Here is a 135,082-nt window from a genome sequence, read left to right on the forward strand (position 1 = left end):
TTGGTTCAGTAGATAGAGCATCGGCCTGCAGACTGAAGGGTCCCAGGTTCGATTGCAGTCAAGGGCACATGCCCAGGTTTCAGGCTTGATCCCCAGTAGGGGCATGCAGGAGGCAGCCGATCAATGATTCTCTCTCATTATTGATGTTTCTATCTCTCTCCCCATTTCCCTTCCTCTCAGAAATCAATAAAAAAATTTTTTTAAAACAGATTTTCTAAGATATCAGAATTTTGTTCTAAAAATAAGAATTGTTCCAGTAAATAAATTTTTTATTCAAGCCGGTTGTGTGTGTGTGTGTGTGTGTGTGTGTGTGTGTGTTTTATTGGTTGATTTGCATGAGAGAGAGGAGAAAGAGAAACATTGATTTGTTGTTCCACCTATCTATGCATTCATTGGTTGATTCTTGTATGTGCCCTGACCAGGGGATTGAATCCACAATCTTGGCTCATCAGAACGACCCTCTAATCAACTGAGCAACCTGGCCAGGGCTGTCATTTGTGTGTGTGTGTGTGTGTGTATATATATATATATATATATATATATATATATATATATATATATTTTTTTTTTTTATTAAAAGAATATCTTATTGCCCTGGCCAGTGTGACTCGGTTGGAGCATTGTTCAGTGCACCAAGAGGTCGCCGGTTAGATTACCGGTAAAGGGGCACAGGCCTAGGTTGTGGACTAAATCCTCAGTAGGAGGTGTGTAGGAGGCCGCCAATTGATGAGTCTCTTTCTTTCTCTATCTCCTTTCCTCTCTCTAAAATCAATAAAAACATATTAAAACAAAAAAGAATAGTTTATTGATTTTTAATTTTTTGTTAATCCTCACCCGAGGATATTTTCTGTAATGATTTTTTTTTAGAGAGAGTGGAAGGGAGGGGGAGAGAGAAAGAAACATCAATGTGAGAGAGACACATCGATTGGTTGCCTCCTGCATGGGCCCTGACCAGGGCCAGGGATCAAACCTACAAGCGAGGTATGTGTCCTTGATGGGAATCGAGCCCACGACTCTTCAGTCTGAGGGCCAATGCTCTAACCACTGAGCGATCGGGTAGGGCTAGTTTGTTGATTTTTTATTTTTAATATATATTTTTATTTATCTTTATTTATTTTTTAAATTATTTTTTAATCCTCACCCGAGGATATTTTTCCATTGATTTTTAGAGAGTAGAAGACAGAGGGAAAGACAAAGAAACATCAATGTGAGAGAAATGTTCATTGGTTGCCTCCTGCCCTCACTCTGACCAGCGCTCGGGGTGGCGGAGGGGGCGGGGGGGAAGCCCTTGACCGGGATCGAACCCGGGACCATTCGGTCTGCAGGCCGATGCTCTATCCACTGAGCCAAACCAGTTAGGTCAGTTTATTGATTTTTTTTAGAGAGAGGAAAAAGGATAGGGAGAGAGAAACATCCATGTGAGTGTGTAAACATCGATCAGCTGCTTCCTGCACGCCCGCTACAGGGACTGAGCCACAACCTGGCATGTGCCCTCACCAGGAATCCATCTGGAAAACACCCAACCAACCGAGGGACACCAGCTAGGGATGTCATTAGTATATTTAAGAAAGAAAATGACCCCAAGAGACCCACATGGCCCCCGAAAAACATGCTACATGGAAAGTCCTATAATCCCATCACTTGAAAGACAGCCTAGGAGAGTTGTTACAAGGATATTCTAAGTTGCATTGTAAACTACCCAAATATTCAATAGGAAACTATATGATGCATTTTGTAAATGATTAGGTAGATATATATGTATTGATATTGACATGGAAAAATGCTCATGTTATATTGGTAAGTAGAAAAAAAGGAAGTTTGTAGACAGTGTGAATGATATAATCCCATTTTTATTTTTAAATAAAATAATATGTTATATCTACAAAAAAGGAGTTGGGGTATGTATATTAAATTATTGGGTTTTTGGAAAGTTGAGATTTTTAGGGCATGGATCATCTACATCATATATTTATGGATTCTTTGATATTCAAATAGTACTTACATCTGTAACCAGATAAAGGTTTTTTTAAGAGAGGAAAGGGACATAATCTTTGGAGTAAAAAAGACTGCTTTTGAATCACAGATCTGCCAACTACCAGCTGCATGACCTTGGGCAAGTCACTTCACACCTTGGAGTCACAATTTCCTCATCCGTAAAATGGGGAGATTAATACATGCCTCATAAGAGTGTCTCATACCATCATCCTCTCTCAGTATGCTCTAACATAGGGGTCAGCAAACTACTCTTTAGGCTAAATTGGGCCCTGTTTTTATAAAATAAAGTTTCATGGGAACATAGCCAGTTATTTACATAATGTCTATGATTGCTTTTTATGACAACAGTAAGGTTGAGTAGTTACTAGAGAGAACATACAACCTCAAAGCATGAAGTATTTATTGTCTGGCCCTTTGCAGAAAACATTTGTTGACTAACCCCTGCTGTAGGAAGAATATATTGGCTTTCTTCCACCTCCTTTAACATGGCACATTCTTTGCAAGCACATCCCTAAGGACCTTTGTACATACTGATCCCTTTGCCTAAAATTACATTCTCACATCTCACATCTAATCCTCTTCTTTTGATCCTACTCACCCTCATCACCTCCTCGAGGAGATCTTTGCTGGTCCCACCCCACCCCTGAATTAGATTAACTTTCCTGGTATCCATTCTCATAGCATCCCTCATAGAACTTCTTGTGATGGCAATTACCCTAATTATCTGTGTCCTTATTTCTTAAATGTTTTATTCCCCCTGTAAACTGCAAACGCATAAAAAATATTCTTGTTAGCCTGGTCGGCGTGGCTGTGGTTGAGCATCGACCTATGAACCAGGAGGTCAAGGTTCGATTCCTGGTCAGGGCACGTGCCCAGGTTGCAGGCTTGATCCCCAGTGTGGAGTGTGCAGGAGGCAGCCAATCAATGATTCTCTCTCATCATTGATGTTTCTATCTCTCTCTCCCTCTCTCTTCCTCTCTGAAATCAATAAAAATATATTTTTAAAAAATATTCTTGTTCAATGCCGAATCTCCAGTGCCTAACAAAGTGCCTGGACTATAATGCATGGATACATGCATGCATGAATGCCATAATGTATAAAAGGTACTTATTGTCTTATATATATTGTATACTAATATATGTTATAACAAGTAGTTCACCTAGTAGATGTACAAAATGTTACGAGCACAAATTAAGAGTTAGACATCCTGAGATTGAATCCCAATTCTTCCATTTCATACATGAGGACCCTTAGACAAGTCCCTTAACCTCTTTTTGTTAGCTTCCCACCTGTAAAATGGGCATAGTACCTACCTCATGAGATTTGTAAAGAAGACTAAATAAAATTAGCATAGGGCCTGGCACACATAAAGCATTCAATAGATGCCATCTATAATTATACTAGTAGTTGTTAATTACTTTATAATTTTTATAATCCAAGTCTTAGATAGATGGCAGATATTATGACCCCCATAAGATTGACTCTAGTTTGCCCTGGAGTCAGGGCTACTGGGACAAGGTGAACCGAGGTCTCTCACTCAACTCTCAACACAGCCAAACATAAATCAAGCCAGAGCCATGGTTAAGCAATATTCTTTCTTTAATTCCCCTTTGCAAATGGAAGCCCCTGAGCTGGTTCCCACCCCCACCCCTAGGGATTCCATACCCTGGACCCCAGATACAATGCGCCTGCCTCAACTTGGTGGGAGGAAGAGAGGAACCTCCCAGGATGGTCCATTTAAAAAAAATCCTAGTCATTTAAGAAATGAGGCTGAGGACAAGAGAAGGGAGCTGGAAGACAAGGCCCAGGTAAGGCCAGACTGGAGATTTTGGGGTTGTGAGGACCCTTGAGAAGGGTTTGCAAGCACATCCCTAAGCTCAAGGCCAGCATGGCTGAGGGAAAGGAGACAGACAGATAATCTGACTCCTCAAGGTCCTGTCTGCCTAATGTGAACACTGACACGCACCACCACCACCACCACCACAGGCCTCTGGATGGAGAATTTTCCAGTTACTCTGGGGAAGGGTTTGGTAAGCATCCCCTCTGGCCCCTGATCTGGGGCATCCCGGGGGTCCTCCTAAGACCAAACCTGGGAGAAGGAAGGACTCTAGGAACATGCAAAGGCGGGGGGAGCAGAGACCCCCACCCCACCCTGCTGCTCTACAGGATGGTGGCTCCAGCTGCATCTGGACTCCGGGGGTCCTTCACACCGATGATGAAGTTGTTGGTTCTCCGGCTGCCATGGACCCAGGATAAGACATCTACCTTCTCCACGTGGTGACCCCTCGCTTCCAGGAACTCAATCTCTTCCTCTGTGAACTCACCTGAAAACCACCCCACAACATACACACATTCAGAGTTTTCAGAGCACTAGTTCAGGAGTCCTATGGTCAGACCTGAGTCCTGGTCCTGGATGCTCCACTGAGGAGGTGTATGACCTTGGTCAAATTGCTTGACCTCTCTGAGTCTCAGTCTCTTCATGCCTAAAATAGGGATTATCCAAGAACCTACTACAGTATATAAAGTTGTTGCAGGGATTAAAGGATATAATACACAGAAAGCATTGAGTTCAGAGCCTTGCATACAGTAAGTGATCCATAATATACAGTCATTCTTAATATTGGAAAAGGGGCTTGGGGGTCTTATCTCCACCTGCATAAGCCAAGCTGCCATCATTGCTTGCTAGGATTACTGCATAGCCCACTAACTGGTGTTTCTGCTTTCAGTCCTGCCTTCCTTATAGCCTATTCACACAGTAGTCAAAGAGTCCTTTTAAAACCATTAGACCATATCACTCCCCCACTCAAAACCCTCTATCAATGATGACAGAATCATTAATCAGCTGCCTCCTAGATGACCCTACTGGGGATTGAGCCGGCAACCCTGGCATGTGCCCTGGACAGGAATTGAGCCAGGACCTCCTAGTTCATAGGTCAACGCTCAACAACTGAGCCAGCTGGACCCCTCTGACAAGTTTGATGACTCTTAGAATAAAATCTAAAGTCCTTACCAAGGCCTCTAAGACCCACCATTACCTGGGTCCTCACTATCCCTCTAAACTCCTCTCTTCACTTCCTTCCACTCTCTTCCTTAACTCTGCTCTAACCTCCTTGCTGTCGATCAAAGAAGCCAAACATGCTCCTATCTCAGGGACTTTGCACTTGCTTTCTCTCTGCTTGGAATGTTTCTTCCTAGAGAGTCACAAAACTGCCTCCCTTACTTCATTCCAATCTTCAAGGACTTCTCTCATCACTATCTAAAATATCAGCCCATGTTATCTTTACCTTGCTTTGTTTTCTTTCAAAGTACTTAATGCTACCTGTATTTATTTATTTACTGTGTCTCCCTCCACTATATTATAAGCCTTTTAAAGGCAGGGGTGTTTTCTTGTTCATTATTGATCCCCAGAGCCTAGAACTGGGTGAGGACAGAGTAAATGTTAAGCCAAGTCTTTACTGGATAAATTAATAAGTCCTCACCCTCTTGCATAATTTCCGGTCTTCATCTCTTTTTTTTTTTTTTTTTCATCTCTTGCTGTTCCATTATTCAGGGTCCTTCTTATATTTCCCCAACTTAAATTCTTCTCCCTACAATCCACCTGCCCTATATGAAACGAATCAGGTCATATCCCTCCCCTACTCAATTGGATAAAGTCCATGTTCTTAACATGGACCTCCATGATAAGCCCTATAACTTCACCTCCCACTGCTCCTCAACAAAAATATTGTCTTATTTTCCCAAATGGGACAAAATAATTTTCTCTAACAGAAAGAGCAGCCCTGAGAGTCTTCTCTGGGCAACAATATCTAACTAAAACCTAAAAATATTTTATTTTTATAGCTACTTATTGTCTATTTGTGGCATATAAAGCCATTTTTCCATTTGGGATTATGATAAAAGATTTACTTTAAAAATACATTTAAGTTAAATGTGTTTATAGACACATTGTGTAAATAATGGTTTAGAAGATGTATAAATGTGGCAAAAGTCATGAAAGTGATGGATAAATTCTGAAATTTGGGGAACAATGTATCTAGTCCAACTGACCTCTTGGCTGCTCTCTGACCCATTCTTTCTGGCTTTTGCACAGGCAGTTCCCCTATTCACAATGTTCTTTTTTTAAAAATATATATATTCTATTGATTTTTTACAGAGAGGAAGGGAGAGGGATAGAGAGCCAGAAACATCAATGAGAGAGAAACATCGATCAGCTGCCTCCTGCACACTCCCCACTGGGTATGTGCCCGCAACCAAGGTACATGCCCTTGACCGGAACCGAACCCGGGACCCTTGAGTCCACAGGCAGACGCTCCATCCACTGAGCCAAACCGGTCAGGGCTATTCACAATGTTCTTTACCTCCACATGCCAAATTCCTGCTCATACTTAAGGCTCAACCAGTTATTATTGTAAAGCCTCCCAGAGTCCTCAGGTGGATGGATGAACTTTTCCTTCACCAAGCCTCAACTCTTCATGCCCATGTCTAGGACTGTAAGCCCCTCACAGGAGGGCTAGGATGAGCCCCCTCACACCCAAGTAACATAGAAAACAGCCTCGCATTTGATAGAAACCAGAAGATATTGGCTGAGCAGAATTCATTTTCAAGGAATCCATCAGTTGGGATCCAAAGTGTCACCAGTCAACTATAGGCTGTGACTGCTGAGGATGTAGGTGTGTGGCTTCTAACATGCTTCAATCCAGGAGGTACTAGAGCCATGCAGAAAAGAACCGAGTCTTTGGTATCAGCCAGGTATTCTCTCAGTTCTGCCACTTACTAGCTGATCGTTGACTAGTTTATAACCTCTGTGGGTATCAGTTTCTTTCTCCATAATATGGGGATAATGACACTGAACAGGCAAGGACCATGTCTCATTCAATATATACCCGCTTTAGACTTGTATAATACATTGCCTGCTGTAATAAAAACTCCCCAAAGGTTCACATACTTTTCCATTTACAAAATTAAGCACCTGTCCTTCTTAAAGGAAAGTCATCTCCTCACCATAACTTGTAAGGTCCATGACCTGGCCCCTGCTGCCTCTCTGATCTCATCTCATCCTCACTCACTCTTGTTTCCTTTCTACTCCTAAAACACACCAAGCCTATTCTTGCCCTGAATTCTTTGCATTTGTTCCCTTGGCATACAAAGTCCCAGTTCTTTGCACGGTGGGCTTTTTCTCATTCCTCAGATCACAGCTTAAATGTTTCCAAAGAGGGGCCTCCCTCAATCATCGAGTCAGCCCTATACATACATTATCCTAATTTAATGCTCTGTAGGGCATTTATTTTGCTTTCTCATTATTATTATTATTGTTAATTTATTTTCCTGTCTGCCTGTAAATGCAGTATCCCTGGCATCTAAGATAATGCCTGGCACACAGTCGATACTCAATACAAACTGCTGAACTAATGGTTTGCAGAATGAACAACTGCATCTTATTTTATAAACGAGAACACTGAGGCTCAGAGTGGAGACATAAATTTCCCAAGGCCACACAGCCAGGAAATGGCAGGATGGTTCTAATCCCCCAGATCTTGGACTGTTAGGAATTAGCTGGAAGAAACCAAACTTCCAATGGCAGGGAGTTGGTGCTGGTTGAGGCAGGGGCACCCTTGGGAGGAGCCTCTTTCTCTACCATGCCCTGTGCCTACTCCATGGGGACACTCACTGTCCACCTGTAGGAGGTTGGACTGCAGGTCCGGGTGTAGGCGGCCATGGGCCAGGCTGTCACTCAGGTTCCGGTTCAAGGTCAGGACATTCAGCAGAACCTGCAGACAGCCAAAGGGCAGAAGTCAGGGCTACCCCAGAGATGGGGGTTTAGGACTCTATGGTCCTTCCTCCTGGTCCAGACTCCTTAGTCTTTAGATTCCTTGCACCAGGAGTGTCATTTGAGCTTCTCAACAGTCCCAGAAGACAGGCAGACCTTTGATGACGGTCCCCATTTCACAGATGGGTAAATGAGGGCCAGAGAAGAAAAGTGATTCACTCCAGAGTTTAGAGAGAGCCAGGGAAGAGGCACTGCTAGCATCCCAGGGTTGACCTCCCTTGTCCCTGGCCAGGACAGAGTTAATGGCTGGGCATAGTCTAGGTCACAATGTGGGTACTTTTAGCTTATTGGTTTGGAGTGTGGGTAGGCTCTGGAACCAACTGCCTGCCCATTCTTACTAAACTGGACCTAATTTTTCAACCTCTCTGGGCCTCCGTTTTTTTTTTTTTTAAATATATGAAATAGAAATAAGGATTCCTTCCAAAGTTGGGAAGGTTAAAAGAGTTAACACACCTAACACCATGCCCAGTACTTACCGTATTTTCCGGCGTATAGGACGACCTTTTAACCCAGGAAAATCTTCTCAAAAGTCGGGGGTCTTATACACCGGAAAATATGGTATTTACAATTTAGAATTAAAGTGAGTTATTGCCAAATGATGGGTGGGTTACCGTATTTTCCGGTGTATAAGACCCCGACTTTTGAGAAGATTTTCCTGGGTTAAAAGGTCGTCTTATACGCCGGAAAATTCGGTAGTAATAACTCTGTATATATTAGCTATTTTTATCTCTATTTTACAGATGAGGAGACAGGTTCAGAGAGGTTAAGTGAATTCTCCAACATCACACAATTGGAAATTGGCAGCACTTGGCCTGGGACTCAGGGGCGTCTGATTCCAAAGCTCAGGTTAGTTAACTCGCCACCTGCCAAATTATGTGCCTGGCACATATATCAGGCGCTCAAGACATTTGTGGAATTGTTGTGAGGCATTTTGGAGTGTAGCAGACCCTTCCTTTCAAAAGCAAATCCTAAAGAGGGCTGCTTCTCTATTCAGATGCTGAGTAGAGCATGGTGGAACTTGAGACTGAGAGAATTCAGGCAGTCAGATGCCATATCACCTCTCAATTCCACTGGCCCTGCAGTTTCTCCTGCAACCTGGGAAAACAGGGAGCTTCAGGGCTACATTTTCACTAAGAAAGTCAGCACAGCCCATCTCCTTAGTGCCCAGGAGGGGCCTGCCACAAAGCAGTTCCAGCCCTTGTTTGCTGTGAGTAAAAGATGAAAATAAGCAAGAGACATGAAGGCATCTGCAGGCCACAGCTTGGCTCCTGGCCACAAAAGGCCTGCCATGGAGGAAACCTCACCTGGGTTAGGCCGCTGAGGCCCCGGGCAGCTCCATTGGCCCCCAGGGCGAGGTAGGTTCCACAGAGCCCCTCTGCCGGCCGGACCACAGTGGGCAGCAGGAAAGACAGTGGCCGCTTCCCTGGCTGTACCGAATTCTCCTGTTGTCAGAGGACCAAGGCCACAAGGGAGATGAGAGGTAGGGTGAGATAGGATAAGGACTACTCCACCACTCTTCCAACCTCTCTCCCTCCCCTACATCGCCCACAGGTCCAGTTTTCATTGGAGACGGGTCTCTCCCCAGGCCACAGTTTGCTGTATGTGAAATGGTCAGGGTCCTTGGATAACTGGGGTGGATAGTGAACCCACTAAGTTTTGAGGCAGGGGAGGGGCCAAGCCAAGAAAGATGACTAAGGGGATGAACAGAATAATCTCCACCCTGGTCATCTGTCTTCGTCCTGCCAGGGCCCCAGCTTGCAGGGTGTAAAAGTGCTGACCTCCAACTACACAATAATTCCTATTTCCTTTCTCCTTTGGCGCCCAGCAATAGGGCTGAACCCCATCAGCTCAGCATTACACAGCCATAGACAATTAGTACTAGAAAGTACCTAAAGCACACAATCAGAGGCCAATATCCTCATTATACAGGTGAGAAGAAACTGAGGCCCAGAGAGGGGACAAGACTTTCCCCAGGTCACACAATCAGACCTTGACAGAATGGGACAAGGTTTCTTGGGATTCACCAGGCTCCAAGCCCCAGACTTGGGCTGGGGTGAAGTAAACACCTTGTCTGGGCTCCTTTTCTTTATAATAGAAGTTCCTAGAGGAAATAGGGAGGGAGGAGCAGCCATACTGTAACACATCCTCCCTAGCCTTGGAGTCCCCAGGGTAGGAGGGAAGCAAGACCCTACCAGGCTGGGTGCAGAGTGGTTAGCAGTCCTGTTGGGCCAGGAGAAGTCCAGCATCTGGCTGTTGAGTAGGATCCCCGAGGGGGTGATGAGGCCACTGCCAAAGGGCCGGTTCAGGGAGCTGGGGGCCGAGATTGGGGCCAGGTGAACCCTGAACCCACTCTCACGCCTGCCCAGCCCCCACCTAGATGATCTCTTGTGCCAAGTGGAGTCTGAGCTTGCATACCTGACCATGGCCACAATGAAGTCGTCAGGGCCCATGATCAGCACCTGGGCAGCCGTGGGAGCCCCATCCAGCTCGTAAACAGGCAGGAGTGGGGCAGGGGCTGCCTGGGAGTCATTGATGTGGCCCCGGAGGTAGGCAGCCTCTACCTTGCTGAAAAGACATGGGGTAGGAGGTGAACACACAGCAAGTTCTCATTCCATTCCACCTACCACTCTTTGTGATGTCTGTTTGTGTGATTATTTGATCAATATCTGCCTCCCGCATTGGTCTGTCCCAGAGAACAGATTACGTATTCCTAGCATATAGGAAATATTCAGGAAATAGTTGTTGAACCGGATGAATTTATTTAGGTGTTATTCAGATTCTCTTCTAGAGCCAACTTTTAATTTATTCAGTGCCTAAATCAAGAATCTTTTAGTTACTTGACTTTGTTCATTTAATCGTTTCTATGTAAGTACCTATAGGGTATAGTGAATGCTCAGAAGATATTTGTTTTGACATGAACAAACTGAATTCACTTAACCTGATGTTTGTAGTCTCAAAATTAAGTTTCATTAAGAATTTAGTGTGTGTGTGTGTGTGGGGGGGGGCGCGTGGTTGTGGGGGGCGCGTGGTTGTGGGGGGAGGTTTGTATACAAGAATCTTTACTTGCTATTAGAATTTTTTTTGAAGACACAGAAAGACTTGTCACATAGTAAGCCCTTAATAAATATTTATTGGATGGCCTGGCCAGAGTGGCTCAGTGGTTGAATGTCGACCTATGAACCAGGAAGTCATGGTTCCATTTCTGGTCAGGACACATGCCCAGGTTTCAAGCTTGATCCCCAGTAGGGGGCATGCAGGAGGCAGCTGATCAATGATTCTCCCTCATCATTGATGTTTCTATCTCTCTCTCCCTCTCTTTCCTCTCTGAAATCAATAAAAATGTATTTTTAAAAAATTTTATTGATGAACGGATTTAATATAGGTACGTGCATGTGTTTTAGAACTAAATATGTATTGACCTTAAAAGCAAATTTATAAAATCATGAAAATACAAATTTACATTAACTATATTTTTGGTTTCTGATTTTCCCTCAGCCAGCCTTTAAGTCAGTTATAGTAGCAGTTAAATGGTAACCATGCTTACCCCTATTGCCAATTAATACTAATGATGATATTTGTTGAATATTTATTATGTGTCAGACAACATGCTCAATGCTTTGTATGTATAACCTTGCTTGGTCTTTACAATTAACCATGAGGTTGGCACCGTTATTGTCAGGCCCCCTTGTAGAAACAGATTTAGAGAGGGTAAGGCTGCATAGGCTGAGAATCTGGGATTTGAACTGAGTCCGTCTGACAAGAGCCCACAGTTTTATTATTATGTTATCCTGCTAATATAGATACATTTTAATAAAAATATCCACCACCTCCAATATTTTCTTGGAGACTCTTTTCATTGTTAATAGGCTTTCTTTGTCCACTCAAAAGGAGGACCAGATGGGCCCATCTATGTGCCCTGCTAGGGTCAAAAAAATTTGAGAGCCATATGAAGTAGAGCAACTCATTGTACAGATGGGAACACTGAGGTGCAAGGAGAAGCAATCAGTGCCACATTGTTAGGGTTGAGCTGGAATTGACTTGGGACCTCAGGCCTATTTTTCTATCAGCTGCTTTACACCTGATCCTTTCCCCACACCACCACCATCTGTCCAGTCCCCAGGGTCCTGCCACGGGACCCACCTTAGCATGTCATCCATGCTCTCAATGATGGTAGAATCATAGATGGGGTCTCCCAGTCTGCTGGCCAGGGCTAATGCAATCTTCAGGGTCTGAAAACAGAGCAGAGGTATGGCAGAGGCAGCCAGACTTCTCCCAGTACCCACACCCAGAATTCTTGTGTGTGAGAAAACTTGGAGGGGATTTAGTCCTGCCCATGGCAGTACCCCATCCCCCCACTTTCAGTGTCCCCCAACACAGGGTCGAATGGAGGGGTTGGCCTTACCTCTGCCACCCAGTGAAGAGCCTGTTCCCGGGAGACCAGGCTGGTGAGATTGAAGCCCTCGAGGATGTTGAGAGCACTGATGAGGGCAGGGCCTGTGTGCGGGGGTGGGGGACTGAGAACCAGGTGGCCTGAAAGGACAGGAAATGACCAGATGGCAGGGACAGTCAAGGCATCTCCATATCCCACCATCACATAGACTGAGACCACAGCACTGAACTCCCTCATCAGATAGGGAAAAAGTGGTGACAGGCAAAGGGACACATGCAAGTTCACATGGCGAGTCAAGGACAGGGCCAGGACTCCAACTCAGAACACTGGTCTTCAGTTTGCTCTTCCATATGATTTGCCCAGAGTTTCAATGAAGGCCATTGGCACAGCAGGGACAGATGTCCAGATGTTCAGATTCCTGGCCCACCATAGGGCAGGATACTATTCAGGGCCCCTGATGGTCCCACCCCTGAAACTTCTTGGGAGCAACTAACCTCCTCTTCCTATATAAGGCTCTAGTTATTAGATGTTTGGACACCAAAGGAATAATAATATCTGATATAACACAAACCATAACTAATTAACTCACTTAATCCTCACAATGGGTACTTTTATCATTCCCATTTTATAGGTGAGAAAACTGAGGCACAGAGAGGCCGCTGGTCCAAGGTTACAGGATACAAGTGGAACCTAGAGTACTCAAGGTTCTGGCATTGCCAAGAGAATACAGGCTTGAAGGAGAAATGGAAAATCAAATACATATTCAGTGCCCATTCTGATCAGGGCAACTTCCAACATCATCTCATCAAATCCTCATGGCTACCTTGAGAGGTAGGCACTATTATCTCCATTTTAAGGAGGGAACCCTGGCTCATAGTGGGAAGTGACTTGTTCAAGGTGAATGGCAGGTCTTCCTGGCTCCCTAGCTATGCTCTTTCTCTGTTCCATATGACATTGCCTCTAGTAGAGGAATTGGGCTGGAGATTGAGGCTTGGAAACTTGAACTCAGAGGCAGTCTCTTCTGGGGCTTGACGTAATCTGGGCCTCTAAGAGCCATGGTCGGCAAACTGCGGCTCGCGAGCCACATGCGGCTCTTGGGCCCCTTGAGTGTGGCTCTTCCACAAAATACCACGGCCTGGGCGAGTCTATTTTGAAGAAGTGGCGTTAGAAGAAGTTTAAGTTTAACAAATTTGGCTCTCAAAAGAAATTTCAATCGTTGTACTGTTGATATTTGGCTCTGTTAACTAATGAGTTTGCCGACCACTGTGCTAGAGGAAAGACAACTTATGAGCCTTCCTAGGGACCTAGGAGCCTACCACTTTGGGTTCAACAAACTTGGACATCATCGATGTCATAAACTTGAATCTATGGGTTTATCATTGGTTTTGAATTTGACAGGTTTAGTTCTTTTCCTTCCCTGGGCCCTCAGTTTCCTTTGGGCACAATTAGAGGGAGGTCTATGACTGTCTTGAAAAGTTTGTTATAACCAGAAGCTTAGATGGACTTTTGTCTTATGAGTTCTTATGATGTGTAGGGCATTGAGAGTGGGACCAGGAATGGGACAAGACAACAGAGAGCCCAAATCAAGAAAACATATGGCTAGAACCCCAACTTCTAGGCCTGACCCTTTGACCAGACCTCCCACCCCATATCCTAAATACTTGGGATAATTGACTCCAAGACTACTTCAGAAGGTAGGCTGACTCTGGCTTGCTTCATTAGCTAGCTGTCCAGGCAGCTCACTGCCTCAGTTTCTCTCCTGTTTAATGGGAAGGAGTCTCTAGGCCAAAAGCATACAGCCATGGACTGGGAGGATTCTCTTGAGTGGGGACCCTGGGAACTGGGAGAGAAGTCACCTCTGTACACGCCACACACAGGCTTCTCCACGAGGGCACTGTAGTTGCTGAAGTCCTCCTCAGTTATAACACCCCCTGCATGCTGAGCCTGGAAGGGAGAGAATGCCCCCACCACCACTTTGAGCCACACACCACACAGTGAGCATGTGGCTTTGGCCTGTGGTATATGTTTGTATCACAGACAGATCAGATGCTTATAACTTTTGTGCCTTCTGCAATTCTCATCATGACCTTTAGGGACCCCATCAGCTCTGGATACCCCAGGAAAAAGGAAGAGGAAAATGCACTAACATTGAGTGAGCACCTACTATGTACAAGACATTGTGTTGGGTACATTCTATGAATGACCTTCTTAGGTCAGTATTTAAGGCTCCTTGTGATCTGGCCCCTGCCTACATCTCCACCTCATGTCCTGCTATTCCCCAGTGAGCTCTGGGTGACCTGTAGTTCCTGAACTCATGACTCTATGTCTTTGTGTATACTGCCCTCTCTGCCTATGAGAAAGGAAGATTTTTCACTTACAGCAGCACTTGCTTGAGAGATATCAAACTGAATTCTGCATTTCACTACAAATAACTAAAGCCACTACAAAACCATGGATGGCCCTGGTAGGAATGACATAACCAATTACTGACCAGTGAACCAATCTTGTACAAACCAATGGGCTCATTTCATACTATCCAGCATGCTAATTTTCAACCCTAAATTAGCATAACACTAGGAATGTCCTCCATTTTTTTTTTTTTTAGTACTTGAAACCTCTGACTTCTAATCCACCCCCAGTGAACTATACATTGAATTGCTTGGCTGGTGTGTGTTCCTTTGTTTGACAACTTTGGTTTTTTTTAATTTGAAGTTCTGATGGTCTTTGTTAGTCTCCTTCATCCCCTTCTCCACCTCTAGGAGAGGATACACAACGCAGGTCTAGTTAATCAGAACATTTGTTTTCATGCCACAGTGATTGGCTTGGGAATAGTCATGAGACCTATTACAGGCCAATGAGACATAACCTTGAGGCGTTTGCTGGAATTACTGGAATGAGAAATGCTCTTTCCTTGGGATGGCATACTGGAAGGATGGCTGATGGGAGCAGGTGTGGAAAGGATCTGACAGAGAGTGAATTCAAGCAGAGGAAAGTGGAGTCATGAGACAGAGAGAGAGATAGACCAAGTCCTGACAATGGGGATGGAACCACTGGGTCCAGCCGACCTAAAGCCAGTACTCTGCTGGACTTTCCAGTTAAGTCCATCTGAGGTGGCTTCTATCACCACATCCATATCTCCAGTGCTCAGCACAGGACCTGGCACAGAGCAGGCACTTGGTGATGTAGAATAAGTGATGGACCTATTCAGTTCCCACAACTGTATGGCAGAGATAGATATAATCACCCTATTGCACAGATGAAAGAACCACTGAGTTGGTCTGTGTATCCTTATCTTGAACATAATTTTCCATCAGGAATTTTCAACTATTGACAATAGTTCTAAAACCAATTACTGCCTCAGACTAAGACTCTTTGGGGTTAGTTGGTAAGGCCTTATGTTAATCCCCTCAGTTCCAATGAAGGAGGCCCTTTGCTCAATCCCTAGAAAACCCAAGGGCAGGGTGAGGTTGTGGGCTCAGGGAAGCTGAGGCTGATCCCGGTTCTCCACCAAGCCTGCGAGGGGCAGGACAGGCCTCTGCACAGATTGGCACCAGCCCTGGGGAGCCCAAAGTTACCTCTCTCAATCAAGATGAAACATTCCCATCATCCCAGTAGGTTCTTCCTCCCTCATTCCAGTCAAGCCCTCCCACTCCAACAACCACTGATCTGATTCCTATCACCAGAGGTTAGTTTTGCCTATTCTAGAATTTCAAGTAAATATATGTAGAGAGAAATCCAGGGAAGGAAGGGGGGAAAGGATGTCCCTGCAGTAGGGTCCTTTGGGGCAGAGGGGCTCTCCACGTGCTCACCTCGGCCACCATCTCCAGCGTGAGGTTACCACCAGCATAGAAGGCAGCGGGGCCGTAGGTGCCAAGTACATCCAGTACCATGGCCAGGTCAGGCCGTTGCATCAGCGAGCCAGGTAGTGGTGGGCGGCCCGATGGCAGGAACGTCTCATGGAAGTGCTCAGATGCATCAGGCGGCAGCTGTTCTGCCAGGGCACGTGCTATGGGCAGGGACAAGAGGCTGGGCAGGGATTGCCAGGTCTGGACCCAATGGCTGAGATGCATAATAGGTGGGGTGAATAAGGGCTGAGTGTCTGGCCCTAAGCTCCAGCCCCCAAGGAGCCTGTTATGGGGGAGGTAGGGTATATATGGGCCTCTCTAGATCTTCTCATTTGAGTCTGCCTCCTGATAAGGGTGGGAGAGAGCTGAGGAGCAAACTGGAAGAGAGGTGCTTTCTGGTTTGGGCCCCAAATCTCAGAGGTCGTATCTCCCCCCTCCATCAACCGCATGCCTTTCCCCTGACCCCCAGGCCCCACTGACCTAGATCATGGGTTACGTTGAAGCCATCTTGGGCCACAGCTGCTGCGAAGGCCAGGACTTGGTACCATGGCAGCCTGGGAAGTGGGGGGGCAGAGAGAAGGGGGTGGAGGAGGTCCTGGGGGGATGAGGAGGGTTCCGGGGGGTGGGGGAGGGGGTTCCTGGGAAGGAGAGTCCTGGCAAGGGAATGGGATATTAGGAGGGGGAGTTTGGAAGGAAATAATCCAGGAAGATAGGAGGCCACCAAAGGAGCAGTGCAGGCAGGGGCCCCTGGTCCCCAGGGGGAGGGTCTTTACCTGCCATAGAGCTGGTGAGCTTCATGTAGCCCCTTCACCATTCCGGGAACCCCCACCAAGAGCCCAGGCTGGGCAAGGCGGGCAGGCGAGGGAGAGAGGAGACCAGGTCACTGGAAGGGGGGGGGCTGGGCTGAACTCTGCAGAGAGCCCCAAGCCAGGGATGGGGGGGCTGGCACAGGGGAGAGACATAGGCCAAGTACCCTAGAGGAGGGACAAGCTGTCCCAGCAGGCATCCTCCCTCCCATCTCCCTGACTTCCTATCAGCAAATGCAGAAAGGCCTCCTTTAGCTATCATAATTGAGGGACTTATAAATTAAGCAAATCCTTTTAAGAGCTAGGACATAACCAATTTAGATGGGAACCTGTCTTCATTGGCTTATACCTATTCCTGCTTTTTAAAATAGTGGGCAAGAGACCTTCATTTTACCTTTTCATTATCATACCACCATTACTATGAGCTGTGGTGTGTGTTTGGCTTTTACCTCTGCACTAAATATATATTTTTCCAAGTTATTCTATCTCTGCCTTTGCTCTCAATGGACAGTGAGTGGGTTTTCCTCTAGCAGTTCCTTTCTAATCTTCCAACATGTTGTGGGCTGGGGAAGTTACAGTCAACAGGCTCAGAGTGGGATGTGTGAGTGATAGTGCAGCAACTTTGAGGTCTCAGGCTGCTCAGTGGCCTTTTTTCTTCCTTCTATGTGCCAGATAGGCAAGGTTGCCACAGAAGTTAAGATGTTGCTGTATTGCCTGATATCCACCATCCAGAATTTTTTGTTCACTATTTTATTTGGGGAGTTTTGCCTGTCTCCCTCATAACCTAAGAGCATCCTGCTCAACTCATTTCCTCACCTCCATAGCAAATACTCAGCAAAGTAATGCTTGGGTTCGAAGAAGGGCAGTGAAGGGAGACCCTCCCCCCCCCCATACTTTCTTCTCGCCAGGGTCCCCACCTTGGTTTCCCAGGATCTCTGCAGGGCCTCTTCCCTGAGGGCCCCTGGTGCAGACTCCCGGAAATCAATTAGGTGGCTCTCATTGCGTCGGATGTCATGGACCAGCATCACACCCCCACTGGAAAAGACACAGAAGGGGGCGGGGGGTGATGAAAAGATGCTACCCCTCTGAACAGTTAACCTGCCACCCTTCAACTCCCAATGGTGATGGCTGTAGGCTTAGTTTGTCATCAGGAGACAAGTGTTTGAGCCCCCTCCCCAACAGGGATTCAGAGATTCAGCCGCCCCACAAGGCAGGGATCCAGAGTTCAAGGACCTCTTTCAGCTTGTCACTGGAGACTTTAATCCCTGATTTAAAAAAAACAGAGACTGGGAGAGCAGGATGTTCTCCCCCCCGCCCCAGACCATAGCTGGACCCCTGCCAGCTTCCTGCACCTGCCTCCTTGGTATGCCTCCACTCCCTCTCCCAGGACTGAATTATGTAAGAACAGACTGTGCAAAAACAAAAGGGGGATTTTTTTGGTAGGGTCTGGAAGACTGGTCTTACAGGAACCAAGACATGGACTTTGTCAGCTTGTCCCTTTTCTGTGACTTGTTTCCATTTGAGATGGTGGTAGCATCTGAGATGGTGGCCTGCAGCCCAGCAACTAAGGAGTGGCAGCACTGTGGCAAAGTAGGAGGCACAGAATGGGAAGCAGCTTCTACTCAGGTCCAGATCATTGCAGTCATAGGGAGCTGTGTTACCAGGTCTCTTCAGGTTCAAGAGATGTTGGAAATTCTCAACTTTTTAACAATAGGAAACACATTTAAAAAAAATTAAGTCTGCAAACCAAACCTGTCTGTGTGCTGGGTATGGCCCCTGGGTGGCCAATTTGTCACCTCTGTTTTAAGAATTCTTAGCGGGGGGTGTGTGTGTGTGTGTATTTTTGGAGCATAAAGAGTCCATAGCTTTCATCAGACTCACAGGGATTTGTGAGCCCAAAAGTTTAAGTATCGCTGCCTTAATTAATTACAGTATACCCCTACCTGTGCACCTCATGTTACAATTTACAACATCGTTTTCCAAATTTTTTTTTTTTTTTAAAGAAAAGGCTTTTGAAAACACCTCCTCTGACATTATGAAGGGATAAAATTGTGTGTGTAGAAAGAGCAAATGCAAGGAGTTGGGGCCCATCTGTTTCTCTGCTCAAACTTGGAGACCCCCACAGGAGGTCTACAGACCAGGACAGGGAATTAGACCTGGGCACCCCAACCTCCACAGTGGGGAGCTCCTTACCCGCCCAGGCCAGAACTGTGCGGAGCCACGATTCCCAAACACAGGGCTGCTGCCACAGCGGCATCCACAGAAGATCCCTGTTTACTGAGCACCTCGATGCCCAGCGATGTACAGCGAGCAGCATCGGTCACCACGGCACCCTGGTGGAAGATCTGGGGGAGGGAAGGGGCTAGTTGGGGACAGTAGGAGCCCCCTGCTTCCCTAGGGTACCTCCACTAACCCCAGAACCTCCACGGGGGGTGGGGGTGGTGGAGGTGGGAGCCCTGTCCTCTTGCCTCCTTGATTCACCCCTATTTACCTTCTTTTCCCTCATTACCTCCAGTGCCTCCTATCTGATCAGCCCCTTCCTTGCTCTGTCCCCCTCAAGACCCGAGCCACCCCCCTCCCTCCCCCTGGGACCTTCCTCCTCCCCCTTTTCAATTCCCGGCCCACTTCCACCACTCAGCCAGTCAATCCCCACCGTCTTCTCCAGCGACTTCTCACCTGAGGGTCCCCGAAATAGATCTGCATAATGAGCGCCACAGTGACACCCGTGGCAAAGGTGAGGCAGGCTGTGACTATGACCGTGAGCCCGTCCTGACGGCAGGAGCACTCCGCGGCCGCGGCGGAGAACGGGTCTTTGCGGGTCTCGCGTAAAGGCGACCCGTCCTGGCTTCCCATCTCTGATGACGACGACGGCAGCCGCTGCAGGCGCGCTGACTTCAGGAAGGAGTCCGGGTCTGCGGGGGGCGAGGAGTGGAGGTGGGAGTGAGGGGTCGGAGGGGGGGTGTCAGTCCGGAAGTCTCTTACCCCCGCCCTGCCGCCCTCCAGTCGGGGTTATATCCTGTTCCCCACCACCACCCCCGCACTCCCGTCAAACAAACCCCAATCTAGAGCACCAGCGTCTACCCACGCCCATGCACCCCAGGGCGGGTGAGGGTGGCAGTCTGGGCTGGGAAGAGACAGGGACCACCAACAGGGAAGCTGGGCAGCTGGATTACTGTCCCTAGGCCAAATTTCCTGAGCACCCAGGACCCAGGACTGAGAACACTTCCTGAAGAGGCGGGAGTTGGACCCTCCCTGGAAACCAGATACTCCCAGAGCTGGGCCCAGCCTTCTGTGCAAGGAGGCAGTTACCTAAACTGAGTGGATAGACCTTGGCTTCCAACCTTCCTTCCTTCCTTCCTTCCTTCCTTCCTTCCTTCCTTCCTTCCTTCCTTCCATTCATTCATTCATTCAACCAATATGGAGGATCTGCTATGTTTCTGGCCCTATGTTAGATGCTAGGGGAAAGGTACAAACAGTTCCTGCCCTCTGGGGTTCACAGATCAGTGGAGAAAGAAGGCAATAAAGAAGTAAACAGATGAGTACATAATTACAAGTTGTGGCAGGTGCTATAAATAAAAATGATGGAATAAGACAATAGTGGTTTGTGTTGGGGGCTGCTTAGCTGGGGAAATCAGCCACAGCCTCTCAGCAGCCTCTTAGCTTAGAAGTGACTTTTAAGCTAAGAACTAAAGGATGAGCAGGAGCCACCCATATGTAGAGCAAGTGGTGAGTACGTAGTGTTCCAGAAAGAAGGAACAGCAAAGGCCCTAAGGTAGGAATGAAATGGCACATAAGAAAAAAAATAACCACGCCCTGTGTGGTTCCAGTGTAGTGAGCAGTGGGGTAGAGGCTAGGGCAGGTCACTGGGCCTTGGCTTAGTGAAAAGCTTGAATTTTACCTAACAGCCATGGGAGGCCATTGAAGAGTTTTAAGCAAGAATGTGAAGCCATCAGTTTTATGCTTTAAAAAGACCCCTCTGGCCCTGGTCATTGTCGCTCAGTAGGTTGAGTCTGCTCCCATGCACCAAGAGATCACCCGTCTGATTCCCAGTCAAGGGCACATGCCCAGGTTTTCGGGCTCAATCCCCAGTAGGGGTGTGCAGGAGGCAGCCGATCCATGTCTCTCTCCCTCTCCCTTCCTCTCTAAAATCAATAAAAACACATTTAAAAACAAACAAACAAAAAACCATCCCTCTGGCTGCTATCTGGAGAATGGATCTGAGGATGTAGGAGTGGAGGCAGAAAGACTTGATTAAGGTGTCTATATAGATAATTCTTAGAAATTATTTATGGTCATTACTTTTGGGAAAAGATCCTAAAGGTGGGGTGGGAGAATATTTTGTTTGAAATTTTTACAATATATATATTTTAATTAATACATGTATCTTTAAATAAAAAGGAAAAATTACAGGAAGACAACAATGGAGAAGGGAACTTTTCCTTTTCCTCACTATTCCTTGTTTATTCATTTGTTTGTTTATTTATTTTTACCATGAACATGTAATTTGTTTTTAAATTTTTATTTAAAAAGGAAGATTGTCTTCCGGAAGCCTGTTTCAGTTGATGATGCTTGTGTCTAATGCTCAGTACTAGAATCTGTAAATAAAATTGGAATTCATTGAACAGATGTTAAACACCTACTCTGGGCACAGAACTCTCTTTGGCACCTAGAGGTTTCAAAAGAACTCAGGAAAGGATTTGGAACTTATATTTATTGAGACTGATTGCATTCCCAGGCACTTTACATACATTTCCTCATTGAAGTGTTCCCATAACTTTATAAGATAGACCCATTCTTTCCATTTTAAAGATGAGGAAACTGGGGCCGAGAAAGGTGATACTGCCTGCTTAAGGTTATAAATAAATAAATGGTGAAACCAAGAGTTTGTGTTGAGTGTTGACCTATGAACCAAGAGATTATGGTTCGATTCCCCGTCAGGGCACATGCCCAGGTTGCAGGCTTGATCCCCAGTGGGGGGCATGCAGGAGGCAGCCTGTCTATGATTCTCTCTCATCATTGATGTTTCCATCTCTCCCTCTCCCTTTCTCTCTGAAATCAATAAAAATAACATATATATATGAATATATATTATGTATATGAAGTGCATGGATTGGGATTGAGTGGGAGGCAGGAGACAGGAAGAAGAGCTAGAAGCCTATGGATAATACAGATAAGAAAGAATAATGGCTTAGTCTACAGTGGTGATGACAGGAATGGTGTGATGGAATTTGAAAGATACTTAGGAGGGGGACATAGAGCATTTGATCACCATTTGGAAGTAAGAGGAAGAGGGGGGATGATGGGTAGCTCCTGAGCTTCTACCTTGGAGACTGGATGAAAGGCAGTATTATTCATTGAGAATGACATTGGGAGAAGAGCAGGTATATGGGGAAGAGATGATGAGTTCAGCATAGAACATGCTGACGGTGAGGTACTTGCTGGACATCTATCTGGAAGCAAATGCCTGGAATAGAGAGGAACACCTGGGCCTGGAGCTCAGAAGAGAGAAGAGACAGTATTACTCCAAACTTGGAGTGGTTATCCCCTAGCTCTGTTTTTGTTTTTAAAATATATTTTTGTTGATTTCAGAGAGGAAGGGAGAGGGAGTTAGAAACATCAACGATGAGAGAGAATCATTGATCATCTGCCTCCTGCATGCCCCACAATGGAAATCAAGCCCACAACCCAGGTATGTGCCCTGACCAGGAATTGAACTGTGACCTCCTGGTTCATTTATCAACACTCAACCACTGAGCCATGTCGGCCAGGCACCTATCTCTGTTTTCCACAGGATTTGCTGTGGGGTGCCTAACACTTGATTCTAGGGTGTGGCAGGCTAGAGGCTAGCTGGGCACAGCCATGGTTCTGGATAAGAGGATGGGGCAATGCCACAAGGTAGCACTACCAGGTTGAGAACATAGGAGGCCACGTTAGCCAGCAGGCTGGTCCAGCTGGGCCAAAGGAGTCTTGGGGCTTTGAAGCAGTGCTTGGAGACATGGCATTGAAATGACCACACAGGTATGATGGCAAGTTCCTTGGAACCTTAGTGCACAACCTTGGCATAAGGTATAGGTTCCCAGCAAGGCAGGTGACTGGGGACTCGTCTGGATTTTTGTACAGATTAGGGCAGAGTCTTAAGACAGAGTCTTTGTACAGATTAGGGCAGAGTCTAACTCACCACGGTACTCCCTGAGTTGAGAACTCCCTCTGCTGCCATTCTTTCATCCTGACATCTTCCTTATTCATTTATCCATTCAACAATTTTTATTGAATGCTTAGCACTGTGTTGAATGGTGAACAAAACAGTCATGATCCCACCCTCCTAGGGTTTACAGACATTGAGTAATTACAGATCACACAAACAAATAACACAGGTTTTGATAAATGCATTTATATGGGGCCAGGAGAAAACAGGGGTTTCCAATCTCTCGGTTGGGAGAGATAGGCATTCCCAGTTGAGCTGGAAGGGGAAGCCACGGGTAAGTGTGCCCATTGTCACACAGTGAATCAGGGCAATGCTGGGACAGAACTGGTACTCCTGACCCTGAATAATGGACCTGGTTCAGACTGGTATCTACCAGGACACATCTTCCCACCCCTCTCCCTGATACCTCCTGATTCCAGGGCTACTCCCTCTGGAAAAAAAAATTAATTTGCAGCTTTGACTTTTGATGCCCATAAGGCTTCCTATTGTCACCTCACACCCCCTCCAGGTGGGGTATAGTCTAGTCAGGTTGGCAGGGGCTGGTGGTCAGGGCCAGATAACCAGAAAGTTGTGGAAGGGGGAAGAATTTGGGGCTGTCAGACTGGGAGTAACTATAGAAGGGCCAGGCTAGAGAGGGCTGAACCAGAGAAGCAAGGTCTGCCAGGCTGGTAAGGGATAGGACTCAAGTGCAGGCACTGGGAGGAAGAGAGAGTGAAGCAGAAGGATGCTCTAATGCCAGGAAGTGACGTTGAGGGAAAGAGGGATGGGGGATGGAGGATGAAGAATAGAGCTGGGCCACATGGATAGCAGAGAGAGCACTAGGGAAGAAATGCTCAGAGAGCTTTTGGCCCTCAGGTCTTCCCCAAGCTCTGTCTCCTCCCTCCCTACCCCCACCCCTGCAGTCTCTGCAGAGGGCTGAAAAGAACACAGTAAAATTCTGGAGCCTGCTTCTAGGGCACCTCACTAACATCCCGGCCTGATCCATGGCTCTGGTAGGGGTGAGGTAAACCACAGGGCAGCAAAGGCACTCTGGTCCCCAAGGACTTTGAGAGGTCATTCAGTTCATCCCCCTGTATCCCAATACCCAGCACATACAGACAGGCAGAATCACATTCTCTTTATCCCTCCCTGGACATGAAGAGAGTCTCAGCTTCCCACCCCCATGGTCACTCCTTCCCACAATCCCTGGCTGTGGGAAGTTCTTAAGACCCAGCCTCTATTCATCCTACTGCAATCTCTGACTTGGTTTCTTCTATCCTGTTCTCTGTGACTAGAGAAAAGCCTCTTCTGGGTGATCACAGCTGTGCCTCAGGATCTCCCCTCCAACATTCCTTTATCAGTTGGTTCTTCCCAAAAGGTAACCCCCATCCCTCCTACTGCAGTCTCTGGCATCACTCTCCCTTGTCGCATCCTAGGACTCCAAGGCAGAGATGCACTCCCAACCCCATCAGATAATTAACAGAAAAAAAAAGGAGAAGAGAAAGGTCCAGGAGGAAGGGAATAAATTCGGGTGATGGAGGCTGGAGGTGATGCTCGGTGCAGATGGAGGGCCAGGGGCATCCCAGGGGGGCAGGGACGGGTGGGGGGGCGGGGGGGCGAGCAGCGGGCCTCACCTGTATCGGGGTCTCCCAAGAAGGCGTCCTCGTCCTTGCGGCCCCTCAGAGGGGCCGCGGGGGCCGGCTCATCCTCTGGCAGCCGCGGGAAGCTGGTGATGCTCATGTAGTCCACAGGCGAGTAGGCGCCCAGGGCGCTCTCCTGACTGGCCTGGTTCTCCGCCGCCATCCTCACCCGCGCCCCCCAGCAGCGCAGCGCCTGCCGGAAGTGGTGCGGGGGGTGGGGGGTGGGGTGGGAGGGGCCTGCGCTCCCGGGCCGCCGGGAGGGGGCGCCTCACCCCCACCCTAGCGCTCGTCGGGGTCTGACTCGCTCCCGCCCGGCTCAGCGCTGCCAGCTGGCAGTAGGCGCGCAGGTGGAGAGGGGGTGATGTTTGCAGAGGCCGGAGGGCAATTCCGGGTCGCGAAGTGGGAGATCGTGGAGAAGAGCACGTCACCAGCGCGACCTTAGTGATTCAGGACACCTTATGCAGCCCGGGGGCCAAATCCCCTCTCCCAGTTAGAGCTAGAATCCTCCTTAGACCCCAGACTCTTCCACTGGCCGTAAACCTCTCCTCGACCCCGGTTCTTCCTCTGATCCCAGACCCCTTTCTTGGATTCCAAGATCCTTTTCCTCCGATCTCAGACTCCTCCTCCGACCCCAGATTCCTCTTCCGACCTTACCCCCTGCCCCTGCCCCCCTCCAGCACCTGCTTCATCCTCAGGCTGCGTCCCTCCTTTGGACGTCCCTTCTCGGACGTCAGATCCCTCACTGGACCCCCAACACTTCTCAGACTCCTCTTTCAAGCCCAACCCCTCTGGTACCCCTGCCCTAAACTCCGTGTGTATTAGGATCCCTAAGAGCAAACGCCCAGATTCCACTCTAGAGGGCACGATTCAGGACTCTGGGATGGGGGTCTCTGGAACCTGAATATATTTACCATCATGTTAAGAGTTTCTGATGTTCTGGAAAGAATGCTGTAAGGAAGGAACAATGGGCACGAAGGTATGGCAGGAGTGGGGTGGGGGGGGCGTGGGGAGTGGGTCTCTGTAGTCTAGGTGTTTGTGTGCTATTTCCTGTGCTACCACTTACAAACTGTGTGATCGTGGGTAAGACACTTAATCAGTTTCCTCATCTGAAAACTGGAGAGATTAATAGTATCCATCTCAGGGGGTTGTTGTGAGGATTAAGTAACAGGTAGAAAGCTTTTAGTGTAGGTCTTGGCCCTACTCAATAAATGCCATCATTATCATTATTTTCATGTCTTTAATCTTGTGGATTCTCGTCTCATCCCACTCTTAGGAATTCCAACTATACTATAGCTTGCACTACTTTCCCATCTCCAAGGATGAGGGGTTCACTCTTTATTAGGCTTCTTGTCCAAACTTTCTTCATGCAGTTCACAGGGAGGGAGAGGGAGGGGGCTGGTCAAGCCCCTGGGCATACACCCCCTCTTTCACTCCAGGACAGTTTGAAAATCTACTGGGGATGGGGGTAGGGGCGAGTGGGGAATCTATTATGGGCCCAGAACATGCATTGATACCTGTAGACAGAAGGGGGCAGTACTGTGTTGGGAACAGTTCTAGGACTTGGGAGAAGGTTTGGAGAGGGGAGAGGAACAGGGCTGCCCAAAGCTGTGACTGTCCATACCTGGAACTGTGTGCCCACTGCTTGTGCCTTTCTCCCCACAGAGAAGCTAGTATCTTCTCAGTGAAGTCCACAGGGGTTATTATGCTTCAGTAAAATATTATCCCCCCAGTAGGGCATGTCTTAACTAAATGAGGTCTGTGTCCCGTCATTGATGTCCATTCCCTCAGTGGCGTGTGAGTCCCCTCAGTGGGGTCAATATATTTTTAGTAAAATCTATATCTTTAGTATCTCCTAGAAGGAAATCCATGTCCCCCCCAGTAGGGTCTGTGACCTCCATAAGCCATTAAAGTCTTTTTTTTTATTTTTTTATTTTATTGATTTTTTTTTTATAGAGAGGAAAGGAGAGGGATAGAAAGCTAGAAACATCGATGCATCGACCAGCTGCCTCCTGCACACCCCCTACCGGGGATATGCCCGCAACCAAGGTACATGCCCTTGACCGGAATTGAACCTGGGACCTTTCAGCCCACAGGCCGACGCTCTATCCACTGAGCCAAAACGGTTTTGGCCATTAAAGTCTTATTAGCAGGGTCCATAGCCCTTCAATGAGATCTGAGACCCCTCAGCAAGATCTGAGACCCCTTCGTGGAGTTCATGTACCTTCAGTGAAATGTGTGCCTGTTGAGTGTAATGTCTCTTCGATAAAGTATCTGTCTTCTCTGTGGGGTCCATGCTCACCCCATGAGATCTGAGACCCTCCCCTCAGGACAGGGTGGGCTCTGGATCATAGGTTTGAACATGGACATATTATTTTCAGTTTAAGGTGTGCTGGGCTTGTGGTTAGCTGGGCAAAGAACAAGGGAACAGGTGGGAAAGGAGGATGGGCCTGATGTGGTCACAAACCCTGTGTAGGCTTCAGGAGATGGGGGTTGTCAGCTCTGGGCCTCAAAATCACTCTTAGAGTTAAATATTTAAGGTTCCTTCTTGCCTCGACAGACATTTTGTGAACGGATGGGTGGTGTGGGCTTTTCTTGGTGGTGAGTGCAGGTGGGAGATGGAGGGTCCTGCCTGGCTCCTCCTTTCTGGAGTGGAACAGATAGAGGGAAGCTAGAGGTAATTGAGCCCAGGTGTGGCAGGTGGGTGCGGTCTCCTGGTAAAGCAAAGAGACTGGGAAGGAAAGAAGGATATGAGTGATTTCTCCTATTTGCATAGCCTTTGGTACAGTATTTCACAAGCCTTGGCTTGTGAGGAGGTTACAAAGACTTGGAGTCAAGAAACTTAGGTTTGGCCCTAACTTGGTCGTTGTTTTGCTCTGTGACCTTGCACGCATTCCTTTTCCCAAATATACCATTTGTGCAATGAGGAGGTAGGTTTATGAGCAAAGACCTGAACACACCTCCTAATCTTCCATGAATCTTGTACTTTAGAGCTGGATGGGAATTTGTGGAGCCAGGGAGAGTGAAGATATATCCTCAGGGGTGCGAGAAAATCTGAGCTTGCGCAAACGTTCACAGAGAGGGGCCATGCCCTAAATGCCGTGGGAGGATATATATATATTTTTTCCCCCTGAGGACGGAGGGGAAGAGTTTACTCAGAGTGGAGGGCTAGTTCTTTGAGGGAAAGTGTGATCCCCGAAGACACCCAGAAAAAAACCCTACTCCACCTGGCTTTTCTTCAACTCTGTGGGCGACAGGCTTGTGCAATCAGACCACGGGGAGACTCCACCTTGGACATGACCCACGTCCTCTCTCGTTAGTCAAGCTTTTTCCCGTTCAAGCCCCGCCCTAACCCAACCTGTCATCTGTCAGTCCCAAACCCCACCCCATCCTGGTCACTTCATGGGCCCGCCTCCTCCCCTGTCACGCCGGCCCGGCTCTGTCAATACGGGATCCACCCCCGTCTCCTGCCACACCCGGCCCCGCCCCTTCTGCTTTTAGGCTACGGTCCCGCCCCTTCTGCGAAGCGGCCCCTCCCCTAGTACCTGAGCAGGGTTCACCATTTCCCGGTTCCTGCCTCGGCTGAGCCCGGTCCGGCTCCCAGAAGGCACGGCTCCGGCCCTCCGGGCAGCCCCGCCCGGCCGGCCGAAGCCCCGCCCACCCACAGGCCCCGCCCTCTTCCTCAGGCCCCGCCCCGGGCGGCCTGTTTTTCGCCCCCAAACTACCGCAAAGACGGTTACCGCGCTCGGAACCAGGCGCTATGGGGCTTCCTGAGGAGCGGGGCCGCGGCGGCAGCGGGAGCGGGGGCCGGGAGGAGGCTGGAGCGCGGAGCCGGCCGCGGAGTTGGTCTCCGCCGCCCGAGCTCAGCCGCTCCGCGCACGTCTCCTCGCTGCAGCGCTACCGCGAGCTGCACCGAGTCTCCGTGGAGGAGCCGCGAGGTGAGGCCGGGCCCGCACGCGCCCGGGGACGTCCGCGAGGAGAGGAACGGGCTCCCAGGGAAGTGAGGAACTGGGCGGGTTCCGTGCGGGGGGGGGGAAATGGGGTCCCGGGAGGAGATCGGGGTCCCCTAGGGGAGTTGGGGACCCCCTCCCCCCTTGGGAAGTTGAGGGGTCCGTGAGGAGATGCAGGTTCTGTGAGAGAGGAGTTGCGGAGGAGATGGACCAGGGGTTCGGGAGGAGACGGGCATTCTCTGGGAAGGAGGGTTCTGTTGTGTGAGGAGATGAGGGCTCCCTAGGAGGTGGGGGCTTTCCTGGCGACTTGGGGGTTTCCTGAGATGTGGGGGTTCAGTGAGGAGAGTGAACGTTTCGTGAGAAGAGGAAGACTCCTAAGGTGAAAAGTGGGGCTCCCAGGGGCGCGGGGGCACCTTGAGGGGAGGAGGCCCCGGGGAGAACACTCCTTGCCCGCCCGGTTCGCACCCGCTCAGCCACTGCCTCCTGACACCGCGAACAAGTGCGTTAGTCTCCGCTGCTGAGGGGCAGGAACTGGTCTGTTTCCCGTTCTGGGGTTCCCACAGTTAGTAATTAGGTCCCAGATCTATTTTTAATATTTCAGGAATATTTAAATCATCCAATATAAGACTGAACAAGTCACATTTCAGTCAAGTTTTTTTTTCTCTCTCTCTCTCTTATGAGGTGGGCTGGAAATAACTCAGAAATTCTGATAGACAGGGGCATGTCTTTAAGAATGTGTGAGCGAAGTTCCCTGCCCCTCCGTCTGAGTAAGGGATCCAAACTGTTGAAGGCAGCATGATGTTTGGCAGTGGCACAAGCCAGGAATCCAACCCAGAAAAATCTGGATTTAGATTCTGGCTGTACCACTCACTTACTGGATGGTCTTAGGCAGATTTTATATATATCTGAGGGGCCATGCCCTAAACGTCGTGGGAGGATTTTTTTTTTTTTCCTGAGGACGGAGGGGAAGAGTTTACTCAGAGTGGAGGGATAGTTCTTTGAGGGAAAGTGATCCCAGAAGACACCCAGAAAAACCCCGTGGGTCAAGTCCAAGGTGGAGTCTCCCTGTGGTCTGATTGCACAAGCCTGTCGTCCACAGAGTTGAAAAGCCAGGTGGAGTAGGGGTTTTTTCTGGGTGTCTTCTGGGATCACTTTCCCTCAAAGAACTATCCCTCCACTCTGAGTAAACTCTTCCCCTCCGTCCTCAGGAAGAGTTTATGTATATAGTAAAGGTGGATATGTATTGAGAAACAAGCACAGACTCCCACGTGGGGAGGGGGGAGAGTCCCACAGCACAGACTCCCACAGCACAGACTCCCATGTGGGGAGGGGGGAGAGTCCCACAGCACAGACTCCCACGTGGGGAGAGGGGAGAGTCCCACAGCACAGACTCCCACGTGGGGAGGGGGGAGAGTCCCCTTTAGGCAGATTTTTAAGCCTATCTGAGATTCCTTTTCTTTATCTCTAAGATAGGGATAATAATACTTGTTTCACAGTTTTGTATGATGACAAAAGTGGGTAATAAGTAAAGTGTGCATTATAGAGTGTCTGGTGCACATAGATATTCAATAAATGATGGTTGGTTTGATAATAAAAGCGACATGGATAAAGCCATTACTGAATAATGCAAGACAGGACTGAATCGAGTGTAGAGCCGTGGATTGCTGCAGGCAGTGTCCACGTTTGAGTCTTTAGACCTCTTTTCACTTCTCGTCCTCTCTATATTTTATCTTATTGTGATTGTATCTGTTTCCCAGGGGTGAGCTATAACTGCCACAATAATAACTCCTATTCTATACATTTAGCTCTGTACCCAGGATCTCACTTATGATCTGGCTCCAAATTTCATAGCTCTGTAGACCATTTTAGTCATACACCTTTGTTATACCATATTCAATATAACTGTGACTGGGATTTACCAATTTTCCCTCCCAAACCTGCACACCTACCTACTTTTCTAATCCCTGCCAGTGTCTTTATCACAAACTGTAAATCTCTCATCATCCACTCCCCTAATAAGGTCTATTTATATACCTTATTTATAGGGTTCTTTCTGCTTGCTAACCAGAAATCATGTTTGATTTGATGTAGAGACCGTTATCAACCACATTTCACAGAGAAGGAAACTGAAACTTAGAGAGGATAACTAACTTGGACAAGGTGACAAAGCTACTTAGTGGTAGAGCTGGGATTTGAACCACTGTAGTCTTTTTTATTGAATTTACTGGGGTGACATTGGTTAATAAAAGTATGTAGGTTTAAGGTGTGCAATTCTATAATACATCATCTGTATATTATATTTTGTGTTCACCATCTCAAGTCTCCTTCCCTCACCATTTATCCCTCCTTTACCCTCTTCTACCTCCCCCCATCCCCTTTCCCTCTGGTAATCACCATATTGTTGTCTGTTTATGAGTTTATTTGTGGTTTGCTTAATCACTTTACCTTTTCCACCTTGCCCCCCAACCCTCTCCCCTTTGACAGCTGTCAGTCTATTCTCTGTATCTACGAGTCTTTTTATTTTGTTTGTTGGTTGTTTTGTTCATTAGATTCCACATATAAGTGAAAGCATATGGTATTTGTCTTCCTCTGACTGGCTTATTTCACTTAGCATAATACTCTACAGGTCTATCCATGCTGTTGCAAAAAGTAGGATTCCCTTCTTTTTGGCCGAGTAGTATTACATTGTATAAATATACCACAGCTTTTTTATCCACTCATCTACTGATGGGTGCTTGGGTTGCTTTCAAATATTGGCTATTGTAAATAATGCTGCAGTGAACACATGGGTGCATATATTCTTTTTTAATTAGTGTTTCGGGTTTCTTCGGATAGATTCCCAGAAGTAGAATTGCTGGGCCATAAGGCAGTTCCACTTTTAATTTTTTTGAGGTAACTCCATACTGCTTTCCACATTGGCTGCACCAGTCTACATTCCTACTAACAGTGCATAAGGGTTCCCTTTTGTTCACATCCTTGCCAACAATTGTTGCTTGTTGATCCTGTATAATAAAAGGCTAATATGCAAATTGTCCCTACGGGTGGGAGTTTGACAGACTGGGAGTTAGTCATGCGCTGACCACCAGGGGACAGTGCGGAACATGTCGGGTGTTGGCGACGAGGCACTGCCGCCCTGATGGGCCCCCGGGACTGCAGTGGGATGGTAGAGCAGGTGAGTGGGTGGCACCAGGCGAAGGCAGGTGCGAAGGGTGGTGGAAGCAGGCAGCTGGGGAAGGGAGGCCCCGGCTAGCTAGGGACCCTACCTGTGCATGAATTTTGTGCACTGAGCCTCTAGTTTATTTATAATAGCCATTCTGACAGGTGTGAGGTGATATCTCATTGTGGGTTTTTAAAAATTGATTTTTGAGAGAAAGAGAAAGAGGGAGAGGGAGAGGGAGAGAGAGAGAGAGAGAGAGAGAGAAAGAGAGAGAGAGAGAGAGGGAGAGAAACATCAATGTGAGAGAGAAACATCAATCAGTTGCTGCCTTATGTGCCTCGACCCTGGATCAAACCCATAACCTGGGTATGTGCTCTGACTGGGAATCAAACCAGCCATCTTCTAGTGTATGGGATAGTGCTTCAACCAGCTGAGCCACACCAGCCAGGGTTTATTGTGGTTTTAATTTGCATTTCTCTGATGATTGATGACATTAAGTACTTTAAATTTTGGATATTAACCCCTTATCAGATGTATTATTGGTGAATATGTTCTTCCCTGCTGTGGGCTGTCTTTTCATTTTGTTGATTGTTCCCTTTACTGTGCAAAAATTTTTAGTCTGATGTAGTCCCATTTGTTTATTTTTCCTTTTGTTTCCCTTGCCCAACGAGATATATCAGAAAAGATATTGCTATGAGAAATATCCAAAATTTTACTGTCTATGCTTTCATCTAGGATTTTTATGGTTTCAAGTCTAACATTTAAGTCTTTCATCCATTTTGAGTTTATTCTTGTGTATGATGTAAGAAGGTGTTCTAGTTTCATTTTTTTGCACATATCTGTCCATTTTTCCAAACACCATTTATTGAACAGACTATCTTTACTCTATTGTATGTTCTTGCCTTCTTGTCAAATATTAGTTGGCCATAAAAGTGTGGGTTTATTTCTGGGCTTCTATTTCATTAATCTGTATATCTGTTTTTATGCCAGTACCAGGCTGTTTTGATTACTATAGCCTTGAAATTATGTTTGATATCAGATAGTGTGATTCCTCCAACTATGTTTTTCTTTCTCAAGATTGTTGTGGCTATTTGGGTCTTTTGTGGTTCCATATAAACATTTGGAATATTTTTTCTAGTTCTGTGAAATACACCATTGGTATCTTAATAGGAATTGTATCTATAGATTGCTTGGGTAGTATGGACATTTTAATTATGTTAATTCTTCTTATACATGAACATAGTATATGCTTTCACTTATTTGTATCTTCTTCAATTTCTTTCTTCAGTGTCATAATTTTCTATATACAGGTCTTTTACATCCTTATGACCATGATAGTCTTGCCTGAAGAACCCATATTCCTAAGAGCTATGCTATTCCTCTTCCCTGACTCCACAATCTGTCTTTCTCCAAATTCTGTCAAATATTATTTCAAAATGCCTCTGAGATTACCTTTATTTACATTTCCATAGACCCTTTTAGTTCAAGGAAGCAGCCTCCTAATTGGTTCTCTCTCTCCTAGTCTCACCCACCTTCAACTTTTTAATATATTTATCTAGACACTGTTAGATCAATATTCTGGAAACACTGCCTTCTTATGTCACTTCAAAAACTTTAATAGTTTCCTATTTTCTACAGTTTCAAATTAAAATTCTGCTTTTATTTCAAGGTCTCTGGATAACTAACCCCACTCTACCTTTCTATCCTTATCTCCCACTACTCCCTACTACACTTCTCATTCTAGACAAGTCATTCTCATTGATATACTGAATACCCAAAAGTCCCTTTCCTACCTCCTTGCTTTTTCCCATTTCCTTCTGCTCCTGTAGTCAAACCCCACCAATTCCACAAAACATTCCCTGATCATCTGAGTCTGTGCTCATCTTTTTCTCTTCTGAACTTCGTCAGTACTTAAAATGTGTACCAACAAAACATCCAAATTTCTGCATCCCCCACCCAAGAAGAAAACCAAAACAACTGAAAAACAAAACTAAGTGATTATAAAACTCAGTTTTCTTCACTTCTTGTTGATGGACACAAATGCATTTCATAAATAGTTTTACATTCTCTGTGTCTACTATTATCACTTAAAACATTTTTGAGTCTACATATGTGCTCAATGTATATGTAACAGATGAACTTTAGAGTCAGATCTGATTTTGTATTCTGGTTTCTAGCTTTGTGGTCCTTGGGAGACTTTCCTGTGTTTCCTGAGCTTAAGTTTTCTTATCTATAAAATTAGGATAATTAATGATTATTTCATAGGGCCATGTAAAGATTAAATGAGATTAGCCCAGCCCCTGGTACATGAATGGCATTCACTAAAAGGCCAGTTCTCATTCACTTTCTTCTTAATGGTCATTTAGTAGTCTATTGTATTACTACTAGTATTGCTAATTTTCACAAGTTTTTGTTTTTTTCATTGTTGGGTTGTTTCCAGTTTTACTAGTATAAATAATGGTCTATAAATATCTCTTTACTAATAACTTTTTTCCTTTGGGATTATTTTCTTGGAGTGTATTCCCCAAAGTTGAATTATCATATGAAAAGGTATATAGATTTTATGGCCATTGTCAGGCATTTCCCTGTCATCCACTAAGATTGTACTGATTTCTTACAATGCCATTATCATATAAGATTATCTGTTTCCTGAGGCCACTCAGACATTATATTTAATTTTTAAAAATCTTTGCTAGTTTTTATAGGTATACTAGAGGCCCGGTGCATGGATTCGTGCACCGGTGCGGTCCCTCAACCTGGCCTGCGCCTTCTCACAGTCTGGGACCCCTTGGGGGATATAGCATTGTTGAAGCAGCTGGCGGCTGGGGAGGAGCCCAAGCTAGGGCTCACCAGCCATGAGCCCAGCTTCTGGCTGAGCAGCACTCCTGCATTGAGTGTCTGCCCCCTGGTGGTCAGTGCGTGTCATAGCTACCGGTCGACTGGTTGCTTAGGGTTTTATATATATAGATAATGGCACTTAGAATGATTTAATTTGGATTTCTTTAATTGGTTGCAAATGGTACACCATGCAATCAATTACATAGTCTTGTACATTCAAAACCAACTATGTACATTGTATAAACTGAATCACATAACCTTAAGCAAGTCACTTTACATCTATGAATTTGATTTATTTTTTTCTGTTAATCCTCACCTGAGGATATTTCACCCCCCCCCCCCATTGATTTTTTAGAGAGAGTGGAAGGAAGGGAGGGAGGGGAAGGAAGAGAGAGAGATGTGAGAGAGACACATAGATTGGTTGCCTCACATGCACCCCTACTGACACAGGGGATCAAAACTGCAACCCGGGTATGTGCCCCAGATCTGGAATCGAACCCAAGACTCTGGTGCATGGCTAACACTCTAACCACTGAGCATACCAGCCAGAGCTGAATTTGGTTTCTTAACACGAAAATGAAGGGATGATACTCTCTAAAATTCCTTCCATTGTTATGGTTCTAGGTGTCTTTCTCTTTTCTAGCTCCTGATCCCATACTGAGAATATCATAAGTGCTCTACAATTATATATTTTACCTGTTGATTGCATTTTCTCCAGAGGTTCAGACAAATATTTTAAGATTGAAAATCTTATCATGTCCCTCTTCTGCTTAAAATCCTACAATGACTTTCCATTGCTCTTAGGATAAATACCAAGTTCTTTATCATGCCCAGAAAGATTGTATGATCTGCTCAGTTTATGCATCATTTCCTACTAGTCTTTCTCTGATTCTCAGTGCTTCAGCCTTAAGGAGTTTCTCTTAACATATACCATTGGTTCCTTTCCATCCCATAATACTCTCTTTCCTGGTGGGGGAGTAAAGAAAAACTTCTATTCATCTTTCAGATTTTAGCAAAAATATCTTCCTCAGGGAAGTTCAAGTCTTGGCTTAGTAACTATAACCTTGGGCAATTTTTAAAAATATATATGTATATATATTTTAATTAATTTCAGAGGGAGAGAGAGATAGAAACATCAATGATGAGAATCACTGATCAGCTGCCTCCTGCATGCCATACACTGGGGATTAAGCCCACAACCCAGGCATGTGCTCTTGTCTGGAATTGAATCCAGGACCTTTCAGTCTGTAGGCTGATGCTCTCTCCACTGAGCCAAACTGGCTAGGGCACCTTGGGAAATTTTTAAATCAATAAAAGGATAATGAAAATAAGGCCTATCTCCTAGGACTGTGGTAAGGACTAAATGGAATAATATAAAGAGCTTAGAGCAACATCTGGCACAGAACAGGTAACACTTGAGCAAGTAATAAAAGACTAAAGAGCAACCTGGCTGTTATGGTTCAGTGGTTGAGTGTCAACCTATGAATCAGGAGGTCCCAGTTTGATTCCCAGTTGGGACATGTGCCCAGGTTGTGGGCTCAATCCCCAGTGTGGGGCGTGCAGGAGACAGCCAATCAATGATTCTCACTCATCGATGTTTCTATCTCTCTCTCCCTCCCCCTTCCTCTCTGAAATCAATAAAAATATGTTTTTTTAAAAGCTGCTCACCAAATAATTGCTGAGCGTGAGTGAACAAATTAAGACAATGTCATGGGAGTCTCTGTGGGTAAAGGATTTCTTTCTTTCACTAATTAATTCATTAAAAAATTGCCTACCCTGTGCTAGGCATTGTGATAAGCTCTGCGTGGCTGCAATTGGAATAGCTGACAAAAAATGAAGTGCGAATGTTGAGGAGAGAAGAAAGAAATTTGAGTCAAGATTCAGCTCATGGGAATAGATGGAGGGTTAGGAGAGTGGTGGATGATAAGATTAGGCAGGTAGAGGAAGGAACCCAGGTGGTAGGTACTAGAGTACAAAGCACAGAAGTTATGACTTGGTCCTGTGCATAGACTGGTAAGACATCTGAGGATAAATACGTCTGAGAAGCTTAGTGATGTTGGGCTTCTCTTTCTGTTGCAGAGTTTTGGGGAGACATTGCCAAGGAATTTTACTGGAAGACCCCATGTCCTGGCCCATTCCTCAAGTACAACTTTGATGTGACTAAAGGAAAAATATTCATTGAGTGGATGAAAGGAGCAACTACCAACATCTGTTACAACGTACTGGATCGAATTGTCCACGAGAAAAAACTTGGTGACAAAATTGCTTTTTACTGGTAAAAACATCTATCTTATAATCTGTGGTAGATAAAAAGTCATCCTTCACAGTATATAGTGTTTCATAGTTCATGAAGTGCCTTAAAATCCATGAATTCATTACAACAACCTGGTACAGTAAGTAAACTATAGTTAATTTAATGTCTCAGGTGAGGAAAAATACCTCAAGAAAGTTATTAAAATCACATAAATAGCATGTTACAGAACTGATATTCAAAGCAAAGTGTTCTGACTTCTAGTCTGGTGTTCTTTCCTCTCCAACTTCTAGTTGGAGAGAAAAGAAGGAAGAGAGTAGTAAATGCAAAAGAACAGGACTAAGTAACTTTCTTTCTCATTTTTGCTTTGGGAGAGAAATTGGTATTGGATTTTCCACTACCACCAGCACTGTGCTCAAGTTCTTAAATATCTCATTTGATGCTCACAACAACCAAGAATGCACTATTTATTTTCCTCATTTCACATATGTGAAAACTGAAATTCTGAGACATTAATAAGTGACTTATCCAAAGTTATACAGCTAGCAAGAAGTGGGCTGAGATTCAAACCCAGGTAGTATAATTTCAGAGCTTACACGTTTGACCATGACACTACACTATCCCTCTAATTCCTTTCATTAGTCTCTCAACAGCTTTGCAAAATATATATTGTTAGCTCCATTTTACAGGTGAAGAAATGAAGCAGAAGGGTTACACAGTGAATAAGATCATAGAATAAGTGATAGAGCCAGGATTAAAAACCAAGTCTGTCTGACTCCTTGCTTGTAAAAATAGGCCATGTTGCCTCCCCAGCAGGAATTTTCTATAAGCCCCTCTTCTTGGCAACATAACTCTATAAGAAGTACTAATATACTGAACCCAAATATGACCTTAAAGTTCCAGTAATTGGGATGTTGCTTCTGCCATCATCTATGAGCACTCTGAGAACTGATCCTATTTTTAATTGAGCCAGTTGGAGCAGACTGAATGTATCATTAAATAATTAAATTTTTACTCGGTCAAAATTTTCCCAGTTTATGTGATATAGTGAGAAAAGCCCTAACCTGAGAGACAGGAAATTTAGATTCTCCTCATTCTAACTCTACCATTCACCTGCTGTGTAAGTACAGGGAACTCTCTGAGAGTCAGTTTCCTCTTTCATAAAAGAATAATAATCCCATCCTTATCTTTCTCCTTAGAGAGTTATGAGAACCAAATAAGACAAAGTGAAAACACTTATTCATTAGAAAACACTCTACAGATGTGAATGAGTGTATAATCACATTGCCATTGCTCAATTTGGAATCACTATGCCACTGAAACTCATGGTCTATATCTGTTTAAGTTTTCTTTAGCTCCTGCCAACACTTGAGCCCATCTCTTAGGTTCCTTAAGGATCAGAAAACCTTTAAAGATCTGCACAGGAGATGCTTGTATATGACTCCCACCCCACCCCCTGCCCCAGTTTTAAATAATTCAAGTGCATGGTGCTCCAGAATCCTGAGGTCCTTCTTTCTAGTTTCTCACCATCCATACCTAAACAGACTCCAGAGAGCCTCTCTTTCCCTATTTGTAAGATGAGGAGAGTAGACTAGATCAGTGTTTTCCAAAGAATGCTCCAGAAACCACTGATTACTAGAGATATAGTAAAGTCTCCAAGAAGCCCTACAGTAAGCACATCTGATTAACTTGGTTAACATGAGATTCCCACATTTATTTGAGTCCCAAACACTTAATGCAGCATGCTATTAACATCATAACAAGAAATATTGCCCAGCCGGTGTGGCTCAGTGACTGAGCATTGACCCATGAACAAGGAGGTCACGGTTCGATTCCCAGTCAGGGTACATGCCCAGGTTGCAGGCTCAATCCCCAGTAGGGAACATGCAGCAGGCGGCTGATCAATGATTCTCTTGCATCATTGATGTTTCTAACTCTCCCTGTCCCTTCCTCTCTCTGAAATAAATAAAACATATTTTAAAAAAGAAGAAATATTTCATGGAACACCAATTTAGGAAGTACTGGATTAGATAATATCTAAATTTACTTTCAATGCAAAATTCTGCAACTCCATAACAAGACATCCTCACTCCATTTTTACAATGGTCATTCAACCAACAGAATTGTTAAAGTCATTGGGTACTTAGCCCTATATAGGTGTTATGGATACAGGGGTAGAAGAATGGGACACAAGTTCCATATGGGCCATTATTATTCAACTGGAGGCCCGGTGCACGAAATTCGTGCACTGGGGGGGGGGGGGAGGCAGGGGAGGTTCCCCTCAGCCCAGCCTGCAGCCTCCTGCAGTCCAGGAGCCCTTGGGGGATGTCTGACTGCCACGGAGGTGGGAGAGGCTCCCACCACCACTGCTGTGCTCACCAGCTGTGAAGCTGGCTTCTGGCTGAGCGGTGCTCCTCCTGTGGGAGCACTCTAACCACCAGGGGCAGTTCCTGCATTGAGCTTCTGCCCCCTGGTGGTCAGTGCACATCATAGTAACCAGTCATTCCACCATTTGGTCAATTTGCATATTAGCCTTTTATTATGTAGGATTCTTTTATGTTTACAATAAAGCAAAAGCAAACTACAAATAAATCACATTTGTTATAAGAAAGTAAAGTACAAATATGCAAGATATGTGGTTACTTCCCTTTGTTACCTCCATATTTTTATACAATATGCTATATTGCCATATCTTCATCTATTTTTTTAGAAAGTATTTTCTTATTTTAAATCTTCAAAATTTACAGATTTTAAATCCCACCCCCTTCCTCTGAGATTCAACTGTCTGTTCCATTTTTCCATGACTCTGATTTTATCTTATTCATCAGTTTATTTTGTTCATTAGATTTCTTGTTCATATATTTTTATTATTTTTTTTTGGTTTTTTATTTTTTAAAATTTCTTTATTGATTAAGGTGTCACATATTTGTCCTCATCCCCCCCATTCCCATCCCCCACCCCTCCCCACGGATGCCCCCACTCCCCTATTGTCCTTAACCATTGGTTAGGCTCGTATGCATGCACACAAGTCCTTTGGTTGATCTCTCCCCGCTACCCCCACCCTCTCCTACCCTCCCTCTGAGGCCCAACAGTCCGATCGATGCCTCCTTGTTTCTGGGTCTGTTCTTGTTCATCAGTCTATGTTGTTCATCATTTCCCCTAGATGAGTGAGAGCATATGTTACTAGAAATATACTTATAAGAACCGAATGTGAGATGAGCAATAATAGTTATGCTGACAGGCAAATGAATCAGTCTGTAGTAAGTTTCTTTCTGGACCAACAGTTCTTTTGAGACCCAATTTCAATGTCCACCAGTTCCTTATGTGTACATGTCGGCACTGACTTTTCAGCTCTGGATGGTGGACAAATGGTGGTAATGCAGGTCCGACTCCCTCTGGTTTGGTCTCGCCCGGACGCAGGGGCGCGGCTTCACCCGGACTCAGGGGCGCGCGGCCTCACCCAGACTTGGGACCCAGCATCACCCGGGCCCCGGGGCACGTGGCCTCACCCAGACCCAGGTGTGCACGGCCTCACCCGGACCCGGGACCCAGCCTCACCCAGATCCAGGGGCACACGGCTTCACCCGGACCCGGGACCCAGCCTCACCCGGATTATTTTTATTTTTAGATTCAATTGTTGATAGATATGTATTTAATGCCATTTTATTGTTCATATATATTTTCTTCTTCTTTCTCCTCCACCCCTTCCTCCTCCTCCTCCTCCTTCTTCTTCCTCTTCTCCTTCTTCTTCCTCCTCCTCTTCTTAAAGAATACCCTTCAACATTTCCTGTTTTACTGGTTTGGTGGTGATGAACTCCTTTATCTTTTTCTTGTCAGTGAAGCTCTTTATCTGGCCTTCAATGCTAAATGATAGTTTTTTTTGTGTTTTAAAAAAAATATTTTTATTTACTTGAGAGGAAGGAAGAGGGAGAGTTAGATAGAAACATCAATGATGATAGAGAATCATCGATTGGCTGCCTCCTGCACGGCCCCTGCTGGTGATCGAGCCCACAACCTGTGCATGTGCCCTTGACTAGAATCGAACCCTGGACCTTCTGGTCTGCAGGCCGACACTCTATCCACTTAGTCAAACCAACCAGGGGCTAAATGATAGTTTTGATGGGTAGAGTAATCTTGGTTGTAGGTCCTTGCTATTCATCACTTTGAATATTTCTTGCCACTCCCTTCTGGCCTACAAAGTTTCTGTTGAGAAATCAGCTGACAGTCATATGGGCACTCCCTTGCAGGTAACTAACTGCTTTTCTCTTGCTGCTTTCAAGATTCTCTCTTTGTCTTTTGCCCTTGGCATTTTAAGTATGATGTGTCTTGGTGTGAGCCTCTTTGGATTCCTCTTGTTTGGGACTCTCTGTGATGCCTGGACTTGTAAGTCTATTTCTTTCACCAGGTAGGGGAGATTTTTTGTCATTATTTCTTCAAATAGGTTTTCTTTTCTTTTTAATTTTTTTTCCCAAATAGGTTTTCAATATCTTGCTCTCTCTCTTCTCTAGTACCCCCATAATGTGAATGTTGGTACCCTTGAAGTTGTTCCAGAAGCTCCTTACACTACCTTCATATTTTTGGATTCTTTTTTCTTTTTGCTCTTCTGATTGGGTGTTTTTTGCTTCCTCAGATTCCAAATTTGATTTGATTCTCTAGATCTTCTACTCTACTGTTGAATCCCTGTAAATTATTATTTATTTCAGTTAGTGTATGCTTAATTTCTGACTAGTCTTTTTTTTTGTCTTTGACATTCTCACTAAGATCCTTGAAAATCTCACTAAAGATCCTGGAAGCTCTCATGAAGATCCTTAAGCAATCTTATAACCATTGTTTTGAACTCTGTATCTAGTAGCTTACTTGCTTCCATTTCTTTCATTTGTAACATGTTTCTTTGTCTCCACATTTTGCTTTTGTTTATATATATTAGGTAGAGCTATTATGTTTCCTGGAATTGGTAGAGTAGCCTTGTGTAATATGTGTCCTGTAGGGCCCAGTGGCTCAGCCTTCCCAGTCACCTGAGCTGGGCACTCTAGGTGCACCCTTGTGTGGGCTATGTGCACAGTTTTGTTATAGTTGAGCCTTGATTGGTGTCACTTGGAGGAATTGGCCTCCAGGCCAATTGGCTGTGAGGACCAGCTGTGTCTACAATGGAAGAGCTGCTATGCAGGAGATACCCCTATGTAGCAGGGCTTGATTCAGTGGGGCTTTGGTGCTCATTGAGCCTGCCCCTTGAGTGTGTTGTTTGTGGACATGTAGAGTTGTAATCTGGTATGGTCTGAAAGCTGTCTACAAGGTCATTGGCTCTGGGCCCTCCTGGGAGGTGCAAAGTCAGCCACTGCCTGGTGCCACCCAGTAGGAGATCTCTGCAGATTGCTGCTATTTGTATTGGATTGGAAGTGCCTAGGCAAGGCCCAGTTGTGAGGCAAGATAGGCTGGTACTAGTGCTGGGTTGGAGGCCTTTTATTGATAGTTTTGAAGTGTGCTGACTCCAGTTGCTCCTTGTTTAAGAGGTTTTAGCAAAGTCTGAAGCATGAGCCAGGACAGGCCATTCATATGGAAAAGCAGCTGCACACAGTTGGATGGGGCTGCAAATTGGATGGGGCTGGGTCTCAGGGAATCACCAGAGTGGAGCCAACAGTGTGGGCCATGCTGATGGAAACTCAGATATGGCTGCCAGTCAGCTCTGCAATGGGGGAGGTTCAAACACAGGAACAATGACCCCCTGAAACCACCCCTATTTGGGAGAAAGCCGCCCCCAAGTTCCTGTCCTGATGCTAGACAGTCCAGTTCCTCCCTGTATGTCCCTGGATTTCTCCAAAGCTGCCGCCTGGTGCTGAAGCTCAGAGGAAACGGGACCATGAAGTTTGTGTGCTGGCTCTTTAAGAGGAACATCTGGAACTCCTGCAGCCTCCGCGTCACTCTTCCACAATCCCTGTTGGTTTTTATAGCCTGAAGTTACAGGGACTTCTCCTCCCAGCTCTGGAACTCTGGGCTGGGGGGCTGGTGTGGGGCTGGGACCCCTTGCTTCTCACAGGCGGCCTTGGAGTTATCCCTCCCGATTAAAGAAATGCCATACATGGGTGTTGGACAAGTCTGTTCCTCACCTTCACTCCTCCTACCAGTCTCAGTGCACTTTCTTCTTTATTTCTCTACTTGTAGGACTTCCATTCAGCCAATTTTCGGGTGGTTCTGAATGATGGTTGTTTTGTATTTTAGTTGTAATTTTGATGTGGTTGTGGGAGACAGTGAGTACCAGTGTTTACATATGCCTCCATCTTGGTTCCTAGAAAGTGTTGACTTCCTATTATGGTAATGAGAACTTATTTCTTATATACTCCTCTAACTCCTTTCATTTTCTAATATAATTATAGCTCTGTTTTTAAGTTAATTTAAAAATCAGTGTTTACAGAAGAGTAATATTATGATTGCATTTACTTTTATGTACAAATTTTTGTTTTTTTCTGAAGTTAAAAATTGCCTGCCATTTTTCTTGCACAACTTGCCTTTATCATATACTCAATATTTTTTAAATGCTCTATCATATCCTTTATATTCTAGGAAGCCTTCCTTTTCCTCCAAAGTTCTTTACCTTGGAGCCCACCTTCTACCTGCTCTAATTTTCATTAATGTTTTTTACAATGTCAGATTTTCAATGATTTGCTCCAGTTGATATACTTATATGGAGCCATAGTATGACTTTATTTTCAACCTATACTGTGTCATTTAGATAGCTGTAGTGCCATTAGCAAACCACATTTGTAGCTTGTTTCTTGTTTTGGGGCATGTCTCATACATACTAGTATACTGAAATAACCCTCAAAAGGAAATAGTGTTCTTAGGAAACTACTCTAATTAGCCAAAATAGAACCATATGAATGAAGAATTTTGCCTTTTACTTTTAGCTTGACACATTGTAAATGTTCATGGAATAATGGTATTTTTAGAACTTGAAGCAGTTTAGAGTTCATCTAGGCCAGTGATGGCGAACTTATGACACGGTGTCAGCACTGACACGCATAGCCATTTCTGATGACACGCGGCCACTGAGGCGGCCGCATGCCAAGGATAAAACATTTGCGAAATAATGTTTTTTCCTCAGAGTGACACACTACCCGAGTTATGCTCAGTTTTTTGGCGAAGTTTGACACACCAAGCTCAAAAGGTTGCCCATCACTGATCTAGGCCAACTCTTTTTTTTTTTTTTTAATTTCTTTATTGATTAAGGTGTCACATATTTGTCCTCATCCCCCATTCCCATCCCACACCCCTCCCCACGGATGCCCCAACCCCCTGTTGAACTCAACCGTTGAATAGGCTCATATGCATGCACACAAGTCCTTTGGTTGATCTCTGCCCCCTCCCCCCAACCTCCCCTATCCTCCCTCTGAGGCCTGATAGTCCGATCGATGCCTCCTTGTTTCTGGTTCTGTTCTTGTTCATCAGTCTATGTTGTTCATCATTTCCCCTAGATGAGCGAGATCATGTGTCACTAGAGATATACTTATAAGAACTGAATGTGAGACGAGCAATAATAGTTACGCTGACAGGCAAATGAATCAGTCTGTAGTGAGTTTCTTTCTGGACAGGCAAATGAATCAGTCTGTAGTGAGTTTCTTTCAGTTCTTTAGAGACCCAATTTCAATGTCCACCAGTTCCTTATGTGTACATGTCAGCACTGACCCCTCAGCTCTGGATGGTGGACAAATGGTGGTAACGGAGGTCCGACTCCCTCTGGTTTGGTCTCGGCCGGACCCAGGGGCACGGCTTCACCTGGACTCAGGGGCACGGCTTCACCTGGACCCCTCAGCTCTGGATGGTGGACAAATGGTGGTAACGGAGGTCCGACTCCCTCTGGTTTGGTCTCGGCCGGACCCAGGGGCACGGCTTCACCTGGACTCAGGGGCACGTGGCCTCACCCAGACCCAGGGGCGTGTGGCCTCTCCCAGACCCAGGGGCGCGTGGCCTCACCCGGACCTAGGTGCGCGAGACCTCACCCGGATCCAGGGACACATGGCCTCACCCGGACCCGGGGGCGCGTGGCCTCTCCCAGACCCAGGGGCGCGTGGCCTCACCCAGAGCTAGGTGCGCGCGGCCTCACCCGGACCCGGGACCCAGCCTCACCCGGATCCAGGGACACATGGCCTCACCTGGACCCAGGGGCGCGTGGCCTCTCCCAGACCCAGGGGCGCGTGGCCTCACCCGGACCTAGGTGCGCGAGGCCTCACCCGGACCTAGGTGCGCGAGACCTCACCCGGATCCAGGGACACATGGCCTCACCCGGACCCGGGGGCGCGTGGCCTCTCCCAGACCCAGGGGCACGTGGCCTCACCCGGACCCAGGGGCGCGTGGCCTCACCCGGACCTAGGTGCGCGAGACCTCACCCGGATCCAGGGACACATGGCCTCACCCGGACCCAGGGGCGCGTGGCCTCTCCCAGACCCAGGGGCGCGTGGCCTCACCTGGAGCTAGGTGCGCTCGGCCTTACCCGGACCCGGGACCCAGCCTCACCCGGATCCAGGGACATATGGCCTCACCTGGATCCAGGGGCGCGTGGCCTCTCCCAGACCCAGGGGCGCGTGGCCTCACCCGGACCTAGGTGCGCGAGGCCTCACCCGGATCCAGGGACACATGGCCTCACCCGGACCCAGGGGCGCGTGGCCTCTCCCAGACCCAGGGGCGCGTGGCCTCACCCAGACCCGGGACCCAGCCTCACCCGGATCCAGGGACACATGGCCTCTCCTGGACCCGGGGGCGCGTGGCCTCTCCCAGACCCAGGGGCGCGTGGCCTCACCCGGACCTAGGTGCGCGAGGCCTCACCCGGATCCAGGGACACATGGCCTCACCCGGACCCAGGGGCGCGTGGCCTCTCCCAGACCCAGGGGCGCGTGGCCTCACCCGGACCTAGGTGCGCGAGGCCTCACCCGGATCCAGGGACACATGGCCTCACCCGGACCCAGGGGCACGTGGCCTCACCCGGACCTAGGTGCGCGAGGCCTCACCCGGATCCAGGGACACATGGCCTCACCCGGACCCAGGGGCGCGTGGCCTCTCCCAGACCCAGGGGCGCGTGGCCTCACCCGGACCTAGGTGCGCGAGGCCTCACCCGGATCCAGGGACACATGGCCTCACCCGGACCCAGGGGCGCGTGGCCTCTAGGCCAACTCTCTTTATAGATGGGTAGACTAAGGTCAGAAAGGCTAAGTGATTTGTTTAAGGATTATATATTGCTTAGAGATAGAGCTGAGACTAATCAGATATTCTCTTAGTCAACTACTCTTCACCATATGATACTACTTCCTTATTCTAGTTGTTCAACACTTGGCTTTGACAATGAAAAGAGGAATTAGTCATGTTAGACATAAATTCAATTTAAATTAACTTTCTTAAAAATATCAGAGAAAATGTGTTATCAGGTTTAAATGGCTCAGACTCTGGTCTCATGGAATTCTGTTTGAGAAGAATAGGCCTATATAAAACAGCCTGAAGCAATTATGGGCCAAACTGCAAAAAGTCACTTATGAGTAGTTCACAGAAGGGAGAAAGCATGTAGGCAGGCAGTATAACAAAAGTTAGGAGGATGGATTTTGGTGTCAAACTAACTTAATTTGAATCTATTTCTGCCACTAACTGTATGATTGTGTACAAGTTACTTAACCTTTTCAAGTCTCAGTTTTCTCAACTTTAAATGTGGATAAAAATAGGTGTTTTTTTTTTTTTTTTTCATCTCATGGAGTTGTCAATTGATAGGATAAAAACAAACAAGTTCATGTGTCTGACTCCTGGTACATTGAAAACACTCAGTAAAATTAGCTACCATTATTATTATTAGAACAGTGAGAAGTCCTAATCTCTCTGGAGTAAAGGATTTATTCAGGGAATAATTTATTCATTCAATAAATACTTGAGAACTTACTCTGTACCAGGCACCATTCTGAGCAAACTAGTGAAGTTCCTGCCCTCATGAAAGTTATATTCCAGTTTGAGAAGACAAACAATAAACCAATAAATGGCAGGTAGTGATAAATGCTATAGAAAAACAGAGTAGCATAAGGGAAAAGAGAATGAGAATGAAGAATAGGGATTGATAAGGGAAGAACTCTGATAAAGGTGACCTTTGAGCAGGGATCTGAAGGAAATGAAGTGTGTTATGCAGATAGTTGGATTGGAAAGGGGAAATATTTCAGGAACACAGAAGAGCAAGTGTAAAGGTCCAGAGGTGGGAGTATGCTGCTGCCTGGTATTTTTGAGGAGTACCTGGGAAGTCCTTGTAGCTGAGGACGTGTGAGCTAGACAAAAAGAGAGTAGGGAATGAGGTCAGCAGGACACTAGATCAAGTAGAATCTTGAAAGTCAATATAGATTTTGGGGTTTTATTCACTCAAAATGGGGACTGCTGGACAAGCTTGAGTATAGATGAGGCAATAATTTGAATTACATTTAGAATCTGTCTTTTATGTTGAGAATAGACTGTGTTGAGACTAGAAGGGCAATAATAAATATTTTTTTGTGTGTGTTGAGAATAGGACAAGAGTAGAAGCAGGGAGACCAATTAGGGTGCTACTATAAAAAGCAAGGTGGCCATCATAGTAGTAGGTTGAAGGTTATTAGTAAAAATCTGTGTCTATTTTGGGTGAAGAACTCATGGAAGTTGCTTAGATTGGGAGTGGGGAGTGAGAGAGAGGAATGAATCAAGGTTGTTTTCAACAGTGGATGAGGTCCAGGAATGGGAGATCCTGACTATTTTTGGAGACCTCTGAAAAGATTTTATGCAGTTAATGATGTGGTCACAGTTGGGCTTAAGAAGATTAATCTGGTTACATGGGAAGTGGGAGTGTGAAGTCAGAGAGCTGGGAGTTTGTTATTCAGGGTAGATTTGCCTAAACTGGGATACTGCTGGTGGGAATGGAATGGAAAGATGAAATTTTAGAATAATTTAGAGGAAAGAAACAATATAAATAACTGGGTGTGTAGATAGTGGGAAGACAGGGGGAGAAAAGGAGAGAAAAGTCAAGGGTCCCTTTAGTCTATATAACACTTTACCTTTTTCAAAGGCACATATTTATCTGACCCAAGGGCTAAATTTGACCTCCAAACAAGATTTTGATTTCAGACTTTCACTTTCTTCTCCCTAATATGGCAGATAGAGGTGTTAGTGAGGATTTATGTGTATATGTGTGAGAAGGTGATCTGTGAAAAAAGTTATTGGAATTAGTCTTCCAAGGGGAGATAGTCAGTGAAGGATATCAGGGGTAGCTTAAGGAGTGGGGGCTGGCTAGTTAATGGGAAACCAGTGTACAGTAGGGAGTTGAGGGATTAATGAAAGGATTTATGGGGAGAGGGTGAAAAGAGGGGTTAATGGCTATTATTTTGATGATTTTAACAGCTGCTCAATATCTAGGTTTTTCCAGGAGAGGACTCTCATCCCCAAAGCCCAAGAAATTTAGTATAGTTCATTCTTTTCATTGTTTGCTTTCAGTTGCCTGTGGCTGTTATTATCTTTGCGCCATCTCACCCTTCATCCTCAACTGAAATGATTGCAGTTTCTCCACAGTTCTGAATATTATGCAAACCTTCCTTAGAAACTGGAGCTTCTGTGAAGCAGGTGACTTTACGAGTGACCTTATGATATAAGCTCTGCTCTCAGGATCTCTGTGTGCTCCTGACCTTGAATTCCAGAGTGTGATATTTAAAACTCTCCAGATTCCTGTGGGGTATGTGTGAGTGTGTGTATTTGAGAAGGTGAGGATGGTTAGGAAGGTGAGCCAAACCCATGTTCTGACAAGGAATAGATTGTCAAGGTAGCATAGAAATCCAGAGTCCTAGAGTATATTGTCCTAGCATTCATATACAAGGACTCTCTTAATTATCTAGGTCTATCCTGAAGTTCATTTCAATGATTGGGAATGGAGGAACATTTTTGTCCTCTATCTGTATCTTCAATGGTTTCACAACAGTTTATTTACTGATTAAAATATACTTGGTAAGGAAGTTGCCTGTGGCTGACTATTTGAATGGTCAAATCAGACCATTCTCTTTCCCTCTCTGAGCCTTCCTTTTGTGGGAGTGGTAGGAGATGAACTATAGATACACTGCAAAGTTCCTTCCAGCTCTCATATTTCAGACTTCTATGATTGTTTCTGAAGAGGAAGTGGCTTTAGAAATTCTGTTGCAACCAGTAGTAACTTTATGGTGACTCAGTAGGCAGGCCAGGCTTCTGTTGAAATAGTGAAAGAAAGGGAGGATTTTAGAAGGTTTGTGGTGAAGGAGCTAAGAAAGAGAGTCTCATCCCCTTTCCTGGGGCAATACTGTTGCTGGTAGCATAAGCATTTTAAGCTATTGGGAGATACTATGTGGGAAATAACTTACTGGGAACAGTCTTTCTCCACTTGAATCAGGTGGGCAGATTGTGGAGAAGGACTGGATGATTTCATGTTTAAGATGCATCTCTAATCTGCTTCTCTCACTTCTCCCTGAGCTTCATGGCCTTTGACACCTTAAAGAACCCCTCCCTAAAGTAATGAAAATGAGATAAGTAGGTTGTGCTATCCAAATAAATAATCACATTTTAGAAGTAGGTGAGATAGAAATAATAAATATATAGTAATAATAATATCTTACATATTTTATATATACACTAACATTTGTAATAATACATGTATAATAAATGAAGACTGACTTGAGACTTGATTCAGTGTCCTGAGCTCCATGTCAGCTACCTGAATTTGTGTCTAATCTGACTTTTTATATCAGTGTGTTCAGTAAATATTTAATGTTCAGTAAATATTTAATGAGGAGAATGACTTCAGATAATGCTCTTTTCTAAACCTTCTTTTTCCCACCTATAAACTCTGTGTGTGTGTGTGTGTGTGTGTGTGTGTGTGTGTGTGTGTGAACAGGATACTTTCTCAAGTTATTTATGGCACTGACTTTCAGAATTTCTGTCACAAATGTAGAGAACTGTAGTGGAGATGCTGGAGGAAGGGGAGGAACCCAGTACTGGACTCCTGCCCTTCTTTAAAAATATTTTTTTAATTGATTTCCGAGAGGAAGAGAGAGGGAGAGAGAGAGAAAAACATCAATGATGAGAGAGAATCATTGATCAGCTTCCTCCTGCATGCCCCCTACTGGGGATTAAGCCGAAACCCGGGTATGTGTCCTGACTAGGAATCAAACCATGACCTCCTGGTTCATAGGTCGACACTTAACCACTGAGTCACTCTGGCTGGTCTGGGCTCCTGACCTTTGAAGATAGCAGGTAGTCAGGTGGGACTATTGGTTCTTGCCTTAGGGCAGACTCACATTTACAACAGTAAATACAGAAGGCATGGAGCTGGGGATGGGCCTCCCCCATTTTCCTGGATTTGTTATGGGAGGGACTGGGCACTGGTAATGATCACCAGTGTCTGATACCTTGAACCACTGAGAATTTGAGACTCTCGGATGCTGTCTTTTGAGTCATTTAGTCCACTTCCTATACTGAGCAGGAATTGTAGTCCCAATTATCTCCATCCTCCAACAATCCCCACAAGTGATCATCCTGTTCTGGGCCACTATCAAGGCCACAGAGTTTGCTCACTACCTGTCCCATTAACTGTTAGGCAGTTCTGTTACAAGGTTCTTATAGATATACTAGGAGCCCAGCGTGCAATATTGCACGGTGCTGCCCACCCACCTGCAGCCCTGTCTTGACATCCGAACCTGTCCACGCAGAGCTGCAGCGCACCTGGCCCAGCCCCCAAACCCTCTGGCCTTCTCTGGCCGCTTCAAGCCTGGACCTCAGTCCCTCCAGTCGCCTCGGGCTGGTCCCGCCTTCTCTGGGTGCCTCCCCACTTCCGCCCCATCTCAGGAGCAACACAGCGGCTCCGCCCCATCATGGCACCAGAGGAGAGCATGGAAGTCTCCTGCCTGCTGTGCTGTGCTCCTTCCTCTGGCAGGTGGGCCGAGGGGCACTCAGAGTGCAAGTGGTGGGTGGTGAAGGACTGGCGAGGGGGGCGCTATGGGCTCTCACCCCTGCCCTCCAGGGCACAGGATGGTCCCGCCTCCTCCAGGTGCCTCCCTGCTTCCGCCCTGTCTCTGGAGCAAGGCCCAGATAATATGCTAATGACCTGGTTGTTACTCATTACAGAGTCCTACTCATTAGCATATTAGCTCTTTATTAGTATAGATTTCCTCTCCATAACTTTCTCCCCATTCTGTTCTCTTCTCTTGGTCTTAATTCTGTGTCCTGGTGCCACATAAATAATCCTATTCCCTCCAGCCCCATAGACATTCCTTCAGGTATTTGAGGGTAGTTATATCGTTTTGCCAGGCTGATGGTGTAGAACTATAGTAATTCAAATATAGAAGACGCCTTGAAGATCATCTAGTAATTTTCATTTTTAAGCATTATATTCCTTTTATTCAAATATAATATATATGATATATTGATATAATACAACAATATATAGTGATTAACAGGAACAGACTTTGGACTCTGCTTGGGATTCAATCCTTACACTTACTGGTTGGGCAAGTGGCCTTACCTCTTTTAATCTTAGTTTTTCCACCTGAAGATGAGGATTATAACAGTTCCTAAAACATATTGTTGTGAGGAATAATTGCAGTAATCTGTGTAAAGGACTTAGTGCTTGGCAGTGTGTTAGCTACTTTTATCACTATGCCAAGGCCCACACCTAAAACAGGTAAGAGCAGAGCTGATCCTGGTTGAAGCATGGGTGGGAGAACCAGAGCCCCATTCTATTGTTTTTTCACCTGTCCCTGGGTCCCTGGGAGGTATGTGTGTGGAACCTCTAGGGATTTGCAAAGCTCAGTTTGAAAACCCATGATCTAGTCCAGTGTTCTTGTTTTAACAACTCCTTCATCATCCATGTCAGTCTCCTCTAGACATACTCTAGTTGGCCAATATCTCTCATTAAGTATTCTAGCTGTGGCTTGACTTGGAATGGGAACTATTACCATTTTTGTGCTGACTTTACATATCTAAGATTACATTAATCCTGTTGACAGTCACACTCTACCACTCATTTTACAATCTCACATAATACCTAAGAATTTTCTATTTATTCTAATAATAAACTATGTCTCTGTGTTGTAGTTGTATATTTGTTTTTTGGAACCTGGTATGTTTCACACTAACACTTGATAGATGAGGAACTCGAGGTTTTGTTGTTTGTTTTTTAAAATATTTTTTAAAATTTTAAATTAGAGAGAGAGAGAGAGAGAGAGAGAGAGAGAACATTGATGTGAGAGAAACATCGATTGGTTGCCTCCCACACACACCTGACTGGACCAAGGATAAAACCGCCAACCTGGGTATGTGCTCTGACTGGGAATCAAACTTGCCCCCTTTTGGTGTATGGTCTCCCAACCAAGTACTAACCAGGCCCGACCCTGCTTAGCTTCCGAGATCAGACGAGATCGGGCGCGTTCAGGGTGGTATGGCCGTAGACCCTTTTGGTGTATGGGATGACGCTCCAACCAACTGAGCCACACCCGCCAGGGCAACTTGAGGAACTTGAAGTTTTGAGAGTCGATGTGACTTAGCTAGAATCACATAGCTGATGTAACTTGTTCTGGACAGAAAAACACCTACATGCTTTGTTGTAGATACTATGCTTCAACTCACAGCCTTAGCTTCTTTGACAATTTGTCATTTGTCTAGCTAGTAGTTTACTTAGAGGGTTTGGGCTGGCTTTAGAAATGTCAACTACATTTTATAATGATAATTTATAAGGCTAAAAATATTTAAGAGCCCTGGCCAGTTTTCTCAGTGTTTAGAGCATTGGCCTACAGACCAAGAGGCCCCAGTGGGGGCACATGTGGGAGGCAGCCAATCAATGTGTGTGTGTGTCTCTCTCCCCCCCCCTCCCTTCTGGAAATCAATGGAGAAAATATCCTCGGTTGAGAGTTAAAAAACCCCAAAAACATTTAAGAGAAAATCTCAACGAAATAGCATCATTTCCTTAGCTGAGATGTTCTCATTCATGTATTCATTAAACTTTTTTTTTTTTTTACTGACTATTATATATCGTCTGTATCCTACCTTGAGAATAGTGGGTGGGGGCACAGGGCAATAGCAAGGGAACCAGGAAGGAGGCACTGACAATAGTTCAGAAAATATATGATAATGAAGATAATGGTAGAGGTCATGAAAAGTAGTCAGCTTTTGGAATATTTTGAAGGCAGAACCAGTAGGATTTGCTAATGAACTTGATATGGAGTATAAGAGAATGGAGTCAAGAATATCTTAAAGGTGTTTTTGTTTGTGCAACTGGAAAAATGGAATTTCCATGAGTTGAATTGGAGAACCTGGGAGTAGAAACTTTGGGGAAGGATCAGGAATTTGTGTTTTATACATAGATATGTAAAATTGCAGCTATAACAAATGCTAGGGAGCCAATGAAGAATTTCAAATAAAGGTATGACATATCAGAGCTACATTTTGAAAATATCACTCTCTTGATCATATATATAGAGAGAGTGTAGCCTGAAGATCTGCATCTGCAAGCAGAGGTGCTAACCACTGCTTTGGGACCTTCAGCATCTGAATTATGCTTCTGAGCCTCAGTTTCCCAACATTTCAAATGGGGATACTTATCCTGCCAATCTCAAAAGATTGCTATAAGGATTAACTGAGATGAAAGATAAAAAGCACACTGAAAGAGTTACTACTGTGAGGTGGTGCTAACACTCATACATATCACATATGTCCAAGGACATTGTTAGGCAGACGGGTTCAAGACTGGCAGCCATATATGACTTTTATATTCTTTCCAAAATACCTTTTTTTCTTCTGATGAATACTTAGACTCCTTTTTTCAAACTTGGTTCAAAATCCATCATTTCTAGGGAGTATTTAATGATTGACCATACTTAAGTTATTTCTTTTTTCATTCCTTTGATGATTTCCTACTTCTGCATTTTCTTGTTCTTGATCACTGTCTCCTATGATTGGCTTTAGATGGTGGGTGGTTTAGATCTCTAATTAAAGACTTTAAGCTTATGGAAGTAATGACTAGCTTCTTATTTCTTTCCTTTTGTGATTTAGCAAGCAGTGGCATTGATTGTTGGGTGACCACTCTGGCAAAGATCATTCTTTTCTGTTCCACCATGGGGATTTTAGTAGTAAGAAGTTTTGAGGCGGAGGAGGGCCCTTTAGTCTAGAAGCCTCTCTGGCTTTTTTTAATCTACAGAATAAAATTTAAACTAAGTATTTGGACAATTTCTATGAGCCCTCCCTAGTCTAAATTATCAATCTTTAAAGTTTTGAAACATTTCTTAAATGTATAGAAAAGTTACAAGTACAGCTCTTTCTCAGTTACTGAAGCCTGTTCTTAGGTGCAGATGGGAACCTAAGTGACCTCCACAGAGAACCTTCAAATCTCACCCGGGCCAAGAGCTGAAGCTGATTGTCAAGTATGGACTGTGGAACAAACATGAAGTCTGGCAGATAACATTACTCTACCCAAGGTCATAAAGCTGCTCAGGAGCTGCTGATGCATGCCTCCATTTGAAGGCAACACACTGCTACAGTGACTCATTTGCATCCAGGTGCTGGAGGAGGGCAACATGAAGTGGATTACATGAAGTGGTCCTAAAGATCAAGGATGTTTTCTGGAAAGGTCTTCAAGCTTAGCTTGGCCAGGTTTATCCACCATGCCTGAGTGCCGATTCGCCTGTTCCATCAGTGTCTGCAAACAGGTAGTGAACATCCAGTCCTTCATTGTCTTCCCAGGCTCCCAGAAGCACATCTATGACATTCCTTACGAGAGGCCTCACGGAGAAGAAGAATGCCTAAAAGGGCCAAGGGAGGGCTGGAGCAGGCAATAAAGAGGAGGAGGATTAAACCCACCCCTTTCCTCCTGGACTGTCTAATTTTCAAGTGGTGGGAGAAGGAGGAGGCCAAAGGAAATCACTATAAATGGCTCCAGAGCAGGATGCGAAGCCTAAATTCCAGGAGGGTGAGAGAGTGCTATGCTTTCATGGGCCTCATTTTTGGTGAAGCAAAGGGTGAAAAGTTGCCATAAGGGACAAACAAGTGAAATACTTTATACATTATATGGGTTGGAATGAAAATTGGGAAGAATGGATTCCAGAAAGCAGAGTAACTCAAATACATGGATACTAACCTGCAGAAACAGCAAGAACCTAAAAAAACCAATCAGGTTCGGCTGACATGGCTCAGTGGTTGAGAGTCGACTTATGAACCAGGAGGTCATGGTTCGAGCCCCAGATAAGGGCACATGCCCGGGTTGCGGGCTTGATCCCCAGTAGGGGGCATGCAGGAGGCAGCCAATAGATGATTCTCTCTCATCACTGATGTTTCTATCTCTTCCCCTTCCTCTCTGAAATAAAATATATATATATATATATATATATATATTTTAAGAGCTTGAGTAGATCCTACTGTTGAAAACAAGGAAATATTTATGAACAGAATTGATGTCAAAGGAAAGATGGCTGAAGAACTAAAATCATGGCTTGTTGATGACTGGGACTTAATTAACTGGCAGAAACAGCTCTTTTATCTTTCTGCCTAGAAGAATGTGGATTCCAAGCTCTTTTATCTTTCTGCCAAGAAGAATGTGGATTCCATTCTGGAGGATTTTGCAAATTATAAGGAATCTCGAGAAACCAAGATGGCGGCATAGGTAAACACCTAAACTGCTGCCTCACACAACAATTTCAAAACTACAACTAAAAGACAAAATGGACATCATCCAGAACCACAAGAAGGCGGGCTGAGTGGAAATTCTACAACTAGAAGGAAAGAGAAAAGCACACTGAGACTCACAGGAGCTGCGGAAGGCAGAGGTACAGAGGCGTGCATGCGGAGAGGGCTGGCAACTGAGTACGCGGCTGGCTTTCTCAATTGGGAGGAAGACAAAAGCTCCCAACTGCTCTGAACTCCATTTCCGGGTGAGACTCTGGGGACCCAGACTAATTTGGGGAGAAACTGGACTGTCTGGCAGTGGGTGAAACTTGAGGACGGCTTTCTCTCAGAGATGCTTGCAGCGATTACCATGGGACACTGAGACACAGGGGCCTCTTAGGGCAGGGCTGACGGGAAGCCATTGCTGTTTCCTCTGCCCTGAGACTCCACCCCATCAAGCTGAGCACAGAGGCTTTTGAAAGTCTTGTCTTATAAGGGTGTCTCCAGCACAGAAGTTTTCCCATCGTAGACACAGCTGATCCTCACAGCCAGTTGGCCTGGAGGTCAATTCCTCCCAGGGATACCAACAACAATCAAGGCTTAACTACAACAAGACTGTGCACACAGCCCACAAAGGGGTGCACCAAGAGTGTCCACCTCAGGTAATTGGGGAGGCTGAGCCACTGGGCCCTATAGGACACCTAGCACACAAAGCCACTCTATCAACTCAAGGAAGCAGCCAAAATGCAGAGACAAAGAAACAGGTCACAAATGAAAGAAACGGAGAAAAGCAAACGCCTGGATATAGAGTTCAAAACCATGGTTATAAGGTTTTTCAAGAATTTTCTAGAAAAGGCTGATAAATTTAGTGAGACCCTCAAGGATATGAAAAAGAACCAACTAGAAATTGAGCATACACTGACTGAAATAAAAAATAATATACAGAGATCCAACAGCATACTAGAGGATCGCAAGGATCAAGTCAAAGATTTGAAATACAAAGAAGCAAAAAACACCCAACCAGAAAAGCAAAAAGCAAAAGGAATCCAAGAATATGAAGATAGTGTAAGGAGCCTCTGGGACAACTTCAAGCGTACCAACATCCAAATTATGGGGGTGCCAGAAAAAGAGAGAGAGCAAGATACTGAAAACCTATTTGAAGAAATAATGACAGAAAACTTCCCCCACCTGGTGAAAGAAATAGACTTACAAGAACAGGAAGCACAGAGAACCCCAAACAAAAGGAATCCAAAGAGGACCACACCAAGACACATCATAATTAAAATGCCAAGAGCAAAAGACAAAGAGAGAATATTAAAAGCAGCAAGAGAAAAACAGTTAGTTACCTACAAGGGAGCACCCATAGAATTGTCAGCTGATTTCTCAACAGGAACTATGCAGGCCAGAAGGGAGTGGCAAGAAATATTCAAAGTGATGAATAGCAAGAACCTACAACCAAAATTACTCTATCCAGCAAAGCTATCATTTAGAATTGAAGGTCAGATAAAGAGCTTCACAGATAAGAAAAAGCTAAAGGAATTCATCACTGCCAAACCATTATTATATGAAATGCTGAAGGGTATTCTTTAAGAAGAGGAAGAAGAAGAAGAAAAAGGTAAAGATAAAAATTATGAACAACAAATACATATCTATCAACAAGTGAACCTAAAAATCAAGTGAATAAAAAAATATGATGAACAGAATAAACTGGTGAATATAATAGGATCAGGGCATAGAAAGGGAGTGGACTGACAATTCTCGGGGGGGAAAGGGGTGTGGGGGTTGCGGGAAGAGACTGGACAAAAATCATACACCTATGGATGAGGACAATGAGGAGGGGTAAGGGCAGAGGGTGGGGTGGTAACTGGATGGAGGGGAGCTATGGGGGGAAAAAGAGGAACAGTTGTAATAATCTGAACAATAAAGATTTATTTTAAAAAAAGAAATCTCAAGGAAACAGATAATAAGGAGTATGCTGTTAATGAAGTTGTGACAGGGATAAAGGAATATTTCAATGTAATGTTGGGTACTCGGATACTCTACAAATTTGAGAGACTGCTGTATGCTGAATTCATTGCAGATCACCCTGAGGCACCCATGTCCCAGGTGTATGGAGCACTTTATCTACTGAGATTATTTGTACACATTGAAGTGATGCTGGCCTATACACCTCTGGATGAGAAAAGCCTTGCTTTATTTCTGAATTATCTTCATGATTTCCTAAAATACCTGGTAAAGAACTCTGCAACTTTGTTTAGTGCCAGGGACTATGAAGTGGCTCCTCCTGAGTACCACCGGAAAGCTGTGTGAGGCACTTAGTTACACTTACATTTGGATCTCTGCAACATATTTCTGTTCTTAGTCTTTCTCTTGTACAAATGATGTACTTTAAAAATGTTAGTGCATAACAGAATTGATGTTTGTTTGATTTTAAACAGAAAATAGAAGGGTTACAGCTCCTTTTTTTCTTTTCCTTTTTATTTTATTTTATTTCAAAGTTGCTACCAGTGTATTGATGGATAATGGAGAGACATAGTGTAGAGCGGGGGGCGGGGGGGACTTTTTGTGTGCCAATGGCCATTTGGATATTTATAACATCATTCGCTTAATATAATTTACTTAATATAAATTTATGTTGCTATAAAAAAAGCTCCTAGATTTATTGAATTTAAAGTCCCACCTGCAGTTTCCTTGGCAGGACCAGACCAAATGATTTCTTGGGCCTTATACAGCCCACAAGCTGGATGTTCCCCACCCCTGCTGTAGAGTGTTTTATTGCCTAGTTAATAAAGCTGCCTTTGAATGCTGGTGGTTCTATTCCTTTGACACTATGTACTTGTTTAATATGTATTAATGTTATATGACAAAATGCTCTGATTCCTAGTGCCAAAGGTTCAATTCAGTGCATATAACTGATCACACTCATCCATTTGTGCTTTTTCTTCTTTTTTATTGGTGCTTAAAGTAAAGAGCTTATCCTTGGCAAGTCATCCACATTGTTCCTTAGGCATTTTATCTTTGCTCAGATTGTTGAAGAGTGGTGGCTTGTTAATGGTTTTTGTATTTGTGTCTAATGCACATTTTAACATGATAGATGCAATGCATTGTGTAGCTAGACTTTTCTGGAAAAGCCAGTCTTTTAGGAATTGTTTTTCAGACCTTCAATAAATTTTTTCTTTAAATTTCAAAGAGAGAAAAAACAGAGCTTATAGTTTTACTAACTGGGAGAATCTTTCTTTTATTTAAATAAAAGAAATAAGATTCTGAAGCTATTCATCCTGGAACACATAACAGAGATTGTTGTTGAGGAAATTAAATATATATATATACACATACATATATGTATATATTTAATTTCCTCAACAACAATCTCTGTATATATATATATGTATATATATATTTGTATATATTTATAATATATATAAATATATATGTATATATATATTTGATTATATATTTATATATACATATATACATATACATATACATATGTGTGTGTATATATATATATATATATTTACTTGATTTCCGAGAGGAAGGGAGGAGAGAGAGAGAGAGAGAGAGAGAGAGAGAGAGAAATACCAGTGATGAGAGAGAATCATTAATCGGCTGCCTTCTGCATGCCCCACACTGGGGATTGGCCCCACAACCCAGACATGTGCCCTGACTGGGAATCCAACAGTGACCTCCTGGTTCATGGACTGACACTCAACCCCTGAGCCACGCCAGCCAGCTTGCAGGAAACTTTCTTTATAGTATATCAACACCTACACTTCTGAGTATGATTTTTGACTGAGGCTCGTTTTTTAAACCAGTGTTTGTTTATTTTTTACTATGATGTTTTCATACATGGAAATTTATCAGAATGAGCAGTAACATAGACCTCTTGTTGAACTTCAGTTTCAGCTTCTCTTGAGGATAACTGTCTTATATATTTTAAGTCAGAGAATCCAAATGTGACATCCCAAACTGACAGTAACCTAATTTTATTTGTATGGCTAGCCATGCTCCATAGACAATCCACTAGCTTCTAGCAGCAGTTTTTTGTTATTGTTAACGTTTTCTTCTTTTTTTGTGTTAAAATACAAATAACATAAAATTTGCCATCTTAACATTTTTAAGTATACAGTTCACTGGTATTAAATATATTCACATTGTTGTGCAGCAATCACCACTGTCCATGTCCAGAACTCTATTCATCTTGTAAATCTGAAATACCGTATTTTCCGGCGTATAAAATGACTGGGAGTATAGAAGATTTTACTGGGTTAAAAAGTCGTCTTATACGCCAGAAAATACGGTACTATACCTATTAAACAATAACTCCCCATTCTCTTCTTCTCCCAGCCCCAGGGACCTACCAATCTACTACTTGTCTCTATGATTTTAACTGCTCTAAGTACCTCACATAAGTGGAATCATCTACTATTTGTCTTTTTTGTGACTGGCTTATTTTGCTTAGCATGATGTCCTCGAGGTTCATCCATGTTGTAAATGTATCAGAATTTCCTTCCTTTTTAAGGCTAATATTCCATTGTATGTCTATACCATGTTTTCCTTATCCATTCATTGGTTTGTGGACACTTGGGTTGCTTCCATGCTTTAGCCATTGTGAATAATACTGCTGTGAATGTGGTGAATGTTTTAGCCATTGTGAATAATACTGCTGTGAAGTGTACAAATATCTCTTTGAGAGGCTGCTTTCAATTCTTTTGGGTATATACCCAGAAGTGGGATTACTGGAACATGTAGTAATTATATTTTTAATTTTTTGAGGAACCTCCATACTGTTTTCCACAGCAACTGTACCACTTTTATATCCTAACCAACAAGAGTTCCAATTTCTTCACATTTTCACCAACACTTATTGTTTTCTATGTTTTGTTTTTATAGTAATCATTCTATATAATAAAAGGCTAATATGCAAATTGACCAAACAGTGGAACAACCAGTCGCTATGACACACACTGACCACCAGGGGGCAGATGTTCAATGAAGGAGCTGCCTCCTGGTGGTCAGTTCGCTCCTGCAGGGGGAGTGCCACTCAGCCAGAAGCCCTGAGCTGGGCTCACGGCTGGCGAGCGCAGCAACGGTGGCGGGAGCCTCTCACCTCCACAGCAGCGCTAAGGATGTCTGACTGCTGGCGGGGAGCAGGCCTAACCTGGCAGTTGGACATCCTCCGAGGGCTCCCGACTGCAAGAGGGCACAGGCCGGGCTGAGGGACCCCTGCAGGTGCACGAATTTCGTGCACTGGGCCTCTAGTCCTAATATGTGTAAGGTGGTGTAACTCCATTTGAAATTCCCCAATGAGAAAAAAAAAGAAAAAGAAATTCCCCAATGAGTAGTAATGTTGAACATCTTTTCATCTGCTTATTGGCCATTCCTATATCTTTGGGGAAATGATTATTTAAGTCCTTTGCCCATTTGAATTGGATTAGTTGTTGGATCTTCTGCCTCATACACACCCCACACTGGGGATCACGCCCACAACCTGGGCATGTGTCCTGACCGGGAATCAAACCGTGACCTCCTGGTTCAACTACTGAGCAATACTGGCTGGGCTGAATTGGTTGCTTTGTTGTTGTTTTTGTTCAGTTTTAGGAATTCTTCATATATTCTGGATAGTAATCCCTATGAGATATATGATTTTCAAATATCTTCTCTCATTCTGAGGGTTGCCTTTTTACTTTGTAGATAGTGTCTTTTGATGTATAACATTTTAAGTTTTCACGAAGTCCAATTTTTTTTCTTTTATTGTTTCTGTCATTGGTGTCATATCCAATAAATCATTGCCAAGTGCAATATTGTGAAACTTTTGTTCTGTTAGGTAAGGGTCCAACTTACAGATAGCCATGTTCCAGTAGCAGGTTTAGAAAAAAATTACTTTTATAGATATGTGCTAGGCATATAGCAATATGCAAGGGAAATCTGGTGCTTGTCCTTATTGGAGCTCACAATCTGGTGGAGCAAGATTTTTGCCTATGAGCTGGAATTTTATTTAGGAAGGAAATGTTGAGGATATTGTATTTTTCCTTATTTCAGGGGAGTGGGGTCATGTCTATAGGAACAAATGGATGACTAAGTGTTCCTAGCACTGCCAAGGATTATAAAAGTAGATATTTGCATGCTTCCTTGCCTGAATTTTAAAAAATATATTTTTTAAATTAATTTCAGAGAGGAAGGGAGAGGGGGAGAGAGATGGGAATATCAATGATGATGGGTATGTGCCCTTGACTGGAATTGAACCTGGGGCCCTTCAGTTCACAGGCCAATGCTCTATCCACTGAGCCAATCAGGCTAGGGCTGAATTTTTGAATCTTGCAGGAAGTTCTCAAGATATTGACCATAGGCTAAAGCTCAAAGTGGATGGCAGTCTTCTCTGCTTCTCACAATGCTCCTGGAGATTCTTAGCACATAGCCTTCTCCATGTTTATTTAAATACACACCAAATTGGCACAGTGGAACAAACACTACCCTGGATATCAGAAACTTGGGGCTTAGTTACAGATTTGTCCATAACCATCCTGTGTGGCCTTGGCAAACCATTCTCTCTGGATTTCTTATATCTTTAAAATGGGGATAATAATACCTGCTCTTTAGGTAGCTGTGAGGATCATGTGAGGGAATATCCTCTAAAGCAGTTTTATACTGTTGTCATGTAAGGAATTAGCAGGATTTTTATTTGATCTACACAAACCAATGTGAGACAGGCATGTCGGGTTTCATTACTTTTATTTGGTCTATACCTCAGCTAAGTTTGTTCTTTTTTTTTTTTAAACCCCTATTAGTAAAACCTTTTTTCCTTGAAACTGACTTTTAGGGCCCATTCTCCTGTCTCTGAAAGGGAGAAATGAGAATCAGGGAGTCTAAGATACATTCAATATTATCTGGTCTAACACCAACTTTCCTCCTCCTCCTGACTCCCCCCTTTCATCTTATATTTTACAGAGAAGGCAATTGAGGCTCAAAGAGAGGGGAGCCATAACCAGTTTGGCTCAGTGGATAGAGTGATGGCCTATGGACCCAAGGGTCCTAGGTTCGATTCTGGTCAAGGGCACATGCCTGGGTTATGGGCTCGGTCCAATGTGTAGGAGGCAGCCAGTCAATGATTCCCTCTCATCATTGATGTTTCTATCTCTCTCTTCTTCTCCCTTCCTCTCTGAAATCAATAAAAAATATATTTTTAAAACAAGAGAGAGAGAAAATTTCATGCAAATTCACCTATTGAATTAGGGGTCAACAGTAAGTCTAGGTCTGGTGACTCCAAATAAATACCTGAAGATCTTGTTTTTTTAAAAAAAAGTATACATATAGTGTGTGTGTGTGTGTGTGTGTGTGTGTGTGTGTGTGTGTGTGTATTTATAGAGAGAGAGAGAGAGAGAGAGAGAGAGAGAGAGAGAGAGAGGGAGTTCAGAGAGGAAGGGAGAGGGGGAGAGAGAGAGAGAGAAATATCAATGATGAGAGAGAATCATTGATTGGCTGACTTCAGCACACCCCCTACTGGGGATCGAGCCCGCAACCCAGGCATGTGCCCCTGACCAGAATCCAACCCTGGACCCCTCAGTCCGCAGGCCAACACTCTATCCACTGAGCCAAACTGGCTAGGGCCTGAAGTTCTTAATAATCCAGATTCCTGGACCTTCCTCAGCCTATTGAATCAGAATTGCCAAATGATAAGACGTGGGTCTTATATTTTTTTAACCTTCTCAGATGCTTCTGATGTGGTAGACAGTGATGTGGTGACAATATTTGAAATATTATTTAGATCAATAACCTTAAACTTTAAAAATTGTACACTTAAAAGAATTCTGGCCCTAGCTGGTTTGGCTCAGTGGATAGAGCATCGGCCTGCAGACTCAAGGGTCCCAGGTTCGATTCTGGTCAAGGGCATGTACCTTGGTTGCGGGCACATACCCAGTGGGGAGTGTGCAGGAGGCAGCTGATCGATGTTTCTCTCTCATCGATGTTTCTAACTCTCTATCCCTCTCCCTTCCTCTCTGTAAAAAATCAATAAAATATATTTAAAAATAAAACAAACTGTTCAGCAGGTTATTCTTTTTTTTTTTTTTTCACCAGGTTATTCTAAGACTTGAACAGAACTCTCTTCTCTAAAATATATATATATTTTGTTTTTTAAAAAGAATTTTGAAAAATTATGTAACTCTTCACACATTTTAAACTTTATACTTAAACATCCTATATAGTAAAAGACTAATATGTAAATAGACTGAACAGCAGAACGACCAGTCACTATGATGCATACTGACCACCAGGGCGCAGACGCTCAATGCAGGAGCTGCCCCCTGGTGGTCAGTGTGCTCCCACAGGGGGAGCGCCACTCAACCAGAAGCTGGGCTCACAGCTGGCAAGTGTAGCGGTAGTGGTGGGAGTCTCTCTCACCTCCATGGCAGTGCTAAGGACACCTCGGGGGATGTCCACCTGCTGGAGCAGGCCTAAGCCAGCAGGTGGACATCCCCTGAGGGGTCCCGTGCTGAAGAATTTCCTCCCCCACAGTACATGAAGGTCGTGCACCAGGCCTCTAGTTTTATCATAATGTTAAATAATTGCTATGTGCAATGTGTTTTATATTGTATACATGTATATATTTTATATATCTTTTTTAAAACCTTGGGACTGCAAGTTTAGCTCATATAATTTATAGAAAATGCTCACCATATAACCTAATTTACATAGCAGTTCTCACTGTCAATATAATCAACCAAATCAGCTTTACTTCCTGTTAGAAAATAACTTCTTTCTCAGTTAAAATAAATATGTGACCCTGTGAATTCTATTTAACGTCTGAATTATAATTCTAATAAGACAAGTTGTCTTGTCATGAGTATGTCACCTGAATGAATTAAGATGTTACTTCTTTCAATACTGATTTCTTACAGAAGCTCTATGGTTTGCCTTCTTGGGGCTTTCTCTGTCCAGTTATACATTCTCAAATCATCCCTTTGTTTGGCACTTTGGAGGTTTTTTATTTATTTATCTATTTTGTAACCTCAGCATTGTACAGGAATAAGGTTTGGGGAAAAAAGAGAGAGACAGAGACAGAGATTTTTTAAAATATATATTTTATTGATTTTTTTTTATAGAGAGTAAGGGAGAGGGATAGAGAGTTAGAAACATTGATCAGCTGCCTCCTGCACACCCCCTACTGGGGATGTACCCACAACCAAGGTACTGCTCTTGACTGGAATTGAACCTGGGACCCTTCAGTCTGCAGGCCGACACTCTATCCACTGAGCCAAACCGGTTAGGGCTGAGATAATTTTTTTATAAACTGAGAGAAGGGTGTTTGTGAAAGAGAAAGTGGGAAAGGAGACCCAGCTCAGGCAGATCAATGTTAGGAAAGGTTACATATGGATATTGGGAATCTGGATCCTTATTCTCTTAAAACTTTTCCAGCTCATGTACCCACAGGAATAGAATATCCTAGCTAGAAAACAATGATTTAAACTATGCTACCTATCTAAATAACAAAGAACTATTGTAATGAATATTTTTAGTGTGTCTGCTAGACTTGAGAGACCTGATGTACATGTAAAATTAGGTTATATGATGAGCATTTTCTATAAATTATATGAGCTAAACTTGCAGTTCCAAGGTTTTGAAAAAGATATATAAAATATATACATGTATACAATATAAAACACATTGCACATAGCAATTATTTAACATTACGATAAAACTAGAGGCCTGGTGCACGACCTTCATGTACTGTGGGGGAGGAAATTCTTCAGCACGGGACCCCTCAGGGGATGTAAAATGGTATCCCTGGCTTTCTTCCCACTTTCTTTTTCTGCTCCAGGCATATTCTGTTTTAAGCAGCATTCCAAATGCTGTGATAATAAAGGATCTGAGAGGGTTGCCTTAATTCACTTGTTTTGGGTAAGGCTAGCATGGGGCATATGATGGTAGGAATAAATGTGTATGATTTCCCTCCTGGAATAGGTATGAATGCAGTGGGAAATGTATATGATTTCCCTTCTGTACTAGCCCAGGTCTGCCTTCTCAACAGAGAAGAGGTACAGAATCCAACTGGCACCAAAACCACCTTGGCCAAGGGTAACAGGCACAAAGTCCCTGGATCAAGGCCTGAAAATAGCTGGCAGAAGGACAGGGTGCAGTAATAGCCCACATTGCAAAGCAGGAGTCCCATAGCCTGAACCTCAGATCCAGGGGATTCTTCCATTTCTCCCATGTCATTTAGAAGTAGAATGCCGTGACCTAGAGATAGCTAGAGTCTAGAACTAGCCACAGGATACTTTTAATATTTAAAATAATTAAAATTAAGTAAAATAAAAAATGGAGTTCCTCTGTTACATTTCAAGTGTTCAATAGCTGTATGTGGCTTGTGGCTGCCATGTTGAATAGCACTGCTTCAGAATAATGCTGCTACTAATGTGCTAAGTAACCTCCAAGCCATTACTTCCCTTCTGTGCATTAGGTTTCTCATCTGTAAATAAGGATGGTGGACATCAAAAGCACAGCCATCCTCCTCTGGCATTCTAAATCTTTGGAGTGTGCTTCCTCCCACTTCTTCCTCCAGCCTCTTCTCCCTCCTCTCCTGGCTACTGACAGGAGTACCCAGAGGGAACATTAGGCTGCTAATTGGTCAAGTTATGTTGTTCCCACTCTTTGCTCCCTTGGTGAAAGGGAAAGTGACTTGGGGGTGTACTTACATCTGAGTGCCTCACATTTGTTCAGTGATTTATGGATCATAGAACATATTATTTCTTTATTTTACAGAATCAAAGAATCTCTAAGTTGGAAGGGCCTTAAAGGTCATCTCAAACTTCAGCAAATATGAATCACATGTGTTGCTTATAAAATTGAAATTCCAAGGACCACACTCCCTGGAGAATGATCTAGTAGGTATCCTGTTCTGCAGCTATGTGGTGCTGGGCCTTGAAATTTGTGTTAACACTGTCTGACCACAAGTTGATACACCCTGGTCTTGCTTGGTCCCAACCACATTATGAAGTCTGTTCTTTAGTATTCCTGCAAATCCCAGATTCTACATGGTATCTCCAGAGTTAGTGAGCTCCTGAAGGAGTATCTTCCATCATTGGACTGCTCTGACAGTTAGAAAGGCTTTCCTTATATTGAACTCTCCTATTTGATTTAGCTCTTCCATTTATAGTTACATAACACTTGTTTGCTTCTTTCCCGTAATAATCCTTCAGGTTCATTCGTTCATTCAGCAAATATTTATTGAACTTCTATTATATATACTAGAGTATACAAGGTTCTTTGCAGTGCACTAGGCATTCAGCAGTAAATAAGACCAACTTGGTCTCTGCCTTTAGAAAGCTTACTGTCTAGTAGGGGAGACAAACGATTAGCAAAAAATAAATAAATAAATTATAGCTTGAGAAAAATTCTATTAAAAAAATAGAATTTCCTGGCTGGCGTTTCTCAGTGGTTAGAGCATCAGCCCACACACTGCAGGGTTGAGGGTTCAGTTCCAGGTCAATGGCACAGACCTGAGTTTCAGGTTCGCTTCCTGGCCGGGGTTGGGGTGTGTGTGGGAGGTAACCACTCCATGTGTCTCTCTCACATCGATGTTTCTCTCCCCATTCCCCACTCCTTCCCTTCCACTCTCTCTGAAAAGCAATGGAAAAAAATATTCACAGGTGAGAATTAACCAAAGTAAAAATAAACAGAGGTTTGTGATGAAGAATATAGGAAGGGCTGATGGCCTTAGGGTGTTTGGGGAAAGCCTCATTAGGGAGGTCAATGGGGGGGAAAAAGGAGACATATGTACTACTATTTATAATACTTTAAACAATTAAATAAATAAATAAATACCAAAAACAAACAAACAAAAGGGAGGTGACATTTAAACTGAGATCTGAAATATGAGATAGAGCAAACCGCTCAAAGAGTTGGGGAAAGCTAGTAAAAAGAACACGACGTGTTCTATCAATAGGAAGACTAATGTGTTTGGAGCCTATTAAGCAGAATAGAACAATGACAGAAGATGAATTGGAGGGGTCCAAGGCATAGTAAAAGTTTGGATTTTTTTATATGTAATGGAAGCCATAAAGGGTTTTAAGCAGGAGGTGATGTAGTTTGTTTTATTTATTTATTTTTTATAAATAATTCTGGATGATATATGGATTGGAAGGGGGTAAGAGTGAAATGGGAGACCAGTTTGGGGCATTGTGATTATCTAGGTAAAAGGTGAGGGTGCCCTAGCTGGTTTTGCGTAGTGGATAGAGTGTCGGCCTGCAGACTGAGGGGTGCCAGGTTCGATCCCGGTCAAGGGCACATGCCCGGGTTTTGGGCTCGATCCCCAGTGGGGGGCATGCGGGAGGCAGCTGATCAATGATTCTCATCATTGATGTTTTTATTTCTCCCTCTCCCTCTCTGAAATCAATAAAAATATTTTTTTAAAAAGATGAGGGTGGCTTGAAATAGGATGAGGCAACAGATATACAGATATTTGAGACTTGTTATGTTTCTCAATATCCTTTCTTATTCATGCTAAACAGCTCAGTCTAGTGTTTCTTTCATAACAAGTTTGACTCCTCTTCTCATCTGGGTGTTTCTCCTCTGAAAGGTATATCTGACCAGTTAGATACTGCCCTCAAAGCTTCTGTGAAGAACTGTTTTCTCTGCATATTTTTTCCTCGACTCTTTCCTTCTATCCTGTGCTTTACTTTTCTGTTAGTCTAGGGAACTAAAATTTCCAATCCAATGACTATCCCTCTCATATAGAGAGAGGGAGCCCTAGTCTTCTCTGTCATTAATAAATTATCAGTTTTCAATTATTTGACCATGAACTTTAAGTACTTATTGTGCAAACTGCACTTGGAGGAGACAGAGTATAAGAAGACATGATGATCCCTACCCTGGGAGAGCCCAGTGTATAATGGGAAAGATAAAGCCTCAATAAATGTAATACAAGGTAGAACTGATAGATCACCAGGAAAGTGAGATAAAGGGCCTTGGGGAGAAGAAAGAACTGTATCAGCTTTGGGGTGGGTGCGGAAAAAGAGAACATAGGGAAGGCTTTGTGAAACATGTTAATTTGGAACATCTGGGGCTTGTGAGAGGTGGGGACAAGGAATACTTTTTATATGAAGTGTTCAATGATGACCTCACTGAGAAGCCAACATTTGAGCAATAACTCAAAAATAGGGAATAAATCATGTGGCTATCTGGGGGAGAATGCTCCAAATAGAGGGCAAAAGTTCTGAGGTTAAGTGTGACAGTGTTTCTGCCAAACAGGAGGCCATGTGGCTGGAGCAGATTGACAGGGAGAGGAAGAGAGAATAGGAGTATGTGTAAGGACAGAGAGGTAATGAGGGTCTAGATCAGCGGTTGCCAACCGGTGGTCTGCGGACCACTGGTGGTCTGTGAGATCCAAAAGGTTGGTGACCGCTGGATTAGATCATATGGGAACTAGTTGGCAATTGTTAGGAGTTTTACTTTTACTCAAAATGGTATGGGAAGATATCTGAGCATTTTGAGTAGAGGAGTGACATGATCTGACTTACCTAATGGTGATTTTGGTCTAGGATAGTAAATATATCTATGAAGAGAAGTAGTCTATCCTAATTCTAAATATATTTTGAATTAATATGGATTACAGTAAATTTGGAGAGTGTAAGGGTAAGTTAGGTAGAGAAATCTCCCTGGAGGATGAAGATGAGATGACTGTATACCTTGGGTTGTCCCATACCATATAGTCTCCAGGTAAAGGGGAAGTTAGTTTGGTCTACAGCAAGGGTTCCCAACTGGTAGCCCACCAGCTAAATCTTATTATTAGTTTTGTTTGACCACAGTGTTTTAAACTTTTAAAATTTAGTTGTCAACCCTTAAAAATTCAGAAATAGATTCCAGGCTTCCCTTAAAAACTGAAAAAAAAAAAAAAAGGCAAAATTGAGCTTTTATACCTGAAGTGCAAAAGTTGATAGGAGCTAAGTTTATGTACTTAGATGTCTCCTTTTTCCAGTCCCTGCCCCTTACTTCCCACCTCCTCTCAAAAAATTTAGACTGTGTCATTGCACATGCGTTGCTGTTTTCCTATAGAAGGTTAAGAGGAGCCCTGGCAGGTGTGGCTCAGTTCGTTGGGCATCAATCAATTTCCAGTGAGGGCATATGCCCCGGTTGCAGGCTCAATCCCCAGTAGGGAGAGTGCAGGAGGCAGCCAATGTTTCTCTCTTCTCCCTTCCTAAAAATCAACAAATTATTCTTTTTAAAAAAACAAATGAAAAGAAAAGGAAAGTTAACTATTTCTTGTTGCTATCAAAATTTTCCTTTTATATGGTCCACTCACTCATTTATGTCACCTGCCTGGATCCTGTTGATTTTTGAGTTTGCAACTCCCAATGTAGAGGAAAGAGGACTGGACCCTGAGTCCTGGTGCCTATTCTGCCTCAGTCTACCATGTGACCTCGAGCACTAAAAGTGGCCTCTTGGATCTCTTTCGAGTTAGGAGACTAAATTGGATGTTCTTTGAAAAATTCTAACATCCTAGAGGGCTTGAGGTCTTGCAGTATGTCAATACTCTGTACCCTCCCCCTCCCAAACAGCCAGGGAGCCCAGCCCGGTATGTATGTCAGAGAAAGAAGACACTGGAAGGAGTAAGATGCCTATATTAATAATGTATAACTTGAGCCCAGAGCCAGGGAGACGAATGTACACTGTGGGGTGTGTGTGTGTGTGTGTGTGTGTGTGTGTGTGTGTGTGTGTAATTAGAAGTGGGCTCAAATAAGCTGTTCTTGTATAGGTTTGTGCTTATCTATTCCTGTGTACTTCCTATGTATCAGGCTCTATTTTAGGTGCTAGGGGTTAGCAATGAACAAGACAGACAAGGTCTCTGTTGTAATGGAGTTTATATTCTAGTGAAAGACACAGATAATATACAAGTAAATAAAATACATGAGATAATTTCAAATAATGGGAAGTTCTATGAAAAAAAATGAAACTGATTTGATAGAGAGTTTCTGGAGGGGCAAGCTGTGCACATAGGTGGGTGTATAAATATGGTATGTGTACTTGCAAAAGGACCCATGTTTGACTCCTGGGTCCATATATTTATGCTTATTTGTGCCTATGTATGTAAATGGGCAGCTTTTATGCCTATAATATTTTGTATGTTACATCTAATATTATGAATTTCAGTGTACACAGGTGAGCTGGTATATTGGTATGCATGTGGAAACATATGTGCATGGGTATGTAGTATATTCTGCATTTAGCCTTAACTGAAGATGTTCTGAAGTTTCTATGGCACGTCAGTGGGCCAGATAAGGAAATGTCTTTTTTGCCTTTGGCATTCAGGGCCATTTGCCAGCTTCCTCTCTCCTTGTTTCTTCCCATATTAGAAAGCTCTCTCTGCCTGGCTCTTCTCAGTCCTAGGGGGCTAAGCCAAGGAAAGGATAGTAACTTACTCATTAAGCCAGGAAGTGGAAAGAGGCTGATAATCTTCTGTGTAACCTCTAAAGGCCTGGCTTCTCTGCTAGCCCCTGTCCTTTACACTATTGAGGGGAAAGAGTCTGGTCTTGAAATCAGAAGACCTGAGGATCTATTCTTGGCTCTGCCATTTATGATTGTGTGACCTTGGCCAAGCTATTACATCTCTCTGGGTTTCAGTTACCTTCTTCATAAGTACTCTGGGTAGTATAGTATTTAGGGAGAGCTATGCGGTGCTGGTGCCTGAAGGAGGAGAGAAGGTATTCTGAGCAGGGACAATGGTATGATCAAAAGTGTGGAGGTGGGAAGCCAAGAGAAACCCACTTAGAATAAAATTCAAACTTCTTACCATTGCCTATGAGGCCCTACATGATCTGGCTGCTGTCTTCTTCTCATTCTTACCCTCCTTGTTCCCTATACTTCAGCTAAACTGGCTTCCTTTCTGTTCTTTGAAATGGCCTAGCTCTTTACCACCTCAGTGCCTTTCCAAATTTCAATGTTCTCTCTGCCTGAGGTACTCTTCCCAATAATTCACATAGTTGCCTACTTCTCATTACTTAGGTCTTAGATCAAATATCACCTCCTCGGGGAGAGGCCTTACTTGACCATCTTATTTAGAGTATCATCCTCTAATGTTTACCAATATTTAAAATGCACATAGCCCGACCTGGTTTGGCTCAGTGGATGGAGCGTCAGCCTGCGGACTGGTCAAGGGCATGTACCTTGGTTGCGGGCACATCCCCAGTAGGAGGTGTGGAGGAGGCAGCTGATCGATGTTTCTCTCCCATCGATGTTTCTGACTCTCTATCCCTCTCCCTCTCTGTAAAAAAATCAATAAAATATATTTAAAGTAAAATGCACATATCCTTTGACCCAACAATTTTACTTCTAGTAATTCACCCTACAGATATATTTGCAAGTGAATAAAATAACATATGAATAAAGATATTAATTGAAGCATTTATTTGTTAAATTATGGTACATACAAACAGTAGAATATTAGGGAGAAGCCAAGATGGTGGCATAAGGTATACACCTGTACATGCTGCCCCTCTCAACCACACCAAAACTACAACTAAAAGACAAAACGACTATCACCCAGAACCACGGGAAAGCTGGCTGAGTGGAAGTTCTACAACTAGAAGGAAAGAAAAAAGTGCATTGAGACTGTGTAGGACCTGCAGAGCTGCTGAAAAGCAGAGGTACGGAGGCGCATGCGGAGAGGGCTGGCAACTGAGTACGCAGCTGTCTTTTTCAAGTGGGAGGGAGACACAAGCTCCCAACTGCTCTGAACTCCAGTTTCCGGCGAGACTCTGGGGACCCAGACTCCTACGGGGAGAAACTGGACTGTCTGGCATCGGGTCGGAAAGTGAGGATGGCTTTCTCGCAGAGGTGCACACAGGAATCATTGTTTACTGCGCTGGGGCACGTGACCCGGGTTCACGGAAACACGGAGATGCAGAGAAAGCTGACTGGCAGCCATCACTATTTGCCACGCCCTAGTGATTCCCTGAGACCCCGCCCTGCCCAATTTACAAACCCACCAGAGCTGTGTGCAGCAGCTTTTGCATATGAATGGCTTTCCCTTTCACAGCTTAACCTAACAAATTTGCAGCTGGGTCAGACAGCTCCAAAACTTCCAAACCCCAAACAAAAAGGAGAAATTTGCAGATCTCGCTGTAGTTCCTGCTGGGTGGCCTCAGACAGTAGCTGACTTGCACCTCCTTGAATATCCAGGAGCCAGTGTACCCAGTGGTCAGTGTGAGACAACACCAGATTTCAACTCTTCACATCCATAAGCGACACACTCAAGAGGCAGACTCAGTGAGCACCAAAGCCCCACTGAAGCCAGTCCTGCCCCATAGGGTGTCTCCAGCACAGAAGTTCTTCCATTATACACACATCTGATCCTCACAGCCAATTGGCCTGGAGGTCAATTCCTCCCAGTGTACCAACGGCAATCAAGGCTCAACTACAACAAGACTGTGCACACAGCCTACAAAGAGGTGCACCAAGAGTGTCCACCTCAGGTGATTGGGGAGGCTGAGCCACTGGGTCCTATAGGTCACCTACCACACAAAGCCACTCCATCAACCCTGGGAAGCAGCCAAAATGCAGAGACAAAGAAACATGTCACAAATGAAAGAAATGGAGGAAAGCAAACTACTGGATATAGAGTTCAAAACCACAGTTATAAGGTTACTCAAGAATCTTCTAGAAACCGCTGAGAAACTTAGTGAGACCTCCAAGGAACTTAGTGAGACCTTCAAGGATCTTAATGAGAATGCCAAAAAAATGGAAAAGGACCAGTCAGAAATTAAGCATACACTGTCTGAAATAAATAATAGTATACAGAAATCCAACAGTAGACTAGAGGATCCTAAGAATCAAACCAAAGATTTGAAATATGAGGAAGCAAAAAACACCCAACCAGAAAAACAAAAAGAAAAAAGAATAAAAAAAATATGAAGATAGTGTAAGGAGCCTCTGGGACAACTTCAAGCATACCAACATCCGAATTATGGAGGTGCCAGAAGAAGAGAGAGAGCAAGATGCTGAAAACCTATTTGAAGAAATAATGACAGAAAACTTCCCCCACCTGGTGAAAGAAATAGACTTATAAGAACAGGAAGCACAGAGAACCCTAAACAAAAGGAACCCAAAGAGGACCACACCAAGACACATCATAATTAAAATGCCATGGGCAAAAGACAAAGAGAGAATCTTGAAAGCAGCAAGAGAAAAACAGTTACCTACAAGGGAGCACCCATACAACTGTCAGCTGATTTCTCAACAGAAACTATGCAGGCTAGAAGGGAGTGGCAAGAAACATTCAAAGTGATGAATAGCAAGAACCTACAACCAAAATTACCCAGCAAAGCTATCATTCAGAACTGAAGGTCAGATAAAGAACTTTGCAGATAAGAAAAAGCTAAAAGAGTTCATCACCGCCAAAGTAGTATTATATGAAATGCTGAAGGGTATTCTTTAAGAAGAGGAAGAAGAAGAAAAAGGTAAAGATAAAAATTATGAACAACAAAGTGACAACAATTACATATCTATCAACAAGTGAATCTAAAAATCAAGTGAATAAAAAATCTGATGAACCGAATAAACTGGTGAATATAATAGAATCAGGGGCATAGAAAGGGAGTGGACTGACCATTTTCAGGGGGAAGGGGGCATGAGGGGTGCGGGAAGAGATTGGACAAAAATCTTACACCTATGGATGAGGACAGTGGCGGGGGGTTAGGGCATGGGGGGTGGGAATCAGGTGGAGGGGAGCTATGGGGGGGAAAAAGAGGAACATCCGTAATAATCTGAACAATAAAGATTTATTTTTAAAAATTAAAAAAACAGTAGAATATTATGCAGATGACAAAGAAAATGAAACAGCACAATAAGTCTTGATGGAGAATGATATCAATGTATATTAAGTTTTTTAAAAAGCAAGATTATTGAGCTCTATACTTAAGATTTATTGGATTTATAGTATACTCATAAAAATAAGACACAGAATAGTGTGTACTTTATGCTATCATTGTATAGAAAACAGTAAAACTCCTATATAATAAAAAGGTAATATGCAAATTGATCCTCACACCCTCACGTCATCACAAGATGGCCACCCCCATGTTGTCACAAGATGGCTGGCAGGGGAGGGCAGTTGGGGGTGATCGGGTCAGCAGGAGAGCAGTTAGGTGTCAATCAGGCCGACATGGGAGCGGTTAAGGGGTGATCAGGCTGGTAGGCAAGCGAGTGGTTTAGAACCGACAGTCCCAGATTGTGAGAGGGATCAGGCCTAAACTGGCAGTCGGACATCCCCTGAGGAGTCCCAGATTGGAGAGGGTGCAGGCTGGGCTGAGGGACATTCCCCCCCGCCCCAGTGCACGAATTTCGTGCACTGGGCCTCTAGTATGTAAATATAAATACATGTATTTATGCTTGTCTGATAGGCCTGTCCTGTGGTTATAGCAGCTCTTTCCCACTTCTACCCACACTCTGCATAGTTGGGATCTATGGGGTACTTACTTTTCTTTTGAACAGCATTAAAATTCAGTTTGTTAAACTTAAAATTCCATCTTAAGTGATATCCCAAGGACTTAATGAAAGATGCTAAAAGTGTAGCCTTCTTCCAAAGTGATTATCTTGGTAACTCCACATTAATTCTGTTTCCCTATCTACACCTTCCATCCTACAAGGAGTGGCCTTGTCTGCATATTGACTATTTCTGGAAACTTATACAACATAGAGTAACAGTGGTTGCTAGTAGGCAGGGTGATTGGGGGTGGGGGGAGGGAATTTCTCATAATATATCTTTTTATGCAGTAACATTTGTATTTATTACTTAAAAAGTAAAATTGAAAAAGAAAAACCACTGAGGAGGAATATTCTTATAGCTAAATATTCACATATAATCATGAAAGTTCCTTAAATGTCTTTAAAAAAAAGTATTTCTTCTCAAGTAATGGTTATCATAATCTGAAATTATCTTGGTTGTATTTGTTACTTGTGTATTTCTTCCACTATCATTGGTCAAGGATCTTGCTTCTCTTGTTCATCAGTGCCTTATTTCTATACATGTATATAGTACATAGTAGTTATTGAATAAGCGAACAAATGAAGCAATATCAAAGAAAACCAGGTGAAGCCTAGGGAGGACTGGGAGGCGAGGCTGAGGAAATCAGATGATAGAGACTGGTGATTCTCAAACTTTAAATTTATATCACAATCACCTAGTGATTCTTTATAACAGCTTGTAATAAAGAAGTAGATTATTGAATCCTGTGATTCTGATTCATTCATTAGGTTTGAGTAGGGGCTCAGGAATCTACATTTTAACACGTTTCCCTAGGTGACTTGGGTGCAAGTGATCTGGAGACCCCACTTTACATCTGTGACATAATTTCTCATTAATACATCCCTAGGATAGAAGATAAAGGACCATCATCCCATTTTACCAAATGAGGCTGAGAGATTAACAATACATTTTTCCAATTACACAGCTTGTGTATAAAGTATACTTTGAAAGGGCAAAGTATCTGACCAGTCAGTTCAAGGTAAAATTGTAGATGGCTCACCCTCATAGGACATTCACAGGCCTTGGTGTTACTGAATGAATTTTATGTTCCTATTTTTTGTTTGCAGAAGAGATTATACTCCCTAATGACTGGTTCTTTCTGATTTATCTCAGGGAGGGCAATGAGCCAGAGGAGACTACCCAAATCACATATCATGAACTTCTGGTCCAAGTGTGTCAGTTCAGCAATGTTCTCCGAAAACAGGGTGAGTGGGAAGGTGGGGGGAAGGGAGTGGAGGGCCTGGCCTTGGGATATCTGAGGACTTGGGGGAAGTAGATAAGGGATGGGAGGAATCTGGTAATGGGAATAGAAGAGGTCATCTGGGGTGGTGGTGGTAGTGGTAGCTGGATGAGAGGGAGCGAGTAGCAGCAAGAAAGGTCCATGGTCCATGGTCTGTGTCCTTTTCCTGCAGGCATTCGGAAGGGTGACCGAGTGGCCATCTACATGCCCATGATACCAAAGCTTGTGGTAGCAATGCTGGCATGTGCTCGCCTTGGGGCTCTCCACTCCATTGTGGTAGGAATTTGTGCTGGAAAGGGGGCCTGGTTGGGGATGGGGCTCTGGAGAAGTAGATTGGGCCTGGATGATGGAGGAACTTAAGAACCATATTAAGGAGTTTAAAATGTTTTTGTTATAGTTTCCATATCAGTTATCCAGTTTCTTCTAGGATCCTGACTTAGAGACTCTAAAGTTTTTATGAATGACTCCTTTCCTTGTTCACTTATCCCTGGGTCCCCCTCTCCCTCAGTCTTTCTTCCCTTCCCTAGTTTGCAGGCTTTTCTGCAGAGTCTCTATGTGAGCGGATCCTGGATTCCAGTTGCAGCCTTCTCATCACTGCAGGTGACTAATTTTCACCCCTTCTCCAGAAGCACTATACCCCAAGTCTTTGTTCTAATCAGCTAGTTGAGTTTTGGACTGCTCAATGTAGAGCAAGCATGTCAAACTCAAAGGCTAACATGGGCCAAATAAACAAGATTTAAGTTTATGTGGGCCACACAAAAAAAATAAAAGCTTCAATTTTCATAGAAACGTAGGTTTATTTTGATAGAGACATGCTGAATACAAAGGGATGAAATAAATGAGTAATCGTTAACATAAAATAATAGAACATTTTAATAAAAATAAATATTTTTTCTTGGACATTAACTTACCAGACACTGAATAACAGCACAAATTAATAAGCGTAACACAAATAAACCTATTTTTCTTGTTCTCTGAAAGCAAAATATTTCCTGTTGTGCACACCAAACAATTCAGTCAAAGACTAATGATGTGGCAATCAGCTGCTAAAATATTCGCTGCTAGTATTAGTGGAGAGAAATGGTGTGCCTGCATGTAAGGCACGTAAGGGAAATGAATACAACATGATTATAGTAGCCAGTCATTAGCGAACATTGTAGTTCGTTATTAATAATTATGTATAACAGGGTATTGTAAAAATTAAGTTATGAAATTTTTATTAAAATGTTTCTTACATACCATTGTATTGGCTGGGTCGCAAAAATATTCGTTATGGGCCACATGCGGCCTGTGGGCCGCGAGTTTGACATGCTTGATGTAGAGGGTAGGGACTGCCTACTTGTTAGCTCTTGGTTCTACCTCAGCCAACCCTCTGTCAGCTCAAATCAGCTGGAAGAACCAGAGTTAAGAGGCCACTCAGGAAGGACTCTGTGAACATTGTGCTCACTATGGATAAGCGGTGAGGAATATGGTGCCTTCCTAAGGCCTGGAATGTCTGTTGCTCCCCAAAGATGCGTTCTACAGAGGGGAAAAACTTGTGAAACTGAAGGAACTGGCTGATGAGGCCCTGGAGAAGTGTCGGGAGAAGTAAGTGTGTTTGGCCAGTTGGCTATTACTTTGGGTCAATTTGGATTTTCCCCAGTGCTATGTTTCTTTTGTCTCTCCTACCCTGATGGACATGGATGGGCCCTACCAAATTCTCTTTTGAGCCTACCATCCTACCACTTCAGGCTTTTCTTTTCTCCAGGGGTTTCCCTGTGAGATGCTGCATTGTGGTCAAGCACCTGAGGAGGTCAGAGCTGGGAACAGGTGACTCTCTCAGTCAGTCCCCCCCAGTTAAGAGGCCATGTCCGGATGTGCAGGTGAGTTTGGCATTGGTATGCCCTCTCGTGGGCTCCAATGGCTCCCTTTTCCTGCCCATGAAGTTCTTGATGTCCTTCTTTGCTTCCTCATTATAATGCTTGCATCTGAGAGCCATCCTAGAAATGCATTCTTGGCAGGGCTAGCTAGGAGCCAAGGACTTGGAACTTGAAAGTAGTTAGGGAGCCCTTTGCAACTTGGGACCTTAGCATGAGATATTGTGAGGGAGACTTCCATGCTGGATGGCATGAGGGATCCTCAGGGCTTGGACTTGGGTTAGAAATGGGCTGACTTGGGTGACTAAATATAATCTTGATTACTGGTCTGTGGCTTGGGTTGGGTTCCTGTGGGGTCCCACTATGGAAGGATCAAGATCTAGCTCTCAAGATATGGCTCTTATTAGAAAAGGAGGCAGTCAGAGGTTTGGGATCCTTCCCTCTCACCCTTCTCTCTCACTGCACTATACTTGGACCCTGCTCACTATGCTTTCCGTGGGCTCTTAACAGGGTAAGCTGAAAGAAAAACCCAAGTGCATCTGGCCCCAGGTATCCACCTATGCACTGCCTTGGGCACTGCTTTCCTGCGTGCTTGTCTGTGCGTCGATTGCTTTTTGCCTGTTTGCCCCATTGAGGTGTCTGCCGGACCTAACCCTTTTCTCCCTATCCCTGGGTCCTTTGACATTTAAGTCACCTGGAAGTGTTGTGAAACCAAGTGCCTGTTGCTACCTCTCTGACCTGACATAGAGCATGGATCTCAGGAAAGTAGCAACAGACAACTCATTTTTCTCCTGCTGCTCAGGACTTTTGTGAGAGAGAGGACCAAGTAACCTGTCAGAAAGTTTATACTGTGCATTTAGTTGGAACAGAGCCAGAAAGAGACAGGAGGAGGAGCAGGTAGAGGAGGTATAGATCTTAATCTTGGGAATTCACCATCAAGCTGGGGAGTTTGATATGTATTGCAAGTGAAAGCCTAAGTTTTTTATAGGACAGCAGAGAAGATTCCTAAATTTGTTTATATACTACTTTGGGATTTACAAGTTGCACATATATCCTGATGTAATTAAGTACTAAATTGAACAAAAGTTACATTGTAGGTAGTTCTATGAAGGGAAATCCCTAAGTGGGGAGTCAAAGCAGATAGAGGAGAGAGAATGGGTTTGGAGTCCAGAGACCAATTTTTAGCTGTATGACCTTGAATAAGTTGCCTCTGCTCTCTGGGCTTCAGTTCCCTCATCAGGAATGGAAAGATAATAGTACATGCTTAAAAGGAAACCACTTTCCTTAATAAAACAAAGGAGAAAACCCACAATTCTTCTGAGTTTTACCATCCTCATAGGGTATCTTACTCTAAATCTGCTATGATTATAACTTCTTAGGTTAATGGTAAAGATAATCCCCCTTTTCTATATTCTCATTAGCATGGTAGAGACCCATCAGGCAGAGGCCTTGCCAGTGTGGCTCAGAGGTTGAACATCTACCTATGAACCAGGAGATCATGGTTCGCTTTCTGGTCAGGACACATGCCTGGGCCCCCAGTAGGGGTCATGTAGGAGGCAGCCGATCAATGATTCTCTCTCATCATTGATGTTTCTGTCTCCCTCTCCCTTCCTCTCTGAAATAAATTAAAACAAACAAACAAACAAAAACCCCACAAAACAAAAACAAAAAACACTCAGGCAGGGACCTACTAGTAAGACTTTTTCTCTTGAAGGAGGTAACATACTTGGTGATTAGAAGTATAGGCTCTGGAGACAGACTACTTGGGTTCAAATCCTGGTTCTATCACCTGCTGTTATGGGAGCTTGGGCAAGTTATATAAGCTCTCTTGCCTCAGTTTCCCCATAAGTAAAGGTGTTCAAGACATAGTAACTACTCCATAAATGTTTTTATTGCTTTGAACATAAATACACTGGCATTTCTAAGAGGGAAACCAGAAAAGAAAGAAACTCTTACAATTCTTTAATACCAGAGACCTTCAGGCCACAGACTCCTGGATTTTTGTTTCTTGGAGGTGAAGACAACCAGTAACCAAAAAACCAAAGACCATAAAAATGGGCTTACAAAGTCCAGGTTTGTTGGCCTGAGAACTGCAAAGCTGCAGAATTCTTGGCAGAGCTCCAACCCTCTTCAAGGGAGGGCCTGCACAATTTGTATGTGCCCTCCTCAACTATGTCACCTTCAAGCTTCCTTATGTTTCTCTCACACCTGGCAGCTTCCCTCCCTGAAACTATCCTGGTCCAAGGACAAAGGCCAACTAACTCCTCAATTTGTATTGCAGAAAATTCAAACTTTTTCCTGGTTCAAAGCTCTGGGCCCCTTATAGGCACACACCTAAAACACAGCCAATGTCTGCAGCACTAATTGAACTCACCCTACATCCTGGTGCAGATTATCAGCTCCACACCTGAAGCATGCCTCCCTCACCTTCTTACTCACATATTCACAAAGGAAATAGTTTTATAAGATTATAAGTCCTCTTATTGCCACAGTGTAACGTACCCTTACATGTACATAGTGCCTTTTTTCTGACAATTCACACCAGTATTGTTAGACCAGTACCATTTGCCCAAAGCACTATTGACACACTTCTGCTTAAATACATTAATGTCCTCATCTAAAGTAGATTGTTTGCAAGAAAAAAATGTTCATGTGACAAGGTATGTGTAGACCCATATGGCTAATTCCACTAACAAATAGTGTGTTGCCCTAGCCCAGTGGTTGGCAAACTGCGGTTCGCGAACCACATGCGGCTCGCAAACCACATGCGGCTCGCAAGCCGTGGTTTGCCGCTCTGTTGACTAATGAGTTTGCCGACCACTGCCTTAGGGAAAAACACGTAAAAAACATTTTAATAATGTACTAGTGTCTTTAACCTGAAGTCAAAACTTCTGGGTAAGGGTAATGCCTTACCGGTTTGACTCAGTGGATAGAGTGTTGGCCTGCAGGCCAAAGGGTCCTGGGTTCGATTCTGGTCAAGGGTATGTACCTTGGTTGCAGGCTCTTCCCAGGCCTGGGCTCTGGTCAGGGCTTGTGCAGGAGGCAACCAATCGATGTGTTTCTCTCACATCGATGTTTCTCTCTGTCTTTCTCTCTCTCTTCGACTCTCCCTAAAAATCAATGGGAAACTATCCTCAGATGAGGATTAACAAAAATAAAAAATAAAAAATAGGGTGTGTTTTTGAGCTCATTGGTAGCTTTTCTCTCCTCTTTTTCTTCTTAAAATTTTAATGGTGCCTCACTTGGCCTGGACTTGTCATTCTTATGACGCTTATGTGCCAGAAACTTCAATTTCTGTAAACTAAGGGGCATAGTAAAGGGAGTGGTTGGAGATTCATTTTATAATTCATCAAAGTATGTCTAACACTTTGGGTTTTTTTAAACAAAACTAGAGGCCTGGTGCACAAAATTCATGCAAGGGGCTCGGCCCTCGCAGCCCCAGCTGCCTTGGCCGGCCCTCACAGCCCCTTGCAGCCCTGGCTTTGTCCAGACAGTTGTTCTGCTGTTTGGTCTAATTAGCATATTAGCTCTTTATTATATAGAACTAGAGGCCCGGTGCACGAAATTTGTGCACTGGGGAGGGTGTCCCTCAGCCCAGCTTGCACCCTCTCTAATATGGGACCCCTCGGGGGATGTCCAACTGCAGGATTAGGCCCGATTCCTGTGGAATCGGGCCTAATCCTGCAGTTGGACATCCCTCTCACAATCCGGGACCGCTGGCTCCTAACCGCTCACCTACCTGCCTGATTGCCCCCTAACTGCTTCTTGCTGACCTGATTGCCCCCAAATACCCTCCCCTGCTGGCCTGATCACCCCCAAGGCTTTTATTAGTATAGATATGACCCTGCACAGAAAATTTTACTAACCCTGCTTTACAATAAGGGCTTGACGATTGAATCATTAGGACCAGACACCAAGATTTCCTTTCTTTGAATAGTGGAGGGAATACTTATCTTGTCTTTAAGTTGCCCGGAAATTAAAATGAGATAATGACTTAGAAAAGTATAAAAGCACCATATAAAGTCAACTGTCTTTTTAATGAAGTGGCAAAATGAAAAACACTTTTTATTCTCCCCTTCCTTCCTTTACAGCTTTTATTTAAACTTTGAAATTTATAAAAATTTCACTCCAATTTTCATTTCTTTACATTCAACATTATTTTGTATTGGTTTCAGGTTTTATATTAGTTACAGAATAGTGGTTAGACAATCATATACTTTACAAAGTGTTCCCCGATATTTCTAGTACCCACCTGGCATCATACCATCATTACAACACTACTGACTATATTCCCTATTTAAGTGACAATGGGTTCAGTCTTTCTTTTGTGTTTCTTGTCCTTCCTTTTCTTTCTCACTTCTTCCCTCATTTTCTTTATATAGTATCTCAAGTGGCCATCAAAGCTCAGTGAAGGCACTGGGACACGCTTCATCCATTTTACAGACCAGGAAACTGAGGCCAATTCCAGTTGGCTGTGGAACTTGACTCAGCACACAGGAAGCCCTCAGAGCCATGCTCTTTGTGCTTCCTACGGGGCAGCGGCCCAGCAAACAGAACAAACCTTCCAGTCAGGCTTCCCAGCCTCTTTCTCAAGCACCTCTTCATTGCGGATGCTCCACATTCTTTCCTCTTTCAGGTTTTATATTAGTTACAGAATAGTGGTTAGACAATCATATACTTTACAAAGGGTGGTCGGCCCGGCCATGCCCCCCCAGGGTGGCGATCGCCCCCGGGACCCCCGGAACTAAGAGGATTGGGCGCTGCCATCTTGGTCTTCTCAACGGCCGGATAGGCCACCCGGAGTCCTGCCCTCAGCCTCTCGCAGGCCCAATCATGGGCATAGCGGAGGTGCGGTCAGTTTGCATGTTTCTCTATTATAAGGTAGGATATGCACACAGCATATTATCATATAGACATACAACAGGGGTAAGGTGTTTCTCTTACAATATCATGCCTAACAGCCAGCCAGGGCCATTGAACATACTAGAGGCTAATGAATATGAAAGGGCTTTGTGACAACTAAAGCAAACCCCAAACAGTTCCCATCATCATACCTTTAAGTTCATCTTCCAGAGGAGGTCAGTGGAACTGAACTAACTTCTGTCTTTCCTGACATTTATCAGTCTTCCCCACCCCCCAGGATAAACCAAGGCTTGATGTTTACTAGGTAATACCTTTCTCTCTTGATGTTCCCCAAATCATGAGAGACCACTGGGGCAAGAATGACTATCTTCATTTTATTTTTATTTTTATTAATTCTCACCCAAGGATATTTTCCATTGGTTTTTAGACAGTGGAGGGGAGGGGGAGAGACAGAAAGAAAGAAATATCAATGTGAGAGAAATACATCAACTGGTCACCTCCTGCATGCACCCCCAGGGCCGGGGATCGAGCCTGCAACCAAGGTATGTGCCCTTGATTGGAATTGAACCCAGGACATTCAGTCTGTGCTCTATCTACTGAGCCAAATCGGCTAGGGCAACTATCTTCACTTTAAAAAGGAGTGACAAGGTAAAGTGACTTGTCTAAGGTCATATATAGCTAGAAGTGGCAGAACTGGAATTGAAATCCAGTGCAATTTTTGGACAAATTCAGGGAATGCAACTTCACTCAGCAAAGAACAGACTCAGAAAACTAGTTGTTCAAATAAGTGATATAATCAGGAATAGTAAAGCAGTTTCAAGCAGAGTTTAGAAAAATTTAAGGATGACAGATCCAGAAATAGTTATCAAAGGCACTCCAGTATAGGAGGACATCCCTCCACTAGAAGGAGTCCTGCCCCCAGCCTCTCACAGGCCCAATCATGGGCATAGCGGAGGTGCGGTCAATTTGCATGTTTCACCTTGGTCCTTCACCAACTTAAAGCAAGGCTTCTTGATGAATGGAACCTCCAGCAAATGTCTTTATGGAAAACTTGTTGGTAGCAGTGATATAAAGACAGAGGCAGAGCAAAGGTAGGAACCTCCAGGTGGAGAATGAAGTCTGGACATGCAGGAAAAGGCACTTGGACCAAGATCTATTGACCTCTTTCACTACTAACTAACAGAACCAGATGCCTGCCTCACCTGTAGGCTCTGGCTAATTTTGCATTTCTAAAATGTGTGGTGTTCGCATCCCTGCCGATGAGCTACTATTCCCATAAGTACATATGTGTGTATGCAGGACTGTGTGTGCATATTCATCCAACAAAAATTTATTGAGTGCCTTTTGAGAACCAGGCATTTTGCTAGGTGTTGGGGACATGGGGGGAAACAGACAGACATGCCACTGCATTCATAGAGGTCACTATCTAGTGTAATCAAGCAAACAACTAAATAAAATAACTGGAAATATGTGCTGTGTGGGAAAGAAATATGGTGCTGTGATAAAGAATACTGGCAGGGGGTGATGATGGAGGTGGAAATCTACCAGATACTGTTCAGGAAAAGCTGCCTCTCTGCTCCATTCCACTCTCCAGGGCCCTTCCTCCTTCTCAGCACCCCACCTGCCAGTCCCACTCTGGCCTTTCCAGGTGACATTTATCTCCTGTCCCCATTTGGCGCTGTTCACAGTTCTTTCCTGTCCTTTCCTGTCTTCCTTCTACAGATCTCCTGGAATGAGGGGGTTGACTTGTGGTGGCACGAACTCATACACGAGGCAGAGGATGTGTGTGAGCCTGAGTGGTGTGATGCCGAGGACCCGCTCTTCATCCTGTATACCAGTGGCTCCACAGGCAAACCCAAGGCAAGTGTGTGTGTGTGTGTGTGTGTGTGTGTGTGTGTGTGTGTGTGTGTGATGTAATGACACAAATTTTACTCTACGACCCTGAGTTTCAGAAATGTCACATTACTTTTTAAGAATATATTTTTATTGATTTCAGAGAGGAAGGGAGAGGGAGAGAGAGATAGAAACAGCAATGATGAGAGAGAATCATTGATTGGCTGCCTCCTGCGTGCCCCACACTGGGAATTAAGCCCACAACCTGGGCATGTACCCTGACCAAGAATCGAACTGTGACCTCCTCGTTCATAGGTCAATGCTCAACCACTGAGCCACGCCGGCAGGCTCACATTATCTTTTCTAAATCAAATTAAGACACTAAATTGTGAGGCCTAGGGTGAGATAATTCGAGTGGGGGCTTTCATAATGCCAAGAAGAGGAGAAAAGGATCAGTCCATGTGATTTATATTGATGTTTCTTGCCCATGCCTACATGGTTTGGTTGAAGGAGAGATACCTTGTCTACTCAAGGTCACAGGTGGGCACAGGGATCCCTCTTGGGCTCCTAGACTACAGCTCTTAGAGCACAGTAAGAGCCAAAAAAAAAAAAAAACTTCAGAAAACTCTGTTCCATTGACTTGAAAGATATGTTACTCTGCCTTCCACCTATCCCATCCCTAAATTCTTTTCTCCACATTCTTTGGAATATCCCTTAATGGGCCTTTAGAAACACAGTTTTGGCCTCTCTTTCCTAGGGATGGGATATTGATGGAGTAAGAGAATAATATTGTCTCTTCCCCACCCTTTCTACTTTCATTTTGTCAATGGGTAAATAGAGTGTGTGTGTACAAATGCACAACAGAGACACTATAGTGTACTCAAAGTGTTCATGTGTCAGAGTGATGTGGGTAGCTCAGAAATACCATCTTAGGATGTGGGTGTGAATGATGGACTGAATGTACATGTGTGTGAGGTGTGATATGGGAACATGGAGAAAAGGGGATGGAAGAGATGGATGTGAAAGGGGTGCTGGCAGAGCCAAAATCTTTGAGGAGGATATTCCTCTAGCTCTGCCCAGCCTATATTTGGTGGTCAGTGGGGGTGAACCCAAGCCCCATCCTGAGCCCTATTCTCCCCACAGGGTGTGGTACACACAGTTGGAGGCTACATGCTCTATGTGGCCACAACCTTCAAGTACGTGTTTGACTTCCATGCAGAGGATGTGTTCTGGTGCACAGCAGACATTGGCTGGATCACTGGCCATTCCTATGTCACCTACGGACCAATGGCCAACGGTGCCACCAGTGTTTTGGTGAGAGGGGAGCTGGGACCCATGGCTACTTGGCCTACTTAGGGGTGGACAAGATGATCCTGGGTAACTGCCTCCAATGGCTACTTGTTCTAGAGGAAGTAGGACTTACACAGCTCTTACTCAGTTCTGTGGGGATCATGAATCATAAGTGGGAAGTTCTCTTGGCTTATCTGATAAAGGAGTGAAGGCACGGGTTTGTCAGAAAGGGCAAACTACTGAGACTGAGGGTATGGTAGCGGGGTGGGGGGACTATTGGGAAGGATCAGGAATGACCATTCTTCACTGGGGTTAGTTTGAGGGGATCCCCACATACCCGGACGTGAGCCGCATGTGGAGTATTGTGGACAAGTACAAGGTGACCAAGTTTTACACAGCACCTACAGCTATCCGCCTGCTCATGAAGTTTGGAGATAAGCCTGTCACCAAGTGAGACCCCTCCCCAGCTGCTGCCCCATGGGTGTCCCTCAGAGTTGGGTACTGGCCTTTGTGCACAGTCTTTTCCTTGCCACTGTTCCAGCTCTCTGATCTGGAATGGGGGTTCGGGGGGGGTGGGGAGGGCAGAAGAACATGGGCATGTCTTCCTGATTCCCAGTGGTACTTGGAACCTAATTCTCTCCCCACTTCCCTGCCCAAGGCATAGCCGGGCATCCTTACAGGTATTAGGCACAGTAGGAGAACCCATTAACCCTGAGGCCTGGTTGTGGTACTACCAGGTAGTAGGTGCCCAACGCTGCCCTATTGTGGACACCTTCTGGCAGACAGAGACAGTGAGTAAAGGGTCCAGAAGGTTGGGGCTCAGGGATAATATGGGAAGACTTACTCAAACCCCTGATCTCTGACTTCTACAGGGTGGCCATATGCTGACCCCCCTCCCTGGTGCAACACCCATGAAGCCTGGTTCTGCTGTGAGTGAGGCTCCTTTGCTGGTCCTGGGCTAGACAGGGGTAGAATCTTGGGGCATTTGGCCTAGGTAGAGGGTGGAGGACTGGACTGAGATGTGTGATGAATTTGGGGCTCTGCCTATCCTCAGGAGAGGTAGAGTTGAGTCACATTTGCTTCATTTCTTTCCTTGGGTGCTGTCTCCTGTTTGCTTCCAGACCTTTCCATTCTTTGGTGTAGCTCCTGCAATCCTGAATGAGTCTGGGGAAGAATTGGAAGGTGAAGCGGAAGGCTATCTGGTGAGGCCCTGGCCCTTTGTGGTCTCTGAGGAGGAGTTGGGGGAAAGGGTCCACCAAGGGGTATCTTACTTTGCTTCAAGTTTAGAACCTAATCTCTCCTGGTAGCTGTTGTAATTAAAGTTCCATGCTTGAAGGTTTATCCTTTGTAGAGACCCTGCAGGGAATCATTCTGGATACTTTGCCTGCCTCTCTGCCATTTGGCCCATGAGACTCTTAAGGGCTCTGTTCAAAGATTCCTAATGGTGCCTTTTTGGGCCTGGAAGACTTAATACCAACTTTTCCTTTAATAAACAATTCTAATGTGAAAGGAGGCTTCATAACATAATGGGAAATCATATAGGCTCCAAAATCAACCTGCCTGGGTTCAAATCCTGGCTCTGCCTCTTATGACCTCAGATAAGTTGCCTAACCCTCTGAACCTAAATTTTCTCATTTGTAAAACAGGATTCTCCTAGTACCATTGTCTTCTATAATTGCTGGACTGATTAAATTAGATAATCCATGTGAAGAGTTTAGCACAGAAACTATAACAGTCAGTGCTAGATAAACTTTAGCTGTTGTGATTTTGTATTAGTACTTATATCATCAGCCCTGACTCTCTATCCCACTTCACTTTTATTAAGAACATGGTAGTAACAAGGGCAGCACTTGAATCCAGGCTTTCTGCCTCTTAGCCATCATCTCATCCATCATCCATCTGCTGCCACAGGATGTTATTGATTGGGGCAATAATTTACTCATATGTAGGTCCACATTTTTATATCACTGTTTTCATTTGCGTCAAACTGAACCTGCTTTCCTGAGGGATTACCCAAAAGGACATCAAATTTATTAAGTGCTTATTATAAATGGAACATTGTGCTAAGCATCTTCTACCTATCAATTTAATCTTCAGATTATTTTCTCTGATTTACAGATGAGGATCCTGAAGCTCAGATAGGTAGTTACTTACCCAAGGTCACACAGCTAGTAAGTGGCATAGTTGGGATTCCAAGCCTGGATTGTCTATCTCTAAAGCCTGTACTTTGTCATATATCTTGGGAATGGCATTCAGGCCATTTCTCCTTAGATTTGGCAAAGCTTTGTCTTTCAGTGAGAGAGTGTAACAGATGTGATCACTGTGCCTTCCTCTCCCCCCAGGTATTCAAGCAGCCCTGGCCAGGGATCATGCGCACCGTCTATGGGGATCATGAACGCTTTGAGACCACCTACTTTAAGAAGTTCCCTGGGTACTACGTGACAGGAGATGGTGAGCCTTGGCTTTTCCCTACCTCTTCCTATCAAGACACGTATTTTTCCCTTTCATTTTCAGGAAGAATTGGCAAAGGGTGAAGAAACAGAGGGAGAGAGAAATGTGTCCCATGTGTCAGTGTCTAATATTGAGGCAGAGCTACAGAGCCTGTAAGAGCTGGGATGAGTACTGCAGGATGGGTCTCAGCGTGGTGCCATCTGAGATTTGATGTATGAGGAAAGATTCTTGTCATTGCTCCTGGTGGAGAGAGATGGGGCATGTGGCAGTATTACAATGTCATGTGTGTCCCAATATCTGGAGGCTGTGTTTGCCCATGAGTCCATCCACCATTTCATTCACCCACAAATATTTATTAAGCATTTACTATGTCCAGGCACTGATCTAAGGACAGGGGATATTACCATGAATATGGTAGGCAAGTTCTCTGGTCTCATGGGGCTTACTTCCTATTAAAGGGATACAGATAGTAAACTTAACAAGTAAGCTTATTTTAGTGATAAGTGTTATGAAGGAATAATGGGATAGAGTGTCTGCTGGCATAGTCACCTATGGGGAGCCAGGCATGGGAAATCTGGAGTAAGTGCAAGTGTTCTGTGCAGACACACACTTGAAATATCTGAGGAACAGACTGAAGCTTGTGTGGCCAGAGTGTAGTGAGCAAAGAGAAGAACGTTATATGTAGTTGGAGCGGTAGGTAATATAGGGCTTTGTGGGCCATGGTGAGGAGTTTGATTTTATCCCATGTACAGTGGGAGACTGTTAGGGGTTTTGAGCAGAGAAGTGATGAGGACTGATTTACTGTTTAGAAAATAATTGTCTAATTTATGGAGAATAAACTTTGGGCAGGTATACTAGTTATCTATTGTTGTAGAGCAAATTACCCCAAACTTGGCAGCTTAAAACAACAAATAGCCCTGGCCAGTTTATTTCAGTGGTTAAAGTGTTGGCCTGCACACCAAAGGTTTTGGGTTTGATTCCTGGTCAAGGGCATGTTCCTGGGTTGGAGGTTCCATTCCCAGCCCAGTCTGGGCACATAGGGGAGGCAACCCATCGATGTGTCTTTTTCACATCAATGTTTTTGTCTCCTCACCCCCCTTTCTGAAGAATTGGTGGAGAGAATATCCCCAGGTGAGGATCAAAAACAAATAAACAAACCCCAAACAAATATTATATTATCTCATAAAATTTCAGAGGATCAGCAACACAGTGGCTTAGCTGGCGGTTCTTGTTCAAAGTCTCATGGGTTACAGTCAAGCTGTTGTTCTGAATGTCTGGAGGACCCACTTCCAAGCTCACTCATCTGGCTGTTGGTGTGAACCCTCAGTTCCTTGCCACTGGCCTCTCTATAAGCCACTCATGACATGGCAGCTGGTTTCCCCCAGAGCAAATAATCTGAGAGAACACAACCAAGATAGAAGCCACAGTGTCTTCTATAATCTAATCACAGAAATGACATCCCATCACTTCTGCCAAATTATATTGACCACACAGACTAACCCTAGTACAATGAGAAAGGACTACACAGGGGTATGAATACCAGGAGGTGGAGATCAGTGTGATCACTTTGGAGCCTGGCTGCCACAGTAGGCAAGAGAAGCAGGAAGACTTGCTAGGAAGCTAGTGCAGTGGGTGTGGTGGTTTGGGAATGTGGATCATATATCCCCCTGTGGGTATTTATTACATTGTGGACTTCTCTTCCCAGGTTGCCGGCGAGACCAGGATGGCTATTATTGGATCACTGGCAGGATTGATGACATGCTGAATGTATCTGGTGAGGGCCAGGGACCATTTTCCTTTCTCATTAGCCCTGATCTCTCAGCAAGTCCCAGTTAAAGCCTTTTGAGAACCAGGATGTCCTTTGGCCAAACCATGTTTGGAGTGAAGCATTCAGTTCTGGGCCCAGGTTTTGGAGGAAGAGTGAAAACACGTAATGTGTCTAGAGGAGGGGAACTGGAATGGTAGGGCAACTGAAACATGCCAGGTGAGGAATGAATGAAGGGCTTTTCCCATTTGACCAGACCAGGTCTGTCTGTCGGCACAGATGGAGCAGGGGTAGGGGTAGGGGTAGTGGCCGGGATCTCTCTCATGACATTTCCTTTCCCTTGACAAGGGCACCTGCTGAGCACGGCAGAGGTGGAGTCAGCACTTGTGGAACATAAGGCTATCGCAGAAGCAGCCGTGGTCAGCCACCCTCATCCTGTGAAGGGCGAATGCCTCTACTGCTTTGTCACCCTGTGTGATGGCTATACCTTCAGCTCCACTCTCACCGAGGAGCTCAAGAAGCAGAGTGAGGAGCCTACCTGGGCAGACACTGTGGGGTTTGTCCTGATGCCGTTATCACAGCAGGTTGTTGAGGAAGGCTGGAGTAAGCTGCTCCCCAAACCACAAACAGGTCCCAGGGGCTGACTGCCCTCTTTCCATTCAGTCTCCACTAAGATAATGGCCGGCATTTATAGAATTCTTTCTCTGTACCATCACTGTGCTAAGTGCTTTAAATGCATATAATCACCCCCAAAATTGATCCAATTGTTACCCTCATTATAAAGATGAAGAAATGGAGGCTCAAAGAAGCTGGATCACTTGCCCAGGGCCACACTGCTAGAAAAGTGGGATTTCAACTCTAGCAAGCTGATTCTAGAGCCTGACGGTGGATTAAGATAAATGAGATATTAAAGAGATAATGTGCTAAAAAGAGACCAACAGGCAGAGAGCCTGAGAATGACTCTGTGCGCAGGGCTTGAAGAGGAACTAAGTGGGGAACAAAGCTATCTTTACTTTGGTTTTGGGGAGCCTGGCTAATGGTACTGAAGAAATGCCTAATGATTTGTTGTTACAGTTAGAGAAAAGATTGGCCCCATTGCCACACCGGATTACATCCAGAATGCACCCAGCTTGCCTAAAACCCGCTCAGGTATGTTCAGAGGCTGGAGGGACTTGGATTGGGATTGAGGTTGACTGAGGCCCAATCGTGGTGGAATGTGTGGATGGAAGCCTTTGGCAGGGTTGGAATGGGTCATTGTAGTCACCAGATAACCAGAAGCCTGTGGTCCCCCAGGGAAAATCATGAGGCGGGTGCTTCGGAAGATCGCTCAGAATGACCATGACCTGGGAGACACATCTACTGTGGCTGACCCATCTGTCATCAGCCAGCTCTTCAGCCACCGCTGCTTGACCATCCAGTGAACAAGACTGCCCTTTATCACGGACTCCCCCCTGCTTGGCTTTCCAAAGTTTTGCCCACCCTCCCTGCCCCCATCCAGGAGTGCTAAGGGTCAGGGCTGACCCACACGGAGGACCAGCTTTACCCCTGGGTGGAGGCAACTTTCTGTATTGCCAGGAAGATAAGACAGGACCCAGGTCAGTATCAGGCTGCAATGCTTGCAAAGAGCTCTTGGAGCCCAGAATAGGGACATGAAGGTCATGTCCCCAAACCAAATTGAGTGTTCGGAGGGCAGGTGAAGGCCTAGACTGAAGAAGCAGATAGGCAGCTCTATAATCCTGTCAACTCTCAGGAAGCACCAGTACCTACCTTGGGCATGCACCTACCCTTACAAACACCCGTTTATGAGACCTGGAATAATTATTACTTTTAAAAACACTTTGCTTCTTCTGCTCTGGGTCTTTGTGCCAGATGGCAGTGCTTGCCTGCCCATTTGCTCCAGGGGCTGTGCAAGCAGGCTGTTTCCAGATGGTTTCCAGATCATTTGCTTCTTTGCAAGAGTAAATGTGTTTTGTCCCTAGGGCCAGAGGAACTTGTCTTCCTTGCCCTCTGTTCCCACCCTCATCTGAACACAGCTGTGCCCATGACAGACACTCTCAAATGAAACTCTTTTCTTGCCTTTGTTCTGCTCAAGCCCTGTGGTTGTTGGAATAAAGTCTGTGACCTCAAGAAGGTTGTGACTTGTTTTCTTAGGTATCTTATAGTCTGTATACTTGCTAGCTGCTCTGATCTGCATGAGATGTTAAGGGGAGTGACTTTTCCCAGGAATACCCCAATATTCTTCTAAATATTGGTTTGGGCAAACTAGGCAGGTCTAAAACTTTTGGTTTGGGCAAACTAGGCAGGTCTACATTCATAGGCCCTTTGACAAATTACTGAGCTAAGCAGGAAAACAAATGAAGCCAGTTCATAACTGTGATGTCCCATCATAGTTGCCCTCCCTCCAGCTCCTGCTAGGGCCCCTCTCTTCTCCCTATGATCCCTTGAGAGCACTAGTGAGTGACTAAAGATTGGAACTTCAAGGCCCTATTCATAGGGTCTACAGCTAGGGTGACTCTAGAGTCAAGTCACCTCCCCTGCTCTAATCCACCTTAAGTGGGTTGACCCAGATAAAGTTCCTACTTCCCGTAATTGCACAAACCAAGGAATCACAGAATCAGAAATGTAGTTTTATTTAAGGCAGAGGTAGGGAAAGGCTATGCCCTCCCATCCCCCTCCTCCTACCCCTAAGTTCTATCCCAAGTCAGACACTGGGACCTGCTGAAAAGGCTGAGGGGCTGACAGGAAGGTGGCAGGGTATTGGACTCTTACCTCTGATCAGCTTCCTTTCAGTTGTACCCATACCCCGAGGATTTAGGGGCTTCTAGATCTCACCTAAGGGAAACACAGCTTTTCTGGTCTTCAAATGGGACAAACTCAGAATTCACCCTTCTCTAGAAGAGACTAGCCCTCCAAAAGTAGGAGGAGAAAAGCACCTCTCAAGAGGACTAGGAGAGGGATGACAAGTATGAGGGATAGAAGGTCTCTTGAGCGAAGTCTGGGCAGGCCTGGCTGTGCCCTCACACAGGGTATGGGTTGTCCAGAACTGCCACTCCTGCTACCACACCACCATCTGCATGTTCGGTGGCTTTGGTTCGAAGCAGATGTCCCACGTGCTTGTTCATCACAAGTGTCTTTCCCTGCCTATAGAAATGGGAGCAGGAGACACACAACTCTGTCACCTAGACTCAGTCTTCAAACCCATGACCTTCCCTGGTTCCAGCTGAGCAGTACCTGGGTCACTGACTACACCCAAGAAAGTGCTAGGATTTTAGACAGATTTGGGTTTGCATTCTAGCTTGGAAAATACTAGGATGCAAACCCAAATGTCTTTGAGCAAGTTACTGAGCCTTTCTTAATATCAATTTCTTCAATTCTAAGTGGGGATAATGCTTCTCACTTTGCAAGACAGTCATGGAAAGCACATAACATGATGCTAGGCTCATATTGCATGTTCTATAGTTATAAATCCCCTTCCCTACCTCCCTCTCAAGATGGCTATGGTGATGTGGAGGTTGTGGGGTGGTGGGGAGGGGTTGGGAGTGGCAGGCAGAGATGCTGCAAGTGGTTAGAGGGGATGATTATAGAGAGGGCAGGCTCTGGTGGGGAACATGGCAGGATCTGGTATTCCTACCTTGCCCTGACCTTGGAGTATTTTGTAGGAAGCAGTATGAGGGACCAGGAACTGTTCCTTATAAATAACCAAGTCTTTCTCTATTCTTGATTCTTTAGTGCTCAAATCCAAATTCAGGGGCTGCTCAGATTTTCAAAGCCACTGAGTATCCTCTAGCTGGCCCATCCCACCTTTCCCCAGACCCCAGAAGAGGGAACTGGACCTAAACTCTTCTTCCTTGGGGTCTCCTTCTAGTCCAGGGTTATTTTCTCATCCATATTGAAACTACTTGAAATTTCCTTTATAGTTGCAAAACACTTCTCATCTGGGCTTCATTTGATAGCCCTGTTATAGTCCTGTTAGGTGGGCAGGTCTTGGGTCCTTGGTTTTATTTGTTAGATAAGGAAATGTAGCTAAGGATGGGCAGAGCTGTGACCTGTCCAGTGCTTCCCTCCAGGTTTTCTTGGTTGGCCCTCTGGCAAGAAAGAGCCCCTGCGGACTGGCTCACCTGACATAGACTCCGAAGATGCCCAGCTCTGAGATACACTGGACCACTCGGACAGGGCATCCAGGCCGTAGTAGGCAATTCCCAAAAGGCTCAGGCTCAATCTTCTCCATGAGGATGTAGGAGGCTCTCTCCTCGCTGTCTTTCAGCCGCTCCAGGGCCTGCACCATCTCCTCCCCATATAGGTTGTTACCTGCAATTCCATTGGCCAGTCACCATGGACCCTGTGTCCACCTTTTCCACCCCATTCCCCCACTTCTGGGGCCATCTGGGCAATCGGCAGCCTCAGTTCCTGACACCAGCTCACTGAAGCCAGGGCAGGCCTGGCTCCCAAGGAAGAAAGGTCACCTTAACAAAAGAGTCTTGACTCACACAAGTGAACACACCTTCCCCACACCATCCTGCCCTGGTTCTCCTTCTACCTGTCTATGGCTTTTACTTTTCAGCCCTCTGACTGGCTCCTGCCCCACTTAAATGTTGGGATTTCCAAGGAATTAGTCCTCCATCCTCATTCTCTCCTCCATGTACACACTTTTTTTAAAGGAAGATTTCTTCCAAGACTCCATCTATATTCTATAACTTGTTAACTCAAGCTCCCTGCTCTAGACATCACATGAATATCCATTGGGTCCCGAAAACAAACTCAACATGTCCAAACAGAATACATTACTTCTGCCTAAACCTGCCCATCTTGGACCTTCCTACTCCCAATCAGGCAAAAGGTATTCCTGAGTCATATTTAACTCCTTCCTCTCCATTACCTCACCCATTCAGACATGTCTCTTCAGTCTGCACCCCACAATGTCACAGTGCTAGCCCAAGCCTCTACATTGCTCTTCTGGACACCTATGCCAGCCTCCTCTCTGGTCTTAAAACTCTAATGATGTCCCACTACCCTTAGGATAAAATCCAATTTCTGCATATAGTCAATGTCCTTTATAATTAGGTCCTGAACCATCTTTACCAGCTCAAAACCCTGCCTCCTCCTACTTCCCATGCTGCACTCCAGCCTCACTGTAACTCATTAATCTCCAAACACTTTGGTGGACCAGTGCTTTTGCTTAAGGTTGCTCCTTCTGTATGGTATGCTCTTCCCCATTTTCCACCTGGTAAACTCCTACCTATCTCCTAAGACTAACATCAAAAACCGTTTCCTCTCGTTCTGCGAGGCAGAAATGATCCCTGCCTTCAAGAAGTTCACACTAGGCAGGATCCCCATCCCACTTCCTACAATCCACCCACAGGCACCTCAGACTAAACTTGTCCAAACCCTCAAGTGCTGGTGAATCGGATTCCCCTGTGCTCCACAGCACTTGTCACAGTGTCTCCTGGGACACTGTCCAAGGTGAAAGCCTGTGTTCATAGCAAGTGCTGGTCAGCACTGGGGACAGTCTGCTAGCCCCTTTTCCCTGAGCAGCCCAGCAAAGGGGATCCACATACCTCCACCTTCTCTCTGGGGCTTTAACACAAACCGGCCAGGAGCAGCAAGGGCCTCAGCAATGGCCTGGTCTCCTTCTTCACCCTGGTAGGAGGTAAGAAAGCAGTCACTGGCAGTCTTAGGCCAAAGAGGCAGGAGGTGAGGTCCTGCTGGTTAGGCAGAGCATCGGGGAGAGCGGTAAGCCTCTTTAGACTGGATGCATGTGACCCCTCAAAAAGACTCCTGCAGCAGCAAGTACAAGAGAATAAGTTTTCTCTGGCAATATCAGGAGTCTGCAGCAGAAGACCTGGAAAGTGTGTACAGATATTCCCTAACCCTTGCTGTCTGCCTCAGCCTTTCCTCTGGTTACCATCCCCATCTCCACCTTTGCTGAGAGAGTTTACAGTGGATTCTAGCTCCCCTCCCTAGGACAGAGCATCACTGACCCAAGTCTAGTCCAGTGCCAGCTCCAGCCTCCCCAACGCATTGGGCTCTGGGTCCCTGCCACCTAAGAGGCCTGCGGTGGGGGAAATGGGCTGCTTACACACCAGATCCAGTGAGTACAGGCCAGCAAAGGTGGCACGGAGGCGGGCCACAGCCTCAGGCTGGTCAGGGAGCAACACCTCCAGCACGCCCACTCTGCTCAGCTCCTGCTGCACCTTCTTAGTTCCAGCCAGCTGGGTGGCAATATCTGGGCACTTGACCGAACGTGACCTCTCCAGCAGCAGGCGTGCTTCCCAGTTCTGCAGAGAGAATACAAGAGGAGTTATACTTTATTTCACATCAGCTGTCCATCAAGTGCCAGGTGTCTTGCTTTCTATTCTCATTCATTATCCCCAGGGTCACTGCAACATCCTTGTGAGGCAGGTGTGTCCCCTCCCAATCTGCAGAATTCTTGCCCTCAGGGAGCTCCCAGTCTAGCTCAATGATACATGACTATGATGAAAACGGAAAACATTAATGTGAGAGAGACACATTGATCACTTCAATTGGTTGCCTCTTGCACATGCCTGACTGGGGCCGGGGATCAAACCAGCAACCCAGGTACGTGCCCTTGACCAGGAGTCAAACCCGAGACCCTTCGGTGCGCAGGCCAATGCTCTAACCATCGAGCAACACCAGCCAGGGCTCTCTCCCTGGAATTCTTTTCCAAAGGATGATTAAATCCTTCTCATTCTTAAACCTGGCCTTAAAGTCAACTTTGCAAATCACCCTATTTAATGTGTGTTTCCCCATAATTCTCTACTTTTTCACCCTCTTGTTTCATTCAAAGAGTTTCCCCCAATTAGAAGAAAAACATTTTTTTTCTGTTTTTGTTTACTTTCTGGTGTCCATCTGCCTGACCAGATTGTGAGCTCCATGAGGACTGGTCCCTTGTTGTCTTTGTTTCCTGCTGTATCCCCAATTTTTAACACAGTTTCCTGCCTGGCACTTTGTAGGTTCTCAATAAGTATTTGTTATTGTTGTTTAATAAGATGAAATCTGAGTGACAGGTAGAATCAGACAGGTGAGACTTAATAGGGAAGAAGTATAGTAAGTCCTCAACACTGTCGATAGATTCTTAGAAACTGCAACTAAGCAAAACAATTTTACCACAAGCTAATTGATATAAATAAGAGTTAAGTTCCTATGGCATATTTCTGGTCACAAAAACATCACCAAACTTCTAAATAAAGACCCAACACTTCTATCATTAAAAACCAAAATAAAAGTGAACTATACATACATTTAAGAAAGATTAATAAAAACAAAATAACGACTTTCCAACCACTTAGTCCAACCAGGGTTGCGGGTAGAGGAGCCTATCCCAGCAGCTCTGGGTGCCAGGAAGGAACCGAGCCTGAACATGATACAATTCCACCCCCCCCCCGCCCACACGCACACACACACACACACACACACACACACACTCACTAGACTGGGACAATTTCGACAAGCCAGTTCACCTAATGTGCACATCTTTGGGATGTGGGAGGAAACCGGAGCACCATGCACACATGGGGAGAACATGCAAACTCCACAGAGACAGTGGCCCCAGCCAGAATCATTTTCCCCTCATTAACATTATAATGAAACAACATTATTCAAGGACCTGCTGTACTCCGATTAACAGAATAATATGAGCAAAGGCCTATAGGTGGGAAATCACAGGATGAAAGGTCCAGTGTGCCAGAAGTTTAGGGTGTGAGAGGCAGGGAAACAGCAGAAGGTCATGCCCACTCTAGTCCCATGCTCAAGCCTTTCCATGCTATAGATTAGGGGCAGGGGAATGACATACTGGGAATGCCATTGGACTGAGAGTCACAAAGCCTGGGAACCCCAGTGGGACCTTTGGCAAGCCTTGCATCTCCCCAAACCTTGGTTTCTCCTTTTGTATAATGGGAATACTTATATGCCTCACAGGGTGGTTGTGAAGATTCACTGAAATAATGGATGTGGAAAGTAATTTTGAAACTACATGGTAGGGATAACAAGATAAGGCGATATTATTACTGTCATTAACATGAATGGGCAGGTGATAAAAACTCTCTGATGCAGATAAAAGAGTGGTAAGAGTTGGCAGGAAGGAAATGGTCAGTGGTGTGGTAAAACTGGTTTGCATCAGCTTGTAAGAGCTGACTGTACCCATCTCTTCCTAACTGTGTTTAGAGATGTTAAATTGGGTAGCTTGAAATTGGCCATGATGGGGAGAATTTACACAATACAAATAAGCAAATGCTACAAATTGGGACTTTCCCTTCAGAAAGATGATTGTTAAACACTACCAGCATATCCCCAGAAACAGTGTGAATGGCTAAAGCACTGTGGATTTCTGAGCACTGATTCTAGAATTCAGTGTTTGTAGAGAGTGAGAGGTAGCAAAAAGCTTATAGGATTGGAGATTCCAGCAGCAAGTTCCCTGAGGAAGTACTGAATCCAGAGCTCAGGGAAAACCCGGTTTGTCGTGACACCTGAGTTGGGTCTCTGAGGAGCGATCGTAGGTCCCCGGAGGCGAAGAATAGTTGAACAGAAAATACCAACCTGTTGATTGTACTGACTCGGCATGTAGCCATCCCGGAAGTAAACCACAGCAATTTCCTGGCCATCCCTAGAACACAGGATGGAGAAAGCTGTTGTGTTAAATTATAACTGAAGTTTTCAGTACAGTAGTTCGATCTATTTCAGGGCACATCAAAATGAGTTTGGCTACTTTGAAAGTCCACAGGGGCATCCTAGACAGGGGTTCATTGGAACCAGTGAGAGTAGATACCCACACCTCCACTGCTTCTACTAAAAACATGGAGGTGTTAAAAACAACAACAACAAAGAACGTGGAGGTGTCCAGAAAAGAATGCATTAGAAAATTCCACATCTAGAATCATTCTAGGAAGGCCAGAGGGAAACTAGAATCAAATTAGGTAAAATTTTTAAAATTGGGCTTAAAATTACTGAGCAGCAGTAATGCACTTGTATTTACTGTGTAAAGAAGTTGAAAACAGGCTGAGATTTTTTTAAAATAGTGGGAGTGATGGTAGGGAGATGCAAAATTATGAGTCTAGTTAAGACACAGACTGTCTTTTGAACTTTCCCCCCTTTCTTTGGTTTATTTAGTATTTTCTGGTTATGCCCTGGCCGGGTAGCTCAGTTGTTTGGAGCAGCTTTGCAATACACCAAGGTTGCTAGTTTGATCCCCAGTCAGGACACATACAAGAGTCAACCAATGAATGCATAAATAAGTGGAATGACTATTTGTTCTCTCTTCCCCTCTGTCTAAAAATCAATCAATAGCCCTAATCAGTTTGGCTCAGTGGATAGAGTGTCGGCCTGTGGACTCAAGGGTCCCAGGTTAGATTCCGGTCAAGGGCATGTATCTTGGTTGCAGGCACATCCCCAGTAGAGGGTGTGCAGGAGGCAGCTGATTGATGTTTCTCTCTCGTTGATGTTTTTAACTCTCTCTCCCTCTCTCTTCCTCTCTGTAAAAAATCAATAAAATATATTTTTAAAAAATAAAAAATAAAAATCAATCAATAAATAAAATTTTTGCCGAAACCGGTTTGGCTCAGTAGATAGAGCGTTGGCCTGTGGACTGAGGGGTCCCGGGTTCGGTTCCAGTCAAGGGCATGTATCTTGGTTGCAGGCACATCCCCAGTGGGGGGTGTGCGGGAGGCAGCTGATCGATGTTTCTAACTCTCTATCTCTCTCCCTTCCTCTCTGTAAAAAATCAATAAAATATATTAAAAATAAATAAATAAATAAAACTTAAAAAAAATTTCTGGTTTTCTGGAAAGTAAATTAATGACTTTATTTTGTTATGATAAAAGTACATTTTGGAAGTAGTAAATGGTATTGTGAAATTCCATGGAGGTTCTTAATTTTAAGAATTACAAAGTTCCAGATCTAAATATGTGTGCTATAAGCATTACCATACAAAAATGTGGTACTAAAGTCATCGGGAGGTGGCTTAGAGCACAGACCCAGCCCCTTGAGGTCTTCCTGAGCTAAGAGCAGGTCCCAGATCAATCACAGAAATAGACAGCTTCTCATCTTCCTCCCTGACTGCCCAGCCCAACTGCTGAGGCCTGACTTAACTAGCCACCAAGAGGGACAAGAAAATTTTGGGATGCCCTAGCTGGTTTTGCTCAGTGGATAGAGCGTCAGCCTGCAGATTTGAAGGGTCCCAAGCTGGATTCTGGTAAATTGCACATGCTGGGTTGTAGGCTCAATCCCCAGTAGGGGGCGTACAGGAGGCAGCCACTCAATGATTCTCTTTCATTATTGATATTTCTCTCTCTCTCCCTCTCCCTTCCTCTCTGAAATCAATTAAAAAAAATATTAAAGAAAAATTTGGGAGCCTAAGGGTATATGAAAACCAAGGTTATTTTAAGAAGGCCCTTATCTAGAATGTCAACAGCTCTGATACAGCCCTTTAGAAGCAGAATTTGGCTAGCCTTCTCCAAAATTTCCTGGAATGATGGGATATTTCAGAGTTCACCCCTAAAATTTGGAAAGAAGGAAGCAAGCTATCAGTTCTCCCAGAAGAAAGGATCATTTGGGAGAAGTGGGTGAAAGGACGAGTTTCCATAACCAGCTCTCTATTGGACCCTTGGGGAATGCACCCTGAACACTTACAAAAACAGCTTTCGGTCTTGGTCCAAAGATCCCTTTTCAGAGACATCTTCAAACCTTCGCCGGATGACACGGATGTTCCTGGGAAAGATGGGCAAGGGTCATGGGGAGTGGACGCTCCGGTCTGAGTCTCGCCTCGTCCTGGGGCTGTGTTTGGAGGTCTTCCCCGCCTTCCCTTACCTGGCCAGTAGCTCATTCTCTACGGCACGCTGGTCAAAAACGTTCCTTTCCTTCTCCTGCGCAATCAGTAGCACCAGAGCTCTGGAGAAAGAGCACAGGCGGCCCATGGTGCTTACCCTCCCTCCACACCACCCCCTTCAGGAGTGGGAAGGAGCGCACAGCTCCCCTGAACCAGATGTTCTCTCCACTCAGGACTGCCTCAGGCACAGACACCCGAGGCTACAACATATTATTTCCTGAAAACAGGAAACTTGGAAAAGTAAAGATGTCTATGCCCCTTCTCTAATAGGCAGGTGAAATAGTACAATGATGTGCAATTTTTATGCAAATTAAAATTCAGATTTAAAAACACCTCAAAAACCCAAGAGAACTTTTTCTTAAAACTTTACATAATTCTAAAATCTTTCTGAAGAATAAACAGGTAAGAGTAGTAAAGAATATTTCATACAGAACAATGCTGGGGGTTGAAGCTAATAACCCTATTACTAGATTGCAAAGATATAATTAAAGAGTTTGTGATTCTTGCGTGAAACATTAGAATAGCTAATGGAATCCTATAGAAACCCTATAGCACCAACTATAACTAAGGCATTATCTCCTGGGGCCTCCCAACATTTCTGTGATATACACAAAGATATTTTTTTCCATTGATTTTTTTAGAGAGAGGAAAGGAGGGATGGGAAGTGGGGGGGGGGGGGGGGGAGAGATAGATCAATGTGAGAAAGACACATCAATTGATTGCCTCCTAGATGTGCCCCTAATGGGGCTGGGGATCAAACCTGCAACCCAGATATGCACCCACGACAAGGGATTGAACCTTCAACCCTTTGGTGTGTGCTCTAACCACTGAGAAACACCGGCCAGGGCCACTTTTGATTCCACAGTATTAATGGAATCATTGGGGCTCACCTGGTCTCTTACTCCCTGCTTATTCACATGTTTCTTAAAGAAAAAGGAGCTCAAGGACTCAGGGACTAGCTAATGCCAGATAACTGCCTGTTTGACTACCAACCGAGCTGTTTTCAGTTGTCAAGGGCAGGGCCAGCCCCCCACAAGACTCTCTTAAGGCCAATGCTCAGCAGCACCCAACTCCGATTTTGTTGTAGCTGTTCTGCTCTGTGCCCGTGGTTTCTTGCTGAGACTACTGGATGGCCAGACTTTGGCTCAGCATTCTAAGTGTGGATTCCTGACCTCCTGTACTTGGCTTCTTGTCTGTCTCTACATCTCCCTACTAAGCAGAACCCCTTGGACTACACTCTGCCTGCCTCTTTTCCATTTAGCCTAAATACAGGTCGTAGTATGCAGCCTCTCCTGGCCTGCCTGGAATCTCCTGAGGTCAGACATGACATAAAGCTGAGTCTTGCCTTTGAGTTGGGTATCTGTGAGACAAGCTACAAATGGTGCTGCCACAAGCCATATTGCTCTGAGAGAGTCCTGAGGGACAATGGCTTGCTTTCCACTTTGCAGCTTGATCTGCTCTGCTCCTGGGTGCAAAGGTGGTACCTGGCCCACCTCTAAGAGGCAGAGGAGGGAGGCTGGAAGCTGGAGGTTCAAGTGGAACTATATGCCTTGGTTAATGAAGTCAGCCTGCTCCCTGCTAAATAATCAGAGCCAGACTCAGAAAACATCCTCCTCCTCCTCCAGTTCTGAGCAGTCCATCAGGAGGACTAGAAAAGTTGTCAGCTAAGGAACAGTGAAGTGGCAGTAACGTACTGGTTGGGAGTGAAGACTCCTGAATCCCAGGCCTGGCTCTGTCAGTGACCTCGGTATCACTTGTTCTTGGGCAAATCAGTTTCTTTCCTTAAGCCCTGACTTCCCCATCTATAAAATAAGGGTGTTAAATAGATCATAGTTCCCAACCTTTTATACAAGAATCTCCTTTCTTATCTCTGCTCATTCCAATCACAGGTACTATATTTTGAAAGAGTTTGAATGATTGTCTAAATTGAATTAATAATTTTCCACGCTTCCTTTAAAAAATTCTTACAAAGTATGAGCTAATTAGTGAAAATTCATCTGCCGTACAAATGCTTGATCCTGTTTTTTAATCTATACTATGGCACCATTCCTCTTGGAGGTAGAACAATGTAGTAGAGAGAACACAGGCTTTAGAGGCAGATAGACATGAATTCTAAACTTACTAGAGGCCTGGTGCATGAATTCGTGAATGGGTAGGGTCCCTTGGCCTGGCCAGCAATTGGGGACGATCGAGGTGATCAGGGCAAGCCGGCTGAGGGAAGGGACCGTGGGATGTTGGCTGTGGGAGCACACTGAGCACCAGGGGGCAGCTCCTGAATTGAGCGTCTGCCCCCTGGTGGTCAGTGCACATCATAGTTACTGGCCGGACGTCTAGTCACAATGGTCGCTTAGGCTTTTATATATATACTAAAGGCCTGGTGTATAAAATTCGTGCACCGACAGGCAGGGGGCCCCTCAGCCCAGCTACCCTCTCCAATCCAGGACGCCTCAGGGAATGTCCAACTGCCCGTTTAGAGCCAATCCCAGGGATTAGGCCTAAACTGGCAGTCAGACATCCCTCTCAAAATCCTGTACCGCTGGCTCCTAATTGCTCACCTGCCTGCCTGCCTGCCTGCCTGGTCGCCCCTAACTGCCTCCCCCTGCTGGCCTGATCACCCCTCACTGCCCCCCTTGCCGGTCTGATCGCCCTCAACTACACGCCCCCCCACCGGCCTGGTCGCCCCTAATTGCCCCTCCACCCCGCTGGCTTGTTCGCCTCTTACTGCCTCCTTGCCGACCTAGTCACTCCCAACTGCCCCCCCACCGGCCTGGTCGCCCCACACAGCCTGCTGTTCAGTCGTTTGGTCACCCCTCACTAACCCCCCTGCCAGCCTGGTCGCCCCACACAGCCTGCTGTTCAGTCGTTTGGTCACCCCTCACTAACCCCCCTGCCAGCCTGGTTGCCCCACGCAGCCTGCTGTTCAGTCATTTGGTTGTCCCTCACTAATCCCCCTGCCAGCCTGGTCGTAGGCAGCCATCTTGTGAGGGCATGAGATCAATTTGCATATTACCTCTTTATTATATGACTAGTAGCCCAGTGCACAAAATTCGTACACATTAAAAGGGAATTAGAGGCCAAAACCGGTTTGGCTCAGTGGATAGAGCGTCGGTCTGCGGACTGGAGGGTCCCAGGTTCGATTCCGGTCAAGGGCATGTGCATTGGTTGCGGGCACATCCCCTGTGGGGGGTGTGCAGGAGGCAGCTGGTCAATGTTTCTCTCTCATCGATGTTTCTAGCTCTCTGTCCCTCTCCTTTCCTCTCTGTGAAAAATCAATAAAATATATTTTAAAAAAAATAAAATAAAATAAAAATAAAAGGGAATTAGAGGAAATATTTTAATATTGCTATTTGCCCTTTCTCTATAATAGAAATATCAGAGATGAAAGAAAATTAGTAAAATGTATATGAAAATAATATATAACTTTATTAATAAATAAACAATAACAGTCTCATGTCCCCTGGCCAGCTCCAGGCGGGGGACACAGCCTCACGTTCCCCCGGCCAACGCTGGGCGGGGGACGCAGCCTCACGTTCCCCCGGCCAACGCTGGGTAGGGGACACAGCCTCACGTCCCCCCAGCCAACGCTGGGCGGGGGATGCAGCCTCACATCCCCCGGCCTCGCCACGCACGCAGCCCCACCCACCTGCTGCACACGCAGCCTCCTGCTGATCGGTCGTGAGGGCATCACAACCATTTGCATATTACCCTTTTATTAGTATATATAGATTAGCTGTGTGATTTTGAGCAAGTTATTAAAAACCCTCAGTTTGCTCTTCTGTAAAATAAAACTAATACTTCTTAAAAGGTAGTTATTATTATTAATATTGAAAGTATCACATAATGATCCTTGAGTTTTTAAAAGAATTTTTCAAATCCATGATTTCATTTAATTCTCTCTACCACTCTTTTAGGTATTATCATTACCCTCACTTTACAAATGAAACTGATGCTTACGGAAAAGAACAGACTTAGCAGAGGTCACTGCTGGATCAGCAGAAGGACCTATTTGACTCCCAAAATGAGGGAAACCAGTCCTGGCTCAGATACTCCATAGCTCCTACCCACCAGCCCCTAATTTTGGGTGCACAAGTCTTCTCTCTATATGTTATTTACAGCTGGGCTGGAGAAACTCTGTACCAGTGGTCCATCTCCTGGCTTCACTCTCTTAAAATACAACCTAGCTATTGCCCTAACTGGTTTGGCTCAGTGGTTAGAGCGTCAGTCTGTGGACTGAGGGTTGTGGGTTTGATTCTGGTCAAGGGCACGTACCTCAGTTGCAGGCTTAGTCTCCACCCAGGTTGTGGCATGTGCAGGAGGCAACCAATCGACGTATCTCTCTCACATAAGTGTTTCTCTTGCTCTGTCTCTCCCCCTCCCTTCCATTTTCTCTAAAAATCAATGGAAAAAATATCCTCGGGTGAGGATTAACAACAATAAAAAAATACAATCTAGTCTAGAGTTCTACCTGATAAAATATTCATTTGATGACTTCTAAATGCTCAGAGTCGCCCTAGCCGGTTTGGATCAGTGGATAGAGCATTGGCCTGCGGTCCTGGGTTCAATTCTGGTCAAGGGCACATGCCCAGGTCGCAGGCTCTGTCTGTCCCCAGTAGGGGGTGTGCAGGAGGCAGCCGATCAATAATTTTCTCTCACGTTTCTATCTCTTCCTCTCCCTCTCCCCCTCCCTTCCTTCCTCTCTGAAATCAAAAACAAAACAAAAACTCAGAGTTTGAGGTTTCTTGAGTCTTAGTGAGGTTTAGCAAACCCAGACAGGCTCTCTGGGAGGCAATAAAGTGCTTATGAATGTCAGTTCTGGAGGAAGGTGGACTCTGGGCTCTACTAGCAACTCACACTTTGACTTTGAACAGTCTACTTAACTTCTCTGAACCTCACTTTCTTCATCTGCAAAACTGGGCAGAGGAGTGTTTGATTTGAGGATTCAATGAGACCTTGTATACAAAGTGCTTAGCACAAAGTATGGCACCAGTGAGAGCTCACTCAGGATTAACTATTAATGCTTTATTAATATTGCAATAACTGTTAGTGCAGTGGCCCCTCACTTATCAGGGAGTCACTTACCTAGCATCTTCACACACTTAGAACATGGTTGAGAAATAGGAAGGAAGCAAAAACTGCCTCTAAGCAATTAAAATAGACACTATAAAATCCCTAAATCGAAGCTTATGCATTCATTCCTCAAGAGGTCCTCACACTCAACAGACATTTGCTTTCCCAAACCACAGCAAATAAAAAAAGGAGGTATAGGCATGGGAGTGGAGGATTCCAAATTCAAGCACACTGGCAACAGTGAGACAGACAGAGAAACTATGAAGGAAAAGAATGAGAGCTTAGAGCCTAAGAGCTGGGCCATTAGTGCAGGCAAATAGCCTCACAGCCTTTATAACTCTAGGCAGCACCTCACTGACAATCACAATGATGACCTCGAGCCTACACGGAAAGATTAAATTATAGTTAGCATCTTTTATTTGGGAAGAAAGCCCAAGCTTTTCTATTCCTAGGACAATTTGCTCATTCCCTAATGATGTCAGGCAAAGAGGTTGCTGTACCCATAAATGCTGAATCTAAAGCAGGATTCTTCTGCCACCTTTCTTCCCCCTTACTTGGCTGAGCCGTAGAGCTCCCAGGCTTTGGCGATCCCCAGGGCCAGTCCCTTGCTGGGATTATTGGAGAGGATCCTGGCAGCTTCTTTGGTCTTACTCAGGACATTGAGAACATGTCTGTTGGAGGAGAGATGTCTGTTCAGTAATTGAATGGACCTGAAAGACGCCTATGCCTGAGATTCAGACACTTATAGGAACATCACTTTGAGAACCAGCTGAGCATTAAAAAGCACCTTACCATCATATTCCTGTAGGATCCACCTTAGGCTAGAATATGCGGGCTACCTTATCCCTAGCTCCTGGTGTATATGCACAGAGAAGCCCTGAGACCCTGTGAGCTCCCAATGAGCTGGAACCCCTTTCCCTGAGCCCCAGGTACTGTCTGGAACCCTGCTGTAGACCCTCTGGAAGTACAGCAACCTGGAGCATCACTGCTGGCTAGAATTAGATGCCAGCCCTCAGATGGGAAACCTCTGTGACTCTCTCTGCCTTGGATTCTGACTTCCTCTCAGGCCTTCGAACAGGCAGATACTGTTCCCTCTGCCTGAAATACTAACTTGTACAATAAGGGGTAGGACTAGATGAACTGTGAGGTCCCTTCTTTACCTGAAATGCCAAGACATAATTACAATGGAAACTGTGCTTGTGGGGAGGGATGACACACGACCCAGGGCCCAAGAAGGCATAGTCAGAGTTGGAGAATTGGAAATCCCTGTCCCCGCCTGTGACTGTAGGCTCATCAGGCTGTCACCTACTGGTGTGCCCAGGGCTGCCCAAGGGACCCACCGGTGCACAGCTGGGGTCCGGGAGGCCAGGCCCCCAAAACTGGCAGAGATGGTGTTGATTTCAATCTGTTTCAGGGCTGGGGAGCCATCTGCGTTGCGCTGGAACATGTAGTCTGAGCGATTCAGGCCCAGGAACACAGTCTGTGGGGAAAACTGAAGGCTGAGGACATTTGCCCAGGGGCTGACTCTGAGGGCCTAGCCACGGAGCAGACAGGAACCACGAACACTACATAGAGATTAGAGGCACTGGCTAACACTCCCAAACACAGCGGACTCATTGTTCTGGTCGTCCCAGGGTTGGCCAGTGATGTACAAATCCAGTGGGGACAATGAGAGGCAGATTTCCATGAGTTTAGGGCCTGGGACAATTTCTTTGGTTAAATAAAAAGGGAGGGTGAGGTCCCAGACGGGGGTGCAGTAGAGAATGTTTACCTGGGCAATGCCCTCTTTCAGGACTTGCTTGTAGATATCAAAGAGACGAGCAGTAAAGGTGTCCCTTTTGATGGTGCTGGAGGAGGAAACAGAACATTTTCTAGCTTACATGGCATCTTAAAGGTCAAGGAGTTCCACCCCTGTCCATTGATTCTTGAATCCTCTCTGGGTTGTATTGGCCCAAACCTGAACGCCCACCAGAAAATAGTGGTTTAGAACCCAGCTCTAGAGCCAGACGACCTGGGTTCAAATCCCAGCTCTATCACTTACTAGTAGGCAACCTTAGAGAATCATTTTACCTCTCTGTGACTGTTTGCTTAACTGTAAAATGAAGAGGAAAACAATTATATTTACGTCACAGTTGTGGTGAAGAGTAGAGAAGATATTACATGTATAGAACTGAACACAGTATCTGGTCCCAAGAACCAGAAAATGGCATGTGATATAACCATTTTGTACTTAAGTAGCTCTGATGACTATACGCTTTCTGACTAACTTCACATTCACTCTCTGTAGTTTCCCCTACACTTTGGGACCTCCCAGACAAGTCTTCTCTTCCTCTTCCATGCAGTCCTCAGAGATTGGAAGACAGCAGTTATGCCCTGTGCCCCAATAGGAGTTTTCTGATGCAAGCCAAGTATCCTGTTTTTCTCTTGGACCTGTCCTCATGTGCTGTGATTCCTTCCCTGTCTGGGTCAGCTCCCCCTGCAATGTGCTTTCATAGTCCTGTGGACCTCTCCTTTATAGCACTGATTGCAGCTGCAAATTTCCACTTTGTGTGATGATTAGCGTTGTCTCTCCTATTTGCCTATACACCACATAAGGGTAGAGACCGTGTCTGCTGGCTCATCATCATGGCCCAGTGTGCTGTTGTGACACATGGTGGGAGCCCATCCAGTGTGGTTTTCTGGAGTCTCAGGGAGAGGCCATCCACAGGCAACTAATGCCACACCTGTTGTCCCTCAAGATTCGGGGTGGTCTCTGCATGCCTGCTCAACCCTGATTCGCAGGCTCACCTTGTTACAGCGACCCGCTGAGCCTTGTAGCTCAGGCCTGCCCTGAAGTTCCTCTGCTCCCCAGCCAGCTCTCTCATAGGGTTCCCCAGCCCTTGGTGAGGAGTAGAGTCCCCAGCTGGGCCTCAGCCTCCTGGAAAGTTGAGACACATTTTCCTTCTTCCAAAGAGGTGCTTCCCTTCAAACCTAGACCCTAGGGGGCTAGCTCACATGTTCCTGGGGCTCTTCTCCCTTACAAGCTAGGGTTTGTGTGTATTTCAGAGGAGAGGGAACAGGGACTTCAGAGACAGGCTGCAGAGAAGGTCTCCCACATAACAGCATCTTTAGGGTAAAGGTCATAAATCAGACCAGTCACATTTCCCAAAATCCAGAATCAGAGGTGGTAGGGTTTACACATTCATGATTCATTGTGTTTTTAGCTCCAAGTCATTGGTTTCCAAGCTTCTTACCATTATGATCCTTTGTCATATTCACCCCCACACCAATGTACACATTTTTGAAAAATTAATCAGACATGCAATTACATATATGTCCTCTCTCTCTCTCTCTCTCCATACACACACATTTATATATACTTAATTCTAAAATAAAGAATGTAATTCTAAAGTAATTTCCCTTGCCCAAGGGCCTGAAGGAAAACTAAATCAAAAGGAAAGAGACAGAAAGGGGTGGATGGAGTAAGTCATTTCACGTGTTCTGTATCTTTGTTGCCCAGTCTGTGCCTCTTCCCACCCAGAGAGGCCTTGAAGCAACAAGGCTCACTCAGGAGAAGAAGTAGATCTGACTTTGAACCCAATAACCTCACTTGCCCTCTGTTTTCTCTAAAACCAAGCTGATCTTCTCTAATTCCAAACGGAAATTTCAGTCTCTTCAAAGAAGGCGGGTCACAGATCAGAGAATCACAGAATGTCAGGGTTGAAAGGACCAACCTCCCCATTCTACAGATGAAGAAACTGAGGCCCAGAGAAACAAAGGGACTTGCTTGAGGCCATGTTTTTAAATAAATGGTAGAGCCAGGATTAGAAGCCAGATCTCCTGACTTCTACTACATTCTGTTTCTCCTGGGGGGTGCTTGTATCCCACTCTACCAAGTCAGATGCCAGAGCAACATCTCATGGCTTTCCAGTCTTCCAGTCCCTTCTAGCAATTCCCGGCCCCCCAGTGTCCCACCACCTAGTACCTAGAAAGAGTTTGCTCCAGAAAGGCAGCATTCTGGCTGACGGCATCCACCAGCAGGTTGAAGTCCATCTGCACAGCATAGGCCTGCTCCAGCAGAGCACTGGGGACCAGTGAGGGGAAGAGCGTGAATGGGGCATAGGTCACCACCTGATGGAGGAGAGAGAGTGGGCAGGGGTAGAACACCTGTGAATGTGTTGTCTTCCTGTAAACATAACCCATGGAAAGTGTGGCCTACATTTATTGAGGACACACATACTGTAGAATAGTGGTTACCGCTGGGAATGGAGGGAGAACAGGATGAAGAAGGGGTACAAAGATAACTTCTAGGCTGTAATATTTTATCTATTTACATTTTTTTAAAAAAAGAACAACAAAACCCCACGAAAAATTACTGCACATTAACTGTTGCAAGGCACTGTTTTGTTTTTTGTTTGTTTGATTTTGTTAATCCTCACCAGAGGGTATTTTTTTCCACTGATTTTTTAGAGAGGGTAGGAGGGAGTAGCAGGGGGAGAGAGAGAAACATTGATGTGAGAGACTTTTGTGGTTGCCTTCCATTCATGCCCTGACCCAGGCTGGGGATGGAACCTGCAACGCAGGTATATGCCCTTGACTGGGAATTCAACCTGCAACCTTCCGGTGTGTGGGCCAACACTCTAACCACTGAGCAACATCAGCCAAGGCACAAGGCATGTTTTAAGTACTTTACGTGGATTCATTATTTAACCCTATGAGGAAGATACTATTATTATACATTCTTAATAAAAGGAAACTGAGTCTCAGAGAGACTAAGTATGGAGTCCAAAATTATATCAAGCTGTTAAGTGGCACTGGGATTTGAGCCAGGATGGTTACTGACCACCCCCCCACCCCCCCTACACACACACACACACACACACACACACACACACACACACAACAGCTCCTAGCCAGTTGATATCCAAGACTAGGCCAATCCCCTTGCCTTCTGGTTGGGGACGGGGGGAGGGAGGAGTCCTGATAGTAAGGCTGCAGCAGAAGTGAACTCTGGCTCCAGGGGTCATTTCCCCCTCAATGTTGGAGATGGTGACTCAGGTTGCCAGGCCTAGAGTTCAGCTACATTTTCAATTCTTTGAACTTGGGGAGAGCCAGGAAACCCATCGAGAACACTATTTCTAGAAGGGGATCATGCATTCTGAGACTCCTAGCAACAAATGAGCTAGAATTTGGATAAGCGATGATCTGGTGACTTATTTATGAAACATTTCTGAGTTTAATCTATGATTTGACATTAGTTTGCAATTATGGTAATAAACATAATTGGTATTAGAACTCGGCATTTAAATATTTACTTTAAAAATATCATTTTGAATAGCTAATACAAACACATGATACAAAATGCAAAAGAGTCAGAAGGAAAAAATATGTCTCACTCCTACCCTGACCCCAATGAACCAGTTCTGCTTCCCAGAGGCAAATGATATAGTGGGGTCTCACATATCCTTTTAGACTAATGTATCTGTGTGCATACATGTTTTCTCATTTTTCACACACATCAAAGCATATGATACATACATTGTTCTTTGCTTTATAAATACTTCAGAGACATTTCCATATACTTTCAAATAGAGCACTTTCATTCTTTTTAATGGCTGTGCAATATTCCATTCTTTGGCTATATCACAATTCATTGAATCTAGCCTTCTATTATGAACATTTAGGTGGTTTCCTTTTTCCCACCATTACAATCAATGCTTCAGTGACTATCCTAGAATATACATTCTAGGTATTTTGTGTGTGAGAAGGTAAGTTTCTAAAAGTGGAAATGTCAGGTTATTAAGAGTAAATCCATTTAAAATTTTGGTAAATAATTCCCAAATCGCCCTCGTCAGCATCTATTTTTTTGTTGTTGTTAATCCTCAACTGAGGTTAGTTTTTCCATTGATTTTTTTAGAGAAAGTGGAAGTGTAGGGGGAGGAAAGGGAGGGGGGGGAGACAGAGAGAGAGAGAGAGAAACATCGATGTGAGAGAGACACAATGATTAGTTGCCTCTCACATGCACCTCAGCCAGGGCCTGGGATCAGCCTGCAACCCAGGCATATTCCCTTGACTGGGAACCCAACCTACAACCCTTTGGTACGAGGGCCTAGTCTCTAACCACTGAGCAATAGCAGCCATGGGTCAGCATCTATTTTAAAATAAAACTGGGGAAGTGTATTTGTGAGAGTGAGTTCTTTCAGCTTGAAGCTTTCATGAGTGTGAATTACTAAAGATTATATGGGAGGTGACCTAATCCTGAGTGCATGTGTGATGACTATGAGGGCATTTTCTTGGCTTTAATACGTAGAATTCTGCCTGTCCCAACAAATCCCACTTGGCCTGAAAAACTCCCCAAAAGTTTTTCTGCTAAGACTTCCTTCTGCCTCTGTCCCCAGGTCTCATGCCCACTTGAATTTGAAATCAATAGTATATAGCTATTCTTCGTTGTCCGTAGGCTAACGGCTGAAACACTATCTTTGTACATTTTTTTCCAATTTTTAAATTGATTTTTAGAGATAGAGGAAGAGAGAGGGAGAGAAAGCGAGAGAAACATCAATGTGAGAGTAGAATATCAATTGGCTGCCTCCTGCAAGCCGCCCACCAGAGATTAAGCCGGAAACTCGGGCATATGCCCTGACCAGAAATTGAACCAGCAATCTTTGGGTGCCAGGGACACACCCAACCAACTGAGCCACACCAGCCAGGACACAGTCTTTATACTTTTGATAGAAACACAGACACAGTAATATTTTTCTACTATTAGAAAAGCTATAGCACATACATGACAGTAAACACTCTGCTTCATAGTGAGGGAAACAACAGAGAGTGATGGGAAGAAGTAAGAAGTCCCCCCTATCTAAAGGGACTGTCGAGCCCTAGCTGGTTTGGCTCAGTGGATAGAGCGTTGGCCTGCGGACTGAAGGGTCCCGGGTTTGATTCCGGTGTGGGGCATGCAAGAGGCAGCCGATCAATGATTCTCTCTCATCATTGATGTTTCTATCTCTCCCTTCCTCTCTGAAATCAATAAAAACATATTAAAAAATAAATAAATAAAAAATAAAGGGGCTGTCGGAACTCTGCTCTAATCAATTGTTGGTATGCAGGAAAGTGGGCCAGGGTTAACAGCTGATCTGATTTTTCAAGACAAGCTGGGTATCTAGATTTTAAAAAAAACTTCATGATTTAAAAAAATGTTGGCTCTGACTTTTCAAAGACACTCTGGTTAAACACACACACACACACACACACACACACACACACACTGTAAATAATGCTTGCCCCTGGGCAGTGAAACAGTAGCTAGAGAAGACATTCTATACTAAATATCCTTTTGGACTTTGTACCCTGTTCAAGTGTACTTTTTAAAAATTAATTAACTCCCTAAACACTGCAGGAGCCAACTATTCAATCTGCACACAATTGGTTTGTGACTCTGATCTACAAAGTTCCGACTTCTTCCACCCCGTATGCAAAGCCCCTTGGCTAGCTGACTTTGGCCTGCCTTCTTTCCCACTCTATCCACTTATGTGCCTGGCATTCTCTTAAACTTTTTTATTTATTTATTTTTTGCCTTTTCCTGCATTGGGGCCTCTGCTATGCTATTCCAGTCCCACATTTGTCTTTTAACAAACTATAGAAATGATCCCTGAAAGTGTAGTCTTCCACTTGTCTTTTAAGATCTAGTTCAAATGCCACTAACGAACTGCTCCTTCCTACAGGTGGCCTCTACAGTCTCCTGGGAGAGGCAGTAAAGCACGGAAGTTCAGAGCATGGGCTCAGGAGGCAAACTCCTGGGGTTTGAATTCTGGCTCTGTCAGTTACACCACCACTTAATGACTTGGAGCAAGTTACTTAACCTCTGTGGGCCTTGGTTTCCTCATCTCAGCTGTGGTGAGGATTAAATGCATCAATGATTCCAAAGTGAAAAAGATACTTCCTGTCTTTTTCTCTGGATTGGGAAATTGAGGACTGTGCCTTTTCTAGGTTCCATTAACTTCCAGAAAGACAAAGTGTTGGACTTTCACACAATACCTGTTGATTAACAGAAGAAATAAAATCTTGGAAGAGAAGTGCTACATCCTGGGTTCAAATAGTTCACAAAATCTCAGATTCACAAACCAAGCAACGATATTCTTAAAGCCAGAGGCACACCTTCCACAGTATCAGCCTCCCTTTAGCGACTGCCATTCTAACTCGCTCGGGTCTTTTCTACATCAGCCACAGAGAAACACTCATATAGGTGCCCAAACAGCAAACACTTATTGAGTTTGAACTCTCCACCAGCCCTCTATCTAGGTTCTGGACACAGAGAGACAAGAGTGTCTTGGTAAAAATGATGATGGCAGCTCTTTAGTTACTAATCTGAACAGTCATAAGTATACTGTTAAGTAAAAAAGTAAAGTACTCAAGAGCTTGTCTAGTATGCTTCTTTGTACAAAAAGTGGGGGAAAGGAATATATACATTTTTCTCTTTATGAATAAGCTATCTGAAAAAAATAAACAAGAATAAATGTTTTGTTTATAAAACCTAGGATACCATCAGGGCAGGAGAATTGGGCAGCTAGGGAATATGGAAGGAAGAATTAAACTGTAAACTCTTATAGTCTTAAAAGCTTTTTTTATTTTTTAAAAAAAATATGTTTTTTTATTGATTTTTAGAGAGAGAGGAAGAGGGAGAGAGAGAAATATTGATGAGGGAGAACCATCGATTAGCTACCTCCTTGCACACCCCCTACTGGGGATTGAGCCCAAAACCTGGGCATGTGCCCTGACCAGGAATTGAACCAGCAACTCCCAACCAACTGAGCCACACCAGCCAGGGCTCCTTTAAATTTTGAAGCATGAAAATGTCTTACCTGGTCACAAAATGAAAAGGTTTTTTATTTTTTTAGGATGAGATTTTTTTAAAAGATGTGGTTTGGAATCAGCAATTCTACTTTTATATATCAACCATAAAGAAACACTCATATAGGTACCCAAACAGGCATATACAGGGATGGTCCCAGTACTGCTATTTGTAGTCATAAAACATTGGAAATCACCTAAATAGTCACCAGTAGAAAAAAGTTAAACTGTGATTCATCCACACCTAATACTATACATTAGAATGAAGCTGATCCTAATGGAGGAAGTTGGAAAGAGTTCTAAAACAGATTGCTAAATGGAAAATAAACAAAACCATGTCACAGAGTAATATGTATAATCCATCTTATTTGTAAAAAAAAACACAAAAAAAACACCCAATATTATACAGGCTTGGCCCATGTGGCTCATGCACTGAGAGGGTGACAGTTTGATTCCGGGCCAGGGCTCGATCCCGGATAGAGAGCATGCAAGAGGCAGCTGATGGATGTTTCCTTCTCACATAGATGTTTCTCTCTCTTTCCCTTCCTTTTCCTCTAACAATCAATAAAAAATCTTAAAAACACAAACAAACTATACGGGGGGGGGCCTGGGTGGAGGTGGGCAAAGGGGGCAGGGGTGGGAAATGGAGGACATCTGCAACAGCATCAACAATAAAAAAAAAACAGTCTTAAAAAAACACACCCTATATATTTCTTTATAAACATATACATGTGTATAAATGCACAGAGAAAGACCTGGAGGATGTACTACAAACCAACTACAGAGAAGGAAGTATGATTAGGGGTCCTAAAAAATAATAGCTAACTGGGCAAAGTGCTTCACATGCATTATCTTCTAATTCTCTTACCAATTTGATGAGGTAGGCCCCATTATTACCTTTTTTAATATTTGAAGAAATTGCAGCTGAGAGAGCTAAGTAACTTGCCTAAGTCACACTTCAAATCCCAGACTTAAATTTGATTACTCTGGCATGGTGCTTTTTACTTTATTTTTTTTTCTTATATATTTTATTGATTTTTTACAGAGAGGAAGAGAGAGGGATAGAGAGCTAGAAATATCGATGAGAGAGAAACATCAATCAGCTGCCTCCTGCACACCCCCTACTGGGGATGTGCCCGCAACCAAGGTACATGCCCTTGACCGGAATCGAACCTGGGACCTTTGAGTCCGCAGGCCGACGCTCTATCCACTGAGCCAAACCGGTCTCGGCGGTGCTTTTTACTTTACATACATCTAAAGGTCAATGTTAGTTATTTTTTTTTTTTTTTTAAACAAATTTTATTGATTTTTTACAGAGAGGAAGGGAGACAGACAGAGAATTAGAAACATCGATGAGAGAGAAACATCAATCAGCTGCCTCCTGCACACTCCCTACTGGGGATGTGCCCACAGCCAAGGTACATGCCCTTGACCGGAATCGAACCCGGGACCCTTCAGTCCGCAGGCCGACGCTCTATCCACTGAGCCAAACCGGTCAGGGCTCAATGTTAGTTATTAAAAAAAAAAAAAAAAAGCAAAAATGTGATCTCTGACCCAAAGGAGTTGCCTCGGGCCTGACAGGGGCCAGATAATGGGCAGAAGGACCCAGAGCAGTATAATCAGTGCCGTGTGGAGGAGCCAGGGCTTACATCTGAGGAGCTGGGCTCCTGTGTGGTCCTCAGCAACACTCCCTCAGCCAAGGCCCGGTCCACCGCCTGCCGGGCCAGCTCCTCCAGCTGCTGCTCATCCTGCAAGAAACTTCCCCAGCTATTGGCCATTCCAACCTGCAACAGAAGGAGAGGGGAGGGCTTGGTGACAGATAGCCAGGGGCCAGCAAACACTGAAACTGGTGGTATGATACAGGGCAGCTTCATGAGCACAAACCAAAAGCTTGACACGAAATTCCACTGCCACTCTCTCTTTTGATTCCTAGAATGATGGTATTATTCTCATAGTAAGGAAGCAGAGGTTCCGAGAGGTGAAATTACTTGCCCAAGGTAATGACTGGCAAAACCTGGACTTGAACCCATGTCTCTGGACTCTCAGCTCAATGCTTTTCCTTGTTGAAAGAGGCACTAATGCCATATGTTATTGGGGCAAGTTCCTTCCAATCCCAAGCTGCAGACTCTCTACCTGTGAAACAAAGGAGGATGGGGTAGACCAGTGGTTTCTAAAACTGGCTGAATATTCTGGGGGTGGGGGTAGGGCTTGAAAGGTAATACAGATTCCTAAACCCCATTCAGAAATTCTGATTCAAGAAGTCTGGGGGAAGGGAGGGACTGAAACTGTATTTTTAACAAGTTTTCCTGGGATGGGACCACTGTAAAAGATAATAATTTTCCTCCTAGCCCCTAAAACCTAGATCTCAAATAAATTACATGGGAGTGCTTTGCTGACCTTCAAACCACAATATCCAACTGCTTACTTGGGAGTCTTCACGGAACCAGAGTAGAATTTGTTGTCTCCACACAAATCTCCTCCTCTCATTAACCCACCCAGGCACCCACACCTTGTATATACTTCTGGTATGCCCCATTCTCCCCAAATCCTGTGGAGTCTAAAGATACAGTCCTTGAATTCCTTGATTTCTCTCCATCTCCACTGTCAGGAGCCTAGCACTAAACCCAAGACCCAGGGTTCAGAGTGAGAGATCTCCAGTGACCGGAATACATCAGCTCCTCTCCTTCCAGGTCCGGGCACGTGCGGTAGTTTGGAACACTTCCCACCACTCCCAACCAGGTTCACGACTTCGTTTTGGAAGCCACCCCTGTTCTCCACCCAGGGCTTCTACAGCCATTACATCTCCCTGCGCCGAGTCCGTCTAGATCACTTCCCCGCCTCCAGCACCTACCATTGTAGTCAATGAAGGTAAAATGAATGAATGATTAATGAATGACAGACCGGGGCCAGATCACCCAGAGCCTCAAAACGCCCACACGGAAACCCGGTTGGACTTCATCCCGAGGGCGGGGCCCGTGCCTGTGTGGGGCCCGGGGCAACAACACGGTCTCCGGCCCAGGCCTGCCTCCCTTTACGGGCTGGATCGCTCTCACCCAGGACAAAGTTTGGTCCCAATCGCCCCCACTTTAAAAAACAAAACAAAACAACAACGCAGGCCGTCTAGTCTCACCCGCACCATGTTCCCGACAGCGACCGCATCTGAAGTCAGGAGACCTGGGAAATCTGAGCCCAACCCCCTCCCTGGACACGTTTCCTGGTTCCAGTCAATGACTTGGATCTGCAAGACCACTGGCCTCCAGGGTTCCAAACGCTGGCCAGTGCCCTCCCTCGCGTCATTCCTCCGGAGGAAACGTGACCCTTGCCGGCCGCCGTTGCCTCGTCCCCAACCTACTGGTTCGTGAATCCCGCCGCGCACCGTACTCGGGCCTCTCGCGCCGTTACCCGCGGTCCGGGGGGCGGGGCCTCCATGGGCTCCAAAGCGCCTGCGCGGACCGCCCCGGAGGGGCCTGGAGAGCGAGGCGGGGGCGGAGGCCGTGCTGGTGGAGATGGATGGCGGCTGGGAAGGGGCCGTCCGTGTGAGGGCAGCCTTGGTGCTTTAGGGGTGCGCCGGCCGGACCCAGGCGGACAAGACTTTGGGAAGGAAAGGAGGAGTCGGGCTGGGTCGGCGGGGCGCTGCGGGTTTGCACAGCTCGTAGGGCGTCAGAGCTGGTGACGTCCAATGTAAACTGGGGACACCGACCCCGCGTGGGGCGGCCGCCACCTCGGGGACTCACAGCGGGCGGAGAGGGGCCGAGACCAGCGCGGGGCCCTTCGCACGTTGAGGCGGAGCCAGTGTTGGGACCCGGGCTGGTTTCCCACTCAGTCGGGTCCCGCCTGCTGTCTCTAGTCCCGGCACAGCTGCAGGAAAAGCCCCGGAGAGGCGAAAGAGCGGCATTTCCACTTTTCCAGCGATTTTAAAGTTAGGAGCCGGTGTTGGTGACCCAGTGTTTCTCAAAATGCCCAGCCTCACTTCCGTCAGGGTCTGGGGCAGTTTTTTTTTTTTTTTGGTTTGTTTGTTTTAATGCAGATTCTTCGTACCTACCCCCACCTCACTCCTTGATGGCTTCCCTTCTTTCTGGGTTGTGATAGGATTCTTCTCAACCCGAAGCACCGGATGGGAATTTTAGTTAAAACTGAATTTCAGTCCGGGCTCTGGGGAATTAGCCATGAGTAAGACACAGCCTCTACTTTCACATCTGATTAGGAAGGTAGACTTGTAAACAGTGCTTTTCTGGGGAGTCAGGGGAGGCGTTAGGGGTCTTGGATGGGGAGGAATGGGGTAGGCAGTTAAGAAAGTAGGGATGGCAATGAGAGGCAGGAATGGGGACAGTATGCCAAGCAGCATGAGCAGAAACAGCAAAGGCAAATCATTCCGAGTGTGGCTAAGCCTGTTTTAGAGACAATTGGGAGTTTGGTGTGGACACTGAGAAGGGCCTGGGACTGGGAACGGGCTGTTAGGAGGAACTCAGCCTTGGACGGGGGAGCCTTGGATGCCAGGTTAAGGAGTTAGGCATTTGTCCGTTGAGCAGTGGGGAGCTGTCTTAAGACTTTTAAGCAGGGGAGAAATGTGGTCTTTTATGTGTGTTTGGCGTTGGTTACAGTGTGGCAAATGGTTTGGAAGTCTGAGCTAAGGCCAGAGAGAGAGAGCGAGCTCCCCACGAAGCTGTGAGAGGATGAAGCAGTGGCTGAGGGATGGAGAGAAGGGGACAGATTAGAGATATTAGGAGAGAGTTCTATGACTGATTATAAATCACTGGTCCAACCAAGGGGCCAGGATGCTTTATTTAAGAAGTTACTCGACTTCTTAAATAAACATTTACATTCTCTGTCTACAGGAGGACAGACTGAGCCCTCCAATCGTGTTAGGGGGGAGGGAAGGGTTATTTCAGCAGTGTTTCTTTCCATGGTGTCTTTCCTTGGTCTCCTTTCATACCTGAGGAAGAGTATGAAGCAGCAGTTACTATAATAGGCCCCAGGTGGCAGGAAAAGCCTGCTGTGTTAACCAGGAACAAAGAGAGCTATTTCTAGTTCAGCATAAAAATAAAAATCATGACCCAGGATTTTCTATGCAGGTCCCCCTCCTCCAAGATGGGTGTCAAATGATATATCAGGTGTCTATTGGTGAGGTTTGGGGAGGATGCCAGACCTTAAAAGCCTTTTGGTTGAGTCCCCTCACATTGTAGCAGGTAAGGTGTTTTTATTCCCATTTTATAGATGTGGCAGCTGAGCCTCAGAAGTTATGTGACTTATTCACTGGCGCCCAGTTTGTGGTAGAACTGGGAGTGAGGGGCTCTTGGCCAAGGGTCTACCCAGCGAGAGTTTGCCCTTCCTGCTCCCTCTGCCCAGATGCTTTGCTCCCAAATCTTGCTCTGACTGGCTCCTACTTGTTATTCAGATGTTTCCTCTTCAGATGTCATCTTCATCCCATCTGTCTGTATCACATTATCCTATGTATTTTCTTAATAGCACCTATTAGTGTCTGACATTATTAATTTTATGTATCTGGTATTTCCCTGCATTAAAATGTGAGCTCCATGAAATTGGGGACAATACCTGCCTTGTCCACCACTTGACTAGTACACCCAACACCTGTAATGGTGCCTGCCACATAGTAGGTGCTCAATACTTCCTGAATGATGGAAATCAGCTGGGGAGGGAGAAAGGGAAGGAAACCAACATTACATGGAAGCTGAGGATGCTTCAGGTACTTCTCATAAACTACCTCACTTAATATCACAGCCTTTCAAGATAGGTATAGCAGGTCCTCAAAGAACTTCATTTTGTTCAACATTGTTTCGTTAGAATTGTAGGAACTTAACTCCTGTTTATACCAATTAGCCTATGATAAAATTGGTTTTGTTATCCATTGTTCTGTTTAAAGTAGCACAACCTATCAACGACATTAAGTGAGGACTTATACTGTATCTCCATAGGGTGGATAAGAAGGTACGCTAAGTTAGGTCAGCTCAGTGGTTTGTTAGTTTTGTGGCCATAGATATTTTTAAGAATCTCCATTAGACAAACTTTTTGCACACCATGAAGAGGTATTCACAGACCTCCTAGGCCAGTGGTCGGCAAACTGCGGCTCGCGAGCCACATGCGGCTCTTTGGCCCCTTGAGTGTTCTAACGCCACTTCTTCAAAATAGACTCGCCCAGGCCGAAAACCGACTTCTGCTGCGCATGGGCCACGAAGTTTCAATAGCACTGTACGTGCGCGCCAGCACGTGGTATTTTGTGGAAGAGCCACACTCAAGGGGCCAAAGAGCCGCATGTGGCTTGCGAGCCGCGATTTGCCTACCACTGTCCTAGGCCCTTTCAGGGATTCCAAGTCAAGGAACCCAGAATTAGAGAACTTGCTTGAGGTCTCTCTGGTCTCAAGACTTTGCTTCTTTTCAAGCCTGGACCTCTTGAGTGGGGCATCTCTGCCATCCCAGGGTCTGCATTGTACGTGGTCTGCAAGGTGCACGTGGCTGCTGTCTCTTTTTAGCAATGACATCACACCGCCTGGTATGTTGTTTATGAGGCTGTTTCCCCATTTGGCTGGGGGTCCACTGCCTGGCCATTCAGAGTGGAATTCCTCTGTCTTCCAGCCCTTAGTGCAGGCCTGCAGTGCTGCTCCGGAATGCCTGTGGAATCAAAGTGAGGCCTTTCCCATGTGTTGAGGATTTACTGTGTGCCAGGCCTGTCCCAGATACTTTATATGTGTTATCTCATTTACACCCCTAGACTAATCCTGGGAGGGAGAAGTCCCTGTCCCTGTGTTACTGAGAAGAAACAGAGACTCAGTTGGGCTTCGTCTTAGGCCAGCTTGCAGTGATTGATGGCACCTGGGCTGATTCCAGGGCCTGTACTCTCATCGTGCATGCACTCTTAAAGCTGTGGCTGGTAACAGGGAGACATTCCTCAACCCCCAAGGTCCTCAGAGACTTTACTAACAGGCTTCTCCAGCTCTCATTTTATCCGTGAGGAAACAAGCCCAGAAAGGACAGAGGACTTACAGCCTCCCTTGTTTGTTCTCTTACCCACTTGCTTATGGGCAGGATGGGATCTGCTTTTATCACCATCATACCACGCAGGTAGCCCAGGGCCTGGTCTAGGTCAGCACTCAGTAAATACTTAAAAAAAAAAATTTTTTTTAAATCTTCACCTGAGGATATGTTTTTATTGAATTTAGAGAGAGAGGCAGGGGGAGAGAGAAACATTGGTTGCCATACACGCCCTGACTAGGGATCAAACCTGCAACCTTTTGGTGTATGGGATGATGCTCCAACTGAGCCACCCATATCCTACTTTTAAATAATATTTATTATGAAAATACTGAGAAAGGTATGAAGATTAGTGTAACAATCACCCTTATACTCACCATCCAGCTTGTGAAATAAAACATTGCCAATTAAGCTGAAGGTCCTCTGAAGTATACCCCCAGGTAAAGACTCCTGAATATGGTGTTTACTATTCCTGTGCAATTTTTTTATTGAGATATTCATATACCATAAAATTTAACATTTACAAATCAGTGGTTTTTACTACATTCACAAGATTGTGCAACCATCACCACTATCTAATTCCAGAACATTTTCATCACCCCAAAAGAAATCACATACCCATTAGTAATCACTCCCCAATTCCTCCCTCTCTCCAGCCCCTGACAATCACTACTCACCTGCTTTCTGTATCTAAGACTTTTCCTATCTGAACATTTAGTATAAATGGAATCCTATTTGTGGCCTTTTGTGTCTGGTTTCTGCCACTTACCATAGTGTTTTCAGGGTTCATCCATCTTGTAGCACTTATCAGTATTTCATTCCTTTTTATGCCTGAATAGTTTTCCATTTTGTTCTCCATCCAGAAGTTGATGGACAATTGAGTTGTTTCCGCTTGGGGCTATTATAAATAATGCTGCTGTGAACATTAATGTACAAGTTTTTGTGTGGATATATGTTTTGGATTCTCTTGGGTATATACCTAGCAGTGGACTTGCTGGCTCATATGGTAACTGTTTAACTTTTTGAGGAACTGCCAGACTGTATTCCAAAGTGGCAATACTATTTTACATCCCCACCAACAATTTATGAGAGTTCCAGTTTTTACATTCTCACTAATACTTGTTATTGTCTGATTATGACAGTCCTAGTGGTGGTATCCTCATTGTATTTCAATTTGCATTTTCCTAATGACTAATGATGTTGAGTATCTTTTCATGTGCTTATTGGCCATTTATATATCACCTTTGGAGAAATGTTTATTCAGGTCTTTTGCCCATTTAAAAATTGGACTATTTGTCTTTTTATTGTTGAGTTATAAGAATTTTTTGTATATTCTGGATACCAGACACTTATCAGATATAGGATTTACAAATAGTTTCTCCCATTCTGTGGATCGTCTTTCTGGTTTCTTTGAAGCAGAGATTTAAAAATATATTTTTTTATTGATTTCAGAGAGGAAGGCAGGAGAGAGAGAGAGATAGAAACATCAATAATGAGAGAGAATCATTGATTGGCTGTCTTCTGCACACCCTCTACTGGGGATTGAGCTGCAACCGGGCATGTGCCCTTGACTGGAATCGAACTTGGAACTCTTCAGTCTGCAGGCTGATGCTCTATCCACTGAGCCAAACCGGCTAGGGCAGCACAGATGTTTTGATGAAGTCCAGTTCGTCTGTTTTTTCCTTTGATTGCTTGTGCTTTGAGTGTCATATCTAAGAAACCATTGCCGAATCCAAGATCATGAAGATTTACACCTGTGTTTTATAAGAGTTTTATAGTTTTTGCTTTTACATTTGGTTTTTGATTAATTTTTAGTTAATATTTCCATATGTTATGAGGTAGGTCCTATGCATTTTTAACCCTTTTACTAGGTATGTATTTTTAAACAATATATGATACTATTTTTCCTGTTTTTTGGACTTTAAATGGTAATGTATATATTCTTGTACAGCTTGCTTTTCTCATTCAGTCTTATGTTGAAAAGTCATCCATGTTGATAAGAGTAACTAGTTCATTTGTTTTCATTGTGCCATAGCTTTCATTGCATAAAAATACCACATTTCATTTATCTTTCCCCCTGTGAAGGTCCTTTGGGTTTTCTTTAGTACTTTGCTGTTGCCAATGATAAACAATCTATGTGCCTCCTCATGCAGTGTGTAGAAGGTCATGAACATATTCAGATTTACTAGAAGACACAAAATGTCTCTCCTAAGTGGTTTTGAGATTTGCACTCCTGCCAGCAGTGTGTTAGAATTTCCCTGTTCTGCATCCTCACCAAGACTCAGTATTGTCAGGCTTGTTTGTTTTTGCCAGTCTAGTGGGTGTGAAATGATATCCCACTGGGATTTTCCAGATTAATAGCAAAGTTTACTTCTCAGTAAATATATGCATGGATGGATGGATGGATGCAGCTCTTTGATCGGGAGATGACTCTACTCTGCCTGTGGCTAGAGGGTGGCAGAGCTCTGGGTCTACACTGTGTTGGCTGTGTGTAGGGAGATCCTGGAGCTGGGAAGTGTTGGGCAAGACTGAGAACTCTATATGTGGGAGAAGGAAGTTGTCCCCTGGAAACCAGTGATGGGAACCTTTCCCCGGGGAGAAGCTATAGTCCTCCTGCCCTTCCATATCCCCATACTTTCACCAAGAAGGGAGGGGGCCAGAGAGAGAGAAGCCAGAAGGGAATTGTGTAAGGATGAAAATAGGGTCCCACCGTCTTAGGAATGACCCTTTTGGGTCGGGGGAGGGGCTTATCATGGACTCTGTATTGTGGTATTTCCCTTGTTTATTCTACTGAGTTTGGGGTGAAAATGCTAATAAGCCAAAGAACAGTAATGATCATGTATTGAGCACTTACACGCGAGGCATTGTGCTTTTTCTTTTCCTACATATTATCTCATTTAATCCCTGGAGTAGGTGCTGTTATTAATCATGCTTTACAGATGTGGAACAGAGTAACTAAGGGACTGCACTCAAGCAGTCTGACCCCAGAACTCTTAAGCACTGAACTGTATTGTTAGCCTGGCTCAGCTAAACCCCGGGATGCAAAGAAAGGAGAGGTTTTTCCAGGCTTGGGTGGGTGGACAACATGAGTCACAATACCCACTGGGCAGCTGGGAGCAGAGTGAGAGGCCCCTGGGAAAGATGGTTTTTGAGAGGCAGGTGACCCAACCTCAGTGGATATCCCCATTCAGCAGGCACCCATAGGTACCTCTTCTGTGCCAAGTTCTCTAGCTGCTGGGAATGCAGAGTGGGATCTGTCTGTTCTAGGGTGTCAAGAAAGACCTAGTCTTGGGGGTAGTGGAATACAGATGATAAATAAGCAGACCTACCAATAAAGGTAATAAATTTAAAACTTGGAATATGTGATACCAATGGGGAAGAGAGAACATTTATAGAAGGGACCTAATTTAGCTAGTGTAGTCAAGAGAGGCCTCTTTGAGGAAGTGACATTTGGGCTGAGACTTGAAGGACAAGAAGGAGGCAGCATGCCCTAGCTTGGGGAAGGAATATTGTGGGTGGCGGGAACAGCAGAGGCAAAGTCCCCGAGGCAGAAGAGTTTGGTGTAGTTTATAAACTCTCAGAAAGCTGGTATGTCTGGAGTGGAATGAATGAAAGGGTGGAGCTGCCTGAGATGAGGATGGGGAGTTGGCAGGGCCTCTAGGGCAGGATCAACAGATGGATCTATAGTTTACAAGTTTAGATAAGATCCAGCGACTCCAGAGACTCTCGTCTTACTTGTGCCTAAGGATTGGGCGTTGGCATACTTGGTAGTGACTGAATCCTAATACCAGGTCTGAGAAAGAGGGTAGAGTGGGTGGGAACAGTTGTTGGCATTTGTCCCTAGACAGCTAGAATAAGAATTTGGAAGGTGTGGGCACCCCCAAGACACACCTCAATTGTGTCCTTCAGTAGGTAAAGGGTTAAACAAACTAAGGAACAGCCATAATTTGGAGTACTACTTATAACAAAAGGAACAAGCTATATATATAAGCAAAACACTTGGATCAATCTCCAGGGAGTTATGCTGAGTAAGAAAAGCCAACCTCAGAAGATTACCTACTGTATGATTTCATTTATATAACATTTTTGGATTGACAAGTTTAGACGTGGAGGACAGATTAGAGGTTGCCAGGTGTAAAGGATGGGATGTCATTGGAACTATTCAGTATCTTGACTGTGGTGGTGGATCCACAAACCTACACTGGTGATAAAATTGTGGAACTTAACACACACACACACACACACACACACACACACATACACACACACACACACGAGCATATGTATACATTTACTCCACATGAAACATGGTTATGCCCATTTTATGGTGGAAATTGAAGCTTCAAGACAAATACAGAGCAAGCAAGGGACAAAGCTAGACAGTCTGACTCTGGAGCCAATGCTATTAGACCCTCTTCTGCCATCTCCTCCCCAAACTTCCTATTTTTGGCTTCTTCCCTCCTCCATACACTGGCTCTCCCAGCCCCCTCCCTACTACTCGCCTGTCACCCCACCTCTCCTGGCTTGCCCATGCCCATGGCCCACACCCCTTTCATTCATATTCTGAGCATAGTTTAGAGCCTGGGGTTGGGGCAGAATATCTGGATGGTGGCCCCTAGGGGGACACCTCATACTCTAGGATGTCCAGCCCTTCCTATTCCAGCCAGCTGCCTGGCAAGGGGAGTCTTGGAGGGGTTGACCACCCAGTCCCCTGACCTACCTGCTGTGGCCAGAATGTGTGTATCCCGTGCAGTACAGAGGAAGAGCTAGCCAGCAGGATGCCCATACCTGGCAGGGAGGCTAGCACGCCAGAGGGTGGGGGAGCGCTTGGCCTCTCAGGGATGGGTGGTTCTGGAAGCTGATATGAGCAGTAGCAACTGCTGGCATTATCTGCGCTCTAAGAATAGCTTGGACTGAAGAGTTGGGGGCTGGGGGCAGGGAAGAGGGCAGGAGCCTATTTCTACCGCCCTCTCCACTCCTGCTGGTTGGCCTAGAAACTAGGAAGCCTCCTGTGGCTTACCATTTGCCCTGGGATGGTTTTCATGGACACATCTTGTCAGCTATTGGGCTGGGAGAAAGAAGGTTTCCTGGGGACTCAGATCCAGGGCTGAGGGCAATGAGCCCACAACCTGAGGACCAGCCCTCACCAGGCTCGCCCCACTGACACAAAGTATGGCCTTGCTTTTTCAAGCATCATGTTGGAAGTGACCCTTATTCATTTAGCAAATACTTAAGAAATAGGTAATACATACATGATTCAAAATTCAAAGGTATAAAAGGGTATGCAAGGAAAAAATCAGTCTCACTCCTGTTCCTAACCCTCAGCCATCTATTCCCTTCTGCTGGGGTTCGAGCCCGCAACCCCGGCATATGCCCTTGACCGGAATCGAACCCGGGACCCTTCAGTCTGCAGGCCAATGCTCTATCCATTGAGCCAAACCGGCTAGGGTCTCACCAACTTTTTGTTACTATCTTCCAAAGATGGTCCCTTCATAGGTAAGCACATAAATAAACAACTTTTCTTCTTTGATTTTTTACGTATCCCACACATATATATTTTTATATATCTCACCTTTTTCTACTTAATGAAATATCTTAGAAATAGCAACAGTAACTTATTGAATGTCCATTATGTACCAGGCACTATTCTAAGCACTTCAGATGTTTTGACTCATAATGTCATCAGAATCCTATGTGGTAGTTGCTCTTTACGACTATCCATTGTTAAGAGGGTAATTTTCACGATTTCAGAGCTGGTAATTGACAGAGCCTGGATTCAGTCACAGGCAGTCTGACTTTAGATAAGGTGTTCTTTGTCACTACTCTATACTGCTGCTCATGGGTGAGTCCTATTGCTACAAAGCACCCCCTCACTCTTCTTAAGGTCAAGGTAAGAAATGTATATTGAATACTTGCCATGGCCAGGCTCAGGCTGGGGTTCAGCAGAGAATACGAAGGACTAGGTCTCCGCCCTCATGGAATTAGCATCCCACTGCCCACGACTACCTCTCAACCAAGGCAGGAGAAGGGAAACCCACACATCCCATACTCACATGTGCATAGACAGGCCTGCTGTTCGCACACACCCTGTTCCTTTGTCCACTGGTCCTTTACTCACACAGCCCCTGAGTTGACGGCCTTTGATCCCACCGCTATAGGTGGGAACATGGAGGTCCAGACAGAGGTAGACACAAGAGATCATGATGTGGGCCTCATGAGCCTCATCCCCTGCCCCCTGGGATCCATTTCAGCAGGCCTAGTGGGGGGTGTTTCTAATCCAGGACCCAACCATTGTTTGAAGTTAGGAACAATTGAAGGGCAACGGAGCTATAGATAGATCCACAGCTGCTGTCACCTGTTCCAGCTTGGGCACTGGGCCTGAGCATTGTCTACATGGGGGCGCTCTACCAGTGAGGGCCCACTGGGGGTGGGAGGTTGGCCCAGCTCAGCTCTAGAGAGACTGAGTCAGAGGCCAAGACAAAGAAATACAGAGTCTCACAGGGCAGAGAGAGATTGGGTGACAGAGAAAGATCAACACCCTTAAGAGATAAAAGATACTCCCACCAAATACACAAAATGCTGGGATGGGTTGGGGTTAGTCTACACAGCTATGGAGACAGTAAGGGCCTAAGACTAAGGTTGAACTCAGATTCAGCAAATCAGAGACCCAGAACAGTTCAGTCCAGCAAAGGTCTTTCGCCCACTCCTCCGTCTCCAGGAGGGCTGCATGTGTGCATTTCTCTGCGGCAGTCAGATCCCAGTTTCTTCTGGGCAGTCTTAGGAGGTATTCTTGGGAGTGTTCTGGGAGGCCCCTGAGTCTTTGAAAGGGAGAGGTGCTGCTGGTCTAGTCATAGCCTTAGTTCACTGTGACCTCTGTGCCTCAGTTTCCCCAACTATTCAATGAGAGAATTGGTTTGCATGATCACTGAAAGGCCCTTTCATCCTCTGATGCTTGCCCGGCTATTTCCCCTCCTGTGTCTAACCTCCCTCCCTCTTGCTGCAGCTGAGTCCACAGTCCCCTCCTTTATTTGCCCTTCGTGAGGATGGGGGACAGCTGGTTCCCCACCCCCTCCCCCTAGTAACCTTTCAGCCATAAATCCATGCTGAGGCATCGCTCCTCCGGATAAACAGTCCTGATGCCTTTTGGCTGCCCTCATCCTATTTCTGCTTGAAGTATCAGAGCTGGGGCCCACTCAGGCCCTCTGCAGCTGCCCAGGGCCTCAGGAGGGGGACAAGCCTTGGACAAGCAGGGCCCCCACCACCCCCAGGGTGCAAGGGTAGAGGGCCCCTCTTTGGGCCTCCCCACCTCACAGGTGGACCGTTATGGCAGCCGCCTCCTAAGTCAGTCTTCCTGCCACCGGTCTCGCCCCTTCAGTCCATCCTCCACACCAGCTGCCACAGGGATCTTGTGAACACATAAATCTGACCACATGGTCAGATGCCCTTGCTCAGAACTCTTTGATGAAAAACATAAAAATGCCTTTGATGGCTCCCCAACTCCTGCAGGATAAAGCACCAAATCCTAATCTGGCTTTTGAAGCCCTTCACAGTCTAGTCCCAACTGCTCCGTCCAGCCTTACCTCCCTTCATGCCCCCTGTGGCCCAGCCTCAGCCTGGCCCAGCCTCGGAGTTTGGGTTCATGCTCTCTGTCTTCTCTTCTACCTTCAGTGCCTCTCCCTGGCCAGGTCCCTCCTCTCTCACCCGGATGGGCACAGCCTCCTTCTCTCTTGCCCCTTCCAGTCCGTTCTCTATATGGCATCCAGAGTGATCATTATTACACTTCAGACCACTTCCTGTCCTGCCCTAAAAACATCCTGTCACACATGTAATAAAGCCCAGAGCCCCTTCCAAGACCTACAAGACTCTCAGAGAGCCAGCCGCTGCCTACCTGTCTACTCTCACCTTTTAAAACCCTCCCCTCGCTCCCACGCCAGCGGCACTAGCATTGTGACAGGGCCTCAAACACACCACCAAGCTGTTTTCTGCTTCAAGGCTTTTTAGTTACTGTTCCTGCTGCTTGGAATATTCTTCCTTTGGCTCTTAGCCTGCTGTCTCCTTCTCATTCTTCAGGTCCCACCTTGAAAGTCTCCTCTTCAAAGAGGCTCACCCTGTCCAACTAGAATAGAGTTCAGCCACATTACTCTCCACAGCATTACTCTTAGTTCTTTCATAGCATGTGCCACAATCTTTCGTTACCTTAAAACCTGCGTTTGCTTGTTTATTTACTGCGCCTTTATGAGGGAAGGGACCTTGTTGTCATGCCCCTCTCCTTGCCAGTCTTGGTGTCAAATTTGCTTTTATTCTTTAAACTCTCATTCCAACATCTTTCTTGAGTGCTTTTCCTTTTCTAGACACAGATTAGATGCTGTCAAATGCAAAGTGCATTGAATTCATGTGTCTCTCCTAGTTGTAGCATTTTAACAGTTCTTCAGTGCCTTTTCCAAAGAAGGACTTCCAGGCACCGGGGTGCATTGGTGGCAGATATGTTTTGGGCTGGAGTTAGTTCCTAAATCACTCCTTCTTTGCCTACCTGCCTGGCATCTCGGGCTAGAAGAGGAGAGGCCATAGGGACTATGCCCCTTTTGGGCTTTGCCCCATTGCTCATTGCTCATGGAAATCTCCCCCAAAATAGCCCCGGCTCAGCAGCTGTCTGTAGGTCCGGCTGATACTAAGCTGTGGGCTCAGGAGTCTTGGCAACTACTTGCTTTTCTGAGTCCTTTGGTGGAAAGGAGTTGGGGACACCTAGGTTCTGGTTTCTAGCTTGGCTCTACCCCCGCTACATCCTAAGACTTTAGTCGCTGTCTTTGGCCACTTTGGTCTCTACCCTGGATCCTACCCCTTCCCTACCACTCTGTTCTTAACTAGGCCCAAGTTTCCCTGGCTCTGCCGTGGCGGGTATAGGTGGCCGATAAGATTTCAGTCTTTAAGGGCAGTGACAGGCCTGTCCAGAGCCCCTGAGGCCCAGTCCTCTCTCGCAGCCCTTCCCAGCCTGTCAGTACCTTAAGTGCCTAGAGATTGTGCTTCTGGAGAGGATCTTTCCAGCCCAGGAGGGTGGACACAGGATAGGCCAGGCTGCAGGTGACCCAGCTGCCCTCATGCTGGTCCTGACCAAAGTTGCTTTCTCCTTTCCTGGTTTTCCTGTGCTGGGGTAGAAAGCGTACCTTGGGAGTGGGATTCTGGAGTCTGGCCTTGGCCTCCCTCTCCCCCCACCAGGGCCTCGGTGTCCTCAGCTAAGCTGAGGGCCTGGATCAGACAATTTCCCTTCCAGCCCTGATGTTCCTGATTCCAGTTGCTCTGGGAGTCTTTTAAAAAATGGAGGGAGCAATGTAAAAGATTCAGAAAAGTACAGAGAATAATTAACAAACCATTATACACATTTTTTCATATTTGTTTCAAATCTTTTGTACCAGGATTCTAGCACTGCAGAGTTCTAATGATCCCAGATTAAATACCCCAGGATTCTAATGACCAGGGATTCCAACACCCCAGAATTCTAAACCTAGGTGCACATATGTGTTGGCTCTGTACTGATAATGCTGGGAAGAGGAGGCAGAAAGAAAGACTTCGGGCTCTCTACCGTGGCTACTCAGTGGATGAGTTTATTGGAATGAGAAACAAAGCTTCCAGAGTTGCTAAATGCTTAGAATCCTGGAGTCCTAAAGTTGGAGAAGATCTCAGAGGTTGTCTGGTCCAAAGCCTCAAGCCCTGTGCAACCACTGCTTGACTCTTCCTTGCTAATGGCAGGTTCACTTTCTTCCTAGGCCCCGTCTTCAATCGCTAAATGTCTCCAAGTGTGAAAAAGTCGTTTTTTTGTGTGTGTATGTCCAAACTCATGCTTCCTTGTAACTGCCCCATTGATCTACTCTTGAGTTTATATCAGTCACGTAGGCTCCCTCTGCTCCAGAACAACTCTTTAGGTATTTAAAGTCTGTACCTTAAGCCTGGCCGGCGTGGCTCAGTGGTTGAGTGTCGACCTATGAACTAGGAGATCATGGTTTGATTCTCGGTCAGGGCACATGCTCAGGTTGCGGGGTTGACCCCAGTGTGGGGCTTGCAGGAGGCAGCTGATCAATGATTCTCTCTCATCAATGTTTCTACCTCTCTCTCCCTCTCCCTTCCTCTCTGAAATCAATAAAAAATATATTTTAAAAAGAAATATTATTAAAAAATAAATAAATGAAGTTGGTACCTTAAGTCCTTGAGATTGTAGCATTTGTTGTCTCGCTCAGGTATGTCTTGGATTTCCTCATTGCGTAGTCATATCTGTCTGTGAGTTCATCTCAGCAGAAGGTGTGCCATGGGTAGTAAGAGTGAATTTAGAGGGTTGGTCTAGACCCATTTCTTTTGGTTGATTTCTTTTGGTTGGTTTCTCAGCCCCAAGTTTATACACTGAGCAGGTACTTCTAGAATTCAGACCAACATTATTCTTGGTATCAGCTAGGCTTCTTAGAAATTCTGATTATCCAGGCTAATTGTATTGCTTGGACCCTAGGCAAGAAGCCCTGCTTTCTGAGCATGTTTGAACAGTGAGCACAGTTTTCCCCACCCTCTGGGTTTTTTGTAAATTGCTCAGGCCCAGATCCTTAGCCTCTGACCCATAAGGAGATTAAGACCCTAAAACAGGGGTCCTCAAACTTTTTAAACAGGGGGCCAGTTCACTGTCCCTCAGACCGTTGGAGGGCCGGACTATAGTTTAAAAAAAAACTATGAACAAATTCCTATGCACACTGCACATATCTTATTTTGAAGTAAAAAAACAAAACGGCAAAAACACCTACATGTGGCCCTCGGGCCGTAGTTTGAGGACGCCTGCCTTAAAATATAAATGATCTATCAATTTTGGTTAATTTTCTTTTCTTTTTTTAAAAAATATATTTTATTCATTTTTTACAGAGAGGAAGAGAGAGGGATAGAGAGCTAGAAACATCGATGAGAGAGAATCATCGATCAGCTGCCTCTTGCACACCCCCTACTGGGGATGTGCCCGCAACCAAGGCACATGCCCTTGACCGGAATCGAACCTGGGACCTTTCAGTCCGCAGGCTGACGCTCTATCCACTGAGCCAAACCGGTTTTGGCAATTTTGGTTAATTTTCTTATTTAACATTTCAAATTTTCTCACGTTCTGTTATGTGCAGATGCTCTGCATGGTGCTGGGCATCTAGACCAAGCTCTTGCCCGTTAGTGTAAGGAAGCAGGCAAGAAACAATCTAAATTCTATGACAAGAATTGAAACCAAATGATATTCTCACAAATATAATGTGGAAAGAAGAAAGGAATACATAATGTAGGATTCCATTCATCTAAAATGAGGAAAACTAATCTGTGACATTAGAAGTAGGGATAGTAGGTGAGGGGGGCATGATTGAAGAGGATGTGAGCGGGATGCTGGTAACTTCAGTTTCTTGAACAAGGTGTGTTTACTTTGTGAAAATTCATCAGAGTGTACAGAATATTCACTACAGCCCTGATTGTTATGGCAGAATGACCGAGAACAATCTACATGTCCACCTGAAGGAGTCATTTCACAACATGGGGGAATATCTGTAGGATGAATTCCTAAAAGGGTCTGGGCATTTGAAATTTTGATAGATATTGCTAAATATGGCATATATTTGCAACATGGTTTTCATGTACCATACATGCAGTAAAGTTCATCTTATGCATACAGCTCAATCAGTTTTACAGAATGACCAGCTGCCTCCTGCACACCCCCCACTGGGGATGTGCCCACAACCAAGGTACATGCCCTTGACCGGAATCGAACCCGGGACCCTTCAGTCCGCAGGCTGACGCTCTATCCACTGAGCCAAACGGGTTTCGGCCACTCTTCCATTTTTATCATACGGTAGTTTCGCCTGTTTTGAAGGATATAGGGTTGAAAACGTATCTTTGAAATTATTTCTGTGTATTTTGTGGAATATAGATACCTCTGTGTATTTGGAACTGGTATCTTGTTGGTACAGAAGATTTCTCTGTGTGAGCTCAGCCTGACGTCTGCCTGTAATCCTGGCTCTGGGCCTCTGTCCAGTGTGTGTCCAGTGTCTGGGTGTCCAGTGTCTAAGGTTCCTGGATCCTTTGATTCTCTGACTAAAATTCTGTGGTGTCACCGGGGCCCGAATGGGATGATGGACAGGAGAGCCTGGAAGTGCCCTGACACATTCCAAAGCCCCTATCAGGCTGAGTGCCAGCACCCCCAACCCTTGTTGAAAGTAAGGTGCGGGAGGGGGCTAGGAGTGGGAAGTAGGCTTCCTGTGAATCTTGAATGTCAGAGTATGAAGGGGCTCATAAGTGGTCTAAATTTCCTCGATTTCCTTTCTCTTCAGCCAAAGCATTCCTGTATGTCTGTGGTCCCAGGTCTGGTTTTCTCTCTGTGTGATTTCCCCAGGGGACTCCAGAGCACTGGGGCTACAGGTTGGGTAAAGAGACAGCATCTAGGTGTTCGGAGAGGGATGAATCACTCTCTCTGCTTCTCTTTTGACCTGGTTTCTGACACTGCTTTTCTGTGAAATTTGGCCAGTGTTTTCCTTTCTCTGGGCCTCAGTTTCCTTGGATGTTAAAGAAAGTTGGACTAAATAGCCCCAGAGGGCATTCTGTGGTTTCCCCCTCTCTGAGTCTCCTTGCTCTCCCAGAGTTCTGGCGTTTGTGGGTCTTTTTCTGGGTATATGATACTCCCTTTGACTCAGTTTCTCTCCCCAAGCCCCTCAGTTTCCCCAAATCTCTCACTGCTTTGTCCCTACCCATGTTAGTCTCTGAATCCCAGTCTCCCTGTCTCTCAGTGGAGTGTCTCTCTTCAGCCTTTGTGCTCCCCTGACAATGGGAGGTAAAAATAGCCCAGGGGCTGTGCTGGTGGAGATAAAAGGGAATTTGACTTTTGTGTCCTGTGGCCAGGCTGGGGGGGCTGTGACACGCGGAGATTGCTGACATAGCTCTCCTCCGCGCTGACCTTGACGGCGGCAATAAAAGGGGGAGCCCAGCTCCCAGCCCTCACCGTGGTACTGAGGTGGGTGATCAGGGCT

General features: G+C 45.0%; 3 protein-coding genes and 1 pseudogene across 7 annotated transcripts; 2 read left to right on the forward strand and 2 right to left on the reverse strand.

Annotated features, from left to right (window-relative positions):
- Positions 1-3,595: 3,595 nt before the first annotated feature.
- Positions 3,596-24,851, reverse strand: GGT7 (gamma-glutamyltransferase 7). Its single transcript, XM_054724277.1, has 16 exons — positions 24,683-24,851; positions 20,174-20,248; positions 19,541-19,776; positions 19,058-19,209; positions 17,782-17,899; positions 16,832-16,899; positions 16,539-16,612; positions 16,023-16,219; positions 14,070-14,157; positions 12,226-12,353; positions 11,964-12,052; positions 10,239-10,388; positions 10,016-10,133; positions 9,128-9,265; positions 7,665-7,764; positions 3,596-4,320 (listed from the first exon to the last, which is right to left on the reverse strand). The coding sequence occupies exons 1-16, from the start codon at positions 24,849-24,851 to the stop codon at positions 4,157-4,159; spliced, it is 2,064 nt and encodes a 687-aa protein (XP_054580252.1). The 3' UTR covers positions 3,596-4,156.
- Positions 24,852-28,362: 3,511 nt separating this feature from the next.
- Positions 28,363-92,476, forward strand: ACSS2 (acyl-CoA synthetase short chain family member 2). 2 transcript variants are annotated; one of them, XM_008149703.2, is made up of 18 exons: positions 28,363-28,623; positions 36,710-36,905; positions 76,162-76,253; positions 76,461-76,564; positions 76,816-76,888; positions 77,800-77,875; positions 78,036-78,150; positions 84,730-84,867; positions 85,984-86,154; positions 86,447-86,580; positions 86,789-86,921; positions 87,003-87,059; positions 87,252-87,332; positions 88,473-88,581; positions 90,287-90,355; positions 90,695-90,871; positions 91,421-91,495; positions 91,640-92,476. In XM_008149703.2, the coding sequence occupies exons 1-18, from the start codon at positions 28,446-28,448 to the stop codon at positions 91,765-91,767; spliced, it is 2,106 nt and encodes a 701-aa protein (XP_008147925.2). In that variant the 5' UTR covers positions 28,363-28,445; the 3' UTR covers positions 91,768-92,476. The 2 variants fall into 2 exon arrangements, with proteins under 2 accessions (XP_008147925.2, XP_054580144.1); XM_054724169.1 differs by lacking the exons at positions 76,816-76,888; positions 77,800-77,875; positions 78,036-78,150.
- On the forward strand, positions 54,801-58,072 carry LOC129150921 (mortality factor 4-like protein 1; annotated as a pseudogene).
- A 476-nt stretch (positions 92,477-92,952) lies between the features above and the next one.
- GSS (glutathione synthetase) lies at positions 92,953-118,511 on the reverse strand. Of its 4 annotated transcripts, none has more exons than XM_008149700.3 (13): positions 118,429-118,511; positions 116,726-116,860; positions 110,215-110,360; positions 108,022-108,097; positions 107,591-107,730; positions 106,805-106,921; positions 101,165-101,245; positions 100,988-101,065; positions 98,900-98,966; positions 96,427-96,621; positions 95,902-95,983; positions 94,465-94,654; positions 92,953-93,487 (listed from the first exon to the last, which is right to left on the reverse strand). In XM_008149700.3, the coding sequence occupies exons 2-13, from the start codon at positions 116,852-116,854 to the stop codon at positions 93,364-93,366; spliced, it is 1,425 nt and encodes a 474-aa protein (XP_008147922.1). In that variant the 5' UTR covers positions 116,855-116,860; positions 118,429-118,511; the 3' UTR covers positions 92,953-93,363. The 4 variants fall into 4 exon arrangements, with proteins under 4 accessions (XP_008147922.1, XP_028013683.1, XP_028013682.1 ...); XM_028157882.2 differs by lacking the exon at positions 118,429-118,511 and adding an exon at positions 118,213-118,418; XM_028157881.2 differs by lacking the exon at positions 118,429-118,511 and adding an exon at positions 118,207-118,418.
- Between the last annotated feature and the right edge of the window lie 16,571 nt (positions 118,512-135,082).

Source organism: Eptesicus fuscus, chromosome 12, assembly GCF_027574615.1.
Source record: "Eptesicus fuscus isolate TK198812 chromosome 12, DD_ASM_mEF_20220401, whole genome shotgun sequence".
Lineage (NCBI taxonomy): Eukaryota > Metazoa > Chordata > Mammalia > Chiroptera > Vespertilionidae > Eptesicus > Eptesicus fuscus.

What these genes read in the sequence shown, in the direction of transcription:
- GGT7 (XM_054724277.1), bottom strand. Translation starts at nt 24,851, where the DNA reads ATGGCGGCGGAGAACCAGGCCAGTCAGGAGAGCGCCCTGGGCGCCTAC. An exon ending in TTCATTGTGGCCATGGTCAG is followed by an intron (nt 10,134 to 10,238) that starts GTATGCAAGCTC and finishes CTCGGCCCCCAG; the next exon opens with CTCCCTGAACCGGCCCTTTG. An exon ending in ACCACTCTGCACCCAGCCTG is followed by an intron (nt 9,266 to 10,015) that starts GTAGGGTCTTGC and finishes CTCTGACAACAG; the next exon opens with GAGAATTCGGTACAGCCAGG.
- ACSS2 (XM_008149703.2), top strand. Translation starts at nt 28,446, where the DNA reads ATGGGGCTTCCTGAGGAGCGGGGCCGCGGCGGCAGCGGGAGCGGGGGC. An exon ending in CCATGAAGCCTGGTTCTGCT is followed by an intron (nt 87,060 to 87,251) that starts GTGAGTGAGGCT and finishes GTTTGCTTCCAG; the next exon opens with ACCTTTCCATTCTTTGGTGT. An exon ending in GTACTACGTGACAGGAGATG is followed by an intron (nt 88,582 to 90,286) that starts GTGAGCCTTGGC and finishes TTCTCTTCCCAG; the next exon opens with GTTGCCGGCGAGACCAGGAT.
- GSS (XM_028157881.2), bottom strand. An exon ending in GAGAATGAGCTACTGGCCAG is followed by an intron (nt 101,066 to 101,164) that starts GTAAGGGAAGGC and finishes CATCTTTCCCAG; the next exon opens with GAACATCCGTGTCATCCGGC. An exon ending in GCCTGTACTCACTGGATCTG is followed by an intron (nt 95,984 to 96,426) that starts GTGTGTAAGCAG and finishes ACCTCCTACCAG; the next exon opens with GGTGAAGAAGGAGACCAGGC.